Source organism: Dysidea avara, chromosome 2, assembly GCF_963678975.1.
Source record: "Dysidea avara chromosome 2, odDysAvar1.4, whole genome shotgun sequence".
In the NCBI taxonomy this organism is placed as follows: Eukaryota; Metazoa; Porifera; class Demospongiae; order Dictyoceratida; family Dysideidae; genus Dysidea; species Dysidea avara.
Window position 1 is genome coordinate 45,636,355 of NC_089273.1, and position 144,179 is coordinate 45,780,533.

Here is a 144,179-nt window from a genome sequence, read left to right on the forward strand (position 1 = left end):
CCTATCTTTTTTTCTCTACCACAGGAAGAAGAAAAGATGTACTTTAAATATTTTATCAGTAAATGTACAAATTATATATATAATACATATATTGATTACAGAAATCTCCATGGTGGTTTCTTTGTAACTGAACCCTCTACAAGGTGACTTCTTCTAGATGCTCTCTCTACAGGGTGAATTGTTTGTAGCTGAACGATCTACAAGGTAACTTCTTCTAGCCGATCTCTCTACAGGGAGATTTGTTTGTAGCTGAATTCTGTACAGGTGATTTGTTTGCAGCTGAGCTCTTTAAAGAATGGTTTCTTTGTAGCTGAACTCTCTACAAGGTAACTTCTTCTAGCTGATGTCTCTACAAAGTCACTAGTTTGTAGCTGAGCTCTCTACATGGTGGTTTCTTTGTAACTGAACTCTCAGCTACAAGGCGACTTCTTCTAGCTGATCTTTCTACAGGGTGATTTGTTTGAAGCTGAACTCCCTACAAGGTAACTTCTTCTAGCTGATCTCTCTACAGGGAGATTTGTTTGTAGCTGAACTCTCTACATGATGGTTTCTTTGTAGCTGAACTCTCTACAAGGCAACTTCTTCTAGCTAATCTCTCTACAGGGAGATTTGTTTGTAGCTGAACTCTCTACATGATGGTTTCTTTGTAGCTGAACTCTCTGCAAGGTAACTTCTTCTATTGATCTCTCTACAGGGCGATTTGTTTGTAGCTGAACTCTCTACATAGTGGTTTCTTTGTAGCTGAACTCTATACAAGGAGATTTCTTCTAGCTGAACTATCTCTTTCCATAGTTGCATGAACTCCCTACAAGGTAACTTCTTCTAGCTGATCTCTCTACAGGGTAACTTGTGTGTAGCTGATCTCTATACAGGTTTCTTGTTTCTAGCTGATCTCTTGAATTCTCTTCAGGGTGACTGCTCTATTAGGATGACTGCTCTATTAGAGTATCTCGATCTCGCACTTGCTGCACCAAGTTGGATTTCGTGTTATAGCTCCGTGGCTTTAAGTCTGATTCTTCTACACCATTGATGAACCTTTCTAAGATGATTACTCCATCTGTACAATGATTTTCAAAGCATTACCCCCAAGCGGTTTATCTGGTAGGCGTGGCAAGCAGTTTTTTTTTTTTATTAGCTAATCTCGATTGCGTAACTGTTACACACTGTTGGTTTTTTCGTTGTATCTTCCTGGTTTTTAGCTCGATTTCTTTCAAACCACAAAAGGTTTGAGATTCAATAGTTAACCCATTCATCCACCGATTTTCAGCTTCTTCCCATATGCGGTTTACCCTGTAGGCGTGACAACATATTGGTGTTATGTTTCGTGAATAATCGCTCATAATTCTTTGCCTGTTTATTGTATTCCAGCCAAAGTTGGTACCGAGATGCGCCTTTATACCCCCCTTCTGTGTGCCAAATTTCAAGGAAATCGGATATGGCGTTTGCGTTTTATAGCAGTTTTTGTAAGTGTGCGACAAGAGGAAAAAAAACCAAGAATCTAAGCCAATTTTTGAAGTCGCATATCTCGGGAACGCGTGAAGTGATTTCGCTCAAATTTGGAATGTGGAGTGCTGAAGTTGGAGGGCATGTCCACAGCAAAAATCGTCTTGTTTCATCAAGGAAGCACAGAGCTACGGAGGTGCGAAGATTGCGTTTTCTTTCTTCCTGTCAATATACTCACGGGTGTTACGCGCTGGCTTCTTGGGCCGCACGACTCACTACCGTGTGTCTTGATTTTAATCGCCAAATTTGTTTTCCGCCAATTTTTTCAATGGAGAGGTTTCGTCACTTTTTTACCGCCACAGTTTTTTACTATATATACTGTACGGTAGTTGTTTTAAAATTTCACTGCTTATTAAAATCAAATTGGTGTATAGGTCTAATTAGCTATCAGGTCTAGAATCTGAAGTAGTAATGCACAGTCCATGTTTTCCACAAACATGTTTATAACTACCATTGACTGAATGTGTACATCTATCATGACATCATCAATGTGACATCATCAATGTGACATCATATCCCCGTTGAAGCTATAAATATCAGTAACTGAACTACAAGTTAGTTTTTTTTGTTACCTGTTGATACAAGCATGGAACTCCTAAAAATTTCCATAGCTATTGTTCTGCTAGTGTGTTTGTTCAGCCAAATTAAAGGAGCTACAAAAGTGATGCCCTATGATACTTCTCAGAATAGAAGTGATGACTTAGTTCGTGGCTCAGGTGATTTAAATGAGAGAGGTCAGGATAAACTTCCCTGTTGTGTATCTGGAAACTTTACCTTTTATTCAATTGATGACATTCTAAATAACATCTCCAGTAATAACACCATTGTCAACATTACAACTGATGTTGAGTTGTCGTCTATTGTGACATTAGAAGGTCTTGAAAACATCATGATAATAGGACATAGAAATCCTGTTGTAAAGTGTAATGATGTTGGTGCTGTAAAGTTCATCTCCTGCAAGAATATAACCATTGAAGGTATCCAGTGGGAAGGATGTGGCTCTAAAGATTATCCAGGAATTGAATTTTACAACTCATCCAATGTTTCCTTTGAAAGATGCTCATTCCATAACTCCAAAGGAAAAAGTGTTTTACTTTTGGAAGTGCCTGGAAATGCATACATTTACAATTGCAATTTTACACACATAAATCAATATAGTGGACATGGAGCAGCTATACATTATTCACCAAATACTAATAGCTATAGTCAACACAAGTTGATGATCAAAAATAGCCAATTCATTTTCAATAGAGCCACACAAAGTGTAGTTTACATTGATGGTTCAGGTAGCAGGATCACTGGTCATGTTTACTTACAAGACAATGTGTTTGTCAACAACAAAGGAGTACCAATTTACATTTCAAATACTAATCTTCATATTAGGGGAGGAATGTTATTCAAGGGTAATACAGCAAAGTCTGGTGGAGGAATTTATAGCAGGGACTACAAAGTCATGTTTTGTGATAAGTTTGACATAAATTTTATTAGTAACTCTGATACAGATAATGGTGGAGCTATTTATTTAATTCGTTCCAGGATGATCTTTTGGGAAAACTCAATAGTGACATTTAAGGACAACAGTGCAAGATCTGGTGGTGCCATATCCAGTGATAATTCCAATATCACATTTGATGGTAACTCAAGTGTAACATTTAATAATAATGAAGCCAGTTATGATGGAGGAGCTGTACATTGTGAATCTTCATCTCATATCACATTTGATGGTAACTCAAGTGTAACATTTAATAATAATGAAGCCAGTTATGAAGGAGGAGCTGTACATTGTGAATCTTCATCTCATATCACATTCGATGGTAACTCAAGCATAACATTTAATAATAATAAAGCCAGTAAAGATGGAGGAGCTGTATTTTGTTGGTTTTCATCTAATATTACATTTGATGGTAGCTCAAGTGTAACATTTAATAATAATGAAGCCAGTTATGATGGAGGAGCTGTAAATTGCGAGTCTTCATCTTATATCACATTTGATGGTAACTCAAGCGTAACATTTAATAATAATGAAGCCAGTTATGATGGAGGAGCTGTAAATTGCGAGTCTTCATCTTATATCACATTTGATGGTAACGCAAGTGTAACATTTAATAATAATAAAGCCATTAAAGATGGAGGAGCTGTAAATTGTTGGTTTTCATCTAATATTGCATTTGATGGTAGCTCAAGTGTAACCTTTGATAATAATGAAGCCAGTTATGATGGAGGAGCTGTACATTGTGAGTCTTCATCTTATATCACATTTGATGGTAACTCAGGTATAACATTTAATAATAATAAAGCCAGTAAAGATGGAGGAGCTGTATTTTGTTGGTTTTCATCTAATATTACATTTGATGGTAACTCAAGTGTAATGTTTAATAATAATGAAGCCAGTTATGAAGGAGGAGCTGTACATTGTGAGTCTTCATCTCATATCACATTTGATGGTAACTCAAGTGCAACATTTAATAATAATAAAGCCAGTAAAGATGGAGGAGCTGTATTTTGTTGGTTATCATCTAATATTACATTTAATGGTAACTCAAGTGTAACATTTAATAATAATGAAGCCAGTTATGACGGAGGAGCCGTATATTGTTATTATTCATCTCACATCACATTTGATGGTAACTCAAGTATAACATTTAATAATAATGAAGCCGGTGATGATGGAGGAGTTGTATATTGTGAGTCTTCATCTCATATCACATTTGATGGTAACTCAAAGGTAACATTTAATAATAATACAGCCAGTAATGATGGAGGAGCTGTATTTGGTTATCATTCATCTCCTATCACATTTGATGGTAACTCAAGTGCAACATTTAACGATAATGAAGCCAGTCGGTTTGGAGGAGCTGTATATTGTTGGTCTTTATCTCAGATCACATTTGATGGTAACTCAAGTGTAACATTTAATAATAATAAAGCCAGTAAAGATGGAGGAGCTGTATTTAGTTGGCTTTCATCTAATATTACATTTGATGGTAACTCAAGTGTAACACTTAATAATAATGAAGCCAGTCGGTTTGGAGGAGCTGTATATTGTTATTATTCATCTCATATCACATTTGATGGTAACTCAAGGATAACATTTAATAATAATGAAGCCAGTTATGATGGAGGAGCTGTAAATTGTAAGTCTTCATCTCATATCACATTTGATGGTAACTCAAAGGTAACTTTTAATAATAATACAGCCAGTGATGATGGAGGAGCTGTATTTGGTTATCATTCATCTCCTATCACATTTGATGGTAACTCAAGTGTAACATTTAACGATAATGAAGCCAGTCGGTTTGGAGGAGCTGTATATTGTTGGTCTTTATCTCACATCACATTCGATGGTAACTCAAGTGTAACATTTAATAATAATAAAGCCAGTAAAGATGGAGGAGCTGTATTTTGTTGGTTTTCATCTAATATTACATTTGATGGTAACTCAAGTGTAACATTTAATAATAATGAAGCCAGTGATGATGGAGGAGCTGTATATTGTGAGGCTTCATCTAATATCACGTTTAATGGTAACTCAAGCGTAACATTTAATAATAATGAAGCCAGTTATGGAGGAGCTGCATATTTTTCAAGAAACAGTTCAGTATTGTTTACAGGAAATTCACAAGCAAGATATTTTCATAACAAAGCTATACATGGTGGAGCTATATACTCTAACACAAATTCAAGCTGTCCGGTCAAATTTGATGGAAATTCAAATGTAAAGTTTGATGAAAACATAGACAAGTATATACAAGCTGTTACAGCAGTATCTTCTTCGAACATTACATTTGAGGGAAATTCATTTGTGAGATTCACTAATTACAGAGTTCTTATATTACTAGGTAAAGCTGTACAGTTTGGCAGTATGCCTTGTGCAATATACAATGAAACAAACTATGATCATAGTGTAAGCAAATCTATTCAACATAGTATATTTTACACTGCCCCTAACATATCTTTAACTGGAAATTCAATGTTATCTATTTGTGTTAATTCGAGTCAATCTCTTGTCAATCTTACAAATAATTTAAGCAATGCTATTGTCTATATAGCATCTGATATTACAGTGACTACAATACTAACATTAAAATTCTTTGAAAACATTACAATTATTGGTCACAGAGATCCAGCAATAAGTGTTGGAGGATTAGAGTTTGTCAGCTGTACAAATGTAGCTATTGTTGGTATAAAATGGCAAAGGTGTGGTTCTGTGAACAATGAAAAGAGTACTTTAAACCCTGGAATTATGTTTTACGATTCATCAGATATTTTAATCGAAAGTTGTTCCTTTTACAAATCAACAGGACAAGCTGTTGTGCTGGCAAATGTATTGGGGAACATTAACATTAGCAATTGTAACTTTTCACATAACAATTACACAGGTCATGGTGGAGCTATTCATTACACACCTAAAACCAGTTTTATATCACGACTTATGATTCAACATAGCAATTTTTCCTTCAATAGCATTGCTCAAAGTGTAATTTACCTTGATGGATCAGCCACTAAACACTTATATCATAGTTCAGTGCAGAATGCTGTTTTCATCAGCAACCAAGCAATACCAATTTACATTTTGCAGACTACTCTTCACCTTAGGGATCATCCATAATTTTCAGTCTTTATGCAAGCGTACAAAGAGTACTCTTTTTTCTAACCCCCTCCCTCCTTCACAAAGCATACTGTATAAATGTTGATACTATGTACAGTATATACACAATGATTTTATAAGCGTACGTGTGATTTAACCCCCTCCCCCCTAGCGTACTCTTTGTACTCTTGCGTAAAGGCTGAAAATAATGGATGACCCCTTAGTGGTAAAGTATTGTTCAGAGGAAATGAAGCAACAACTGGTGGAGGCATTTATTGTAACTATTCTGTTGTGATATGTGATGACAAGTGTAATGTAAATTTTGAGGGAAATTCTGTTAAAATGTACGGTGGAGCTATCTACCAAACTCATTCCACTCAATCTTTTGAAGGAAATTCAGTTGTGACATTTATTGGAAACAGTGCTGAAGATTATGGTGGTGCAGTATTTTCTGAATGGATGTCTAACATTACATTTAGTAACTCATCAAACATTACATTTACTGATAACAAAGCATCTGATGGAGGAGCTGTGTATTGTCAACATTCAGGTATCACAGTTACTGGAAGATCATCAGTCACATTTCATGACAACCATGCCACAAGTTATGGAGGAGGAATTTTATTTGATTATTCTTCTATCATTAATCAAGGCAGCTCAATAGTAACCTTTAATGGTAATAATGCAAGTTTTGGAGGAGCTATATATTCAAAACAGTATTCTGATGTCAGATTTGTTGAGAACTCCATGGTAGCGTTTCTTGACAATTATGTGGTGAGGGATGGTGGAGCAGTACTGTCTCACAATAACTCTAATATCACATTTGATGATCATACAGTGGTAAAATTTAATAGAAATTCTGCTGGCAATGGGGAAACTATACTATCCAGATATGATTGTCAAATTTCTTATAATGACAATTCGTCAGTTATATTTGCCAACAACACAGCCACCAGAGGTGGAGGAGCTGTATACTGTGATGTACATTGTGGTATCTCATTTGATGGAAGTGCATCAGTAACATTCACCAATAACAGTGCAGAAACTGGTGGATCTGTACATTGCAATGACAACTCTTTTCTAATATTTAAAGGACGATCAAATTCAACTTTTATTAATAACACAGCCACACATGGAGGAGCTGTATATTCCACTACTATGTCCTACATCATATGTGAAGACTATTCCAATATTACTCTTGCTGACAATTTAGCTACACAAAATGGTGGAGCCATATCATCTGTTAATGCCTCTAATATCACTTTTAATGGAAATGCAGTAGTTTTGTTGAATCACAATGTTGCCAATCAAAATGGTGCAGCAATGTATATTTTTTCCTTTAGCAATATCATTTTAAATGAAAATTCTAATCTTTTACTTCAAAGTAATTTAGCAGTGAAGAATGGCGGTGCAGTGTATTCTTCTGATAACACTTCTATTGTGTCCAAAGGAATGTCTAGTATTACATCCAGAAGAAACACAGCAAAATATGGTGCAGTAATTTACCTAAACTCACACTCAACACTGTCATTCAAACAAAACAGTAACATAATGTTTGATGATAATAGTGCAAACTTTGGAGCAGCTATAGCATCATTACATCTCACTAATGTCATGTTTGGTGACAATTCTATTGTGTCATTTAACAACAACACAGCCACCAGAGGTGGAGGAGCTGTATACTGTGATGAACATTGTGGTATCTCATTTGATGGAAGTACATCAGTAAAATTTACAAATAACAGTGCAGTAACTGGTGGATCTGTACACTGTAATGACAATTCTTATATTCTGTATAAAGGAATTTCAACAGTACAATTCATCAATAACCGAGCTATAGATGGTGGAGCTATATATTCTGATAAACTCTCTTTCCTTACATTTGACCAAAGCTCTAATGTGTCCTTTTGTCATAACACAGCCGACAAAAATGGTGGAGCAATATCAGCTATGGATGAATCTAACGTAACTGTTACTGGACATTCAAGAGTGTTGTTCAGTAGTAATGTAGCCATGAAAAATGGTGCTGCTATTTATTGTAATGTTCTGACCCAAGTCGTAATCAGTGAAAATTCAACTGTTGTCATACAAAATAATCAAGCAATGCAACATGGAGGAGCTATTTATTTAGAAGTCAATTCTGTTGCTCTATTTGAAAGTCAATCACGTACAATATTTCAAAGTAATAAAGCCACAATTGGAGGTGGAGCCATGTATTTCATTCAATTTTCAAATGTTATTATTCATGAAAATACAAGCATGGACTTTATTGAAAATTACGCATCTATTGGAGGAGGAATAATGTCTATAAACAGATCTGATATCACATTCAATGGAACATCAAGAGTTACATTTAACAACAACACAGCCACCACATTTGGAGGAGCTGTGTTCTGTGATGAGCATTGCCATGTCTCATTTGATGGAAGTACATCAGTAACATTTACCAATAACAGTGCAGAAACAGGTGGAGCTGTACAGTGTAACAACAACTCTTATGTTTTGTGCACAGGAAACTCAACATTGAACTTCACTTATAACGAAGCTACACAGGGTGGAGCTATCCATACACTTACCATGTCCAATACAATATTTGAAGGATATTCTAAAGTAATTCTTAATAACAATAAAGCAAATCAAAATGGTGGTGCTATATCATCTGCTAATACTTCAAACGTAGCATTTAGAGGACATTCGGCAGTTTCTTTTCTTACCAATGTTGCAATACAAGATGGTGCAGCTATACACTCTACCAATAATGTTAACATTGTACTCAGTGAATTATGTGATGTTGTGTTTGAAAGTAATAAAGCCATGCAGCATGGAGGTGCTTTATATTCAACTGATAATGTCACTTTGATACCTGAAGGTAATTCAAGAGTTAGTTTTCAGAACAATACAGCTATGAGATATGGTGGAGCCATATGTTTCACTCAACAATCTTTGCTAGATTTCCATGATAATTCAGAAGTAAAGTTTATTAACAACACGGCTGAATATGGAGGAGCTATAGTTTCATTAATAGGCTCTAACATAAAATTTAATGAAAGCTCAGCAGTCACATTCAACTATAACACAGCCACCAGAGGTGGAGGAGCTGTCTACTGTAATGAACGCTGCGGTATGTCATTTGATGGAAATACATCAGTAACATTTACCAGTAACAGTGCTGAAGCAGGAGGAGCTTTATATTGTAGTAATTGCTCCTATACATTGTCTGAAGGAAACTCGACATTGAAATTAGATCACAACAAAGCTGTACATGGCGGAGCTGTACATTCTCACACTATGTCCAACATCACAATCAAGAGAAACTCTAAAGTTAGTTTTAGTGGTAATACAGCTACACAAAATGGAGGATGTATATCAACTCATAGTGGCTGTACTATCATGTTCACAGAAAATTCACAAGTTGTTTTAATGCACAACACTGCTGCACAAAATGGTGCAGTGATATATTCTAACAATGATGACCGTGTGCTACTTGGTGGAGCTACTGTTCTTTTAATCCAGAATAACAAAGCTTTACAGCTAGGAGGAGCTATATATTTATTTAAAAATTCATCAATAATGTTTGATCAAAACTGTGATGTTGTATTCCATAATAACACAGCAATTCAACAAGGAGGAGCAATATACTTATATGATAATGCCAAACTGATCAGCATGGACCATTCTAATATCACATTTCATACCAATTCTGCTCACCAGCATGGAGGAGCTATTTATATATTTGATAATTCAGTAGTGAGATTTAATGGAAATTCTCATATTTCATTTACAAATAATAGAGCATTGCAGCTAGGAGGAGCTGTATATCTGGCTGATAACACTAGCATGACATTTAATTGCCATACTAATGTATCTTTTAACAATAACACAGCAGTGCAAAATGGTGGGGCCTTATATTTAATCAGCCAATCAACTATTTCATTCAAAGGATACTCTGCAGTTGTCTTTAGTAACAACAGAGCTACACTAAGTGGTGGAGCTATATATTCTGTCGAAAAATGCTCTATCACTATTGATGAATATTGCAATACAATATTTTCCAACAACACGTGCAACTTACAAGGTGGAGGTATGTATTTGCATGATAGAACTAATCTTATTGTTACAGAATACAGTAAAGTCACATTTCATGACAACATAGCCACTAGAGGTGGAGGTGGGATATATTCTTTTGATCATTCTATCACTGTCATCGAAGATTATTCTAATGTTACTTTTCTTAATAACAAAGCAGAACAACATGGTGGGGCCATACATTGTGATAGACATTCTGACATTTATTTAGAAGAAAACATATCGGTGATATTTACATGCAACACTGCTGAGCGTGGTGGAGCTATTTCAATAATTCAGTCTAGCATAACATTTAACAGCAGTGTTTCAACAATATTTGAAATGAACAGTGCAGAAAATGGTGGAGCTATTTCTATTCAGCAATCTACTCTAACATTTTCTGAAAAATTAATGTTTATCAGTAACACAGCCAGGGGTAATGGAGGTGCCATACATCTCAGCAACAATTATACTGCAAGATTTAACAATGATTCAAATATTAGTTTCTTTTATAATACTGCTAATCGATATGGTGGGGCCATATATAGTGAACTATTACAAAGTGATGAAAATAAATTAATCTTTAACACAGAAAAAATTGATTTTAACAGCAGCAATGCCTTAACAGGAGCTGATGTGTACATCGATATACCAACATCATGTAATGAGACCTGTTTGAACAACAGCATCGTTGGCATTAACAAAAGGTCACTATTAAACAGCTCATTAAATGATCACATCACTACTCCCCTCAGTAAACTAGAATTTTATGGTATCAAATGTGTTGATAACCACACCAACACAAGCTGCCATATCTATATGATTAAGAATATAATGCTTGGTCATGAAATCATAATTGATGCCTGTGTACAAGATTTTTATGATCGGCCTGCTGATGCTACACAATTTGTAGTTAGTGGAAATAATCACAATCATAGTATTAATGGATCACAAGTGCTGGTATCATGTACAACATTTCAAGGAATCAGTGTAATAGGAAAGAGAATTTCTAATGCAACCAATTTTTCAATAGGCATTACTTCAAATCATGGCAGTAAATCTAATTTACAAACAATATCTGTGGAACTAATAACTCAACTATCACCATGTCACCCTGGTTTCCACTATGACAATAATACACAAACATGTTTATGCTACAATGATAGCAATATTGTGTCTTGTTCGGGTGGCACATCATCTATTAAAAGAGGTTACTGGTTCGGTGAAGTTAATGATAAAGCTACAGTGGCAATTTGTCCAAATAGTTACTGTAATTTCACTTGTTGTGAAACAGCTAATGGATTTTTTAAACTTTCACCAGACAGAGCAAATCAGTGTAATTCACACAGATCTGGTACAGCTTGTGGTAACTGTAAGGAAGGCTATACTCTTTCATTTGATTCTATAAAATGTGTAAGTATTTTCACGTGTACAACAGAACAGACAGTACTTGTGGTAACATTATCAATCCTTTACTGGGTGGTCATAGTTACATCAGTGTTCATTGTGACATACTATCACGTTGGGATTGGTTATTTGTATGCTATTACATACTATTACAGTATGGTAGATGTTTTACTGAGTGAACGCTTGTACTCATCACAAGGATTATTTACATTTATTAACGTAATGTCCAGTATTGCAAAAGTCACACCACAATTTTTAGGACAGCTCTGTTTAGTAACTGATATGAGTGGAATTGACCAACAGTTCATTCATTATGTCCATCCACTAGCTGTTGCTATCATCATAGTAGTAATCTGCCAATCAGCAAGAATATCATACAAGTTTTCATCATTTGTGAGTAAAGGAATTATCCATGTTATCTCTTTCCTTCTATTGCTATCATATACTTCTGTGGCAACAACTTTATTACTGCTATTGAGGTCACTGACATTAGATAATGTGGATAAGGTTTACACTTACCTGTCACCTGACATAGAGTATTTTCATGGTCATCATCTACCATATGTTATCATAGCAATAGTATGTTCACTAATCATCGTGATGGGTCTTCCGCTTTTACTGCTGCTAGAACCATTCTTTAACCACAAGATAAACTTTACTAGGATAAAGCCATTTTTGGATCAGTTTCAAGGATGCTACAAAGACAAGTATCGTAGTTTTGCAGCTTATTACATGATATGTCGACTGGTGATTATTCTGATAATCATTGCTAATCCATCCAACAATAACACCACCCAGTATTTATTGATCATTGCTAACTCCACACTAGCTTTGATACATTTGATGTTAAAGCCATATGGATCTAACATTCTTAATTTGTTTGATGGTTTTGTGTTGCAGCTGATGATTGTGGTTTCAATGGTACCACTTATTGACAGCTATGATCCTGATTTATTGCTATCATTTATGTTTGTATTAGTTATACTACCCTTAATACCATTTCTGCTAATGGAAATTTACCTTTACAAAAGGAAAATTAAGAAAATCACTAAATATTTTGTACCACCTAAACCTGACACCACTAATGACAACAATGAGGTACCGATGAGAGAAGAATTTGTTGAGAGTGTTATTGATGATAGCAGGAGGGTGAATGCTACTATATGTGAAATGTAAGTATACCACATTGTGGGCCAGAAGTAATATATACGTGATACTTTGTACACTGTACAATATAGATAAAATACAGATAAAATCGTATAAGTGTATCATTACACAGTCAACCAAAGTGCAGGCTGTAACTGTAAACTCTTTACATTTGCAGTCTTCTCAATAAGTAAATAATTATCTTTTTAGCTCTGATTTTTCTGCTATAAAGATTTCTTGTTTCCTCTTGCGGTACCATCCCTGAGAAACTAATTACAATTTTTCCAGCTAAACTTGCAGCAGAAAGAACAAAATGCTGACACAATAGGTGCAAATTTTGTAAAGTGAATATAAGGGATCATAAACTTTGCACATACTTCAGCAAAATTGTTTTGTTATGTTGAAAACAAGTAATGAGTGAGATACTCTAATAGAACAGTCTCAAATCATAGCTATGTATTTCAGTACAATATAAATTAAAGTTCAGCAAAATATCACACATATGACATAAGAGACGGAAAATAAAACCTGCTTTAAGGAAAACTGCATAGGTGGGAAAATCTAAACACTGAAAGCGACATGAGCATCAGATTACTGTTATAGGTAAAACAATACTGCACTGTAACCTTTTGTGTACTTTTACATTTGCTACTAAACTTTGATAATAATTTTTATGTTATGCTGCAAGCCTACATAATTATGTAAGTAAATCTATCAAACAATGTTCTCAGAACCCTATCAATATTTCTAGTACTGTTTCTGAATGTTACTGTACACATCATGCTTTATCATGTGATTGTTGTCATGGCACATGTTATGCTCTCTATATTCTTACATATAGCCGAGAATCAGAGATTGATGATGTCACTCACTATCGTGAATCCTTCATGGAAGTGATGGATGAGATTGAAGACTGACTGTATACTATGAGATGTGAACAATGACAAGTGTAGATTGTATGCATATACAGTGTGTCACACATACATGTATCCCCCTAATGTGTGTTGTAGAACTTTCAGTTTTAGATGTAATAGCTGTAGTGCATAATAGTACCGTAAATCAGGAAATATTCGTAGTCAAAAAATTTTCGTCACTGGATGTGCCAACAAAAATTAAAGTAATGAATTATTTTTTAATTATTATATGGATATGAAAAAGGTACCTTTTCACAAATCCAGCCACATATGTCACATTGTTGCAAGTAATGTTGTTAGAATTAAACTTTGTATTGATAAGCAGGAATATGCATATATACAAGAACTGAAATATACAATCATAAGCAAATTTATCCCATTCATCTAACTTATCAAGTTAGGAAAGAATTATTGCAGCTAGTGACTAATGTAGTTTTGTTGTGTATCAAAATACCTGTCATATCAAACTTCAGCCCATTTATTTCTGAGTAATAGAGTACAAAAAGCTGCCTTTACAATTTCCCACCATTTTAAATAGGTTTTTCTCTATTTGTGTTGCTGGATGATGAGTCCTCACAAGGGGTGGGTGGCACAAAAAAATGTACTGAGAAATAGTATGCAGCTGCAGTGTTTTACAGAGTACTTTTCTGTACTACGAGAGACCCTATAAGATTATGGAATTCTGAGACAAGCTACAGTAATATAATTACAAGCTACTTCATAGGGCATTATTAAAAAAGAAAACACTGAGAAATAACTTTTGTAAATAGTGGGATTATTCCAAAAGAATACTGCACAATGTATTTCACTTTACGAACAGTGATAACTAACAATAAAATTAGCATACTTTATAGAATTTGTCGTATGCTGTAAAATACTGTAAAGAATTGTATAACTATAGTATGCCCATGTGTTTAGATGCAGCTTTGTGCATAGTGTAGTTTTCAATATGCTGAGGAAGACATCACAGTTTTTGGTTTGTGGTGCCAGAGATGAGCTGAAATAAACTGACACCTTAGTGAGTTGCAATTGTTGCCTGTGTGAGTGCAAGCAGTTAAAGGTTTTCACAGTGAATGCAGAAAGTCATGCCTAGATAACTTTGGTCAATCATTTTTGCATGCACTATTGCTATTGTGTGTTAGTTCATTATGAAAATTCTTGATGGCATTCTTGCTATAGGCATTGGCTAACAAACAATTGGCAGTTGGTCATGAGTGCTGATAGAGACTCATAATTATATTATACTGGAATTAGATTTATAGTTGGAGTTTAGAGTTATCTGCCATTGATTGGAAACCGACAACAGTTGTAAGACAACAGGTGAAGTATATATATTAATACCTAAGTTATGGTTGTAAAATTTTACAATTTCAAGATTATAATGTTTAAGAATCCGCTTCCTCTGGAAAGCAAGTATGTCAGTTAACATACTGCATATGCATAGGGTGTCACTGTAGTAAAAATACATGTTCGATACAATGCATAATTAATAAATATGGTTACAACCCAAATAATATTATTATAGTCAGGCAGCTTAATGGCAATTTGTGGACATTCCTGAAAATAAAAACACGAAAATCTGTTTCATTTGAATAGGAGCCACCTTATCACCATATAAGGCTACATACATTTATTATTAGTTTTATCATCCACCAATGCTCAAAATAATTATACAACGATGGACATGGGCAGGATGATTTACATTAGGTAGTTGAATAGCATATATAATAGCTCACATGACCAAGAATGGAATTTGTGACTACTCTATAGCCATCATGGTGTGACAAGAAAAAATAGGATGCTGGCAGGAATGAGAAACTAGCTATTAAGTTCAGGACATAACTGTATTGATACATTAGCCAACTACCATCAACCATTTTAAGGAGGATACTGAATCAAATTACTTCTTGTTTTTCCAACTACTTACTGCAACAATAATTGAACATTTTACCCCTGTTAGTTACAGTACTAATATAATGCACACCTGAGCATTTATATATAATCTGACTTGAGTGTGCAGATACATTGATGTATCCAATAAAACAATTTTTGAGTCTGATTTCAGAAAAGCTATTATAAACATGCCAGTAGGCATAAACCTATTATGCTGGAATAATTTTGAGCACGATAGATAACCTGTCCTGAAGCATCAGGTGTACTGCTAGTATAATAGAGGCAAAATAAGTATGTAATACTGTAGGCTATGGCTGCAAAATGCTTGTTAAGGGAAAAAGTCGAACATTCTCTTTCACAGCAGTCAGGACATACGTATACAATCATAATATTTTTAATGCATCTTTATGTTTGCTTTCATATTATTGAAAGCTATCATCATTTTATCAGAAAGTGTGTGCAAAATTAAACTTATCTAGCACAACATGGGCAATTGCCACTGAGACATAATGTTGGAATAGACCTACATAAACCCAATGAATTGAATATTTGAGCACAGTAGCATAACATGATAGGTAAATTAAAAGCATAACAATATGCTTGTGTTGATGCCAGAAAAGTGTATGTACAGTTCTGTAAAGGACAAGATTCTTATATCCACACAAATAGGGTGGTATAATAAACTTTCATGAGCTTTAATTTCATATTACTGACAGGCCATTATTCCTAATTCCCTATGTCCTAGCTACAACTTAATCTTTATCCATACAATTTTTACTTGTAATCTTTTCGAGTGGTTGGATATAAATTAAAGTACTGCATCCAAACTACCCACTTTGTTGGGTCATGATTATTATAAAGTAGACCTCATCACATAATATGAAATTAGACCTTCAATTATCTGACCTAAAATTGGAGTGACTGTTCTATTAGAGTATATTGGGTACAGTGTACGTTCTATTAGAGTGTTTCAAAAAGAAATTCACAAGTAGTGTTGCACATTTCATGTTCGTCATTGTGTAGGCTTATCCCACTTTATTGTACGTAAACATGTTGATAATGTTTTATTTTTGTACATAAAGTCAAGAAAACTGTGCAGTTTAGACTGAGAAATAAGTTCATCGAGACAACAAAAAGTACAGAGTCCAAACATCAATGTATTTTACTGCAGCTCCATGCTAACTACTATTAGCTTCAATGGATTTTATACTGATCAGAGTTCAGGTATCTACGTAGTTACTTCCGTATCTTTATCAGCACAAAATGAGAACTGATGTAGCTACAACAGATTTAGAATTCTCCATTATAAGCGATATGTACATGTTCACTCCTTTGTAGTAAAAATAAAGTTTGAGTTGTAAAAAGAGTGGTACAATATAACTAGTTGTTGGAGTTGTTTCTAACATCCATTGTTCAGTTATTTTATTGCTAAAATTTTGGGAGGTACATACCAGACCTCCTGAAATCCTACCATATAAATCCTTTTACGCTCTGTATAATGTCAGCTTCAGAACGACATGTCGGTATACTTATCATTTTGACAATCCCACGCACTGGGATTTAAATAGTTTTGTAAAGATTGGCAAAACAAGAGTAATATAGTATAAACACACCTGTGCATTTTCATGGATGACAAAAACAACATACCTTGTACATGAATAAATATAATATGTAGTATAACTCTGTGTATAACAAGTTTATGATGTTGCTGGTAGTACTGAAGTGTTGAAGGAGAAATTTTAGTAGTTGAGGGCACACAATAGTGCCACTCCCCTCTTGATCCAGTGAAATTGCTCTTTACTGGATGGTACCTCAACAGCCACCACATAGTTAGTAGAGTGACCAGTAGTGGATAATGTTCCTGTAGTAGTGTTATAATAACAAAGTATGCCAGCTAATATTATAATCTTGTATATAACATAAACAACACTACAATAGCAATAGGTGTAACAACTACAAGTGCACGACATTAGAATTAATCTCAAGAAGATATTAGGGTATGCCCATAAACTCTCTTAACATTTAGAGTACTTTGGAAAACAAAGTGAAACATTTCTCAAAGTGAAACATAATGTAATTCATATAGGAGTTACACTATGATACTAACATACCAGCTCTAGTCAAGGTCTTGTATACAGGACAAATGTACACTCCTGATTGAGGTGGTTTCCTGTTAGCTGTAGGGATCAACCACATCACTGGCATATCAGTGTACAGTTCTTTGGGACGAGATTCTGACAGTTCATGTGCTGTGTTGTCCCACTGAGCTCCCTCCAAGAATAGACCACGAATGTAGCAGCCATTATCAGGACGACTAGTAAGACTGTCTACATCAGTATCTATCACCTAAATAAAGCAAGTACAAATAAGGTAACAGAACATATCACTATGAGGCCCTCACCTTAAAGTCAAAAGTGATGGTATCAATCGAAATGACAGCTTTACGAGCATAGTTCTGTAGGGTACCAGTCAAGAACGCTTGAGGGAAGAAAAATCCTGATATCCAGAACACCTGTACAATAATGTCATGGTTTTAATTGCAGGTAGACACTCATCACATGGCAGTCTAAATTTCAATTATTGGGCTGCACACTTAGAGCCTTATTTTTGTTATCAGGTGTGTGTTCTATTAGAGTAATAGTGCAAATCTAAAAAAAATGGGAGTCATCTACAGTATATGTAGTAAAGAACTATACATTATCAACATTCGTATAGTGTTCCAAGTTAGCAACTGATTTACTCTATTGGTAAAGAATAGCATAGTGCACTATTGGTGCTCACACTTCTCTATGCTTCAGTTTATTTACAAAGCTGGGTTAGCGGTACCAGGATACAAACAATGGTACCATTATAAGACGTACCAATCTATCTCACAAGCAACTGATAATATTCACTTACTGGTGGTATTCCATTATCAATCCAGTGTTTTATGAAGTTGATCCGATCAACAAGATCAATAACCCAGGCTGCCAGTGGCTTCAGTGATGGGTAAGCCTGTAACATGACAACAAAAACAGCAGAATAACGTTTTCCTAGTAAATCTACTAAACAACCACAGGCTCATATTGTACAAGAGAACATTACCCACCTTACTGGCCCATAGTTCAGGGACCATGTTGTTAAAGATACTATTTGCCATGGTCTCCAGTGACTGGGACATCACCACTAATCCTTTAAGTGCCTTCAACAAATCCTTCAATGTCTGATGGATCACTGCCAATAGCCTGTTGTACCGGATAACCTACAACAAAATAATATAGCTACCAGCTTTAAAGGTGCATGTCAAAGGGCTGCCTCATTATAACGACTACATCAAGCAGGTCCCTAACATAGCTAAAGTGTACTTCATGACCTAGGTACTGCATGGTTAGTATAGGTTTCAAACATATCTATAGGGCGTAATTTGTGACTTCGTTAGTCGGACCATCCCATATTTTATCCCACAGGTGCATGGTTCTATTTAAACATTTTTATTTATGCACTAATACACAGGACACATTACACACCTCTTGTACTAGTACAGTGTTCATTGACTCTTCATATTTTACTGGATACTTGGCTGACACATCAGCAAGGTTGATGGGAGCTGAAACCCTGTTCAAAATACGTTTAGCTTGTTCCTCTATCACCTAATAATGTTGTGATACAATTAAATATGTAGACAGAGTAGAAACCACCAAGAGTTGTTATACACATACAATAGAGTAAAAATATCTAAGAAAATCTTATATGCAGATAAATACATATACATAGGAAGTATTTAAAGATCTCATGCAACTTACGTCTTCTCGTGATGTACTGCCACCAGAGCTAGCTCGAGGTTGTAGCAATGTGATGGAGTTAAGAAGTGAAAAGGTCTCATTTTGAGCAAAGGTGATGTTGGCATTATCATGTAGACCAAATATCTCAGGAGTATCATTTATAGGTAGACTTTTGATATACTTCATGTAGTCCTGTAAAATACACATAGCTCTACCTGTAGGTTCGGTGTGTCATCAAAGATAAATCTTAAAGGTAATTCAACTAAATATACTTGTTATTTAGAATTGAAAGGGTCAAATCACCGACTCAAATTCCCTCAGCTATACCTAACAAGCAATTGCTCTTTTAGCTTGCAACTGACCATCAATTAATACTTAAACTGGCCTTTACAATCAATCATTGATATTAGTGTTAGCTCTGAACTCTAGCTGAGTGCTGATATGTATTGAGCATGTAAGCATGTTAAAAACATATCAGCTAGTGAATAATACAGTACATAACTACCTTATGCATGGTAGTGCTGGGGTCCACTTGGTGGTATATGTTAGATGGTGAGAAGCTGTGTTCACTGTTCAATACAATGTCAGAGTAGAAGTCGTTGAGTATGTTCATGAGACAACGTCTGTCCCAGTCATCAGTCACACGACCACCATAATTGATGTGACCAGCAGTGTATTGTAATACCTGTAGTGTACAGTATTGTAGCTGAAAAGTGCTTTGTATTCATGCATGTACACATTCTAACTATGTACGTAAATACTGATTCCTTAATACCTACTCTTCATTATGCCTGTAAAAAGTGGGACCAGAAAAACACAAGTAAAGCTGTACTAATACTGCTGTCCTATACTCACTGTAAACTTTTGTTATATGTGACCAGATTTGCAAAAACCTGACACAATCGCGCAAGCTTAAATTTACAGTATAAAGCATTGAATACAATGGGTGAAATACTTACGTATTTTTGAAAAAATTCCGTAAATTTTTTAACGCCTCTTTCTTAGTGAAGGAAGGGATTAACAATAAAAAACTGGATATCATCTTATTCGCCTGCTCAAGAGGAGTTGGAAAATCTTTGCTTCGTTGCAGTAGACCCAAGGATACACAAGTTATGAGCATTTGTTTACGTCATGTTGAAGCGATGGTACGCAGTTGATTTTTTTCCACAAATTTTACCTTTGTATGCAGCGAAGAAAGGCGAGTAAAGGAAAAACTTACCCAGTAATTGATTCCTCTATTCATGGCAAACACGATGCTGAAAATTTCAACTCTGTACCTCAATCCATTGGTAAGTTACAACCGTTTTTGTAAACGCCTGTAATTTATTTTCCCTTTTCTTTATATACAAATCGATTTTTCTGTTGTTGCTACTTTGTAGGGTTGTAACTCCGAAAGTTATTGGCATATGAGGCTGAAACTTTGCCAGAGGGTACACTTGGCTAAGTACACTATAAATATTTAATAAACAGGAATTCGAAAAATGCACGATTGTGTCGGGTTTTCGCAGATCCGGTCACATAATATGATCCACTGGGACAACCAAAATAGATCCTTATTATCAAGGCGTGCCTCATAATGCTTGCATTTGAGAAGTCAACTACTCTGGTACCCCTCCCTGACATCTAAACTATGTACGTGGTCCTCCTTTTCATATATCTACTGTACATTTCCATATCCTCCAAACAAGTAACAAACTATACAATCACTACGACCCATTAAGGATTTATGATCTCAAAATATGTACCGTATATATCAACACTAAAACAATAAATATTAAGCTCAACAACCAGATTACTCCGTCATCACCTTGAAGGGGATATCCTGGTACTCATTGAGGAACATGTTTAACTGACTGACACAGATCCTCATGTCACCATCAGTGAACTCATATGGTATATTAAACCCTAGTGCCCCAAACTTCCTCCTCTCCAGTGTAACGCCATGGAACAGTGACAATGAGAAGATCAACAACTTGAAATCACCACCCTGCAGTGGACATGACAATAATGTAAAATTACAATAAGTATATATACTTGGTCATATACAAATAAATGACATGTCAATTTAAAATTAATACTGAATATGGTTCTTTGAAAACATAACTTGTTGTAATAGCTAATAAAAAAAAAATCCTAGCATTGTGTTTAGAATGTACATGTCAACACGGTACATTATTCACCTTAGTGTTTCCATTCAAGAACTCATCATTGAAGTTGGTAAAACACTTCAGCAAGTTGGCCTTTATTCCCCTGGGTGGTTCCACTGTCATCTTGGACCCATTCTGTAGTACTGGTACTGGGAAGTTGGGACTAGGCATGCTAGTCAACCACAACCTGAAGTCTCTGTGAACCTGTATGTGTACAATAAGAGTTGTTGGTGTAATAGTGAAGTGTATGATTGTATGTGTGTAACACAACTACTCTAATAAAACAGTCATACACTTTTAGGTTGACATTCAGCTAGTGAGGTTCTACATATACACAACACATTACAGTGGTACACGCGATTCACTTAAGAAGTACATGGTACAGTATATTTATTACCTTATTAGGGTCTATGTGTTCAATAAGTCTCTCCAGATTAGGCATCCAACTAGGAGCAAGATGACAATTCTGAAAGAACACCCACTGGCCTCTCTCCATTGCTAGTTTCATCAAGTTCTCTGCTATGGGACCCTATAGTAATGGTAGCAATACATATGGCTTAAAATTTATGTATAGGTGTACAGTATTTGCAATTACATACCTGTCCTTGACCTAAAGAAATAGCAGTCAATTTCTTTAAGAATTTCATTTCTTCAGCAAACTTGTACAGGTCTGCAGCTGGATCAGTACCTATTATAGCAAGTGTGTAAATACTGAGTGTATCAAAGTGCAGCTATAGCCTGGAGTGTATAGCAACATAATCTAAAATGTAAGCACCTCAGGGTAGTCAAAAAGCAAGAATGAATTCTAGTGATATATTTGACAAACAAATAATGCAAATGTATCTAATACTGTAAGAATCAACATGTTTGTTCCAGTACTTAATAACCCATTGATCAAATTGCCAAATTAATCATAGAACTACATACATCTAGATACTTGCTATAAAATTAAGAACTATCAACCACAAAATGTCATTACATGGCACTGGTAAAAAACAGCCCAATCAAACAACAGAATTCCAACTATGTAACTGTTTACAAAGATGCCTTACACTCCGTATTCTATGTAAAATTTATTTCACAGTCAGTTTCTTCATAATTTATCGCATTTTCAGCATTGCACATGTGTATATCTACTAATGTGCACCATGCCACATTGATAAAACAATGGAGGGTTGTCTTCACCAATGTATAGTAGTGTCTTCTTGGTTCAACTTGAACAATTTACAAACTTACATGTGCTTACATAATTACGTACATACTAGTCTGGAAAGGATCCATTAATCCCAGAAATGGGACCCTGATGGGCATGTCCATTTTAGCACTGGCACAACTTGCCATGAAATACACAAAACAGTTTGTAGTAAGGCTAGATTTTACTCCTTGTGTGATTATAATGCCATGCTGCCACATTGCAGCTACGGCTGCTAATGAGTTAAACTGTGGGTATACGTAAATTGAACTGGTACAAAAGAAAACATGTGGTTTTTACGTAGATATTACTTAAAACATTCACACACCATTTCACTACACTTACCAACAGACAGGATAAATATTAGTGAACTAGTTGGTGAGGAGTCTTTGTATGCTAGTGACAGATCTGCTGTTTGAGGTTCTATAAACCTCTGACCGATCTTCTGTGATACAAAATCCTGTGATGGCAAATAAGAAAGAGAATAAATGTGAATAACTTCAAACTGTTATGCATGTGTATCTCATTAGAGTACCTACCTGCATGGCATTAGTGACTTTATCAGCACGAATACATCTTAATACTAGTAGTTTCTGGAATTCATCTAAATCATCATCCCAGTGGCCAGGAAGTGGCTCCCTGTGTAGTAGACACAAATAACAAATAGCAAGGAGATAGATACTAAAACTGAGACAAATGATTTAAACATAAATCAGTACAAACTGTGCTATGTAAATGAAATGTGAGCTATAGAAGTCAGTCAGTGTATATATCCACTACTATACCAAACAGTACAGTTACCTGTGAGGGTCAGGACTATCAAATACTCTCCTGAACCCCTCTAAGTGATCGGGAAACTCGTCTGCAAATTTAGCAAAATTTTCCTACAGAAATATGACATTCATATTGAGTCATATAATAGTTGTATAATACACATTGACCACCGTAACAGCAATACTACTGTAGCCAGTCCTTACCAGTGCTGCTAACATGAGCACTTCACCCCAGGCTCTATCAGACAACCAATCTGATGCTGGATTGGGTAATTTCTTAGGTACAGTGGTACCACCAGATAACAGGAAGTGCCACTCCCCCTAATAAGAAAGTCAATAAATCTGTACACAGTGCACAAATATACAAATTTACACACAACAATCTACATTGTACATATGTACATATACACACTTGTACATACTTAAGTGCTACAGATATGCTATTACAGTTATTTAAAACCTGTACATTCTGAGACAATCAGAAAACATTCAGATAGCGTAAGTCGCCACCGCAGGCACCAATTATCGGCACTTGCAAAGTACACAGACTACGGACTACATAAAACCTATCCAGTAACACTCTGAGCTGTTATATGCTCTAAAACATTTCTTCCAACTGGTACATATTGTGGCTAACCATGGAATTGCATAAAAATAATTTTGCATTTGTATTGGAAACTAGTATGCTTTTGCATCTAGCTTGAATATCTCTTGAACAGCCCATCTTTGCAAAACTTTTGTGAAACACAGTTATCCAAGGACTGTATATTCCACAAAAATGTCACAAAAAACCAACAATACACCAGAGTTATTCACGAATTCACACAATCTGCCGATAATTGGTCAATCACTTGAAGTACAGGGTGCTGATAATAGGTACCTCATGCTGATAATTAGCGCTTGATAGGTTTTGCAATTTCACTTATAACATGATGTTCATTAATTAAAATTTGATGTGCTAATAAGAGACTAGGTACTGCTCTACTGATTAGTCCAAACTGGAAGTATATACATCACTGTTGTGAAGAATTACAATCGCTTGACGAAATGATGCTGATAATTGGTGACTTATGCTAAGCTATTTTAAAGCCTACTATTTGACAAGTTTAAACCCGACATAATCACACACCTTTCAAATTCCTGTTTATATAATAAAGACAATCAACTCTACCAAGTGTATATACTCTGGCAAAGTTTCAGCCTGATATGGAAATAATTTTGTAAGTTATAGCCTCACAAATTAGCTACAACAGAAAGATCGATTTGTACAGCAAGTATAGTGAAAATAAACTACAGGTGTTTACTAAAATGGACAGAGTTGAAATTCACACCACCGTGTTCACCATGTAAAAGAGAATCAATTGCTGTGTAAAATTTTCCTTGTATCGCCTTTCTTCACGACATACAAAGACAAAATCAGTGAAGAAAGATCATTTTTACATAAAAAAATGTCCATAACTTACGCATCCAACGAAACAAAAACAATTAAACTTCTCTTGAGTGGGTGAATAAGATTATACCCAAGCTTTTATTGCTATATTCATTAAGAACGAACCATTCAAAATAGAGCTGAAACGAATATCAAATTTAGTATTCGAATAGTTTGGATAACTAGTACAGTGACTGAATAATTCGAATAGTTTGAATATATTATTTTGTTTGAATTGTGTGATTGACTTGTAATTTGTCTATTTAACATTCCATGGCAGTACTTCAAATGCATATTTGTATGAAAAATAACTAGAAATGTAAGCTTTTAGCAATAATTACACTATATTTTGGTATTTGTGAATGGATTTCGGTAATTCTACATGTAATTAAGTATAGTTTGTATTCGAATACCTATTGGGGTATTCAAATACTAGCACAACCGAGCAAGTATCGAACAATTGTTTCAGCTCTAGTTTTAAAAATGCACTATTTATTGGATTTAAAAAAAAAAATGCAAATATTTCATCAATTGTATTTAATCCACTATACTGTAAATTTAAGCTTGCACGATTGAGTCAGGTTTCTGCAGATGCAGTTATATATTATCAAGACTCACATGTGCTCAAGAAAGTACATATCCTCCTCATAAAAACAGTGTAGTAGTAAAGTGTGCAAATTTAATGGCCCCACACTACAGGATCTACGCCAATATAACAACAGTCTGGATAGATAAAATTGTCACATAGTAGTTGTACCACAGCTGTGAGGGATTTTGCTGATATACACCTATGACCAGGGACCATAGGCCCGAGTGTTAAGGGTGTATATGTGACCGAATTTTTGGAAAACCGTCGATATACGCACAACAGTACTTTTGTAATAAAACGTATTTAAAAACTATGGGTAAAAAACGCAAGCTACAGAAAAAAAATTATGTAAGTTATTATCGCCTCGCTGGTGGATGAATTAAGCCGCCAATGGATAAATCCTGGGCATCATCGTGTTTGCCTTTCCATAGGGAGTACAAAAATCTTTGTTTCATCTCCATACACGAAACGATTCCAAAGTTACAGACGTTTGTTTACATTGCGGTGGTGAAAGAATTTACCGACGATCGTTTTTCAGTGAATTTGCCTTCCTTCTCGAACAAACAAGCGTGCCTGGAGAAAAAATTATACCTTGGTGAATGCACAAATTCATGGCGAACACAATGAGTCGAGATGCAATTCTGTACATCGTTGTATCAGTAAGTTATGACGGTTTATGTAAGCGCCTGTAGATTCTTTTCTCGATAGCTTCTGTACATATCAAATTATTTGCTCGTCTGGCTGTCTAGTGCTGTATTTTCAACGCTGCTTAACTTAGGAAGCTGAAACTTGGCTAGTCCATTCCTCTGTCCCTATAGAAAACAAAGAACAAATAAAATGCATTTTGAAAATTGTGCGAATATCGACGGTTTTCTAAAATTAGGTCACATATATCAGTAATCCGAGGCAAGAACTACAGAACACTCACCTTGTTTGTTTTATACATATGATTGATAGTGGTTTTAATAGTGTGGACTAATAGCCTTCAGAACTGTATTCATATGTCATCATGCTTCACACACACAACACCAGAAAAGTTGCAATTGTGGGATGTAACTTTTAGGTTTGCCATTTTACACTTTGTACTACATTAAGCCTACTAACTTGGCTATTGGGATACTAAGTAAGTTAGGGGTGCTCTGTACAGTTCGTACAAGGCTTCCCAAGACATAGTCTGTTTTGCACTAAAAGAAATATTATGGTCACTTAATTAGTCTGTGACATGTTGACGCATTTTAGTACCTGTAAATTATCCCATAGCAACAAGCACACGCATCTTGCTATTCTACACCCTCTCACTTAAATTAGAACTACTTCGTCATTTTTAATCCAATAGACATGAAATTTTCACACAAGCTACTTTAGTAATTTTGCCAAAGAAGAGCGTTTGCCATTTTTAAATAGCAAGTCCAGATGATGAATAACGTGGAAGTAAAGAAAAGGATTTCTGGGAGTGTCAACCCGAAAGATAAATATGTGATGATTGAGAAGCTAAAAGACAAAAATAAAAACACACAATGGTTTGTGCTGTTTAGCATAGTGTATCATAAAAGTATCAAGGCTCTTGTGTGTAAACTGTAGGACTAGTTCTAGTATAAAGGGAAAAACTGTAACTCATGTTCTAAAGCAAATTTAGCAGTTGGGTTTGGACTAAACTGTGTACTAGTGTTAGCTTATACCCAGTAAAAAAGTACAGAACATTTGTTTAAACCATTTGTAAGTTATAGAACAAGTTAAATTTCATGGGAAGCCATATAAGCGGACTGTACAGAGCACCCTTAATACAATAAGTTAAGTAGTTAGGAGTGTAAGATACTCAGCTATTTAAACCTAGTTCCCTTCTTTGTGTTGTTCCATGGTCTACTCAATGGCTGACACGTGGTAGGTTGGAATACACATCCATGCATTACCCAAACAATTCTTTTACTGTTGTTTAGTAACTGTCAACTAGATGAAACTTAGTAACTACACTGAGCCTAGCCTAACCTGTAAACCCAAACCCACATTTAAACACATCATGTCACTCAATATAACAAGTCAAAAGTATATTGTATCTTTGCACTGGTTGGGCATCAAAGCCACGAACAAACCACATTCCCATTGCCTGGGCAACAAGCTCCCAAGCAGCACTCTTGAATGCCTAAATTGTATAATTTGTTATGTGCTACAGTGTCGGGCGTCTGGATTCAGTGGAATGGAATGGTGGACTGGAATGGTGGAATGGACTGGAATGGAATGGTGGAATGGAATGGAATAGTGGAATGGAATGGAACGGTACTTAGGTAATTTCAACTAGTGGTCACCTCTTTTAAAAGACCACCTTCTAACAAAGACCACCTCTTTACAAAGACCATTTAACTTTAATATCTGAATTGTTGTTTTAGAGCCCTATAAGACAGTCTTATTGGTATGCCAGTGATATCTGATTTATGATACAATACTGTAATAGCTATATACCCCACACAAAAAAACAGCTTGGCTATACAAAAAAAATATGTGTCCACGAAATTAAAAGCAACTGGCGGAGCTAACATATATACTGGCAACTAAGTATAATTTACAATAATCTTGGTCCTTTATCATTGACTTGTGCAGTCTGACTGTATTAATTCCCTGTAAATCTAATTGGCTAGTAAATTGGTACCTCTCTCAATAGTCCGGTGTTGTAGAGGAGAAAAAAGGCAGCTAGTTCTAAGTCCTTGAATTAGGTTAGGTGACCTAAGGCTGCAGCACATGTTGCTGTCAGACCTTCAGTGCTGGTCACTATAAAGTGCTAATAATAATAAATTACTAGCCAATTAGAGTTACAGGGAATTAATTAGGAATGCAGCAAGACTGTATGAGTGAATGATGATGGACCAAATTTTTATAAATTATAGCAAGTTATTTGTCAGTATTTCTTGGCCTCACCCAAATAATAGCTCCTTTAGTTGTCAGTTACTTTTAGTTTGATGGGGACGTCACTATATACAGCCAAACTGTTTTTGCATGGGGTATATTGCTATATTACAAATCAGATATCACTCTGATTTTTCTAGGCATGTGGCGCACAACTGATCAATAAGACCATTCTATGGGGATACACTCTAAAACAACAAGATGGCAGCATTTTAAACATTAAAGTAAAACGGTCTTTATAAAGAGGTGGTCATTGTTAGAAGGTGGTCTTTATAAAGAGGTGACCACCAATTGAAATTACCAAAGTACCGTTCCATTCCACCATTCCATTCCAGTCCACCATTCCATTCCATTCCAGTCCATTCCACCATTCCAGTCCACCGTTCCATTCCACTGAATCCAGACGCCCTACAGTGTCCATACATGTTCTGTAAAGACACGTCTAAAAATTCTAATTTGGGACTTTGCCGGACAACACGGCATTTCAGCATAAAATTTCATACTGCTGCTTACTTATATAGTGGTCAATGAAGGTTTTGATTGTGGTATTTAATTTATTTTATAAGTGCAAGGAAAAATTTGGAATTTTAAGTTTGATATTAGAGATTATAGAAATTAAAGTGTAGTAAAGGGAAGGTCACCTAGTCTCACAAGGCCAAACCACTTTTTCGCACTTATCAGATTAGAGATTATAAGCACTTTCTCCAAAAAGGGTCTGTCAAGCCCCACTCATATACTGAAGCCATCAGAGTATGGTGGGTGTTGATTGGCTTCACGTGATGCTTGTTGTTCTTTTTGTTCATCATTGGTTGAAGGGATTAAATTACCAAAGGCTTCTGGTTGAATCATCATTTAGTCGGTGGCAAAAATGAGTAGGACTTGAGACATGGCCCATACCTTTTTCTAATTGATATTCACCGTGACAGAGAGAAGTGATCTGACCTAGCGAAACTAGGAATACACCTGAAGAATACTAGTGGATATTTAATCCCTGTTTGTTTCACTTCTTTTATGCAATCTCTTATCAAACTTAAAATCTTTCCTGAACTTGTAAAATAGAAATAAGAAAATTAAATACCACAATCAAAACCTTCAAATAAACAAGTTAAGTGACAGATCGGAAAACTGATTGTACAACAGGTTGGCAAATGCATTTCTGTTCAAAACTTGCATGCCACATGTGTACATGCACACACAAGATTAAAAATGTTTTGTTTCATGAAACTAGTTGTTGAGGTTGGAGACAAAGATTTCCAATCTATAAAAGTATTCCCGTGAAGGATTGCATTTGAAACTGTGTGTATTAATCTGTCCTAACTGAAATTATTGCAGTGTCTATACAGAATACACACGTATGGACACTGTAGCACATAACAATGTGTGTATGTGACATTGTACGCATTTATCAGATTACTATGATATTGTGGAGCTATCCACTTTACTACTACACTGTTTTTATGAGGAGGATACATACTTTTTGGCATACAATTCACCACTGTAAGTCTTGATAGTGTACAAGAGACATAATTATGTATAATGGGATTTATAGTTCTTGATGATTTCAATGCATACAATTTAACAATGTGATCTTAAACAACCATAAAGAAATACTAGATAGTAGGGATCATTACAATAAAAATTAGCCCTTATAATTAGCAACAAACCAAAGAATTAAATTTGAAATGATCCCTTCTTTGTTTAAGGTTTTTTTTATTCTAATGATTTAATCTAGCTTGTACAATTCCAATTTTTTCCTTAAATACAGTGTACCTGTACTATTTCAGTTTATAGCCATGACTGAATTAGGAGTTAAATGTCCACTAGCATAACTTCAGATGTACCTGACCTCCCTTGTTTCACTATTTTTTGCTGCTATAATCCTCAATCAGACTTAAAATTTTAAACTATTCCTTGCAGTTGTTTTTCTTTCTAACATAATTATCACAGGTGAATTCATAGATATCGAGAATGCTGCCAAACTTAAAATGCTGTCGTCTGAATACACACCTCAACTACGTATCAACTACTCAAAGTAACAAAGTGGTTATTATGTTTTGTTTTCCGCTACAGTATGTTCAGCCAACTCCATAGCTTCACAAACAATTTCCAGTATGAGAAGCACTTCTGCGCTACAAATTTAGGTAAGCTAACACAAGCTACCGCGAATGTCAACAAAGAGAACAGGACACAAAGGTACATATAAGTCCATGGTGCATACTGTGGTATGCCAAAAGGAACCTGTTGGGCTGAAGCAACATCTAGCATTACAAAAATCAAGCCAGTAGTTATTAAGTTACACTGTCTGAGTTTAGGGGTGGTACTGAATACATTTTTGGGTTTGGTTATACCTGCCAGAATGCTATGATATGAAGGTAGTGTGAAGTTGGTATCTAGTCAATATCATTTTTTTCATATGTAAGTGGAAACCAGGTTAAATTTTGCCAAACCAATGCAGTCATGAAGGAAAAGAGTGCTGGTTAAGCTCAAACCTTCATGATCCCTACTATACAGTACTACCACTACATACATCTTCAAAACATAATCATCATCACATAACACATGTACACTGACCACACATACCATATTGATCTTATTCTCATTCATGAGGATACGTACACACACAAGGAAGGAGAACAACAACTTGTGTTTCTCAAATAATGACCGACACACGTTACTGTACAAGCTGAACGTGAAGTAATCATTTATACTAACTATACGTTCAGTCAAGTCATCTGCACAATATGAGTAAATAATAAAGATCAGCAACTATGTTATGATGGTCCATACCTGATTTCTCAGCATTAGCAATACTACCAAGAAATATTCCAATAAACCATTCCAGTGAGTACTGGTACATTGGGTCAATATTGGCCTGTAACATACAATAGGTATGAGTAAAATGCAGTTTAAAAGTTGTTGATATTAGGTCTAAAAAGATCAAGTTTGAAAAGTACCGGTGGTATTTCAAATTTTCAAGGATTTGGTCCTAAAAATGTCCATTACACAAATATTTCCCACTGTATATATTATATATGTATATACATATTATACCCTTACCAGGTCAGTGGTACAGAAGAACAATATTTGTGTCCTAACAGCTACCGGTATGTACTGACTACGAGTGACGTCAATGTCTCTCTCTGTCTGCTCAGCGCTCTTCACTTTAGCAGTGATCTCTTGTGACTTCAGTTTGGATGCCTCCAGTGCCTTGATCAACTCCACGTCATCTACTGGATTACCCTCTGAGTTTGATAATCTGAACAATATCTCATCTTCTATTTCCTGTATACCAGAGAATAAGGATAGTGTAATATGAATGGTAACTGTGGATTAGACTTAGCTCTACTACTGTGGGTTTGATTAAGTGACATTCGCTTAATGCTTGTTAGAACACTGACTGCTCTATTAGAGTATTTCTGATGTCATTAGAGCATTCCTTGACTGTCTAGTGACATTCGCTTAAGGTTACGGAATAGTTTAAAATGCGTGGGTGGAACAAATTACAAAACCTGCTTTAACCCAAGCAGGGACAAATAATTTCAACAACTGTGTTGTGTTAGCAATACAATAATTGTGCTTGTTTGTTTTTACTACAGAACAATGACTGTTCTTGGGTGTGTGGTCTACAATAGAGCGATGTGCTGTCAAAAACCAAACTAACAGATTACTGAATCCTTATAATTTCAACACAAGTGGCTAAACAACTAAAATATCTAGGTCCTGTGGAAGCGATTTTTTAAGTTACTGGTTGTATAGACGTTTTATTGAACTTTTAGTACTTTTTTCGAGTGAAACAAGCTCTTTGAAGGCTTGTATCTGAGTCACTGGTAAGAAACATGCCAAAAACGCTTCCACAGGATCTAATAAATTTAATATACAGTATCACTATGCCCCAGAAATGCCAATAGAGCCTACAGCTTTTGTTGTATTTGGTGGTGGAAAAACATGGTACTGACAGCTGGAGCTGAGCGTATGGGCTGGCTTACTTGTGTTGCTACAACAATTGTAGTGATCCACCTGCCTCAAACTACACTGTAGCTACATAAAACATTAAATATGAAGGGCTTCACCTTCATTTGAAACTTTTCACACTGCTAGACTGGTTTTATAAGCTTCTCAAAAGTATCGATAGGTGTTCAAAATTTTGAATGATTGCCCGTGACTATACCGTAACCTTGATGCTTGTTAGAACACTGACTGCTCTATTAGAGTATTTCTGATGTCATTATAGCATTCCTTGGCTGTCTATCAGAGCTTAAGTTACACAAGACTCATATACGTATCTGTTACTGATAAATTTGTGACAAAGATGCCCATATTTTTAGAGAGTTCCATTTAATCATGACATCTTGATAGATATACACACAGTATACTGGATACACTCTAATAGAGCATACAGCACCTTTTCATAAAGCTAGCAGATTAATATGGACACAGGTAAATATGGGGTTTGAGGGTCTCTTGTACTCTAGTCCGCATTTAACTATACTCACACACACACATACACCTAACCTTCAATTCCTGTTTCATTCTGGCATTACTAACAATCAGTTGGTTCTTCTGTTCCTCAAGATCAGGTCTCTCCTCAGCCACTACAATACCCAACAACTGATCCTCCAAACCGCTATGATGAGAAGGGGTATATATGTGTGTAGTATAAACTACTGGTGCATGCAGTATGTATTCAACTATATTATATGACACTACTAAATAAACACACACAACAAACACACAAAAAGCAACAGATGTGTCACATGACACCACCACTCAGAGAACAATGGTGTAAGCTCCTGGCAGGACTAGCAGCCCACAGGGGCCTATGCAAAGGATCATGTGAATGAAATGAAAGTCTCACTATCACTAGATCATATTTACATACTACGGAAAACAACATGCATGTCACTGTACACACACAAACACACACACAACACACACAACACACAAGTACGCACGCACACACACACACGCACCTTGGTGATAGCGTGAAATTAACCAGAGTCACTTTGGTGGACACTTCAGGGGTATAGTGAGGGTTGGGTAGTTTAGTAGTGATGTATAACTTGAAGTCATCATGATAAGGGATCACTGCATCTCCTAACTTGATCACTGTACTACCTCCCTGCTTGAAGGTCTATCAATATATTACAATAGTTAGCATTTGCATACACCACAAATATATATACGTATATATGTACATACAGATACACTTCAAGCATATTTTATATGAGCACACCCACACCCACACACCCACACACACCTGTTGTAGCAGTATTGGTTCCAGGGCAGGATCCAGTTCTTCAGCAACATTCTCCAACAAACATGGCTTACCAAAACGGACACAGTTCTCAAGACTCCTTAGGAAGTCCTTATCTGTCAACTTCAACACATCAATATTGTGGTCTTTTTCCTATAGAAAGGAGTTAACATACACACACACAGTATGCACACATACATCACTACAAACCCAAACCTTAGTATTTTACACCAACAGATATTCACTACCATTTAGTACAAATTAAGATGTGTTTTAGAACTTATATTAATATGTATGTACGCACGTACTGTACGCACGTACTGTATGTGCGTGTGCCCAATTGTACAGCTACAATACATGTACATTCCAGATAGATCTCTTGGCATTACACTACACACTATTATCTCACAAGATTTTTGATCCACTTGTTGGCTTGTCCTTGTGGGTCAATGAACAATGGCCACCTTCTAGAGAACTGAACTATCACTCCATTTTCCACTGATAGTGTATCACGAGGTAGTCCACAAATCTGCCATGACCTGATCTTGACTGGATTAGACAGTATGGAGACCAGGTTGACCCCCTGAGTGTGAGGTACTGAGTATTCTGTTAGTGATTGTAGCCACTGCTTGAGTAGTGTAGCTCTGTATTCTCCCTACAGGGTGGAGAATGGAATTATTATTAGTTAAATTAGGTAGCAATGAAAAAGTGTAATTAACTTTGTAGCAAACGAAACAGAAACTTCTATTTGCAAAAAAAAAAAAAACCCAGTAATTTGTAGCATCCCTAGGTTAGTTTATGGACCAAGGGACACTTTAGGAACGAACTAATTTCAAGTGACAGAAATCAATACATACACATACAGTAAACACTGGATCACAAAATTAAATATACTAATCTAATCAGGAGACATTGTATCCTAAAAAGTTCACAATTACTAATTCAATAGAGATGCACACTTACAGTGAAGGCTCCCTGGTAGGCCACTACACCAGCAGACACCATCACATCTCCAATAACATTAGTTAACTGGACATCAAAGTTGGCTACTGACTCTCCCCACCTCACCTTCTCATCAGCAAGACCTCCTATCAGCTATGTACATACAATAATATCATTACACCACTAATACATAGCATTGACAAAATATGATCTCTTACGTGAGCATACCCTCATACACATATTTTTTAATGCTAACCTTTTCAGCTCTTTCTAGTCTAGCAGTACAGAGGTCACACTTGTCTCCTAGTTCTTGTTTCTTAGCAACACACTCTTCATACTTTGCCTGTAGACTAGCAATTCCTTCCTCCACCTCACGTAACCTAGCTTTAGCTTCATTCAGCACCTTAAGGGTCTCCTCCAGTGAAGCATTAGCTTCTGCTAATGCTGCCTACAAATTGGGAATATTTGTAATGGAAACGTACAGGAAACTTTGAATTAACAAGCTGTATAGTAGGACCTCGACAATCTGTCAATAGCGTATGTTCTATTAGGGTAACAGAATGGAGTTCTGTATAGAAATGACTGAACAGATCTCCATATCTGAACACAGGCATAATGTTTGAAAAAGAGAGGTCCCACTGTACCTTACATAAAACAAAATAAAATCTAGTTCGGTTCTAGAGTATATTGTAATAGTGAACGCTTTTTCTTACAACATGAAACATGGACACAGCAGGTACACAACAAAACATACATTACATACATACAGTTGATTTCTTGGCTTACCCTCTTAGGAGCGACATTCTTAGCTACAAAGTGATACTTGTGCATGGCTCTGACCCACTGACATATTGACATACACGCCTTAGACACCTACATAGTATTAATACTTAACAACAGGATCACAAGGGAGGTATGGCATACCTTAAAGATGGCAGCTGGCTCAAACTCTGGATTATCAATGTATGGTTGTATCCTAGTGATCACTGGATCACTGATATTGTCCTATATGGAATGTATATACATGTAAAACATTCACATGTACCCAAAAAATAAACACCAAGACATGATTGAAATTTTAAAGGTAACCATTGTACAGTTTATAGTGAACCGAAACTTTATTCTATGGATTAAATAGCATGGCTACTTGTACATAATAAGGGATATATTTAGTATCTTGACATTTGGTTGAAGAATCAAGATCTCACTAGAAAGTACATACAATTCAGTTACCTTATCATATTTGAACAGACTCTCCAGGAACTTGGTGGGGTCTTGTAGCTGAGCTTTACCAGGTTCCCAGTAGTCATCAACTTTAGTACCAATCTTCTCTCCGGCCACTTTCTTTGGTTTGACCTCCTTCATGATGGACACTGCCTCTATCACCATACGAACACCCGGGGGCGGTCTCTGTAGTGCCCTGACCTCAACCACATCATTCTTGTTGAGTGACTTCAGGCTAGCAAGAGCTGCATCCTGTAGGAAGATGGGTATTACAGGTATAGCAATAACAATGAAGCATACTGGAATTCTTTCTTAAAGGGGTACCTCCCATGCCTTCAAAATTATAAGACATGACTTAAAATTAACCCAGGGTATACAAAAACATCTTTATGGCTCTAAGGTATCTAGGATAGAGGGGTCTGCCGTACCATGTTCATAAACTAGCAAAATATGTACACAAAACAAGAGAAATACATTATGTAACCAAACTATATTGTTAGATACTTACCAAGGCTGGCAGGGCCTCATCAAGGTCTCTCTGAGCATCCTCAGCAATTGCCTGTGTCTCTTGGGCCTTAGCAGAAGCAGCCTCTTCTTCTTTTTGCACAACTTCCTTAGTCTCGTTAGCTACCACAGTGTCTTTTTGGATCTGTTCCATTGTCTGCTCTGTATCCACCTGTGCCTGTTCTAGCAGTGGCCTCATCTCTTCCAACTCCTTCTGTAGCTTCTCCACCTCTTCACCAGTGGATAATAGCTGTAGGATGGATTGTTTGAAACAATCAAAAGTGGTTGTTGGATAAGGTATGTGTTGAACAAAATCCATGGGGATTTTAAACAGAGGTAGGAATGATTCTTGTACACATGTGAGTGTGTTATAACACTTCAAGGGCGGTGGAGCAGGCCAAAGACTGAGGGGGCCAGGCCAGCTGTAAGTCGAAGACCAAAAAAAAAAAAAAGGTCACTACCTGCTGACAGTAGCTGCTCTCCACCAATTATACCTTATTGTAACTACACATACATAGCTAAGTAGCTTGCTACACTGCTTCTCTGAGTACTGTGACTGCTCTATTAGAGTATCCAGATTTTGACTGTTCTATTAGAGTATCTCAATCTTTTCCTGCAAACAGTGTCCCATAAAAGTGGGGGGGCCATGCCCCCCGTCTCTACCGCCTATGTAACACTTCATAATAAAGCAAGAGAAAGTCTCTAAGAAGGTTCAATATTTTCAAACAATATGACCTGTTAAGTGATTGGGTGCTGGGTGTAGTTTGTACCCACATGTTTTCATAGGCCCTTTTTGCACACTGTACTATCTACACACATGCACACATATACCTTGTCCAGTCCAGTCTTAGTTCGTTGTCTGGCATTACTAATCTCAGACTTCTTCAACTTCAGTAGTCTGGAGAAGGTACCCAATAGTTCCAGATAGCTAGTAGGAGTGACATAGTTATGACGTGATAGCTCCGCTAGAAACTGTTCACTGATAGACGCCACTGACTGGTGGATGTTAACACACATCTTAACCTGTACAGTAATAACAGTAGCATGAAATAATTGGATTAATAAATAATTCATGATCATGTTTCAGTGGATTATATTATGAACCATCAATGCATAGTTATCAGTACTTTATAGTATTCTTAGTGTGCTGTAAGCCATAAGTATATAATGTGTCTTGTCTACCTGTCTACATAACTGAAAAGTGTATACAAATAGCTATGCCATTACTAAACACTGACTATTATGCACAAACAAATCAATTATTGTACAATGGATAATCAGGTATTGGGTCTAGACATTAAGCATGTTTGCTCTATTAGAGTAACTGAACTGTTGTTAACTCTAGAGATAGTTTCAATTGGCCAAATCATGCGTGTGTTCCTACCCACACTTAAAGAAAAGTAAAATAGCATATATAGCTACAAGACAGGCCTCAATAAACAGCCAATATCAAAACTAACAGAGCTCAGATAGTACAGGATCTAACATTTGTTTACTTATATTAATCTCTATTGTGTCCCACTATTTGATCCTTACACCACTAGCAATATAGGTAAGTCCCAAAGAACCCACCCAACCTGGGATACGGAATTCCTCCCTGCATTCAATCTGCCTATACTTAAACAGAATGACATGTCGTACAACACAAGGGTCATACCAATCCATCAATAGCATCAGGATTATCAATCTCTACTAGTTCATTGAGACTGAATAGTGCTACTGACTTGAGTGCTTCATCTGGCCACTCTGAGAACCAGTCAATAGTACAACATGTCACCAGACTAGGGAACTGTCTTAATCTTGACCTGAACACCTCTCCTATTGGACTGTAATGTGGTGATGATTTAACAGAAGAAATATTTATAACATACGTACATGAATTGCATGCATGCATACAAATATACAACGGGCTCACACATACGTACATGTGCATGTACACACCTCATACAGATGACAAGATGAATGTTTGATCGAACTTTTTTAGTGTAAGCAGAGAAGAGATTAGCCTTAGTAGGTTGTTGTCCAGCATCCAGTACAATCGGCTTCATAGTGTTGTAAATGTTGTCAAGATCTTCAAACTCATAAATGTTAGGAACGTCACCAGAATTGAGTATGTTATTGATGTCCTCCAAGAATGACTCACTTTTAATCTGAAAGAGTTATTGAAAATATGTACACAAGAACAGAGTCGTGCATATGTACATACACATGTGCAGAGACCACACACACATACGTGCATGCACATGTGCCCACACACGCACACACTACATACATGTGCACCACACACACACACACACACACACATGCACCACACACACACACACACACACAAACATACGCACCACACACACACACTAACACAGACATACGCACCACGCAGACACAAACACGCACCACACACACGCATGCACGCACCCACACCCACACAGACACACACACACACCTGGGTATCACTGAACAGAAACACAACTGACTTATTCTCAATACCAGCCTTCAACATGATCTTCTTAATATCCTCTCTCCATTCAGCCACTCCATAATTCTTAGACAACTCTATCTGGAAACAGTCATAATCAGCCATGTGTGACGCTAGCCTTGTAAGACTCTGCCTACCACTACCACCAACTCCTAGAAGTAAGGCATTACCCAGTGGTTGTCTGATTATACGTGATATCCTGCAAACATGCTGTGTAGCATCTAGAAAGAGTACCAGCTTCATTTGTGCTGTGTTCACTTGATTGTAGTCATCAAGAAAGTCCTCCATAATTTTAGTCATTTTAGTGTGGTCAGTAACCTCTTCATAGATTTTATTCTCCACCGAAGGATTGAGAAAGTCTCCGTACAGTATAGGTGAATTGTTTAATACTTCACTAGTCTCACATTGAAAGGTGCTTATCTTAGTTTTAAGAAGTTCTTCAAACCAAGTCCGGTCTTCATTGTTTACTAATCTGTCTTGAAACACACGAAGACACTCGTGAAACCACAATCTCAACAAAGAGCTAATGCCCTTAATCTTCTCAATAGGAGACATCAACATTCCTTGAAACACTTTGGACAAGTCACGAAGGTTGAATGTATAATGAGATTTAGCTGGTGTAGGCAATAGTTCAGTGGTAATAGTATTGTATATAGCAATAGATGATTCTACTAACTGGGTACATAGACTTTCGGCATTCTCAAAATTGCCCAGCCATGCTTTCAGGATTGAAGAGAAGATACGGTACTTGGAGGCATCTTCTAGTTCAGTGAATGACATGTAGTTGAAGTGACGTAACAATCGAGGTGTGACCGGGTTACGTCCTCCACCAGGGGGACCCATGGCCGCAACAAAGTTAATATCAATCAACTGATGAAATTGACCTACACAAGAAATAATACGATATGATACATATGAATTACTATATACGTATACGTACATGTGGAATGGCATGCTGAACCAATACCTAAACAGTCAAACCTAAAGGTGGCCCTGTTAGGAAGGTTTTACTCTACTACATGCACGCATGCAAGCACACACACACGCACATACACACAGAGGCACACTACACACATGACGTACCAATAGCCTTCCTATCATACCATCCTCCATGATCCATGTACTGTCTAATCAACTCTACGGGTGGCTGGGCCCCATACACTTCCAGTGCTGGCATGTTCATGTCATCAATGAAGAACACAAACTGTTTACCAAGTGGCGGACCAAACACTCCTTTACGCCTGAAATGTGATAACGTATACAATAAGACTTGACAGCAATATAAATACAGGCGTGCTTGAGTACATTAACTTAGTGAAAAATGTGTAATAGTACAATTGTACATGAATTTAAAAAAAAAGAAGAAAACAAACTTGAGATACTCTAATAGAACATTCAACTACTCTAAACATCAAAAAAACAAATAATTAAAAGCAGTATTACAAATCTATTCAAGAGATCAATACATTGTAGGGCACTGAAACAGTTATTAAATAGTACATACCTCTTGTCCAGTTTAGAGTCAATGATGTCCTGGGTCTGATTGGCACTGGTACGGGCTGAGAAGTTGATGAAGTGAGACAAGTAACTCTTGGGCATTTTACGTAACAGTTTATCACTAGCAGTCAATGTCTTCCCTGTACCAGTAGGACCAACACACAACACCTGAGGAGGGTGAATATGTTACACTATAACACACAGGGGGTACTTAATATTATACTATACTAACTTTCTTGTTGTTGGTTAATAGCAGTTCTATGAGGAAGGAACATCGGATAGTATCCAAGGTTGGTACAATGATGTCAGAATATCTCATTGTGGCATCAACTGACAACTCCCCACATTGATCCATCCACCCTATCCACTGGATCTGGTATGGATAGACACAATACACATTGACAGTTTCCATTATATGTACACATATGCACACACAGTGCACACACTACACATACAGTGGCTCCAGCAGATTTACTCTTCTCATCGATGTCATCATCATCATCAGTCTTACTAGCACCACTCACTCCACCATCATCTAACTGGTAATCATACACTAATCCCTTATCAGGGAATGGCATAGCACAACCTGTAAGTGGAGGGGATCACAGTACAGGTGTATATTAAACGCAGTATCTTAGTGTGCTAGTGATCAAAAGGATTTCTAGGTCAGCACTAAGGAATACTTGACTAAGTGTCTGCATTAGGTTAAATTAAATGGTCCAGCGAACATAAAACGACCTGTGTTATAATGATATTAACCATTCAGTACTCCAGCTTTCGGGAAAAAATGAGGTCGTGTTGACATTGATGTATTATAGTATGACTCTTTCTTACCAAATTTACTCATCTTCTCACGGACAAACACATCAAATTTTTTCCTCCCATCTCCATCACAAGTACCTCCAATACTCCACACCAGAGAAAAATAAAACCACGGCTCAACCAACTCCTCTATTAACTTCAGCTGATCTTCTGGGATGGGTGGCTTGCCTTCTTGCGGTATCAGGGGTGTAAAAAAACAGTCTAATAATCGTAGCAGTGAGAACGTCAGATTTCCATCCACCGTGGGAGCAAATTCTTTAGTGCTATGCCTAATAAACTTAATACTTGACTCCAAGAAGAATTCAAACAATGCTTTAAACTTCTCAGTATAAGGAGAGATGACTTCTGGTAGTTGTTCCAGCCAGCAAGTCACAAATGGGGTCAGTCCTAATATACTGGGCTCCAGGTACACCATACCACATCGACTAACTGTGGCTGGAGAGGCTACTGCTAAATCTTGTACCTCAAACATCATCGTCATCGCCTGGCAATGGAGAAACACATGTTTTCAGTGAGATCTACTCTACATGTTAATGGATACATTTAAAAGACCCAAAAATATGATGCCGGAAACAGCTGGGGCTGTAGTAAATAAAAAGCTAGGTTTCAAATACTCTTACAGAAGAGCATTTGAAACCTACTCTAATAGAACAGTCACCCAGTGTCTACACACACATACCTCAGTCAACTTGATGATTTCTCCACTACTGAGACACAACTTCTTATTATCATCCAGTACAGTGTTCATGTTCTCTATCCATACAGCATCCACCGGACCATCAAACACATACCATCTCTTGTCAGGCTCCTCACTAGATGCTCCACCTCTGATTAGAGAGGATAATATACCATCAGTCCTACAAGGGGAGAAGGGAAACAATGAGCTAATAGTGAGTGATCACTATTTCACGAGAAGCTGAAAACCTGTGTAGACCAGGTAGTGATATAATAGTAATGGAACGGATCTATACACAGTCTAAGTTAAAAGACTTTTAGTATACACTACAATACATCACACACACACACACACACACACACACACACACACACACACACACACACACACACACACACACACACACACACACACACACACACACACACACACACACACACACACACACACACACACACACACACACACACACACACACACACACACACACACACACACACACACACACACACACACACACACACACACACACACACACACACACACACACACACCATTCATGAGTCAAAGGGTCAAATTCTCCATATAGCTGTCCCATAGTAATGGACTTGGGGTTGAGTACATAAGTGTGGACTACTTCAAATGGCACTCCTCCAGCTGTGAACTTGCCCTTCAGTGATGTGAGGGCAGCCTTGAGTACTTCATAACACTACAATGGGGGAATCAGAATATTGTAATGGTAGCATATACAATACACTATATACTACAACTAACACCCACAGACACAAATGCATACACATGTACGTACACACACACACACACACACACATGTACACACACGCGCACGCACACGCAAACGCACACACACACACACACACACAAACACTTACTCTGGTCTTTCCAGATATAGTAGGTCCCACCAACATCAGACCATGCCTCACTACAGTGGTCTCATATAGTTGTATACACTTGCGTACAAATCCCTCAACGTCTTGTAAACCTTTCTTCCTAGACTGTTTTCTTATCCCTTCTTCTAGGTCACCATAATCTATTGCCTCCTCCCTAGTATTACAAATAAATGTGCTGAGATATATGTAGCAATAAACATATAATATTTATGTACAATTGCTCACAGCCAAAGTCTAACCAGTGCAACTTTATGAGCTTATGAAATGTTATGCACACTCATTATGTGACTGGGACTGTGAATACAAGACATGTGGACACATGAAATGTGAATGGATCTGGGAAAAGCGCCCATGTCAGCAGATTCACCAATAACACAAAGCTACATGAATAAACTACCAAATTTCACAATCAGAATCAGCTAGACTTGAGTAGTCTGATTTTGCTGGCTGCTTTTCCCAAGCCCAGTGGCAATCCGTACATGTGGTGTGGGACCTTGATGGAGCTATGGTCAGCCTGGGGATGGCTGTATGTGGCTGTCACAGCTCTGTGGTGTTGACTAAAGGCCTGTGCTATGAATCTCTTTTCATTTAAGCCAGTTTTGAGACCTGAATGGCCCATAACTTGGCCTAATTCATCCCTACGCGTTCCTCTTCAATTTTTTTGAACAGTCTCTTTCCCTCCTTCCGGGCCACCGCCTCCCACCCAATTTGGAGCTCGTCTGATACAGCCAACCTCGGTTCAAAAACTATCTAAAATGGTGAGAAACTTAGCTGCTGGCTACTTGCACAGTGGATGCTCTGGAAGGTAAGGAATTGGTATAAAACGTGTGAAAATTTTGGTACACATAGCTTCAACCATTAGCGAGCTACAACACACTAAATACTTAAAACCGGCATTTCTCGATACTTAAAAATAGGCGATAAGCCCGGTTTTCCCAGACCCAGACTGGGCCACATATGTGTTTACTTTTTCACAAATTCATGTATCATAATATTTTAAGTCATCGTGTTACAGCCATGTAATTTTCAGTCCTTATTCAACAATTATATGAGGGCATAAAGTACGTACCATCACACAATTAGATCATATCTTAGTACTGGAATAGAATAAGTAAATTCTGTAGCTTAATTCAATTATAAAGCCACATGTCCTGTTTTCGCAGACACAGTCACACATAATCCTTAGCATACATTCTTACTTTATCTTGGGGAACAGATCTGATACTATTCCATTGAACAGTTTGAGATCACCTTGTAAGAACTTGGGAACATTCACATCTCTGATAGCCCTTAGTACTATCAACTCCTACAGGGTAAAAATTATTACAATAGAGACGAGGGGTCACAGGTGTACAATGGCACCTGAACAGTCCAATCACAACAGTAATTGAATTTAATACACAAGCCAATTCATTTCTATAGAGTTTTGTTTGACTACTCCAATAGAACATGAAACTGTCCACAAATACTCTAACACATACGAACCTCATTCATGGTAGGGTTTTCTCTCTTCAAGTTACCAGCAGCTGAAATAACTGTCTTTACAGCTCTCATACCAAAATCATAATGGTCCTAATAGTGTGTACGACTATAACAGACATACACACAACTATTATATAACATACCTGGGAGCTAAGTTGTTCTGAGGACAATTTGAAGGTGGTCACGATTTTCTCTGCAAGTTTCTTGGCATCACTGAAACCAAACGAGAACAACATGATTTCTGCTATCATGGCGTAGTCCGGAACCATCATAGCCACTGGACGAAACAGGGCCTACAATAGATGTGAGAGGATATTATAGCAACTACAAATAAATAAATGTAAACAAAATCATCCAAATTATGTGTGTCTGCATATGTAGTGTGTATGCATGTGTGTAGTGGGTATACACGTGTTGTTGCTGTACCCAATACACACACACACACGTGCGCATACAAAAACATCTAGTTCTCACCTTCAAGTTATCAGGCAATTCAGTCCTACCAGCATATCCAGGATTCATTGTGATAAACACGGCACATGATGCCTTCAGTGTTATCTCAACTCCTTCAAATATAAACTTCTGCAGCTGTGTAGTGGAGGATTAAGAATGATACGTGTACATACATACTGCACCAAAAACACATTTATAACAAATTGTTATATACAGTGACTGGTACCCAAACATCTATTTTATCACAAAAGCGTTCAGATAAGTGAACATGTTGAAGTCCAGTTACAGTATAATATACATGGCCCTGTTCAACTTCTTTAATAGAACAAATATGTTTGAGAAAACACTCTAATAGAGCAGTCACTGCTACTGCTCAGATTTGATTGAATCCAGGTCCTACTACTCAATCATAACTCATCTACATACACGCCTACTTTGCATACTAAACTTATCCATTACACTCACATATTGTTGTTGGGCCTTCTGGATGGTTGCGATCTGTTGGGCTACCACAGACAACACTTCAATGTCAATACGATTGAACTCATCAAAGCATGCCCAGGCTCCAGCACTAAATCACATGACATAAAATATTTGAATTATACACACACATAATTTTAACTAGCCATTACATACAGTATGCTACCATTTCGTCTATTATCGTAATTTCGCATAATTTTGCTCTTATTCTTGCTCTTACTGTGTTCCTAGAATTAGCAACAGTACCCCTAGGGTTAGAAAACCGCCCCTAGGATTAGGAACAGCGCCCTTAAGATTAGGACCCTAGGATTAGGAAAAGCGCTTTCAGGATTAGGATGAAGCACGAGTGGGATTAGAATTAAGGCTGCACCGATTCCACTTTTTACCAATGCTTCAAATACCAAGTACTCAGCTGGGAAGTATCTGCAAGTACAAGTACTGATACCAAGTACCTTAAAGTAGCTACTTCATAGTGCACGCATTTATTATATAGTGCATATCATGGTATTCTTGTACACATTTTCAGTATGGCTCATGTTTATAATGAAGTAGCCAATCAAGATTTACAAAGAAGGAAGTCACTGAAATGCAAACCAGTGGATATTCCAGTATTCTTCTGGAGAAGTGTAGATAATATCATAATGGTGCTTACAAAACACAAAATAATTTATTCTAATACTGAAACAGTCACTTCTACCTGATTGCTCTATTAGAGTTATTGATTGTTCTATTAGAGTATATTGATCTTTTTCTCAGTAAAACGTTTTCACACGTAGGTTTCAGCATAGATCAGTAATTTTGCTGGTAGTTATTAGTGTTATACTTGATGCTTTTAGGTGTTCACTGTGCTAGTAAAATAAGCAAGTACAAACGAACGTTATTTTATTCTCGCATGTGATAAGAATCGGTATCTGCAACAATATAATGGCCGATTCCGATACTTCATGAAAACAGTAGTATCGGCCCGATACCGATACTAGAATCGGTGCAGCCCTAATTAGGATAACGTTTTAAAACATTAGGTTAGGGTATGGCTTAGATATAAATTATAGTGATATATAGTGATTTACATTTGTGACATTTAAATATGGCAAAAATAAAAACACCTGGCAGCTAACACCAATGGTACAGTGAGTAGGAACAGTGCTCTATGGGCTGGAGGCCTGTGATTCAAGTGCCCATTGTGTCAACTTTCTTCTTCATTTTTTGTACCTTTTGGTGTCATATTTTTTCTACGTTGTAATGGTAACATACTGTACCTAACGGCTTTTTGTAATTTCATTTGTACACAGTGGAATCTGTGCACAAATAACATCTTGAAAACCAGATTACATATCAAGATGATGTACTAAGGGATACATACAGATACTTTAACCTTTTTGGGACCTCAACTGAGTGTTTAGATTGTGCACATAATGTTTAAGTGTCTATATGTACTAACAGGTTCTACTACATCCATTTACCACTATAGTGACAATCACAGGGGAAAGCACTTTATAACTATTATCACTATAGTGACAATCACAGGGGAAAGCACTTTATAACTATTATAGGAAAACGCTGAACGTTGTGGGAATTTGGTGCATGTTCCCAATATGGAAAAACTTTCTGGAGATATTTCTGAGCATTGGAGGTCACTGTCGTGTAAGCAACAGCTAGTTAATAATTTCTTTACTGCTCCACGACAGCTCCGTAGTTTTCCTGTACATTCAGTTAAATCATTACCAACAATGGGAACATGCACCAATTCGCCACAATGGTTTTTGAATTTCTTTCCTGTGAATGGTTCTATGTACATCAATGATCGATTAATAAATACAAAAGAACATAACTATGTGTAATACGATGTTGTGTAAAATGTAGTCACCTTGCCAGTCCTTTGAAGAATTTTCCCATGGCCATGAAGTCAAGTTGATCAGAACAGTTGAACACTACACACTGTATAGCCATAGCTTTAGCCAAATCCTATACCAAACAATAAAAAATAGCTCACAAATGGATTGGTATATATGCACAAACAAATTAAACTCTGCTGTTTACTAGCTAGCAAATATGTATGAATCATACATCGACAGAAGACGTTATATGTCTCAACAGAATTACAGGTTGATTCAAGCTTCACAACTGTGCTCTAAGCACTCTAATTCAACAGTCTTTGCAAACAAGATTGTACCACCTCCATCTCCGAACACACACATAAAGGTCACCTTGGTAGTTTCTGTCTTGCCAGTTCCAGCAGGGCCGGCAGGGGCTCCACCGAACTTGAGATGGAGGGCACCAGTTAGAGTGAGGTAACATCGATCAGTTAATGGAGTGATCACCAATCGACCAGTATTACCAAGGTATTCATACCCATAATTGAATGTGGCATTAACAGCTCTGATCAGTAGATCGTCCTCCCAATAATACCTGTAATTAGTATTGGTGATTATAAGGTGCTATGTACGTTGAACATCAAAATTCTGTGGTATTGTACATCTAAACAAAAGAGGGATTATGCATTATCCTGAGGTGGCCTGGCTGGTATGGAACCATTTACATAACTGATATCTTAATACTAATAAAATGACTGCCAAGTAAGACTTCATGGAAAAAAACACAGTAACTTTGATGATATAAAAGTAAACAATACACGCATGCACAGCTACGTATGCTGTAGTACTAACACACACACATGCACGCACGCACGCACGCACGCACGCACGCACGCACGCACGCACACACACACACACACCTCAGTTGGCTGATCCACTCAAAATCATTAACATTCTTCACTTTCTCTTGCACAAGCTTAGCCACCACATCTCTACCATGAACCTGTGACAAGTGTATTAAGATGTGTTACTAGACTTCAAACAGAACACATAGAAATATTTATAACTAAAGTAACCAGTGTCCAATTCAAATACCCTATATTCGTAGATTACAACAAAATATTCTAATAGAACAGTCACTGCATATACCTCAATCACAATCAATGCTGACAACATCATACGTGCTATCTTCTTCAGTTTGCCACGAACTAATCCAACCAAATCTGCTAACTAGAAAATATAATGATGTGTACACACATAAACATGAAATAGGAGTGTAATATTATGGTGCAGCATGTTTAGTAGTATATAATGCATTTCTTGGTGCTGATGAGTAAGATAGCCCAATGGATAAAAAAAAAAAACTTGCTCTTGACAAATTAACAAGACAGGATGACTGAGCAGCCAAAGAAAGCATGGGAAAATCACACATGACATCGTCAAGACAGGATGGCTGAGTGGTCTAAGGCACTGGTTTAAGGCACCAGTCACTTTGGTGGTTATGTGGGTTTGAATCCCACTCCTGTTTTCTTTTTTTTTTCTTCTCTTGGGGAAATCAACATGCATTCAAACAGCATATGGTCTTTACACACAGGAGATACCAAATAAAACATTCCTAAATCACACATGACATCAATAAGACAGGATGGCCGAGTGGTCTAAGGCGCTGGTTTCAGGCACCAGTCACTTAGGTGGCGTGGGTTCGAATCCCACTCCTGTCAATCTTTTTTTTCTTTTCTATACCTTTTTTTCTTTTTTCAATTTTTTTCTTTTCTATACCTTTTCTGTGCAACCATATGGTTTCTCACATTATAACAACTGACCTACATACAAAACAAGTGTGTATAAGCACTAGACTATTTTAACAAGACAGGATAGCTGAATTACCCAGCATTATTTAGTTGTAATGCTCTATATCCTACCCTGTACAAGGCCAGGCATTTGTGTAGAACTGGCTATAACGTGTGACATTACACTTACCTGGTCTAGTAATCGTTGATAGAGGTTATCCAGGTCATCCTGAGTGATTGCCTCTGATACCACAGTGGTCCAGAATGTCTGACAACCAGCGATCACCACCTGACCTGGCCATTTTAACACCCACTCTGTACGAGGGATCTATAGTATGAGGAATCAATAGTATATCAGTGTATACATATGAATAAATATTTTTTATTGATTCTTTGTGGTATCATGGGAAATCAAGATACGCAATTATCAGTATGGATGAAACAATCAAGAAGGCCTTAAGCAGGCATGCATGTGTACAAACATATGTACATATCAAGCTATATTTGTATGCACACAATTGACTCTATAGAGGTACAGGCTTAAAAGGATTCTCTATACTAAGAGCACAATCGCATATCCTCAATGTCAAAACATTGGCCTCAGCAGGCCTGGCTTCGTTTAATTATACTTGAAAGCCTTTACAATACAGCAAAAATGTGCAGAAGATTCTTAACACTTGTGAGAACGTTAAAGCCTGTTAATACTGGGAGTCCGGATCACAATATTAAACACTGTTAAATGAAAAAATAATGTGGTGATTTGATCCTCCAGTAATATACAGCTTGTTGGTCCACCAGTGTCCATTACAGGGAGGTTCTGCTGTATTGTACTAACACTAGATTGTTACTAACTTGTACATAATCATCAAGTGAGTCTTTAATGATCTGTTTCAAGCTAGACCTCATGACATTCTCCACAGTCAGTAGCCAGTCCTCAACGTTACCCTTCGGATAGAGGCTCTCTGTGAACGGCACCTCTTCTCCTTCAGCTGAGAACATCTTTGTGATGGCAAGGTCTTCCTCAAATTTTAACTGTAGTGAGAAGACAAACCAGTTTGAATTGTTTAATGAGTGTATGAATTATTAAAGTCAATGGCTGAGTTTGTCTGCCATTGTGTGTGTGTGTGTGTGTGTATGGTATACAACCATACCATGTACACATGCTAATGCCCCAAAACAATTCACCTGCATGGACTATTACACGGGTAACTCAGTACTGGTTAACTGGGCAATGTACCACACTCAGAGGCTTTGATATGTTGCATTTTCTGTGTGTGCACAACACAAGAATTCATATACCTGTAGTCCATATATTTGCATATTCACATACACAAACTACACCCACACACAGGCACATACGCACGCATGTACAAACACACTACTCTACTAGACACCTACACACTCACTCTTGCAATATTCTCAAAACACTTCCTCAAATGAGGCTGCACAGCAGTGGGGTCCTTAGTCTGTGACAAGATCTCCAATAGTTCATCATCAGACAAGAAATAGAATCTTGGAAATGCTGATCTCTTGGTTTCCAAATAATCACTCAGTCCTTTCTGAACCTGAATGGAACAAACAGCAGTAGAAAAGTGCAGTGTGTGTGTGTGTGTGTGCGTGTGCGTGCGTGACGTGCATGCATGTGTGTGTGTGTGTGTGTGTGTGTGTGTGTGTGTGTGTGTGTGTGTGTGTGTGTGTGTGCGTGCGTGCGTGACGTGCATGTGTGTGTGTGTGTGTGTGCGTGCGTGACATGCATGTGTGTGTGTGTGTGTGTGTGTGTGTGTGTGCGTGCGTGACGTGCGTGTGTGTGTGTGTGCACATGTACTGGGTATGTGAAATATTATATATGTAAAACTGCAAATATTACAGAACTAGACACACACACGTACCTGGTCAAGCAGTTTATTACATTCTTTGATGTTCTCCAGTAGTCTGGCATCAGGACAAAATGAGATCACCTGTCAAGAGATTTATTAGTACAAGATGATAGCAGATACACACTGATTACTACAACTTGAGTCTTACATAAGGAAAAGTCCCTCACATATATCTGTACATTTGGTTTAAAAATGACAATGAATGATAGTCCGAAAATGACAGCGTTCATATTTTAGTATGGTCACCCGCCTACACTGCTGATCAGTCAAGCATTTGTAAAATGTTCCATGCAATATGGCTTACCAAGAGTGGTTGTAGGCCTTCGCTATTGCCAGTATGTCTTGCAAGTGCTCACACTGCTTAAAGAGTGCCCGAGAGTGTGTTTTACGAGTACTTGCTACCTTTAAAGTAGAGCACTCACAAGCATGTTTCATGAGAACTGGTTCCCTATTACATGTGCTTGAAGATGCTTGTAAGATTGGGCTAAGAAGCAAGTTGACATGCATTCATGGCTTAAGTGTACATTGCATCTGAGCTACATATAATACACTCACTACTGTGAAGTCATCATGTGACAATGTGAGGATAGCCTCTTGCCAGAAAAAAATATAAACTTTACAATAATTCAATACAGTCACAGAGAATAAGTTATAGTTATATCCCGGTACGAGTGTAATAACAATGATATCATCCGAGTATACGGGATATAACTATTTTATATCCCCGTGCGCGGGAGTGTGCAGAAGTTTACGGATAGTAAATTAAGTTCCGGTTTGAGTTCCTGTCACTGTGCTCAAGATTTCGTCCGAATTGTGTGGAGATTCTACTTCGTAGCTACAAGAGAGACCTTACATACTGCCTACAAACTGTAGCGAAGGCCGGTGCTATGAAGCAGCGGTTCCAGGTACGATTCGCCTTTGTCAGAAGTTGGTATGGTGGTGTTGCGTGGTGTGCAAGAGAAAAATAAAGACCAACAAGTGGTTACAGATAGAACGATGAAGCTAGAGGAAGTTAGTTCTTCACCATAGTGACCGTTGGGAGTGATTGCTGGAGTGAAAATCGTCACGGACTATTCTTGACATTTGTTAAACTATCGTATTGGTAACTTGTAGTGTTATTGTGTAAAGGATTAACAGTTTTCTTGTAAGATTTAGCTAGTTTTAAGTGCTGTATTGGTGTGTTTTGTATCAATATTTCCTTATTTGGCTTTGTTCCATTGGTAAACAATGCCATTCGCGGTTATTAAGATGTCACGAAAGAGACTGAGTGGCTCCACAACAGGGTGATAAGTTAGTTATCACTGGGTGATAACTAATATATCGTACAGTAGCAGCGCCGCTCTGTCTAGCTGTATGGTAGTTATAACCCAGCGCAGCGCTTTGATACTCCCACGCACTGGGATGTAATGACACTTTTACACCAGTACTTTTAATCATTAGAGATGTTACAAGATCACACTACAAAATTGTGCAGATGGATCTTTCCAAAAAATGACAGTTCTCTATAACAGATAAAGCACTATATACAGTACTCAACTATTGTGACTTATTTATAGTATTATAAGTAACTTTTAATTGTGGGTTTAAGTTTACAATATAAAGTATTGCACAACCATGTATCTAGTATTATATTTTTAGTTTTGCACACAGCCACCATATATAGCATGCACTAAAATTGTGCTTGCTAAATTTTATATAACTATCTGCATTTCTCTGAATGCTTTGAATATTTAAAAAGACTTTATTGAATAATTTCATCAGTAATTTCTTTCAATCAAAAGCCTAAACAATGTCAAACAGTGAAGAAATCAAGCCCATATCATTAGGCATTATATTTGGCAGAAAGTATATCACTGAATTGGATGGGCATCAGCAAACCACTTTTTCAGAAGAGGTAGGTGTCACCTAAATTAATTACATTTGGTATTTCACGTGACCCTTGATAGCTGCAATAATAAAAACAAAGTGGTTTGCTGGGGTTCTTTAGATATTAATACGCACTTCATGACAGCTTCAATGAAATGTACTTTGTTTTGTAAAAATCTCTTGAGTGAAAATAATAAGTTGCGGTGTGGTGAAGACAAAATCACCAGACTTGTCATGTTTGACATCTATAAGCAGAATTATACCACATTACCATCTTCAATAAAATGAATTTTGGGTAATTGGTTTTAGTAGTACACAAAGGACGTCCAACCTTCTCTGCTACTATCACAGTATATCACTTGCTAGATACAGACCATGCAATGTGATGGTTAAGCTCCGAGCAACACAGTTGAAGTCCGATGTTAAAGTGATAGCATACTGTAACCAAACAATTGTCAATGAGTTTAAAACATTGTAACAAGACCCACCACAATTTCTTGCAGTGGATCCTTTCAAAAAATGGTTAGTTTTATAGTATACACTATAATAGGACTATTGCATTTAAACTGTGAGCATTCGTAGTACTTGCAATATTTGGTTGTGGGTTTTAGTTCTATATAGTATGACATAAGCACTCCTACACAGTGCTGAGTGTAACATGTAGTTACAGCAAAATGTGCTACATTGCTTGAACTAGTAATATGTAACGGATCGTTACTCTACTAAGTAATGCATTACATAACAAACATGTTAATGCTCTTGTTTCACCACTTTTTTTTTTTCTTTGATCCTGATTTCTCCTTTTACTTGTGTCAGGGATTTTTCTAGGGGGGGCATTTTCCCCTCCTGAAAATGATTTCCTCCCCCCCTCCCCCCCCGAGCTCTGCCTCAACCAGCCTGAGTAAACAGGTGATTTAAGTTCTCCCCCCCCTCAATTTCTGAAAAACTCGGATTGCCCCCAGAATTTATTTTCTAGAAAAATCCCTGCTTGTGTGTTTACTTATTAATAACATAATTGAACCAGTACATACCACATTAAAAGAATGATACCTAAAAGTAATTTAGCTTCAGAATGTGCACCTCAACAATCAGTGACATAACAGAAAGGGAGGCAGCCATTATGCCATGTTATCAGCTATGCTTTGCCTGTTATACAGTGTTACATGAAGAACAGTAAGAAAACCACCTCTGTAATCAATCAAGTTGCTATGGAAAATAAGGGTGATAAGCACAACAGCCAGCACAGCCACTGTATCGCATCGTTACTTTGTGTTATGAGCGAAAAGAACTGGAGCACAAAGGAAGACAAAGGAAAGTCCATGGAGCATGTATTGTATATATTGTGGTTGGCAAAAAGGCACATCTTGGGACAAAGCGACATTGAACAGTGAAGAAATCAAGCCTGTAGCATTATCCATTGTTGAGTTATGCTTGGCTGGAGGCATTAGTTTATCAGTCAGCGGGCGTAAAGCTCTGTTATAAGTTAAAACCACATAGGAAATTTATGGAAGGGTTTGGGATTGATCTGAAGGCATTTTTGAATTTTGGGCTTGGTTACGTCTAGCCCCAATGCTGCCAAGCTGTCATGAAGGGATTTGACTGGAAAAGCCCAGTTCTTTAAGATTCCTAATATACAGTGCTACCATCTGTATGACAAGGTCCCCACTACACTGTAGAAGGGCCTTCTCCAAAAAAATAAAATAATTGATGAATTACAAAATGAGTCACAAGTATTGTGTAGAATCATTTATAATAGTACACAAAACAATCAATTGTGGGTTTTAGTTTGGAAGCCAAAGAGAAAAGTGGTAGACATGCACACAATCTAGTTTCAATGTAATTAGCAAATAATTGGCAGTAATTAAGCTGAGATATCGAAACATTTATTCAACACAAGTAGATAATCACCTTGGGATCTTTCTTAGCTCCATTCATGATCTTCCTCCACATCCGGTCCATGGTCTGGTATCTCTTACTTTCCACTGGTAACTGTCTGTTGATATCTTCTGAACTGAATATCGGCTCCAGGTACAACCATGACCTCTGACATAACATCCTGTGAACATGAGGACAAGATCCAAATATTCGTACGTTTATGTGCACACACACACACACACACAAACGAATGCACGCACACATGCACACACACACACACACACACATTGTACCATTCTTCCATTACATCTTGGGTAATACGTAGCTTGTTCTCCCAAGTCATGATCCTGGCCTCAAATGGTTTCTTATAAGGAGAGAATGACATGGCCTGGGTCATCACGATGTGATCATCCAGCTGTTGTGCTGACTCATCACCCGACCTCATGATATAAGTACCAGTCTCCTTATATGCTATAATCTCCAGTAGAATCGGCTCCCATTCCTCTTCCATTTTATCAAGTGCCTAATAGTACCATGTATATGAACATAGTGAATTATTCATAGAGACTAAAATTATCGTCTCAGTAAAGAAGTGACTGTAGCAGTGAGGTTATTTATTATACTAAGGCACACTTCTAAAGCACCACACAAACACATACAAACAAATACATACAACAGACAAGACCATAGAAGTACTTTTACACTAACCTGTTCAATGGAGAATTCTTTCCCAGCAATCTCAGACACTTTAGCAATGGTCTCAATGTGTTCATCTAACTTCATCTCCAGACACTTAGCAAAAGTGAGGTTAGCACGAGGTCGAATATTCATCCCCAACTCTTCTGATAACTATAGCATAGGTAACAACAAAGACACAGTGTAGTACAGACATAACACACGCAAGCACACATGCACGCACACAAATACACACACTAACACACACACACGCATACAACACACACACACACACACACACACACACACAAACATACACACCTGTTCCCAGTGACGGTTCCTCATTCCTTGGTTACGTAGACCTTGTATTAGTGGTATAAATGGTTTAAACTCTTCAATCTGTTTCTTGATCTCTTGTGCCACATCCAGACAACCTGGTATATCCTTGAAGTGTTTAGTACACTTGTGAATGGTACGGAATGCATTGTTGACATTGGCACTGTGTGGAGTATATAATGTATTGATAATCACAGGATTATATTCTTCATAAATGTTTACACAAACAAGCTAGCCTGTGCATGCGTGCGTGCGTGCGTGCGTGCGTGCGTGCGTGCGTGCGTGCGTGCGTGCGTGCGTGCGTAAATCATCGCTCTTTGTATATATGCAAGTCACTTACGCTAGTTGCTCAGGGTCAATATTAGCCAAGGAGTCATTCATCCAACTCTCATGCCATCTCAACCAATCAGCTGCAGTCATCCACAAGTTCTTATAAGGTTCAAAATCCTTAGTGAGTTTGGCCACCTTGTCATACTACAGGACAATGACATGTAACACGTAACATTATTCAGAACATGCACACATAAAATAGTACAGAACACATGAAGCATAACACGTATGTAGAACAAGAGCACACACACTCATGCAAACCTGGGTAACGTTCATATTAAACAGACGCTCACGCTGGTTATACAGTAAAGAAAGGTCCTGACACTCCTTGAGGTTCTTCACAACACGTCGTACATCATTGCTGATCTCAGCAGCTTTAGTGAGGTCAGTATGACCAGAGAAACCAGCTACCACCATCTAATATGTGACAATATGTGTTAGCATGTGCGTGTGTGTACAATGTGATGTGAAATGTCATGAGTATGTACGTAGTAAACTAGAATCAAATAATGCGGACACCTGAGAACTCCCAAATTTGGTCACCAATTATTCAAATGAAAATAAAAAACAGCTTCACAAAATGTAACATGTACATACGCAGAAATATCAAGCTTCACCACTACAACATATACAATACCTCTAAGGAGTCAAGACGATCCTCAAATGTTGCCTGGTCATTGCTGAGATTCTTCTGAAACCGCTCCTCATCTTGTTCTAATTGTTTGGTGCAATTTTCGCTCTGCTCTTGGATCTTACGAGGCCAGCCCAATGTGGTCCATCTACACAGGGAAATATGAGTAAAAATTTCAATGGAAAAGACCAACATAAAAAGCAAATAATTGATCGGAGGTATATGCAATAATTTTAAGAGTCAATTATTTGACTTTTTTGTAGAGGCGCATGGCGATTATTCTACCTTAGTATGCCAGTATGCCATATCAGTGCAATATTAACAAGAAAAACACCAATTCAATTTTCACGCACATGCAGGTAGCTCTGTGCTTTCTTCAACAATGCCTCAAAAAGTTCTTGCTCATAATTTGTCCCTTACAATACAGAGATATATTGCCTCTATGGAATAACGACACTTTCTCTTTCACACCATCCCATCTTTAACAGCTGCTACATACTCACTTTACAAGTATAATATAATTAATATAATGTATATTGTTGGCAATGTGTTGGAGGTATTTCGTTTCAATTTCGGTGTTTCACTTTCAACCTAAGTAAGACTGTTTTAACTCTAACATAGTAGGATGAAGTTGTCGACTTTATTACAGCTGGACTGATGACAATAATAACAACTCCATTGATTCAATTATCTCACTGACGTCTACCATACCAAGCTATTACTGATTACCATAAACCCACTTGTATAGTATATGAGCACTAAAGGTGACATCATTTATTGAAATGACATTATATCTCATGTCTCTGCACACATAGTATTGGACTAAAAGGCAAAGGTCATTGGTAAATAACAAATGTAAAATGATAATATTGGAAAACAGTTGCATGATCCGAGGAGTTTATGAGCCACTGAAGGCAGCAAAGAGCATCAAACTCACTAGCCTGCTGGGTGCCATCACAATTCATTTATTGCTGATGGGTTTCCATATAAGGAAAGCACAATCTTGTTATTTGAAGCCATATGTGGAAATGCACATGATAGCACATTATGTAACCATTTGTGCGTGACGTAAAGCAATTTTTATTTTATTTCAAGTGCTGTTACATAAGTTACGGAATTCAGTTTCATGCTCCTTCACTGCTGAAGTCATAAGCTCCTGATAGTGCATATCTACATGTATACAAACTCGCATATACTACCTGTAGCCCTTTCACCTCAGAGGTTCTTAAACACTAATGTGACACAGCAGCAGCAGCAAGGAAGAGCATTAAAGCCACTAGCAGTACACTCCATTATAACTGAGGTGGAAATGTAAGGTTTCCATTGTCACATTGTACTTTCAATTTCTACCACCACTTTCAATGGCCCACCCATCACCTATGTAGGTACTGCACAACTTGTTGAGGTCTATATTTTTTTACAGCTGGGTTGTTGTATGTTCAAGAACACTCCAACACATGTTAAATGGTTCTTTATCAACCAAAATAACAACTCTGTGTCTTCAAACGAATCCTATAAATACTGCATGTGTAGCTGGAGCTGATAAGACAGTAAACTGTGTGTATTGTCCAATATGTCGTTATTACTACACTATTATATTATAACACTGATCCTCACTAAGGAACTAGTGATGGCTACTGACCACTGTGATGTGTATCATTTTAAATCACCATTCTACCCTGGTGAGTCTTGTGAGGAGATCTATACTAATAATCCAGAGAGTCATGACAGGTCAGGATATTATTGGATACTAGATGGTCCCAGGAAGGTTTATTGTGGGATGACTTATACTGGATCATCTTGTGAGGACATCTACAACAATAATCCTGAAACTGGTGACAAATCAGGATATTATCGTATCAATAGTGACCAATGGATATATTGTAACATGACAGCAATTGCCGCTGACTTTATTCCAACATGTGCTGGTGTGGGAGGAGGATGGAGACGTATAGCCAACGTTGATATCACTACTGGTGGGGATTGTCCCAGTGGATGGAGTAAGGAAACGCATTCTAGTGTTAGTTACTGTCGTACACTTAATGAAGACAATATTTGCTCATCTGCCAACTTCTCCACTAATGGACACGGTTACCAGAAGGTGTGCGGTAGAGCCAGGGGATATCAATTAGGACATACCGCAGCATTTTTATCTTACTACAACGGAGGATCACTGGATACCATGTATATGAATGGATTATCCATCACTTATAGTAGTAACCCTCGTAAACACATTTGGTCCTTTACTGCTGGAGTTTCTGACAATTTGACTTCATACAGAGGTAACTGTCCATGTGTTGCTTTTACCCCTCCCCCTTTCGTAGGAGGTGATTATTATTGCGAATCAGGAACTGCCAATATTTCTCAGAATGGCGAGTATTATTTTGACGACCCTTTATGGGATGGATTAGACTGTGCTGGTAATACCTGTTGTGATGATTCTACTCAACCATGGTTCTATCGTGATCTTAATGATACTATTACTAGTGATCTAGAAATGAGATTGTGTAATCCTAGTAGGGATGGAAGGAAAGGTGTCTTGATTGTACAATTGGAGGTGTACATACAATGAACCCTGTGTGTATAATAACTGAGATCTGTGTGTGTGTAGTCTATATAAGGAGCTTCAGAAATATGTATGTATTTGAATTTTTTGCATTAACTCTTAATACAATATTGATCAGATAATATTGTCATTGTACGCTGTCGCTTGATCAAGGGGCTGGGTGATATCACAACTACAAGAGTATTCACATATTGTTCTATCTGTATTTAATGGTATAAGAGTCAGTGCATATATACTGGTTAGTACACGTAAGAACTATTACACACATAGTCTTGAGAAGACTACTATGTAGTTCAAGGGAGCAGTATGCCAAGCCATACGAGTGCTAAAGTTGTACAAGTGCAATAAGCATTTGATGTGGTTTTACATAATTATTCAGAAATTGTGGTTTGGTAGTGAACAACAATTCTCACTTCCATACAGCCTGCTACAACAACTTGGAATTTTGTTCTTGAATTACAAATCTAGACAGGTTATTTAAATACAAGCAGAACAATCAGCCTGAATGCTCTGATTGATGTACTGGAGCACTTAGAAATGTAGCCACAAGAACAGCAGCGCTAGCCTATATTATCACAATGTTTGGGGCAGAGCTGCGATTGAACAAAGATGTGAACTGCAGAGGAGTTACCATACGAGTAAAACAGTACAAATTAATACCATTACCATTGCTTTGTTTACAATTCTCCCATTAGAAGATCACTACAAGTAGCCATTTTGTGGCATGATGCAATAAAATGCAACAAGTTATTACATCATGAACCTATTTCTATTCATGACATGCAAAATTAGCACTTGTGTGGCTTGCTGCACCATTAATCTGCCTTGCCTTGGACGGACGGTTCACAATCGTTTTTCTTACAGTTTTGGCCTCGCCCTGGTCATAGGCAAGGCTTGGAAGCCAAAACTTACCCAGCAATGGATCCGCCTGTTCATGGAGAACCCAATGGTGTAAGTTGCGTCTTGGTAGAGGACTGCGTTTGTAAGTTATCATGATTTAATTAAGTGCCTGTAGTTTATTTTCCATTTTAGTTAACAGCAGAAGATTATTACTATTATAACGGAGCTGTAATCTGCCTAATGGCAAGCGAGAATGGTGTTTACAAACAAAAACTATGCTTAGCTTGTACTATATCCGATGGCTACTATATTTTATATAGCTATTTCTAACCTATGTGTGTCTATTTCTTTTTATCCAGCTAGACAACCAACACTTACTTTGCCAGCAGCAGCAAAGGGAAGAGAGGAGTTACAAACAACTGGCAAACCTATCAGCTGAAGACAAAACTCTTCATTCTTCTGTAGCTCATCCAATGTTCTGTATTATACTAACTTTAGTATGAGAAATATGTAGCCGAGTAGCGGCTTTGTCACAACACTTCACATAACAAAAACTTTCACCATTTAAACCCCCCATGGTCACGCCAATTTAGTGATTTGGCAGCTTGTGCTCGGACTTACGCTCTCACAGCCACAGGTTAGGTTTAATCAATTTTTATTTTGTGTAACTCATGGCAGCCTTCATGGATATATTATCTTCATTGACAACTAACTCAGCTGCTTTGTAGACTTTTGAGTCTAGTCACAGCCTGCCAGTGAACAAATCACTTATTAAACTTTCAATAAATATGCCATGCAAATTGTTTGTGTGTGTGTGCTTGTGGTAGTTTGCAGTCCAGTTCCTACTAGGTAGACTTTCCGGGCTGGTCACTGTAGGCGCTCTCGACGAATCCAAATTATAGAAATGTACAAATAGCTATATGATTGCTAACCTGATAAATAGACCGTCACACTGTTAAATTCTGTGTTTCATCGATCGATTTATTACCAGCATCCCTTCAACGCTCCATAAACCGGTAAGCCTAAAAACGCACAAAAACCGGAACGAGTAATGCAAACGTACCACTTAGCGAACACAACACAAAGGTAGAACAACCTAATGCAAACACAATGGGAACTTTTTTGACCGCTACTGTAGTTCCATAAATCAGTGGCATGTGCAAAATACATACATCTGAATGCAAGATTTATTTGAAACTAAAACCATGGCTGAACAGCATTATTGCAACACGAGTGCTACAATGAAAAGCACTTCCATCCCATAATGTTAGTTATTAAAGTAATAAGTTCTACAATCAAGTGCTGCAATTGCACCGAATTTGATTACCAATAGATCAATAGAAAATATTACCAATAAATGACGATCAAAACCTCCAAGAACTATTTGCATAGGCATCCATATAATTGCTCCATGTGAAGGTTGTAGCCAAGAAAGCAACTTCCTCATTATAGTTAAATCACTACCGCGTGTGCCTATGAGGGTATGTGTCAAGAGGCTTATACAATACAAGGTGAAGCCGAGTGATGTACTTTTTGCACACACAAGCATAGGCGGTGATCTAAGTGTTATAATGCAGTTAATATTCACCTTGCACGGAGCATTTCTCTTGAGTGTCCAAACCACTTTAATTTTCGGTGATCAGACTATCAGTAAGTGTTCATGTACTATACTTCCTTGTACAAAAGCCACATTCGATTAAACACCTGTCTCAATTATAAGCCAGGGGATTTCTAAAATAAGCGCCTGGTCTAAAATAGAGGCCCGGGCTATTACTTGAGTCAACTGTTAATGGCTTTAATAGTTTCCCTTGTTGCCTCTGTTTCTTCATGCTTGAGTTAAGAGACTTCTGAGGGATGAAGATACTACGAGTAGTCACGTGAGTAGTTAGGGCAAGCCCGTATGCATGCAGATATGACTATTTTCCAACCATTTTAAACCTTGCCTTACACGTGTTTATATATTAAACACACTGTATCACTGTTTTCTGCTTACCATTGCAGCAATCCCATTCTACCACCACCACCCAAATTCCATTAAACGGCGGGCGTCGGTTGGACCAACCCTAAATAAATTCCCGGTCTCAAATAAAAACCCCATTGGTTTACAGGCCGGGAAAGAAATAAAAGCCTGGGGTTTTATAAGAAGAAATACGGTAATACTGTTTAATAGTAAACCGTATGCAGATTTGATATGTACACTTATACAACAGTCTGGATAGATACAATCTAATCCAAAACAGCCAAGCTGTAAAAAAAGAGTGCGGCCCTCAAAAAGGCCATGGTGAAAAAAGATGTGAAATCCAGGTGGCAGCCAAGAAATAGCTGTGATGGCAGGTTAATGGTTAAAATTTTAATAACGACAATTCAGCTGAATTTGGTGCCACTTGGTTTTGGCATAAAATTCACCTGAATTGTCGTTATTTAAAATTTTTACCATTAACCTACCATCACAGCCATTTCTTAGCCGCCACCTTGGATTTCACATCTTTTTTCACCATAGCCTTTTTGAGTGCTGCACTCTTTTTCTTTATAGCTTGGCTGTTTCACTTTTTTTTGTATTTGTATACCACAAAGCCGGCCTATGGCCAGCTTTGGAGCTTTTTAAACTATCTTTTTTTTCTTTACCACAGGAAGCAGAAAAAGATACAGGGTGGTTTCTTTGTAGCTGAACTCTCTACAAGGTGACTTCTTCTAGTTGATCTCTCTATAGGGTGATTTGTTTGTAGCTGAACTCTCTACAGGTGATTTGTTTGCAGCTGAACTCTTTACATGGTGGTTTCTTTGTAGTTGAACTCTCTACAAGGTAGCTTCTTCTAGTTGATCTCTCTATAGGGTGATTTATTTCTAGCTGAACTCTCTACAGGTGATTTGTTTGCAGCTGAACTCTTTACATGGTGGTTTCTTTGTAGCTGAACTCTCTACAAGGTAGTTTCTTCTAGCTGATCTCTCTACAGGGTGACCTGTTTGTAGCTGAACTCTCTAAAGGTGATCTTTTCGTAGTTGAACTCTGTACAGGGTGATTTGTTTGCAGCTGAACTCTCTACATGATGGTTTCTTTGTAGCCAAACTCTCTGTAGGGTGATTTGTTTGTAGCTGAACTCTCTACAGGGTGATCTGTTTGTAGCTGAACTCTCTACAGGATGGTTTCTTTGTAACTGAACTTTCTGCAAGGTGGTTTCTTCTAGCTGATCTTTCTACAAGGTGACTTCTTCTAGCTGATCTCTCTACTGGGTTACTTGTTTGTAGCTGAACTCTCTACAAGGTGACGTTTTCAAGCTGAGCTCTCTCTTGTTTCTAGCTGATCTCGCTACAGAGTAACTTGTTAATAAAGCTGAACTCTTTATAGGGTGGATTTTGGTTGTTAAACTCTCTTCTTGAAGACTTGTTTGCAGCAGAATTCTCTACAGAGTGAATTATTTGTAGCTGAACACTCTACAGTGTGACTTGCAATAATTATACAGCGCTATATTTGTAGCTGAACTCCCTACAGGGTGACTTGCTTGTAGCTGAACTGTCTACAATATTAACTGGTTACTGCTGAACTCCCTACAGCATAACTTGCAACGAAATAGAAATCTATAATGGAGTAAGTCATGAACTAGCTGAATGCTCTATTAGGGTGACTGTTCTATTAGAGTATCTCGATCTCACATTTGCTACACGGAGTTGGCTTTGGAATCATAACTCAGTGGTTTGAAATCCGATTGTTGTGTACTACTGCAAGGACTTTCCACGATGACTATTCCAGCTACATACCCATTTTCAGCTCACTGCTCTAAGCAGTTTGCCTGGTAGGAATGGAAATTATTGGTATTTTTATTCACGAATTTCGATCGCGCAATTGTTACACACCTTCGGTTTTGTGTCATATCTCCATGATCTTTATTTTGATTGCTTTCAAACCACCAAAAGGCACTCCTACAATGGTTGATCTATCCACAAAACGATTTTCAACTCATTCCATGAAGCGGTTTACCCTGTAGGCGTGACATGTATGCCAAATTTCAAGGCGATCGGAGTACGCGTTTGCGTTTTATAGCAATTTTTGCAAGTGTGTGAAAATACGAAGAGAAAAAACCAAAATTTTGGCTGCTCGTATCTCAGAAATGGTTCAAGCGATTTCCTTCAAATTTGGAATGCGGACTCCCCTGGCTGGTGGGAAACCCTACAGCAAATTTGGTTCCTAAGGTATCACCGAGATACAAAGGTGTAAAAATGACGTTTTCTTTCTCCTGTCAATATATTCATGGTGTGGTACGCTGGCTTCTTGGGCAGCACGACACACTATCATGTGCCTTGATGTCACATACACACTTCGTTATGCTACAGCGTCCATACATGCTCTGTATAGACACTTCCAAAAATTCAGTTATGGGATTTTGCAGGACAAACTTCTTCCTTATACACACCACACACTCTGTGTTCATCACTGTTACTGTCACTTTACTTGTTTATATAGTAATCAATGAAGGGTTTGATTGTGGTATTTAATTTATTATAGCGGAAGGACAAGATACAGGAATTTTAAGGTCGATTAGAGATTATAGTAGTGAAACAAGGGAAGTCATCACTATTAGTCCACCTAGATCTAAATATGCTACTGAAAGAAAGTGTTGATATGGAAAATTAATTCCTCGATATGGTTTCGTTGGATGAAGAAGTAGACAACCAGAAGATAAAGACAAGACACAGAGGGCCTACACTCGTTGGAACCCCAAAAGGCACATCCAAATGGTGAGTTTGTTATTGCGGTGAAAAATGGTGGTTGTGCACTGCTTCGTTTGGCCTCTAGCCTTGCGACTACAACCCTCACTTAATCACTCACTTTTCTGATTTTCTATTCAAAGCACTATATCTATATGAGATTCGCCCTTTTACCTTTTTCACAAAATATTTTAAGTTTGCCAGATCAAAACAAATCTAACCGTTTATAACAATATTATTGGTACTAGTAAACCAAGTGATTGTGGGTTTGAGTTTTATTGGATACAGGACTCGATTGTTTACCAGCTGAAGCAGATTGGCCCATAATGTATTAGCAAGTACTGTGTAACCAAACATGGTGCCTTAAAATTAGCACTAATAGTGGGAAATTCTTTTGATACGTTCCCAAGAGATGTACTATTTTGTCCATGACAGATACAGATAGGAACACATACGTACGTACGTAATACAAGCTTGAGGTGATGAACTATAATCACTTTCTAAGTTGTAGTTATGAATGTACCAAAAAGATTTCTACATAATTTAGAGACCAAATACAATGTGGGTATTCATGGCCACATTGCCCATAGTGTAGGCCGGAGGCTGTGTTGATGTTCAAAGTTTTCTAGAAGAATCACCTGGAGCAAAACAGATAAAGAAATGTGTCCTGTAACTGTTATATTATATTTGTTTTTACTGTGCAGAAATCACAAATGACTGTAACGCAGAGGTATAATTACTTAAGTTGTTACAAAAATTAACCAGGGAAGGGGAATTAATTATATAAGGGGGAAGGGGGTTCCAAAGTTTAATCACAGAGGGGAAAGGAAAATTTATACGAGTCAATGTTTGTCGTCAGTTGCCTGTAGTGTCCTTTACTTAACATTAAGATTTACTCTAATCAAGTTTAGTGTCAGAATTAATAGTCTACCTTGTCCCAGAAAGTAAGCTAGCTGAAAGAATAATTCATGTTTTGCTTTACAAAACGTTTATACAGTAAATGTCCACAAGCAAAACCACACATTAGTAGCTCTTAGATACTCATTCAGCTTCCAGACATCAAAGGAAATAAAGAAAAATGGAAAGAAACCAGAGGACAACATATGCTAAGCTGCACAAAAGTGCCCATACTAAAAACAATGTATTTATGATGGCTACTGCAACATTTATGTCCTTTATTACGGACTCTTCTTTCTGTTGTTCTCAAAGGCTATACCTCTGCATGAAGATAGCCTTTTCCAAAAAAAGTTTGTTTGTATTGTTTACTTGTATTAAACAACTTGTATCATCACTTCCTTTATATAGCAGTATTCGTCAATATCGATTGTGGGTTTGAGTTTATAATGTTATTCTATAGAAGGTTGGACACGCTCTAAACAAATTAGCTTGGTAATAAGCTAATCTCAGTGTAATGCAGTGAATCATCATTGTTCTGTTTATAGGATAAGTACATGACAAATTTGGTGAAAGAGCACACACCAAACCGCAGCTTATTAATGGATTATATCTGCAGTGACGTCATAATTGACAAAATGGCCATGTTTATTGTGGGTACTTTGTACGTAATCACTAAAATGAGCTTTGTTTGTGGATCTCACAACATGGAACTATTGGATAAGGTAAGAGGCCAGTTAGTGTGATGTGGCGATGCAGAATAGTCCCACTAGACGAAACCAGACTTAAGTTTTGGTATCGACGCAAAACCATACACATTTGTTTTGTAATTAAGTATATATGCTTCACTTATGTAAACATTAACGTAGTGAACCGCCGTCTCTCCCAATACCCTCTGCACAAAGGTGTCTACACTATCAGCCGCCATTTTGTGCTTGGACGTCATTACATCCATTTCACCCAGAATTCACAAAGCAAAATACATTGTCTTAAAGCTTACATGAAGCACATTCTGAATATCAAACAATGCCCAGTAAACCCCATCATTTTCTCAGTTTTGTATTGTGATTATTGAGGGTCCCATGAAATACCAAATATAACAATTCAATTAAAAGCAATGTATTTAGGCAGCACTCAGAGCGCATCCAACCTTCTCTCATTCAGAACAATAAAAGAGTCAGCTTCCAAACTGTTTTTTAATGAGTTATAGTTATCACATACCAACAAGTGATATCATGATTGTAACACCAATGGCTTTTTAATAGCTTGAAGATGCCATAGCTATTGTGTGCTACAATGACAAAACAGAGTTGGGAAATACGTATGGCAGCTTTCCAATACATGTTACATTAATTCTATATTCAGGCATCGTCAACACACTTTATTTCACCCCATAGAATTGGGTTTCACAAAGAAAAATACACAAGCTTTAATCACACTGTTAGTCAGGGAATTAAGTCTCAAATCAGAAACACTTCAAGCTCTACTTAAAACACTACACTAATTTTATACTACAACACATGGGGTTGTATTTAGTTAGGATGTAGTGAGCATGCTATACAATTCTTTTCTGCTGAAATGTCTTCCTTATGCTATACACATCTAGTTGCTTTCATGGTTGAAACCGGGTTGGTCATCTTGGTCTGACCCGTTTTACAAATATCGAGATCGGATCACATGTGTAATGGATCGATTAGTTTTGTTTGAGTGTATTAAAGGTCATCTCCAATAGAAAATTTGTTTTTGCTTAAAACACTCCTTATTGATAATAATGAAGAGTGGTGTGTATTATTTTAACATAACATGCATTATATAGCTAGCAGCTCACGATCTATGAAGTTGCGGTTTTATTCCGGAAGTAGCATCACAATACGTCACATCGTGATCTAAATCACGGGTGTGCAACGCTTTATAATAATGTTCTCTTTACCTATGGTAAAGTATTCTTTGTTTCAATTCTTAGATATACATCTGTTCTCCAGTAATGCCAAGAAAGTGTGTAGCTGCTGATTGCAACACGGTCAGCGGAATGGGGTATAGCCTTCATGGTTGGCCCTGTGACGAAGGCGTTCGATCTAAATGCACTAGGGCCGTGGAACGCCAGCGAAGGATTGGGATGGCCCGACACCCACCTCACTGCTCTGTTCTAAGCATTTCGAGCCTGAATGCTTTGCTATCGAAGGTTCACGGTATCACGAAGAAATGGGATTGCCAATAAAGAAGCGATTAAAACCTGATGCTGTCCCAACAATATTTCCACGACCTGTGCACGGAAGTTTCTGCTATTCCAGTACTCCACCACCCAGACCAGCTGCTGAAAAGCGTCAGCGAAAAGCGGTAAGCAAATAATGTAGTAATTTATACACACCATGTCAATTTAATTTTAACATAATAAAATATAGGTAGTTTATGAAGCTATGTCAACAACTCCAACAACAGAAGAACTGGAAGCAAGTCTAGGTGCACAACCTTCATTGACCCAGTTGTCAAGTGTACAGTCTTCATCGACTCAGTTGTTAAGTGTAGATGCTCAGTCTTCATCGATCCAGTTGTCCTCAACTCCTGAGCCACCTGCACACAAAAGTAATGATGTAAAAATATAACAGCAAACCTAACCATATCAATCTTAGGTCCTGTGACTGTTACGCACCTGCCTGGCGTGGATTCTATAGGGGTACAATGTAACCTCTTGGCTGCTCCACCACTGAAGAAACTTTCAAAGGTACCAAATGCCCTTGAGGAGTCATTTACCACTGATCCAGAAGACACTGACATGGGTGATCATGAGGAAACTGATCTAGACTCATCATTTCAGACCACACAGGATGATACCACAACAGAGTAAGCAAACAGTAGTCTCACACCTTTAGTAATTACATCCACACCTTAGTGATGAAATTGAGCAACAAATGGATCCAGGATCAACACTAGATGAGATAAAGTACATAGTCTGTAAGTCATCACTATTGGAGCTATTCACATCATGTACATCATGCCACAACATATGCAATGGTACCATCTCACAACCCAAGGGAACATTTATCTGTGTAAAACAGCTCTGTTCCCATTGTGGCCACAAAAGGATATGGATGAGTCAACCAATGATCAAGGATACACCAGCTGGAAATGTGATGCTTTCTGCTGCCATTCTCTTCAGTGGTAGTACTCCTGGAAAAATATTGCGGCTAATGAATGAGATGCGAATAGCATGTATTTGTGATAGTACCTTCTACAACCACCAGACAGCTTACCTTTATCCTGCAGTGGTTTCAGTATGGGAAAGCCATCAAACAAAGCTGTTGGCAGAGTGCAGAAGTCGTGGTACTGCCCTGTCTATAGGAGGTGATGGGAGAGCTGACAGCCCTGGACACTCAGCAAAGTACGGCTCTTACAGTCTTATTGATTTTGATAGCAACAAAATTATTCACATGGAACTAGTCCAGGTAAAATTTGCACACTGTTTTTATATCATATGTGATTGGATATGTTCCCAGAGTAATCAAGTAACGTCTAGTAATCACATGGAGAAAGAGGGACTATCCAGGGCTCTTAAATTCTTAGATGCTAAGTATTTGCAAGTAGGCACATTGGTTACTGATAGGCATAAGCAAATTTACAAGTTTATCAGTAAGCAGTACCCAGACATTGAACATTGCTATGATGTGTGGCATGTGTCAAAAGGTAAGGTAGTTGCTCTGGAGAATTGGATGTAATTTATTATGTATAGGGGTAAAGAAGAAATTAAACAAGGCAGCAAAATACAAGGACTGCGAACTTATTAATGAATGGATAAAAAGTATTACCAATCATATGTACTGGTGTGCAGCATCAGCTACAAGTGGTAATGACATGACAGTTCGTTGGAAGTCCTTGATGAATCATTTGTGTGACGAACATGAAGACTGTTACCACGCTAATGACCTGGGCAATAGGCGTAAAAAGTGGTTTATACCAGGTAAAGGCAATTAAACAAAACTAGACTCAACCTTGCACATGTATAACAGGTACTAAAGCATGGGAGAAACTCAGTGATATCATTGGAAACCCTCGATTAATATATGATATTAAAAAGCTCTCCCCTAGCCAACAGACCAGCAGCGTTGAGAGCTATCACAGTGTAATCAACCACTTTGCTCCTAAACTGATGGCTTTTTGTTATCATGGAATGCATTGCAGGTAAAGAACAGGTATATGGTATATATACAATGAAATTGAAGTGATAAATATCACAGGTTATTGATTGCTGCAATGCATTTTAATGAAAATTATAAGAGGCCACAGGAATTCACAAGAGATGGCAAAGAGCGGAGACGGCTGACTTTTCCAAAATCGAAGCAAGGGGAATGTACACCCAAAGTAGTCCCAGTGCCGAAAACTTACAGTAAGTTGGTCAAAGTATTCATCTTGTTTGTTACATACTCATTACAGACTATGCAAACGAATTGATGGTGAAAGCAATACATGTTTAACAAATGCAGAGGAAGATAAAGGGTCGCACAGAAAGCCACCTCAGTTACCTAAAGCCCCTCCTCATTTAGCAAGCCAGTATATGCATCCAGACAAAGACACAATACCTGAATTTTCACGATATAATGACTGATATATTTAGACTCAATAGAAATCTCTTGCATTTTTTCTCTAAGTTACATTTGCAATTGGGTGTTTTTTTTTTATGTAAGGCACTGCTGGCCATATATTGCCTGAATCGATACTAGAACAACTGATAACAAATGTACGGGTAGCTACACTTATAAAGTACATGTATATGGCTTACCAGTACATATCCTTAATTCGTCCGTGTCTATACTCCACCATAGGAGCAATGCCACTGCCTTTGCAACTCTTCACAGTAATCACAAAGTCCCTTTCTATGCTCTAGACTGGGAAGATTCCTTACGGAAAGTGGGAGCGGTGACCATCATTTTCACTGACACTTGATCACTACCTGCACTTGAATCACGCTTCATGGAAGAGAAAAATTTGTAAGTGGGTAAGCAACGCCACATCCTATTCTTACCGTCTACGGTTCTAATCAGAGGACGAATCACAGCGCTTATTTACTCATAGTTATGGTCACAGACCTTACTCTTCAATCCAACTCGCGTCACAACAATTCTTACGGATCACGTTGTTACGTCACGAGTTCTGTGGTTACAACTTCGGAAGTGACGTTTTTGCAACTTTGTGGCTTATTATCTCGCTGAATAACAACAATGTTAATATTAAAAATGTTTTTTTGTGCATTGTACGGTTATACAAACATATCAAAACAATAAAATTGATAGATAAAATTTCCACTGGAGATGACCTTTAACCTAGTTCTGCTGCAGCCCAGTTTCCTTCGTGCGCCATGCCCACTAAACAGGATCATGTGTTTTAGTCTGTATGAGCTTTAACCATTAGCTTTATCAATGGGAGTGCACGAATCCATGTGTCTGTTGCCATCTGAAACTTACATGAAGCCATGCCACTAACCGATAGTCTAGTCTTACAGCAAGTAGCTTATGTTGTGAGCCATGCTCACTTGAATATGTGGGGCCACACTAAACATACAGTATGGTAGTAGTGTATATTAGGGATAATAGAGGTTTGGGATTCTCTGGCTAATAAATATCACCCAAACACCAGCCTAACAACACCATCTTGGTGCGTACCTTGTAGGTAAGCCCAAAACTGCTAACATTAAGATTACTCTAATCAAGTTTAGTGTCAGAGTTACAATAGTGCTCTTATACATCATTGATGATTACGTACCTTCCAGAAAGTAAGCTACGTAGCTGAAAGAATAATTCATTTTTGGCTTTACAAAAACTTTATACAGTAAATGTCCACAACCAAAACCACATGTTAGTAGCACTTAGATACTCATTTAGCTTCCATACATCAAAGGAAATAAAGAAAAGTACCAATAAGTGCAAGGCTGCCCAAAGTTCCCATACTGAAGTCACAGTTTAACACTACACAAGAGAGTGAAAAAATTATTTATCAAGGACCACTGTAATTGTTCTTGCAATAGTATTTACAATTGTGACCTGATCCCATATTTTAGCGCATTTTTCAAATTCCAGTTTATTACATTTTCTTTTTCTAGATAACCAAATGGATGGTCAACCAAAGTTTCAGCTCTAGAAGCCAAGAACTTTTGAAGTTACAGCGCTACAATACGTAAAATAAACTACAGGCACTTAATTTAAAAAATCATAACTTACGAATGCAGTCCTCTACCAAGATGCAACTTACACCATTAAATTCTCCATGAACAGACAAATCTATTGCAGGATAAGTTTTGTCTTGGACCAGGTCCTTCCTACGACCAGGGTGAAGGCAAAAGCGTGAGAAAAAAAAAGGTAACGAACCACTCATCCGACACAAAGCAAACTAACGCTCATACTTCCCATCTCCTGACACGAAACAAAGATTTTGGAACTCCTCTTGCTTTGGGAATCATAAGGTTCTTTGGTGTTATCACCTTCCTGCATGGTAAAACAAGCGCTCAAAAATTTACAGGATTTTTACAATTTCGTAAATACCCCACCCATTGCATTTATTGCATTCTACTATATTGTTATTGTGGCATAAAATGGCGGCTGTGTGCTGCTTTGTTTGGCCCCCATCCTTAACCTGTAGTCAGGTAGACAGGCTGGTAGTGAGACTAAAATTTGAGTTTTAGCGATATTTTAAATATTCTATATCCGACTGCCTATTAGTGCTTTCTTGTTTTTAATGCCGTATTTGATGTTAGATGGACTAGTATTATTCCGTAAAGATGATTTTCATTGCATAAGATGCTTCTAGGATAATTTTGAAGGCAGCATTTTAGGCGGCACACGTCATTTATGGGGTCCCTACTTATTGTACCTACCATACTGAGGAGTCAGATTCTATTAATTATAAATTGTGACTGGATCTGTAAAAATCCCATATGTTCACGCAAGCCTAATTGACTCACCAGTGGGATGTGTCTTTTGGGGTTCCAACGAGTGTGTGCCCTCTGCACTTTTTATCTTCAATCAGGCTAGTCTTCTTCTTATGAAACCATATTGAGGCGTTAATTTCTCCTATTAACACTTTTCTTGAACAGCATATTTAGACACCACAAACTTATTGAAGCATTTACGCCCAGTAGATACCTGTAACTTCACGCCTATTAATTAACATGATTTTGGTTGATCATTAAGGATCATGCACCCAGGTCACGTTGGCACTCTCTGTTATTATTGGCCTATCTGTATGCTAGCACAATGAAATAGTGACACACCCCTAGTAGTGAAAGACTGACTCTAACAGCAGTCAGAACAGTCACATGTGTATAACTACATGCTATAACAAAAAGCTAAACAAACTAGTATATCTAATGTTATTTTAAAATGAAAAGCAATAAAAAGTAGTGAAACAAGAGATGAATGATATTACAGCATAGCTCAGTGGGAAAATCCCTACTTTTGACAATGAACAAAAGCATTGTTGACATGCTAATGTAGGGATTTTCCTACCAGACTATGCTATAATACCATCATTCATCTCTTATGAAGGTTAATAGTTTAACCGTGGTTAGCACACAAAGAATCACACACGCCTCCAGCCAATCACGCACATAATGCAGAATATGCCATTTGTTGGTTTGTGTGATTGAACTTCAACTTGTTGTGTGTAAAAGTGCGAGACGGAGAACAATGACATTTCTACCTCACTGAAGCAGAACGATATCCCAATGGTTAGTGCAGTAGGGTTTCGTCACCCTGCAAACCACAGTAATAGCCGTCAGATTGTGACCATAAAGATGTTCAAGCAAGTTTCACTAGTTAGATTGATAGTGCTCTGGCCGTGGTGGCACTGATACACACAGACAGATCAACAACTGATTCTATCAATTACAAACCAGTCACTGGTTTAATACCGTGCCTCCTCCCTTCACACAGGAAGGGAGTGAAATATAGTAAATCCTGGAGATAGGTGTAGAGGGTACCTGGCCTGCTGGGATAAGGTTGCTGGAATTTTCTTTTTAAAGGAGGTTTAGGCATGAGCTGACCACAAATTAAACTGGATTCCACATTTCTTGTATGTCTTTAGCCTGTAGGAGGGGAATACATATATATATATACATATATATATTATAAAATAAAGGGGATGATATGTAGCTAGGCCTGGTTCAGTGGGGGACAGGTGGATTGGCAGCTACGTCAGTAGCACTCAAACATGAGCTATGTCCGTAGCACTCACACATCAGTTATGTCGGTAGTACTCAAACATGAGCTACGCTAGCAGCACTCGAATATGAGCTACATTGGTAAACGGGGGCTACGTCCATAGCACTCAATCATGGGCTACACTGGTAGCACTCAAATATGAGCTATGCACAAACATGATCATGAGCTACCTTGGTATCACTTGTAACATGAATTATGTCAGTAGCACGGGAACATGAGCTACATCAGTAACACTTGTAATATGAGTAGCACCTGACTGCATCAACCACAGACATGCAAGTAGGGGGGCTCATAGTCACACATCAGCAATGTTGATCAGTAGCACCTGTGGCATTAAATGGGACAACTACATTGCAGTCTCACATCAACTACGTGTGTCTGATTGCATCTATTGCAGTAAATACATGACAGCTACTCTGGTAACTCACTACACTCACACTTCAGCAATACAGGTAATACCTGACTGTAGTAAATGTGACGCTGCCGGTAGTGCTCTTCAGTCACGTTTGCTAAGACATTAGTACCTGGGTGCATCAATTCCAGTAAAATTAATGTGATAACTATGTCGGTATCACAGTACAGTCAGACATCAGCTACCCAACTATCAATCAGAGTGAATGTGATCACTTGTCATTATTATTATTTAATGGACAATTAAAATACAAAATTGATAATAGGCCAAAGGCAATTGATAATGTCCATGTCCAGCTTCTCTCCAATATTGGTCTAGTGAGTGTTTGAAAGAAGATATTGTTTTTGCCAGAACTACTTCGTCAGGTAAGTCATTCCATTGTTGGATTATTCTAAAGTTGAAAAAGTGTTGACCAATGCTTCTGCTAATTCTTTGTTTAAAAAGTTCCATTTGATGGCCCCTGGTAACACTGTCTCGTTGTAATGTAAAGATATCTTTTGGGTCAATTTGATAGTATGAGTTTAGTATCTTAAACACTTCAAATAGGTCTCCTCTTTGTCGTCTACAAAAAAGTGAGTGCAAATCTAGTTCTTGAAGTCTAGCTTCGTAAGATAGTGTAGAGATAGCTAGATGGTATCAGCTTAGTAGCCCTTCTTTGAACCTTTTCTAGTACGTCAATGTCCTTTGCTAAATGAGGGTTCCAGATTGGGGCACAATACTCTAGATGCGGTCGAACTAAAGTTTTGTACAGCAGTGTAAATGATGGTGCTGATCTATTCTTGAAACTACGCTTCAGTCTTCCCAATACTTGGTTAGCATTACTTGCAATTTTGTGACAATGAAGACTTGAGCCCATGTCTGGTGTGATCCATACACCTAAATCTCTTTGTTCTGTTGTAGATTCTAGCTGACTATGAGCTCCTGAGGCCTGATCGTACAGGGTGTAGGTGTTGTGGTCTCCTCTACCTAAGTGTATCACAGTGCACTTTAAAGTCATCACACATCTACATGGCAGCTATATTGCATGCATCAGCTGTAGTTGAGGTGACTGCTACATCAGCAACACTGTACAGTCAACTTCCGACTACATCAGTGGTAAAAATTTGGGACAGCTATACATTATTACCATGTACTGTAACTACAGCCACACATCAGCTATATTGTTGGCACCGGACCACGTCACAGCGAAGTGGCAGAAACATCAGCAGTGCAATCACACCTCAGCAGTGCAATCACACCTCAGCAGTGCAATCACACCTCAGCTATGTCATCACCCGACTGCATCATGATCAGCTGCAGTGAACAGGACAGCTATATCAGTAACATTGTACAACATCAGATCATATCAATTGGTGGCAGCCTTTCTATGCCAGTCAGTATCAACAACCATTAGCTAATTGCAGTCCCAAACGGCACTGCTGGCATGATTTGTATGGAGGTGGCTAGGTCAACGACAAATAGGCAGACAACACATGTGCTAACACTTAACAGCACCTATCAAAGGTGACAAGACCTCATCTGGGTGACAGGAAAACTAAGCTCAAACAACATGATCATTTTGCACAGGTTTAAATTAGCCACTTAGCTATAACCCCTGCTACCTCATTATGGGCTTTCTTTGGGCTATGGAACTCTCACCTAGATAGGCTCGAGTTAGCTGCAGGGGCCTACATCGAGCCATATAGATTACAATAAAGGCTCGAAAATGCAATAGCAGCTATGCGCCTGTCACCGACCTGTGCTGAGAGGGGATCACGTGATGAAACAACCTGACCATCTGCAAAAATATAAATGTTCATACCACCAACATCAACAACCACAATACGTGATTCAGTAAATCTGTGCTAAGCTTTGTTGCATGGATCCCTACTTCATTTTTAAACTAATAATTATATACTTGTACAAATTATACTTTACCATTGTTCTCAAGGCCATTCTCCTCTGTGAGGATTAGCCTTTTCCAAAAAAAGAAATAGACTATGTTTTCATGTTACAGTCTGCATGTTATCACCTCCCTTATATAGTGGTACTCGTCAATATCGATTGTGGGTTTGAGTTATACCAATATTGTTATTCAAAACAATAAAAGGGTTGACTTTCAAATGCCACAGTTATGTGCTTTAGACAATGACATACAAGGTATAGATAATTCCTATCATGAATACCAAGTAAAGTGTTTGCACTGTATTGATGTGCTTTAATGACAAAACAGAATTGGGAAACTAAGTCATAGGTCAGAAATGCTTCGAGCGCTACTTAGAACATTAATTTTATATTTTGGCATCATCCACACATTTTATTTCACCTCACAGAATTGGAACTTAAGTTCTAAAGGCGCTTAAACACTTCATCAATTAAACCAATGCACTGCTTATGGAGAATTTGAATATCTTTTGATTTGTTTCCATAGCTAAAGGGTACACATGCCATGTGCATTGAATGTAGTAAACATAAACAAAAATATTGTCATTTTTTCATCAAAAACACCTTCATACTGTATGCAAAAGTGAACATTAAGGTTTTTAAAAGTATACCTTTGGTGGATTTGCCAGTTCATGGTGTGCATATGTATCAGTGATATATGTAAGACCCCCACCACCAAAATTTGCCATTTCCAAAACAACATATTTAAGTTTGCCAGATCGAAACCCAGCTTACTCTGCAGAATAGTATTGGTACCAGTAAATAGTGATTGTGGGTTTGAGTTATATTGGATATAGGACTCTGTTAGCTAACAGAGAAATCAAATTAGTCTACCAAGTATGTGTAACCAAAAAAAAATGGAGACAGTACCAAAAGTATGAAATTATTTTACTACGCTCGAACACAAACAATGTAGTACTTAAGCGCTTTACAGCACAAGTGCTGAAGGTCTATAGGACACCTGGTCCTACAGCCCGTTTAAAGTTGTTACAGAAAACATGCTTGAAAAGGTGGGAAAAGGAGAAAATTCCATGACTGGACCTGGGCAGCTTCGAACCTGCAGCCATCCAATTAACGCTCGAAGAATTGTCTATGAAGGAACACATAAGTAATATCGTAAACCAGGAATAATTCGTCGTCACAAAATTTTCGTTGCTAGCTGTATTGCCAAAAATATTAAGAAAAAATTATTTTAACTATACAAATAATTTGTGCATACTAATATTAATGCACAATTATTCTGTGACGAAAATATTTTGCGTCAAGATTTTAATAAACGAAAATTTTCTACACTGAAATTTTCCTGATTTACAGTACAAGAGTGATAAACCTATAATTATGAATGCATCAAAAAGATTTCTACAGAATTTAGAGACCAAATATGATGCGGGTAATCCATGGCCACATTGCCCAAGGGTATTAAATAGTGTAGGCCGGGGGCTGTGTTGAAGTTCAAAGTGCTCTAGAAGAATTACCTGGAGCATAACAGATAAAAGAAAATGTGTCCTGTTACTGCTAACATTAAGATTTACTCTAATCAAGTTTAGTGTCAGAATTACAATAGTCTACCTTGCCCCAGAAAGTAAGCTAGCTGAAAGAATAATTCGTTTTTGGCTTTACAAAAGGTTTATACAGTAAATATCCACAAGCCAAACCACACGTTAGTAGCTCTTACATACTCATTCAGCTTCCAAAAAAAAAAAAGAAATATGGAAGCACCCATTAGAGTTGTATTGGAAACCTGAGGACAACATGTGTGAGGCTGCACAAAGTGTCCATACTGAAGTCACAGTTTAACCCATTAACAACCACTGCCGCCATATGGCGGCATGGCATCATAACTTACTCATAGAATAAACTTTAGCCTTGCTATAACTTGTATAATGTGTTTCATAGCAAGATGCACTAGTACTGAAATGGACACGCCCATAGAGGTCCAGTTTCTGGGATAACCGGATCCTTTCCGGACTAGTGCGTGTTTGTTATGTAATTAGCGCAGAGCTTATGATAACGTCCGGACACCGGACAAAATCCGGTCAAATTGCATAGATGTCTGACCATAATGCAATTTGTCCGGACACAGTGTCCCATCAAAGCATAAAGAAGGAGCCTAAGGGCTGAGCTGGCATGCTATCAACAATAACATTCACTTGGTTGCCAGGAGATAGTATACATTCTTACAACGCAAGGGAGTGACCATAAATGTACCATTGCCAACCCACTGGTGTACTTTAACCACATAACAGCTGCAGTAAGGCATGTGATGTCTTACCACTATAATGTTTATTTGCTATGCTACAGTAGACATGTTGGGCATTCATCTCATGTCCAGTCAATTTTGGCAATTGTCCGGCCGATTTTGGTTTGTCAGGACATTGTGGCAGGACAACAGAGAATTCTTATCATAAGCTCTGTTAGCGTAAAGTGTAACCTGTTATAATAGGCAAATTAAATCGTTCTTCGACTTAAAACCTGGTAGCTTATAACATAGAAAGTGTTATACATCGATGGAGACAGGTAAAGTCAACAGTCGGCTGCTTTATTCCAGACGTGGCATGGTGGACATGAGTACAGATACACATGCCCAACAGCAGAAATGTGACAAATTACGAAGAAACCGGCTGTGGAATGGATTGCACTGTAAGTAAACTGTATAGAATAGTTCTTTAGAGTGTAATACACCTTAGTAAATAGCTAGTTGGGATTCCGTTGTTTTTTCGGGCTGGTTTTTCCGAAATTTAGACATTGTTGTTCAATAACTTTGTTGTGGTAACTGTTATGTAAACAAAAACAGCACAGTCGACCTCCTTAGTTTATAGTGAGTATTTTGATATATGGTTACTAAGTAGTTCTGTGTACTGGACGGTTAGTATGATGCAATTCAGCCAGGGGTCCTGGAGAATTTGGCCGTCAATGGGTTAACAACACATAAGAGCCTCAAAAAAGTATTTATCAATAGCCACTGTACTGCATGCAAGGAAATTTTGATGTCAGAAAATTTGATGAATTTGTTTAATTTATCAAATGTTTATAAGTGCATCTAAAATTTCTTGATTTTCGTCAAAATTTTGTTCTGCTGAAGTGTGAATTGGTCAAATTTTTTTTATGTTAAAATTTCCTTGCGTACAGTAGAATTTAGGTTCTTTATTATGGATTCTTCATTATACCATTTCTATTGTTCTCAAAGGCCATACCTCTGTTCGAGGATAACCTTTTCCAAAAAAAGTATGTTTTAATGTTTTCTTGTATTAAACCACTTGCATCGTCACCTCCTTTATATAGTGGTACTTGTCAATATCAATTGTGGGTTTGAGTTTATACTGATATTCCTATTCAAAACTATAGGAGTTGACTTTCAATGTAAGTTAATTGCAAACAACAAGTGATATTTGATTGGAAAACCAATAGCTTTAATTCTTTGAAGATGTCATAGCTGTTACATGCTTTGGACAATGGTACACAATGTATAGAAAGTTCCTAACATGAACACTGAGCAAAGTGTTTACACGGTATACACTTTAATGACAAAACATAGTTGGGAGATATGTATGGCAGCTTTCATTTGGCCAATAAACTCTCTGCCTTGATATTCGAAGGACTTTAGCAAGCTACAATATACAAAATAAAAACTGGGGATTACTGGGGGATCATCAGATATTCACCTTATTTACTCGATTTGCATCCCAGGGGTATTATTTTTTCTCCTTTCTCCACCTTTTCAAACATAGTTTATATAACAACTTTAAACAGGCTGTAGAATCGGCCAATCAGGTGTCCTACAGACCTTCAGCACTTATGCTATAAAGCCTTATTATACAATCAAGTACTACAGATAATAAGAAATGCGGTTACAATTACGTCATAAATAAATAATGTTTGAGAAAACTACAAGGCCTAAGGCTTTGCACTCACCAGGAATAGAATCCATGTTGAACGAAGAGGCAATCATATAATGGGCGGGTGTTTTTGTGGTGATAGATTCTATTTAATGCTGATCAAAACAGCTAGCATGTGACGCCCACTACAAAGTTGTGCATGTCAAATTTTAATTCAAAAGTTGTAGTGTTGTGATTGTCAGATACCAGTTAAACCGCTTGCCTGTGTATGTATATCGTTTTCACTGGCTAGTACTGGCTACGGGGCACTGTTTGTACATGACCCATTGGTGTATGTACGCGGTCCTAGATAAATAATAAATTTAAAAATATATTCAAATTTTCCATAAGCAGTGCATTGGTTTAATTGATTTGAGACCACAGCAATTAGGTACCTTTAGAAATTAATTGAGCTATGCTATAATACCATCATCCATCTCTTGTTTTATTGCTTGGATTTCAGTTTTAAATTGTGACTGTGTCAGCAAAAACCTGTCTAGTTCGCACAAGCATGCATATTGAGAAAAACGAAATTTAAAGAAAATAGATGAAATTATGCGTGTTACAAAGAAAATTTTATGCAAGGCTTATTCGAGCCATTACTCAGGAAAGGAAGCCTTAAATCGATACTTATACGCCATCTTTTTTGCCTACTCATGGGGAGTTCGAAAATCTTTGTTTCGTTTCTGTAGCCCCAGTGGTTTACGTGTCACGTGCGTCTGTTAACAATGTGGTAGACATAAACAAAATCACCATTATTCCGTCAACAAAACCACCTATGCACAAGTGACTGTAGGGCTAAAACTATACCTTGGTTGATCTGCCAAGAATCCATGATGAACATTGCAAGCCAAATTCCTACTTTGTAGACTAATCCAAAGGGAAGTTATGGCTGCGAAAGCAAGTGCCTATAGGTTATTTTTAGCATAGTCGTTATACTAATCAGTTTCCTTGTCTTTCCTACTTTCTAGCGCTGTAACTCCAAAACTACTCACCACAGAAGGCTGAAACTTCGATGAACCATTCCTTGGATAATGCAGATAATGCTGAGAAATTTAAAAGAAATTCGGAGGTTGTACTAACTAGACGGGTTTTCACTGAGTTGGTCACAATAAATAATTCTTGTACCATTTATACCATATAGAAAAACTTTGGCTAATAGCATTACAATCGTCAAAAGTTTTATCAGCCAATAGAGAATATGCACAACTTTACGACCGAAAAATTTTCCAATAGAAATGTGACGTCACAATGGTGAATGAATGTATTGTAGGTATGCATAGAAAGTGCAAATTGCAAAAAGTAGAGTGGTTAAGAGAGTTTCTCCAGAGCGATAGATTCCTTTACATGCACAACAAAGTGCCTGGAACGAGGAGCCCCATCCTTAGTTCACATGGTGAGTTAATAGTGCGAGCCACATTTGCAACCCGTACTTTCGGAATGGGATTCACAGTAGCCGTTCACCATCAAAAATTCTTGTGCACGCCACTAATCTCATTATATAGATCAAATTTGTTCAAATAATAATTATGATTATGATTAAAGTACCTGGTAAGGTAGAGACTGTATACCAGAAGGCCTTACAGCACAAGTGCTGAAGGCCTGTAGTCCCACTAAAGATGTTTACATTAACAAGAAACATCCATATCTGGACCTGGGCAGCCTCGAACCTACAGCCATCTGATTTACGCTTGAACGTTAACAGGAGTCTGCAAGGCAGTCAGGACATTTTCTTCTTACTATTTTCATGTATTTGTATCCATTGGACCCCTAGAGAGTGACTTATTATTTCTAAATGCACATATCCTTCATTATTTACATTTACCTTGTCCCAGAAAGTAAGCTAGCTGAAAGAATAATTCATTTTTGGCTTTACAAAAGCTTTATACAGTAAATGTCCAAAAGCGAAGTCACAGTTTAACAATATACTAGAACCTCAAAAATTATTTACCAATGGCCACTATAAAACTCAGAAACTCTTCATTATATTATTCTCAAAGGCTATACCTCTGTTTAAGGATAACCTTTTCCAAAAAAAACAAGTATGTTTAAATGTTTATAAGTAAACCACTTATGTCATCACCTCCCTTATATAGTGGTACTTGTCTATATCGATTATGGGTTTGAGTTTATACTGTTATTTCTATTCAAAACAATAAGAGTTGACTATAGTTTTAATTCTTTGAAGATGTCATAGTTGTTATATGCTTTAGACAATGGCACACAAGATTCCTATCATGCAAAGTGTTTGTACTGTATTGATGTGCATTAATAGTTGGGAGATACGCATTAGATGAAGAAATTACAATAATCTTGTTCAAGTTTACCATAGTGAATGAACATGACATGTGTACCCATGGGCTACAGAAACAAACCAGATTGCTAATCGGATGGCTGCAGGTTTGAGGCTGCCCAGGTCCAGACTCCAGTCATGGATTTTTTTCCTTTCTCGACCTTTTCAAACGTACAACTTTAAAACAGGCTATAGAATCAGCCAATCAGGTGTCCTACAGACCTTCAGCACTTGTACTGAAAGCCTTATTATACAATCAAGTACTATAGATAATAAGAAATGAGGTTAAAATTACGACATGATAAGTAAATAATAAGTAATGTTTGAGAAAACTACAAGGCCTAAGATTCACCAGAAATAGATGAACGGAGAGACAATCATATAAAGGGCGGGTGTTTTTGTGGAGGTGATAGAAACAATACAATTCTATTTAATGCCAATCAAAACAGCTAGCATGTGATGCCCAATACAAAGTTGTGTATGCAAAATTTTAATCCAAAATTGTAGTGTTGTGATTGTCATATACCAGTTAAACTGTTTGCCTGTGTATGTGTATCACTTCCACTGGCTAGTACTGGCTATGGGGCACTGTTTGTACATCACCCATTGGTAGGTTGCTGCATTGGCATATGTACCGTATAGCTGGTTATTTTCGAATGGTTTTTATTTTCGGATGTTTCAAAAGGCCCTTATGATCGAAAATAAATTTCCAAGTCCTGCTGCCGGTTCTTTGAAAATAAAATTCCAACAAGTAATTAAACAGCGTATTATCACGTGATTAATGATCATGTAGAAGAATACCACGGGTATTTGTAGTGACTAATCTTTTACACAAATCGGTCATTTGAAATGCATACATGGCAATAATATTTTGTTCATAAGTGATCATAATTGCAACGGGCTACAGAGCTGGGATTTGTGCCATTCTATCCACCATGAAATGGGACATTCACCAAGGTACAGTTTTTGGCTCAAATTCTCCATGCTACTAAGCAAGAGGATTGTTTAAGCTTAGAAACAACAACAATAAAGTTACGTTTTACTACAACATAGACAAAATGGTACAGAGACAAAGATATACTCACTTTCCATGAACAGGTGAATCCACTGGTATATTAGATATGTATTTCAATTCAAGCCTTCCTTAACTGTTTCTGATTAAAACTTGCATAAAATTATATTTATACCACTTTAGTGTGGGTGTTCAAAAGCTCCACTTGGGGTTTAACATGTATATTCACCGGGCAATATCTAGCATACTGGAGGAGGTGTCAAAGCGATTATCAAGAATAAACATTATTTACTCTTGATACAACACAGCGGGTAATGCCAAGACTCTTATTAGAACACAAATAAATAAACGCAATACTTAGATGCACATTGCATAATAGATAAGCATAACATATTAAAAAAAATCTACATCAAAGGTTAAACCAGTGCGGTGTGGGAGAAGCATGCTTATTCTATCTGCTAGAAACTATCCACTACTGTCCTTTTTTAATAACATACTCATCTTCTGTAATGACTCCGTTAGTTTTCAAATTACTTAGCTCATTTAACTGCTTATAACAGTTAGATCGAGACTTGATGCATTTAGCTGGACTTGTTTTACTTGGCTTACTAGCGTACATATATCTATAAACAGTTTGAATGAATATGTTCAAATTTTGAGCTATATGGTCAGGAGAAACACCTGTAATTGATAGCCACACTATTCTCCAACATAAATAAGGTAAAAACATTTTCACCTAGTAGAAATTATTGCACTGGGAGCCTTGTAGCTATACAACAAACTTTTCGGAGTTTAACTTGCACATGCACATAAACGTGGCACTCTTTGTGACAACAAACAGGTATAACTATAACATGTAGAACATGCCTTTTACACATTACATTTTAATGACATTTATATCTCAAAAGCAGAACTACGTGAACAGGTTACGTTCCCTTTCACACAGCAGGTCACATTTCTTATTTACCATCAAAGGCACTCGATGCTTCGCTAGCATGAGATTTGCCTTTTCCAAAAAATCAGCTACATTTCAAGTCATAAAACAAACAGTCACACTGAGAAGTTTCACATCATCCTTTATATAATGGTACATGTAAATATCGATTGTGGGTTTGAGTTTTAAAGGTCAAATGACACATATTAATTTAGAAAACAACACAGATAGGTAACAACTTCTAAACTACAACACTAAAATCATAACAACTAAAAAACTGACTTTACAGCAACTGCACAAAATTATATAAATTTACTCCATCTCTAAATCGAATGTGCACAACTGTTATGTCCTGCTACAATCAAATATAAACTGCAGAATTATTTTTATAACCACTTTGAGAAAAAAATTGTATCTAATAATCACGTTACATGCTATGTAATGTTGTAATTCTGTGTGTCGAAAAACATTTAAATAAATAAATAACACACTCATAAATATACTAAACCTAAATTCACATACAATGTACGCCCAGACACATAACTACAACAAACAAACAATTACCGGTTATCAAACTCCTCATCACTCAGAGGGTAGTAATAATCCTCCACTAGATCATATTCTTGCATCACCAAATCAATTAACACCTACACAATTACGCTGAATTAATACAGGAAATATCTACACTGAGAGTATGATAGTGGCGGGCAAGTACTGCACATGTCATGAAAACACTGCACACTGTGCTTTTAAAGATAGAGTATAAATGCCGCCTTTGAATAAGCACTGTGACTACTATTTGAAGCTGCTTACCATTGGGTTAGGATGAAAAGGAAGCTTAAAAATAAGGAAATCAGATACAAAATATGGAACAAACACATCCCCAAATGAACATGGCCACTCACACCTGCAAGTCCACATACCAGCATGTGTAAAATAGTAAACAGAAAACATATTGACGGTCCACTGCAAGTGTGATTCAAACTTAGGACCCATGTAACTGTTAACAGTGTATGCGATATTTAGAAGCTACAACTTCTAAAGTATGTCGGAATTTCAGATCATGTCAACACACAGAATGGACTAGACTAACACCATGCACAGAGTTGGGTCTGATCATACAACACGAGTGACGGACAGTAAGGCAGAAAGACGTCGTTGTATACAACGTTAAATGCACTCCATGCTAAGTAGTACTAACTCACTTGATTTTCAGTGACCTTCTCAGGTATAGTAGTGATGTATTCTCTTTGTTCTGTTAACTCCTCAATAGAGTTTGGGCGTTCAAATAGTCTGTGAGATACTTCCTTGAAACACTCAGTAACCTAGTGAATATGTATATCAGTACTGTAGATGACACAAACATAGACAAAAGTTTTTGGTTACTTCATTTTTAGTATACAGGTTTTTCACTGAATTTGTGAAACCCTCTCAAAAATTGCATATCACAAAAACAGAGGAGCCTGATTACCTACTCTCTAAATAGCTCTTCATCCTATATTTATAGTGGCAAGTTGAGTAACTGATTGTGGTATTTAGTTTTAGTCTACATTGTTGTAACATTATTGTGTGTTGTTTATGAAGTAGTTTGGATATATAACAGGTTGGAGTTGTGCTAACTGGGTACATAAAATGATTCCATGTTATAAGCACACATCACACACACACACACACACACACACACACACACACACACACACACACACACACACACACACACACACACACACACACACACACACACACACACACACACACAAACCATGCATGCATGCATGCACACACACACACACACACGCACGCACGCACACACATGCATGCACGCACACACACACACACAAACCATGCATTCACGCACACACCTTTTCAGCTTTATCTCGTAGTCTATCCACAACATACTCCAATAAAGCATTAGCCAGTTCTTTACGTTTCTTACTCAGTGCTTGTCTGATTGTATCACAGTTAACATAAAATGGTCCAATCACAATACTCTGAGGTAATGTCTTCTCAATATTAGTTTTCTCTCTCAACTGCATGTCTATCTCAGCCTTCACCTGAGCAACCGTCTTATCAGTTGACCCAAATTCACTACAAGGAACAATGAGTACATTTTGAAGTTCCACAATACAGCCATACCTAATATATTCAGCAGTGACAAGGTTGATCAAGGCTTGATGTGGTTCATACTGTTTGGCATATGCTACTAGTGGTATGACAGCCTGTCTGATGTGATGTCTGATGTATTCCCTCATCTCATTAATATGAGGCTCACGAGCACCAACTGATTCTAATAGAGCTGCTGTACCTCTCCAGAACTTGCCATCAACAACCATCTGTGATAGAATGTGAATACATGTTACACACTAAGTATGTATGTAAGTTAAACCACTATAGTTAGCACTATAGTTTGTAAATTCTAATTTCCTTACACTTGCATACATGTAGGTTAAGCATTCTTAAAAGTATATTTCTTTCTCTCAGAATAAAAATGCAGCATCCCACTCATGACTCAAGTGTAGACCACATCGGAGGATACTCGCGTGTATGTTGCTCATAAGTTTAGAGAAACTCACACGCATAATACTAACAGAATTCAAGACACTTGTGTGCATATTACTCTCTAGTTTGAAGAAACTATCATTTGTGTTATACTCATAAGTTGACGCTAATGTTTGTGTGTGTTAATAGCCTACGAATTTTCTAGAGCAATTCTAAGATGCTATATGCTGTGACGTTGCCTATATATTTCTAGTATGTTGTTATAAACATTCTGTTTTATCTTCATTGCACAGGAATGGTACAACCTCCTTGATATTTACTATTGGCAGAGGAAACTACATTGGAATTGTTTACCTGTAGTATATTCAGCCTTAATAATGCTCATATTACATTGAATTACCCAGCTACATATGTATGTACGTAGCAAAGTACCCATGACTGTAAAATTTGTGAACGATTTGGCATATCTACAATCAAACATTATAAAACACAGTGTGTGTGTGTGCACGCGCATGCGTGTGTACGTGCGTGCGTGCGTATAAATGGAGACAGCTTGAGACTCTGCTGGATTGTGGTACCACACCTTCTGAAGTTTTTCTTTGTTTTTGTTTTTTCAAATTGAGTGCATTTTGTGAGTACTTCCTACCTTTGATTTAACCTTTTGCCCCCAAAAATTGTTTTAATGTAACCGTCACTATAGTGGCTCTCACAACACATTTGTGTTCAAATTCATACATCTCATGGATAGAATGTCCTATACGTAAACAGTTTGGGCCACAATACTAGTGGTATGCGATATATTGAAAAACCATCGATATAGTGATAATTTTTTGATATCAATATCATATCAAATTTCACTATTACAATTGCTGATTTCGATTACTATTGAATATTCGATATTTTATTGTAATCATTGAAATATTGAGCTGTATTTTATGGGTGATTATATAAGTAAGAAATCATGCTAGAAATGAAGGTCAGTTCTGTGCAACTTATCCATTTTTAAAGCTTATCTACCAGTTTCTTAGGCTTATTACTGATGCTTTACAATGATTTCAGTAAACAAATTGTAATTTATAAGCATCGGCCACCCACGCAATTAGTCCACTCACACCATTAATAAATTATCAAAAGCGAATCAAAAATTTTGATATTTTATATTTCACTAATTATCAATCGATATCGTATTGAAATCAAAATCCTGATATAGTACACTACTACACATTACTCTGTAGCTGAAAGCCATTTTCTAAGCTTTATCCAAACATCATAGCGTACGTGATCAAACGTGACATAAGGTGAATCTGCATTGACATTCAGGGCCAAACAGTTAAGGAATGCTCGCAAGTGCTCGTTTCCTCCTCTTACGCATATTTGAGAGCATTCCTGAGAAGCTGGTCAACATGCACTTGTGGCTTAAAGCATGCGAGTGTAGGACGTCGCATCCGAACTGCACTGTAAATGATATCCTGGGTAAATACTACAGCTACATAATAAACGGTTAATATACAGCAGTTAAAACCGAGTGTAATTACATACATGCTGCTAAAATAGTCAGGTTCAAGTTGTCCTTCATGATTGTGGAGCAACTGAGTTGACTTTGTTCATCTTAACAATTTTCCTCCAAAACCTCCTCATCGGTTCACGGACTTGCTTGAAGTACAGCCTATATGCAAGTGGATGGAAGAATCGCATGATGTAACCGATGTTTACAGCAATGATATAATCTATGATGTCTTGATAAACATGCGACTCAATGAAAAACCTTCCCCCAACGTGCAACAGTGTCATTAAGATAGGGATAACTGCGCTGCCAAAGACAATGACAAGTACTGTGATGATCGACTTCTTCATGTGTTTGACGTTGCGCTGTTTCTTCTTCAGAGATGTGATCCTTTCAAACTCTCCACTTGGTCCTGCTAATCCGGTTTCCCGTTTGATTTGCCTGTCAACTTGATAAAATTTCATGGCAAAATAAACAGTGAGCACTACGGTAAGAATAGCTGCAACAAACGACAGCAATACGAAGAGGAAGATAGCTTCAATGGACACATTTCCAGCACCAAATTGTGGCACTTCCATGATGCCATCAACATTAAATATAATCGACCAAGCAGCAGGTGGGATAGCTATCAGCCATGCTCCAATGATTATAGCAGCTACAACGCGAAGTGTCATTATCTTCTTATACTTGAAAGGATACATCTTACCTTGTCAGCTGCGATTATCACATATGACAAATTAACTACATTATATGGGATCAGCCGCAGCTTCATTATATAACAACTAACAAAAAAAAACTCTACGCCAAGAGCAAAACTGGTAATCATAGTGGCAGCCATCACGTAGTCAATTGTTATAACTATCATACCAGCTGTCAGTAGGTTGATAACAAATATATTGTGAGGTTTGTGTAGACTTCTTGTGGTCTTGATGGTATAGACCACCGAGCCAGACAGTAGTAAGATGGCTGGAGCAATCAACTTGAATGCCAAAGATAGGTAGGGAACATATCCTGGAAGATCGGGGCCTTGGTCATCCATCTCTTGGCTGGTTCCTGGTCCAGAGTAATTCATCCCACTCATGTTGCTTCTGTATTAGCTCTACTACTGTGAACACTAGATCTTCAACTGCACACACACTAAACTGAAGTACCAGTAATACCTGCTATTATTTTATTACTAGTAGATGAAGCCATAATGTAGATAGAGTATAAAGTGTGATTGATTGTTAACACAATGTTCACAACACAGACACCTCACACTTTATACCTCTTCTCTACTAATCTTGAGAGAATGTCACCACCCAGAAAAAAGTTGATAAAGACAAAAAAAAACATTAGATTGTGGCTATTTAAATAATATAACTATGTACTGTATTTCCTTGTACAAAAACCCAAGCTTTTATTTCCTTCCCAGCATTTTGACCCGGCCTGCTTTAATGTGAGACCAGGCGTATATTTTCAATTGGTCCAACCGACACTCAGCATTTAATCAAATTGGGTGGTGGTAGAACAGGATTACTGTAATGCTAAGACATAGGAAACAGCGATACAGTGTGTTGACTATATAAACAAGTGTAGGCAAAGCTGGGTAATAGCTATTTCATACATATCTGTATGCATGTGGACTCACCCGGAATACTCATGTGATTACTTGAGTACCTTCATCCCTCAGAAGGCTCTAAACTGACCAGTATGAAGAAGCAAGGGAAGCAACTAATTCCATTGATAATAGACTCAAGCAATAGCCCAGGACTCTACCTGAGACCAGGCATTTATTTTCTGAAGGTGCTGACAAAACCCCAGCTTATAATTGAGACAGGCGTTTAATCAAATCCGGCTTTTATACGAGGAAGTATGGTATAATATATACACTGACAAATATCCCTTTGTAGAGTTGGACTTCTGTTCTTTCACACAACAACCACATGTACATGCTACACACAATAAAATAACTATGTTTTTTTTCCAACTGCGTGAGTATCCAACCTAGAACGTAATTCTAATCCTCTATGCAAAAACAGCCTGGCAGAAAGACAAGACTAAGAACATACAAGTAACTATTTATAATGGCTGCATTCAGTGATATAAGGACAAAACTTTGGTACCAGATTCTATGAAGATTCTCTATGATACACTTGGCTGTCAAAATCACCAAAGGAATGTGATTTTTTGCACTCACACTTTGTAAATGAATTTGTGATAAAAATTGACTATTTGTTGGCACCGCGCCTTAAGCATTCAAAGTAAGCAGATTGGTTGAAGGCTACAGTATTGTTAACTGAGCGTTGAGTAACAGGCAGAACAGTGTTAAAACCTCTCATCCATCTGGTACCAACCATTCTATCCTTTGATGCAGCAGTGCTATAGAAGTTCATTTATGTTACAAAAGACATTAACAATCAAGTGTAAAGAAATACTAGAAGCTAAAAGGGATTACTATAATAGATAGAGGGGAAATCATCATCTATAGTGCATCGAACCTGTTTATTGGTATAGTATGGGCTAACTCTTCGAAGCTGGTAAGCCTATATTTAGGCTTTGACGCATACCTCTATACAAAGTAAAATAACTTCACAAGTATTATCAATAGAAAGATCCCACAGTCACTACATTACTCACAACTCCACGATAAAATGACACCAAGCATCGATGCAGATGGGTACAACGCCTTTCACCATACCACTTTAAAAACAGCCTTGTTCATCACATGTCCATCATGGCTGTACAATGCTTCATTAAACAAAGAATATTTTTGCCATACTTTGTGCTATGGCATTAAACTAAGCGACATAGAATCCTCATGCACTACAGAATCCAGTGGTGTACACGTGATCTTATAATGGACGCTTGTATCATTAAAAATACCATCAAGTTCAAGCAAAGACAATGTCGGCAGTTCATCGCTTTGTTTCAAAAGTGCTCTCTAGTATTGTATAAAACTGTTTTCATGTTATTGTAGAACATGAAATTAGGTTTTATTTCATGTACGTATAATATCCTGTTTTACAGTAACTGAAACCTGATGCTATGCCTATATTTCACAGTTATGTATCTTTTCACGTTTAAAATTAATTCCGGGTTCAAAGGATTAAAAAAGAGACATGCACAAAATTTAGTTTATTGGATAATGTGTTTTTTGTTGTTGTTGTTGCTGTTTTTTTTTAAATGGCTACAGGTTAAAGAATGAAAAATGTAAATTTGCTGACTGTTTTCCAGCTCAAAGGTACGTAGAAAAGTCCATCAGGGGTGGAGACATTTCAATTAAAGCTACGTATTTAGCTAAATATGAATAAAATCACTCTAATAAATCGTTTCAGTTAAATCTTACCATTTCTAGTCTGTACAGAAAGATTCGATGCATTATTGAAGAGTTGCGGAAGTCACAATAGCTTAATCAATAAATATTTTACAGGCACTTAACACATTCAGGTCTCAGGAGAAGTAATTTTGCACTGGAGTGAAGAAGTTTACAGTACATAGTTTGATCACTAAAAATTACAATCTTTTTAGAAACACAACTCATTGTAGACTTAGATTCGCAGCTGACTGGTCTCCGGAAACTGCTGAAACCTCCTTTAGAACCACACGTGTGTAATGTAGTGTGTGTGGTAGTACACGCACACTCTATTCTTATTAATGGAATAAATTACATCACCCAGGCTATTTTAAGACAAGTGGGGAAGTATAAAAGGACTAAACATGCAGTACTATTAAAATACATTAGTAATAGAGAAATTAAAGAATCATGGCAAGGCTTATAGCATTAGTAGCCCTAGTCAGTCTAGTAGTGCTAGTTGATGGAGAGTGTCAAACTAATGACGGACCTATTGATAACTGTGACCGGATTTCATATAACAAGGCTTCCACACACACAAAATCAAACTTACGATTTTACCAGAAATGGATTGCTGGTCTAATACACTATCATATTTCACACTGTACTTCCTTCAGCACTGACAAGTCTGGTTTCTGTAGCAGCTTTCTTCCGACCCTGTCAAAGCCACGAGTGTGAGATTGGCACCATTAAATGGCCATGGCTTTGTGATAATGGTGTGTAGTGAGCTGGGACTTCACAGAGAGCTCGCCAATAGTGTTCTCAGTCAATTTGGAGTAATTTGAGGGCCATGGAGGGCCCAAACTTGGCCTCTGGATTCCAATCGTCTTCTTACTCCATTTTATACCCGTATATTAAGACCACCATCCACCCCCACCCTCCCACCCTATTACTACCATCTGTGATATTATTACCCGCTCGAAAAAAGCTGCTCAAAACAGGGCAAAGTTTGGGTATCGGAAATGTATCCACCCACTCAGTGATAGCTACTGAACAGATGAACAATCGGTGCAAATTTTGTTTGCACAGCTGTAGACACTGGGAAGTTATTACACAATGATTCCTTAAAATCGCCATATCTCCTAACAAAGCTTTGTGCGTCGAAGCCTTGTTTTGTCAAATTCAGTCACAACTGTTGTTGTCTTGGCTACAATAACAACAACTACAATGTAAAGAGTTCAGGAGTCTACACACTATTGGTAACTTCTGTGGAGTAAAGTGTTCCAACACTAGAATATATTGTGATACTACCTCAGGAGGAGGAGGATGGACTGTTATTATGAGGAGACAAGATGGAAGTGTTGATTTCACTAATAGACTCTGGGTAGAATATGAAGATGGCTTTGGTGGCCTTGACGGAGAATTTTGGCTTGGACTAAGATCTATGAACTGCTTAACCAAACAAGGAAATTGGGAGCTTCGATTAGATTACCAGTTAGCTAATGGAACAAGATCTTATCTTCACTACACTCAGTTTGCAGTGGGAACGGCAGCAGAACAATATCAATTAACAATATCAGGATTCAATAGTCCTGGACTAACTGATATATTTGACGAGGGTATACCATTAAATGGTATGAAATTTTCTTCTCGCGATCGAGACCATGATTTGGTTTCTTTTAACTGTGAGGCTCAGCACAGAGGAGGCTGGTGGTACAACAATTGTACTCATCTTGAACTGAACACAATATACTCAAAGCTTAGGTTATATTTGAATGGTGCAAATCACCATGGTGTACCATTTGTGGAGATGAAGATCAGACCACGAGATTGTGACATGGACAATAGCCAACAAGGTTAACAAATGCACACTGGTGACTAAATGTGCTGTTTTTTTTTTGTTGTTGTTTTTGTTTTGTTTTTTTTTTTCTGTCGTTTTTTGTCATTTTTTGTGTCTTACTTGTATTGTAAAAGTCATTGGTATGTATTTATTTGCTTTCAAATAATCTATAGTATAAATTATACATAACGCACAAAGAACTACACACGCATCTTCATCACATGGGTATTTGTAGACAAAGTGAATGTGTGATGGTAGATTTCTGTTATAGCCATTGTATGCAAAAAATGATTATGATAGAGAAAAAAATATCCAAGAAAAAATAAAAGTACATGCACACATGTACGTGCATGCACATACACACGAACACACACGTACCTTCTCTAATTGCTCAATACTCTGGGTGACAGCAATCCCCTTATCAAATATGGCCACTAATGTGGTCTCAAAGTTCTCCAGTGGAGTACTGTAGTGGATACCACTAGCATCAATGATCAGGTCCAGTGAGAACAATGTCCCTCGTAATGGCCTAAGTGAACATGCAATAATGCAGTAGTGTACTATCATTGCAAACTGCTTTAACTGAACATATACACATTTTTTTTGTTTTATGATAGAGATTTTGAGATGATGTTCAAGTGTATTCAATCAAGAGCTGCCTTAATTTTTAATTTCAGCAGTCTAAGTGGTTTCTAGGCTAGCACTGATGAGAACTGAACTTAACTGTGCACATGTAATTAACACATTTGGCGAATACGTACAATGGTCATTTAGAAAGATGACGCTATTATACAGTGCATACCATACATACATACTACTACACTATAATTGTTATTGTTACTCACTTGAATACACACTGGTTGAGGTCTCCTTGCCATTCAAAATCTTCTGGTAGTTCCAGTGTACTGTATGTGGCATCATGGATCATATCACAAAACTGTTGTAGGGAGCTCTGTACTAGTGTCCTCAGTGTGTCCTGGTGACGAAACAAAGTGTGTAATGGTTGGTCTAAACAAACACAACAAGGAAAAGCCGGCCACTCCTGCTTAGTGAACCAGCACTGGGACACCTCGAGTGTTTTGATTGAGTCAGCACAGGAAAATCCTCCTGGAGCAGGACTAGTATTAGTAACTTGCAGGAGGCTGTACCATGTCTACAGGTGAATGTGTGGACACTAAAAGTCCAACCTGGACCTTCACCCACTGTGTGAGGCATGGACAGTTGGAATTTGGTTCTTGATTTACCCTACCAATGTTACAACTGGGTGAGCTGCTTTCCCAGTTGACGCCAGGCCCATCCCCACAAACACATACATACTTGCATGCAGAATTTAATCAACTCCATTAATTTTCTCAGCTTGGACTGCAGGTATATCTCATAGTCAGTCTCCTGTAGGTTGAACCATCCCTTGTTGACACTTTGTAGACTATCTCTGACTCTGTTTCTCAGAGTAGGTAGCCATGTCTCCTTCAGGTAGGTCTGTACCTACAAGGAGTACAAAACAATTGGAATTAAAAATATACGTGTACACTGTATTTAGCATGCATGCACGGACGCATATGAACGTGCACACAGATGCATATGCGCGTGCACGCACACGCACACACACACACACAAACGCACATGCATACACACAAACACACTTGTATAGTAGCTTGTGATTGAGCTTGCTGAAACTCCTCCAGTTTAAGATGTTTAGTTACTCCACTATGATGGAACAGGTGCATACTCACTACCCTACCACACTCAGTACGGACATGGCTGAGGGCATCTATTGCCTCCTTGCTGGTTAACAGGGATAAGAACTTGAAACGATTACGGATCTGCTTGTAGGGGAATGATGGAACCTCAGGACACATACCTATAAAGAAAAGTAGTAGAAAAATGTACTAAGATATACAAATCTGAACCTTCATTCAAAAAATATTGATTTATAGGGGTGAAAAGTGTGTGTGTACTATTAGACTATTTGGAGATCAACAAAAAACTACATGTATGGTTACATACGGAAGACACACAATTCAACAACAGTTGTAAATTGACACTTAGTATACTAACCAGTTTCAGGCACCACCTCAGGTTCAGGGTCGGGTAATGTCACAAATGGGAAAAGATCAGGTTGTGCTGTCACCGTCTTATCAAACAATATCCTATTGTGTGACCGGGTAAACTCTAAACACACCTCCTTACATAACACCTCCGACACTGCATCCATCCTATAATAGAGACCACCAATACATGATCATATAGTATTACAGGTTTTTGCAATTGAATTCGGCGACTTTGCAATTGAATTCGTCCCGTTTGCAATTGAGTTCGTCGGTTTTGCAATTGAATTCGTCCCGTTTGCAATTGAGTTCGTCGCTTTTGCAACTGAATCCGTCCCGTTTGCAATTGAATTCGTCGGTTTTGCAATTGAATTCGTCGGTTTTGCAATTGAATTCATCGCTTTTGCAGTTAAATTCATCTGTAACAAGAATGGCAGCTGGAGGAAACACGAAAACATGATGTAGCAGCTGCTACAAGAACTTGTTCAAGTACAACAGTAGTAAACAACTCTTTATAAGGCAATAATTCTTCCTCTACAGCCTATCCAGCAACATTCCAAACTCTACTACACCATTCGCGATGGGTGTGGTCACTCACGAGCAAGTTAATTAACTTGTCAGACAGCTATCAACTTCGCGTACTACCAGCTCCAATTACTTTCTAGTGTCTCAAGTGTAACTCTCCAAGGCATAAATAGTTCATCTCTTAATGAACGGTTGGTTTCTTGGAGCCGTTTTGTTTATGACGAATTGTAATGCAAACGCGACGAATTCTATTGCAAAACCGACTAATTCAACTGCAAAACTGACGAATTCAATTGCAAAACTGACGAATTCAATTGCAAAACCGACGAATTCAATTGCAAAACCGACGAATTCAATTGCAAACAGGACGAATTCAATTGCAATACCAACAAATTCAATTGCAAACAGGACGAATTCAATCGCAAAGGCGACGAATTCAATTGCAAAAACCTGTAGTGTATGTATACTACTAGATGTCATAGATTGCCATATAAGCCTCTGTTTAGTGAAGTAAAGTTTACACACACAGTGACACACACACACACACACGCACGTACTGATCTTGCTTCAGTCTTGGTGAAGAGCGAGCAGTACTCACAATCCTCTGTACAGAATCAGAGTCCAGTTCAGCCATCTCATCAGTTGGCATACAGTCCACATACAGGTGATATCTTAATAATGCTTCAGTCTTTGCTCTGCTCATGTGAGCGTGGGCAACACGACGTGTAAACACTGTTGGGTCTTCAGCGAGGAACATCAGTCGTACACGAGGTATCCAATAATGTATATCATCCTCTGATTCAATGTTGGAACCAATCTTTGGAATGGTTGGAAATAACTGTGTAGAAATGTTGAGATAATGGTATAACACAAGTACATAGCACACGATGCTCACGTGATACATATGGGAATAAATGAATACTGATACAATAGATCCCAACCCTCAAATTTGAAACAAAAGTAGACTTAGAGTATTTAAACAGTATACTGTATACAAATGAATGGGCTTCAATTATCCATTGTTGTTGATGTGGCTGAGTGTCCATACTACAAAGTCACACCACGAATGCTCAGTAATGTGAACCTGACCTTGCATTTGGAAATAATATGAATGATTCCTCTTTATAACAAGTGTTCATCAAGGTCTACGTAGCTTGCTCCTTCTTTGTGGCAAGGTCTAACAATGAGGTTGCCTCAACTCTAGCTGGACACATAGTTAAATAAATTTAGTGTTTTATCATTGCTTAAGGCCACTAAGGTTGGATAAACAACAGCTGACACAGATTCTTAAGGTATGTTATACCTGGTTTATTCTGAAGAGTTTGTTTCAAGCCCACCCTGTACAATTCCAGTCTGTAAAAATACATTAAACTACACACCTGCTTTTGTTCAGTCACAACATTTTCAACATCTTCAGACGAGGAAGATAGTTCTTTCTTCTCATCACCTGATCCACTACCACTACTGTCAGTTGATCCTTGTCTGACAGCTGGCCTGGCTTTCTTGTCTGATGCTGCAGCAGCACCTGATGGTGGCTTCTTACCTGCGAAGGTACAGAGGTCTTATACCATGCATACTATACGTACCACAAATACACATGAGTATACACATCTTTGTATAATCATATCAGTACATTCGCAAACACACACACACACCTCCTCTTATTGGCTGTACTTCACTGGGTTGTTCCCTCTTCACAAGGTATAACTTCCTTTCACAGTTATAGTCCAACATTCCCACTGGCACCCAGTCATAACGTGATGGCTTTGGCTTCTCTGAGAACTGGACTGCTTTAGATGAGCCCAATGACTTGTACTGACCTATAGAACAATACACCAACATATGGAATATTCTTTTGTTAGTAACTACTGTACAATTGCAACACTACTGTTGTATAGAGTGAATGTGCTGGTGTGCTTATTCCTAATCTAAAACTGGAAAACTTCCACCATAGGATGTCTTGCAACTGATCTGGCTGTACTACAAACTGAAAAGACAGTATAAGCCTTACAATACTGTACATGTTGTTTTGTATATTGCCACAGCAGGTTTGCACAGTGGAATTGGATACTTTGAGACCAACCAACCATGTACAGTACATCACAAGGGATGGGACCTTCGATTCATTACATAAGTGTCTGAATTGTAGGCGTCCTCATTTTTAGAGTGTACAAGTTAACAGGTTCCATTGTATGCACAATGTGCGTACTGTATAGATCTGTGTTGTTGTATGTACATACAATGTGTTTGTACATGCATATGTTGTCTATGCGTGTGTATGACAGTATGTATAGCAGTGGATTTAGTACCAACAGTCAACTTACGGGAGGGCAGTTTTCCAGTGGAGGTCTTAGCAGGAGGGGCACCTGATGGTGGTCTAGGGGCTAGTCCAGCAGTCACCTTATCATCACTACTAGTGGATGATGTTAATACTGGTAGTAGTGCCATCCCTGGAACTGGCTTATGTCTATCACCATCTAGTAGTAGAGGTATTACAACAGTGCAGTGTGGTGCCATGACAAGGTTATAAACGGACACACAAACACACACACGCGTACGCGCACACACGTGCTACTCTATACCCACAAACAGACACACTAACAGTCAAAACTCAATTAATATTGGTTGCATAAATATAAAAGTTGCCATATGTCTTAAAGCATTTATGTGCATTGATTATAATAATGTGAACAATATTCAATAATAAGGTATATAGGACCACATATGCTCACCTATTCCTAGTGCAAGCCACTCTTCAGGTGTCCTACAGTCAAACTCAGTATTATCAAACACCTCTAGGGGTAGGAATGTCGGGAACGTTGGTTGTGGTCTGCTACTATGACCCTTGACCGTTGCACCACTACCCACACTAGCACCAGATGACACACTAGAATTAGGGGTAGCACTGTTCTTCCTCTTGTCACGAGGTAGAGGGACAAGATCGTCACTGTTGATCTGGTAGTGACTGAGTAACTGGTTGAGATCTTCTTGTTTGTATTGTCGTTTACGTCTAAAGAATTATATACAAACAATAAGTATGTGAATGAGCTTTACATACATATGCGTAAACAAACACACACACACACACACACACACAAACAAACAACATGCATGTCACACTTATTTATAAGACATCTACAAATACTCACCGTTCAACTTCTACTTTCCTTGGAGTGGTACCAGATGGCACATTATATTGTACCTGTACTTTAGGGTCAAATGACCTCTTAGCATAATAGTCGCTAGCTACTAGCTGAGTAGTGGGACCATGTGTCTGTGACTGTAGTATTGACTGGAAGTCTTCGGGAACCTTGAACCTGGTCACTATCAAAAAGACGGCACATTATTACTATTATTGGCACATTTGTATCATACATATGGGAATTAATGCATCATGTGCGTACTGTATGAGGTAAAACTTGGAGGGAGAAATTTTTGACAGAACTTTCTTTAAAGTTTCAAAATTTTGATTATTAGGATAAGCACAATATGGTACATACCATTTACATCCTAACTTGGCAATCGCCAAAATATTACCAGACAATTTTAACTCTGCCAATACAAATAAGGCTGAATACAAATAAATAACTTAGTGTTCCGTGAAAGTGTATACCGTACGCAAGGAAATTTTGATGTCAAAAATTTTGACGAATTTGACGAATCGGTTTAATTCGTCAAATTGTTGTAAGCGCTCTTAAAAGTACAGGTATTGCCTACAATTTCTGGATTTTCGTCAACATTTCATTCGTCAAATCTGCTGAAGTCTGAATTTGTCAAATTTTTCTTACGTCAAAATTTCCTTGCATACAGTACCTATATCTTACATGAATTTCTTATTTACAAACGTGAATACTAACAACCTATGTATCTAACCTTCTGGAAGATGTCGTTCCCTTTGGCTCTGCCACACCAAACTTTGTTTAGTTCGAGGACCACATAGAACATCCTACATATTCACAAAACGCACTGAAGTACATCAGCTAATACAGTAATAAAAAAACACTACACAATAAACAGGACAGGATGGCCAAGTGGTCTAAGGTGCTGGGTTAAGGCACCAGTCACTTTCGTGGCGTAGGTTCGAATCCCACTCCTGTCATCCTTTTTCTTTTATTTTGGAGAACACATGTAGACTACACGAGCTTAAAGCAGATACTTTTCCATGCAATGGGGACAATACACATACACACACAGTACATTATAAGCTAAAGATTCCAGCTGTAGCAAAGACAACTGTCTGAGCAACATGGATAAATTACCACCTCTGTTTCCCCCCCACTAATTTCATTAAGCATAATTCAATCATCATCTCATGTGTTCGGAGCATTATGTTCAGCAAACTATGCCCAAAGGTAAAGGCAATCAAATCAACTTTAACACTCAAATTTTTAATGAAACATCCCCTGTAGTTAGTGCCACCCATCACTAAACCTTGAGGACTTAAATTCAAGCTACTACAACTTGCGCAGTAAAAGTGCATCCCCAATTATAATCTGCAACTACGACACAAACATTACACACACACACACACACACACTCACTCCAAGTTTTTGTGAAGCACCTACAGTGGCTACATCAGAATAAAAACCACGTTGAGGCGCGTTAAATCCAGTATCGGGTCGGCTTCCCCCGCTCTTGGGCGTGCGAGGCAGTCGCCCTCTCGTGCCCTGACTATCCGCGTTCCTACTCATATGCAAGCAAACTCCGACAAGAAGTAACGTATATCAGTCCCATCGTCTCCACCTTTGTTGAGAGAGAATTTTTTGACGGTTGACAGGGAGAATTTCAAAAATTTTGACATACATTTTTGCGTCCATTAAAAAATGTTGTACTGGTGGCGCAGTGGTTCGTCTTTATGACAAATGCTAGCTGGAAATGTCGTTTTTTTTTTTTTGTTCGCAGAATTTTATGGAATAGGTTTATTCCAGGGTGCCAGACATTATAAAACACGTGCACGGAGAATGTACGGAAACAACAATATCCGTGTTATTATCGCCACTTGGGAGGTCTCGCGATTATCAAAATTCTACAAGCTCGATTGACTGGAAACTGTGTGCTGCATTCAACCTTGCTGCATTAAAGCGTCAATACTGTCTACCGTGATTTATTTTGAAGTTGTTGATTGGAGCAGCGTAGTTTGGTGTAGCCACACCTAAAACAAACCGAGACAAACACTAAGAAACTTCCGGTCCGCGTTAAGGGGAGGAAGCGAGAAAAACAGTTTTGAACTAGCAAAGTAATGGCTAGTGCTGAGGTCTCATCGCCAACCAAAGTCAAATTTGATGCAGAAGACGTAGACAAGGTGCGGGCGCGTCAACCGCCTACCCAGAGATACGATCGTAAAGAGGTACAAAAACGTTTGGACATCGAGCAATGGATGGATGATCAACTAAGAATCTTATTTGGCTGTCAGGTTTGTTTATGTGTTAGTACTGCATAGAAAACCACTCCAGGAAATTTTCTGTTCAATACATCAATATTAAAAATAAAATTGTGTGTTTGCTAAAAGTCTATGCAGGGGTTTGTGGAAGTAAGAATTTGAAACAGAAGGGTTTCTGTTCTATAGAGAAAGTTGTTGTAATGTAAGGATTGTTTTGTAAACAGATTAAATGTTTTAAGCTTGTATGGCTTGCAAGGAAAGCACAAGGCCCCATATTTTTTTTTTTTGAAGCATGCAATTACAGTGTAGCATTACCTTGAAAGCTTCAAGTGTCACTCAAATCCATTCGCATACAGTGAAGCCATGTGTATTATGGACATCTTGTGACCGACCAAAAGTTTCCTGATTTTCCAGATCAATATGCATACTAAAGAAGGCTTTGGGACCATTGCAAAGTCACCAGATTATGTGAGTGTCAAAAGTATCCACTTTCACTGCACACAAAGGCATGTGTGCAACATAGTCATCCAGTAATAATAATAATAATAAATAAATAATAGTCTGAAGCTCACAATAATAATAATATGTAATGGGTGATTGATTTCTGCATAATCAAATAAAGGTTCTTTTTAAACAAATAAAAGATTATAATTTTATGAATTTGCATACCAGGTTGTGTTATAGTTAATGGAAGTGAAACGTGGAGTTTCAAATATTGGGAACCTATTCTAGATACCAATCCCAATGTATCCTTTATCTGTGTCCTGCTTGAAAATCCCCAGGTGTCCACAGTATCCCATAGTAGTTTAACACAGAGATGTTTAATAATTCTATGACCTATTAACACCTGTAGTGTTGTGTGTTGCACCTTGAATACTGAAATATACAACTTCTTGGAACCTCACCTTCAATAATAAGGACACCTGTATAATCCAGACACTTTGTTGAATCCCTTAGTATTGTATGTAAACTGACCTTGAAAATCAGGGCACTTTTGGTTGCTCCCAAGTTGTCCCCTAGAAAGCCGTGTAGTACTGAAAATACACAATCTTGCAAAAAAAACTTCTGCCATAATAAATTGCAAAAATAGGTTAGTGGTTTATCCGCTCACAGTGGTAGCTTTAATAATAATCCTACAGTACTGTGTATTAGAGATCATTGTGCTTTCTCACAAACAATATCAGCATCATGATACCTTTTTAGAGTCCTTTTGGCAGTATCAGTTGGGTAGAATCAAGCCTCCCGTGTGACCCGAAACATTTGCAATAAGTTATTCTGTGGAGGCTGACTGACTTAACTTATAGCTACATATGGCCTTGAATTTTTCTCTGTTAGATGTCGCTTTAGCCCAATCAGTGCATACCACAGTTCATAAAATACGCACATCATAGACTTACCTTTGTCCTCCCATTTCTTTTGCTGACAATACGAGGTGTTGACTTGCAGTAGTGCGTCATGGCTTCTCACACATGTATTTTCTGTAGTGATTAGTTTGATTGCAGAGGTGCTTCTCGTGCTGTTCTTCGTTTGTAATGCTATGTAACAGGCTGAACATAGCTGAAAACAAAGCATAACGGCCACTTTGCTTTTCAGTAAATGGCGTAGTTTAGGGTGGGTGAGACGTTCAGATGAAAATTTTATTTTTGTGAACTGTCTTTTGTATTTGTTGTCTATACAAGCTTAAATCTTTGGCTTTTATGCTAGCGCTTAGAATGCAATGATTAGACCTTGTTTACAACGTGTGTTGCTTATTTGTGCAAGTTACATGGTTAATTTGGTGGTTGAAAGGTCTAGAGTTAGTATAGTAGTGTTTATGTGTGAAATGACATCATAGCAACAATGGTTGTTAAGTTATGTTAATTGTTTCAATTTGTGGTTGCAATGGTTAGTAATGGCACCACACCAAAGTTCAAGATATTTTTATATCATACCTTTTTTGGTGATAATTAGTCATAATTACATCACGCGTTTCCTGTTATTTGAAATTCAAATGTGGTTAGCTACACCTCTGCAAAATCATAATGTGGGTACCTGTTTTTTGACATTGATTTGTCATCCTATTGAAATAACACTGAAACCTGTATAATTATTAAGGATACGTTTGGACAAAGTTTACATGCAAAGGGTGTCCAGATTATACAGTGTCCTCATTTTCAAGTGTCCTGATTATCAGGTTTCACTGTAGATACCCCACCCTTTTTGTTTACATGTAGTCCCTTGATTTAAGGCCCGGTAAGTTTTGCTGTTTGCGGTTGTCCTTTTTGAGGTAGAATTGTAATGGTATGCCAAGCGTCCTTTATTTGGAGGATAGAGATATGTTGTGCAATTAGGAACAGAGGGATAGCTGTTTACATGGAATTCAGATTTTTAACAGTATTTCCTTGTAGGGAGACCCACATGTTTTCTAGCATTTCTGAAATATATATATATATATTTTACATACATGCAAGCAAATAACAAGGTCATGCAACCATAAAGTTTCCCTTTAGTGTCAAACTTTTGTCTCTTGTAACCTTGACCCTGGAAAAATTAATTTCAGGACTACTTACTAACATCAGATAGAGTTGAAAGTTGTATGCCACTAAACTGCTTCAGACTCCACTTTCATCAGACTTCTACGTACGTACGTACGTATGCATATATGTTAGCATGAAACACTTTGGGACCTGTCATACGTGTGTAATAACTGTCCTACAAAATATGATTTATTTCGTGCTATATATTTTACTTATTTGATAGTGTGTCATTAACATAGTGATGTTAATTTATTCCCATGATGGGTGTACCATTGCTATCACATGCAAAGCTGCATAACTATTTAATGCTTCATTAAAATCTCCATCATGTCAAATATCTGTGCTTGATTACCTATCAATGCTAAGAGATGTCATGCATACTTTACCTTAGCTGGGTAGGTAGCAGATACTGTAGGTGCCTTCTAATTCTATTAACATTTTCAAATTTAATATTCCTCAAATATCATGAATAGAACCTGACCATTCAAGCATACAAACATTTTCCATATACCTAGTCGTATCGTATTCCAGCTACAACCATATCAGAAATCTATCCCTACTTCAAATACATGCCACTTCCAACCTGTTCTGGATTTCCTAATTTGTGATGATGAAACCTTATTAATTGGCATATGGGACCTAGTTAATGGGCCACTGTAATGAAGTAGTCTTTAGCCCTGCTTGACACAGTCACTATAATGAGATGGTGTTATTAATGAAGTCATGGTAAGCTTGGGACCTACTTGACATGGTCACTATAATGAGGTGGTGTCATTAATGATGTCATGAAGTACATCTTAGTTAAGATGTTTAGGACCTACTTGACATGGTCACTATAATGAGGTGGTCTTAATAGGGAGGTGACCACTAATGTCCTCAGTATAGCTCAAAACACACACAACATTCATTTTGACTATCAACTGAGGCTGTGCCTGGGGAATGTATGGTAGTTATATGTGATCTTTACAAAGTGATCTCATTCGCTGTACATCTTGTGTGTACTACATTCATGTCTAGCTAGGGCTGTTCCCATTGGCCAATTTGTTAGTAAAACAACCATGTTGCCAGCCACACCAAGTAAAGGAATTTACAGTGAAATAGTTTTATGCCCTACCTGTACATTATAGTGTGGTATGAATGAAATCTCTAATAGTTTATAGAATTGTTGTACAAGTCAAAAACTTGTTTGTGGTCTGAATTTGACATTTAGTTGCTACTAGGGCTGAAATGGTCATGTTTTCTTTAACATAATTTCAGAGAACTGATTTGTTATGGATACTACATGTATCTATCTATCATACATTTTATCTGTATGCATTTGCCGTCATGGTGTTACCTCTTGATGACAAATGCATCTTGTGAGCTGATAAAAATGGGTCATGTTATCTTAACGAGTGTTCGAGTACCAATATTACTATCCAATTTCCAAAATAAGTATCCAATCATTTGCAGTATTTGTTTCAGCCCTGGTTGCTATGAAATCTTCTAAAGTACAATGTACCACTACAAATACCAGTAATGAGGCTTCTTTTAAAGTGTTGTACTTTTATAATGTGACAGAATCCTTCTAACCTCTTGGTAACTTGAGAAGCAAAGCCATGGGATGCTGCTAGAGATTCCAGTATACTGACTTTTTTTTAAATGTATTGAACCGCTGGTCACTGCTTTGTGACAGTGCATGTAGTGGAACACCTCAAAAAGGACAGCTTGATACCTTGACTATTACAAGGCTTCTCTGTGGTAGTACAATACATGTATCCATGTATTTTGACACCTGAAATCAGGACACCTAGGATACTAGTCCATAGTCCCATTTGTACTAGATTTAGACCACTGACATCTCAAGATGTCTAGAACAGAGAGCTGGGTTTCATTGCAATATAGAGCATTAATTTGGCAAGTTGGTCTGGCTTCGACATGTTATCCTAATACTATAACTTAATTTAAATAGTAATTTGCTCACAAGATACACATATTGTACACACTTCCTATACCATATACAAAGAGTACATATTGAATTGTGCCTCAAGCTAAACTAATTGTGCTACTACATGAGGTTAAGTGGCAAGTTGAATGCTACAAAGTGGTACAAGTTTGAAGTTGTTCTACGGGTAGTAATGGACAGGTAGTGGGAGTTCTAAAAATCTATTTCAAGGGCTTCCCTTAAAAGAGTAGTAGGCACCACTCTACTTTACTCAAAATTATTTTGATGTGGTAAATAGAATGTATATAATTCACAAAATGACTTTGATGCTGGTAACTTTTACCGCTCTACTTAATTTTTCTGGAGAAAGCTCTGCAATTTGGTACAAATGAGGTTGTTGAATGAATAATGCTTCCACCAGTATTGTATGTCCTCCACACCCACTTCTTCGTGGAGGCGCTTATCGCAGATAGCACATCCGTGGTCACCAAAGTGGTCTCACATGAAATAGGCCAATGAGAACGAAATTTGAATGGAATTTCTCACTTTTGATTAGTTATTTAGTCGAATCCAAAAAAAATTGCACAATCCACAAGATCAAGTCTAGGGTCTGGTGTATTGTCTACCTCTTTGTCATGTAACGTCCGGAATAATTGGTGTTTTAACAACAAGAGGTAATAATCTGAAGTGGTCTTTGCTTTACAGTACTATGTTGTTACAATGATTTAAAGTCTTGTTAGGTATTACCAAGAGTTCAAAGTAAAGCACTAAGAATGCTGCTTCTCTTAAATCAACACAATTTCAACACCTATGAACACACTTCAGTCCATGAAGCCAGGTGATGGAATTATGTATTCAGGATATGATGCAATCTTTGAATACAGTGAATTTTGACAGCATTGGATACTCTCTCTGTATATGAACTCTTGGTAGACCCATTCAGAAGGGGTACTCATAATATGTAATTGTTGAGTGCCACCCGACGGAAAATTGTCTGGAATGTGCCATATTTCCTTGGTTTAATGCCACAGCGTTTAACCAAGTAAATATGATACATACTAAGAAATTAAAAGGAGTTCCTGAGCTACTAGTAGTCAAGCTTTAAAAGCAGTAAGGAAGTAGCTACATAAAAGGAAAGTTGTATGAGTGAACTGTCACTAATTTTGTGGTTTGAAGTGGTTCATGAAATAAGTTTTCATGATTTTGTGTGTCGCTCACTATCACAAGCAAGGCTTTTGTGTTTTTGCCAGGCTCATGAAAATGCAAAATATATATATATATGTATGTATTTCATAAAGACATTTATATTAATAAGAGACTCATTAGAACAACACTAACATTTCAGTGAAATACCACACTATTTGCAAGTTTTTCACATTATTATAGTGAAATTTAAATGCACTGGGACAACCTATACCTGTACTTGTACTGTTTATTTGTTCATACCCCCTGCAGTGTATGTATGTTCGTATGTATAATACATACAGAGTGTGGATCACATGTGCCTTACTGTTGTCTCACATTGTTGTTACACAATGCTAACAGTATTTTATGTGTCCCATTAGAATGACAGTGACTCTTATCCCGAGCTTGATCTGGATGATGTTATGAAGATAGAAGAAAGTAGCCGAGAACAGAAATTACAGGTAAAATTATATTGCTGTAGTAGAACCAGTCTGACATTTAAGGTAAACGATTTTTTTTTGTAATGTGTAGACTTTACAAAAGTTTTGTATGTATTAGACCAACATTTATATTAGTCACCTTTGGACCAACATTTCTTGACTTTATTGCACAATGACCAGTTTATATAGCCAGGTTACTTTATTATAATGGTGGCGTAATTAGGCAGACAGGTTTGCTATTGTTACCTCGGTCTTTTTAGAGGGGTTAAGCATTCTCTTTGCTTGCTGAATATAGCTTACATACAATGTGCGGCACTCCTGCAAATGTACAATTATGGTTTAGCATTTATCCAGTATTTAGCTTGTACAAAGCTTTACATCAATCATGTTAAGAAACCCATAAGATAGCTTAGTACAATCCACAAATACATGCCATTTGAATGGTACACATTAACACTCGTCATGTACTATCAGTCTAGCACCTCATTGTCTGCCTTGTCTAGTAGTATGATTATACCATAAAATAGGAATGTGTGCGTGTATCTGTGTGTGACATGTGTACTTTCCTATACACTATAGTACGTTCACGTTGAGCTGAATCCTCAAAAACATTTAATAACTCATGGATGCAATTACACACAAGCTCGAAATTTGGCTCATTTGTAGTACTGCTTGACCCGCTAAAAATATTTCAAAATCTTGTTGTTCAAATGTTTGGCATAATATTTACGGCCAATCAAAATTTTCACAACACATTTCCTATGGGGAAGCCGTATAAGTACAGTGTCCATTACAGCCCTTTCCCGATATTGCAATGGAGCCAAACCATATGTGTCTGTTGTTGGCACCTTTGCTGTTACTATTAATAATCTGGTTGGCTGAAATGTTAACTCTGATGAGAAAAAATCCACTTTTAGTTTAGCTGTTTTTCAGGATTCAGCTCAACGTGAACATACTATAATACTCATATAGTACCTCTGCCTGATACACAAGTCATGCGACCTTCCAAACAGGAAGGGATGAATAACAGCAATGGTGGGGCATTATGCCGCTGGTGTACATCTGAATTACAGGCGGTCTTTTGTGCATCCGCACAGCAACCAGTGCCACCCATGTCCTCATTATACTTTGCCATCCTAAATACTTACACTAGGGCTGAAACAATCATGTTTTTTAGTATTCGAGTATTCTCTAGAGTTAATGATCGAGTACTCACAAATACTAGTTACTTATACTTGTAGTCATTTGATGTTTTATACTGACTTGAAATAGTTTACAGCTTTTCAAGTAACAACAATGATGCACACACTGTATTAAAGTACTGATGTTAGAGTTCCTAGCAAGAAACTATGCCAATCAAACTCTATAGCCTTCATTGTGTCACTCCCTGATGGCAAATGCATCATGTGAGCTGGGTCATGTGATCTTAACGAGTACTCAAGTACCAATTTTACCAATTTTACCTTGACAAGTATTTGCAGTATTTGTTTCAGCCCTACCAAATACACACTAAAGGTGTTGTCCTGAAAAAACCTCCACAGGTGTAGCATGTCGGGTGTGTGCCAAATAACACATACATGCCTGAGCTGTACATGCTTATCATGTAGTCATCAATATTAGCTTGGTAGGAGCTCTCTCTCTCTCTCTCAGCACACCTTGAGCCAGAAGAATGTTTGTTAGGGGAAACCCCACACTATTTAATTTACCTATTAAATTACTAGTCTAGTCAACACTTGTGAACATTCTCAGTCAAAGCTAATAAGCCATAACTGATATCAGTGGTGATATGTGATCTGTCTACAGATGTGTACACAACTGAAATGTAATGTACCTGTGACACTCAAACAAAAAGACATTGAGGGCACCTACATAATCCAGACACTTAGTTAAGGTTCTGAAGTATCCCTTAGTGCCTAAACTGACCTGGAAAAGTAGAATTTTGATAATAGGACAGAACACTTTCATCTGGTGAAAACATAATTAACTTAATCCAGAAACCTTTTTGCAAAATAGTCCTTTACTTTTTTCCACAAGCAGGATAGTACTATGTAATGGTAGAAAGTCTTGAGTCTCTTTTTGTGCGTATATGTCATGTATAACATTTGGCTTTCAGCATGTAGTTCTACCCCCAGCTTGCTTTTTTATGTACATGTGAGCAATTTCCAACCAATTATTGTCTGGTACTCTTCACATATTAAATTATGTATGAACTATAATGCACTGTTGGCTACTGTGTACCATGCTGACTGCTCAGTATGCACAATTGTTGTTATCATCTGTAGGATTATTTGAGGGACTGTAAGCAACCATCAGAAGTACCAGTAAGTCGTGCTGGACGTGTTTATTGTGTACTGTGTGAATTGTATGTGTAGCGCAAGGTAGTTCACATGCATGCATTAACTATGCACCCACATACAGTACTTGTTGTGTGCGTGCTTGCGTGCACGTGTGTGTGTGTGTGTTTCCATGCAGTGTGTGCAAGTAAGTGAGTGGAGTGAGTTGAAATGGTCACACACCATCTCCAGGCCAACTTCACACCAAACTTTCATTGCTGACTGGATCTGGGAAAATGGTCTTATCACCTATGACAGCAGATTTGATCCTTTTTTTTTTACCGAGAACACAAAGCCACATGAATAAACTACAATAAAATTCAGATAGACGTAGTGTGCTTTTGCTAGCTGCTTTTCCCAAGTACAGTGGCAACTTGTACATGCAGTCTGCCGCCTTAATGGAGCCTGAAGTTGGCTGTATATGGCTGTGCAGCTCCATCGTGTTGAATAAATACCTGTGCTGTACTGTATATCTATCTCCTTAGCCAGTTTCGATACCTGAGTGGCCCATAACTTGCTCCAATTCATCCCTACGCCTTCCTATTTTAGAGAGCCTCTTTCCCTCCTCCGGGCCCCCATCTCCCACCACTTTTGAGCTTGCCTGATACATTTGGTTTTAAATGGCAGAAAACTTAGCTGTTGGCTACTTGCATAGTGGATGATCATGAAGGTAAGGAATTGGTGTAAAATTTGGTACACATAGCTTCAATGATTGATAAGCTGCATATGTACTTAAATCGGCATTTCTCGATACTTTCAAATACAATAGGCAATAAGACCAGTTTCCCACAAACTACTCCAATGGTACAGACCTCATAAAATAACTACAAAACGTTCATGTTTGTTTGTCTACAAAACACATAGTTATAATATTTGCTCTCTTTTTTTACATAACAAAGGTATTGTGCTATCATTGTTTACATGTTTTATTTGGCATTGTCAGGAATCTAATATTGTAATATTTCTTTTAGGAATTCATTAAACAGCTATTGGAGAAGTTACAGTCAGTGAAGCCAAGCTGACAATACACAGCTTATAGTGATGCCATTTTTAGGACTATTGTTAAATAGTATACTATAGTTACACTGTACATGTACTAGTCCTATTGTAAGTACTGTTCTGCAATTGCAGATTTTAAAATGTGGGTATATGAAAAAAAACAATGCTTGAAAGAGATGCAGGTTTATTTAACTCTTGACAAAGCATGATGGGATTTTCTTTTTCATGGCAATATTACTGAGTTATGGCGTGCCACTGTAGGTGCCATAAAGCATATGCTGTGAAAGAAGAATAATTGAGTGAGTCAGCATTGCATAGTTCAGCTACTAAAAAATTCATCACTAAAAAAATTGTTTTTGCAATGTGGAAATCGTTTTTCTACACAGCACATTTTAAACACATGACAAGATTGCTGAGTGTTTGATGTGACCATGGTGTGCACGTGGGTCAATTCAGGCCTGTAATGGGGGGGGGGGGGGTTCGAGTGGTTCGGACGAGCCCCCCTCCAGGATTACAAATTGAAAAGAAAAAAGGTTTTAAGCTGGCGTATAAAACATGGGTGCCCCGAATGGTAGAGAGAGGCTATATGTAGGGCACTGAAGGCTGTTCTGAGGTGTTAACTAAAGTGGAGCTAAGCCCCACCTCTACACAGCTAAGATCTGGGTGGGGATGAAAATTCACTAAAAAGATTGATATACTCTAACAGTCACTCAAATGCTTTAACAAAACGGTCACTCAAATACCCTAATCATTCATGGTGAAAGTTTTCAAACAATTAAGACCAAGCTGAACCTCTTCGATAATGTGCTTATCTGAACACTGTGTTTTCAGATATTAGTCATGGCTAAAATCATCAGATTAGCTACTATTATTAGTAAAGTGTAGACAACCCAATTTATTAATTTGTGGTTCCTTATGAATTGCACTGATGTAGCTGAAGAAGTCTGTGTTTTATGTAGCTGCTAGGCAACAAATAGTAGTTACTGCTTAGTATACTTGAGAAATGCTTGTGTGCATGTAAGGCCACTCCAAGAAATTCATTGTTTCCCATTTCCCGCCTGCATGCAGATTCTCTTTCCACATGGTCATTCATTATTGCTGTCAACTGAACATTTTATTCATTATTTGTCCTGTGATTGCATAGCTCTGAAAATCCAAGCTAAGCTGTAATAATATTATTGATAAAGGACTAACTATACAATAAAAAATTATGAATCGATGTAATTTTGAAGTATTTTAATGTTTAAAATGTGTCAGTGGTGGGGGCTATGCCCCAAGACCCCTGGATTTATGATATGGGAATCACCACCAAATTATATGAACCACCTTGGAAAAATTCCTTGAGAATTTAGCTGTGTACTTGCATGTGTACTGTAAACCTACTTAGGCTCTGTCCACAACATTGCACAGTACAGCCAAGAAGTCACATGTGACCTAGACAGCTCATGTCACTTAAGTGTAACACAAAGGAATAATAGCTATTGATTGAGTAGAGCAGTTCTGAGTACAACACTGATAAGTAGATAGTAAATGGATAACTTCATGTGTCGATTATTTCAATGTATCTAGTTAAAGCTACTAAAATTAACCAAAGCCTGCACATACTGAAGTTGAAATTAACTTCAAATTATACAGTATGTCAGATTTAAAGGGATTATAGTCAGAATTATACACTTACAACTGCTCTTTAGAGTCATTAGTGCGTACTATCAATTTTAGACCATTTAGGAGAAGTCAAATCAGTATTAAAGTGTTGTCAGTGGCTGCGGCCTTAGACCCCTGCTGCCGTAAACATCTACCATGTTAAAGATGAACCCCCCTTTGACAAATCCTGGTTACGGGCCTGGTCATTTGGTGAGTGGAGTACGTCTTTTGGGAAAGTCATGTGTTTCATTAAAACTGGTTGGTCAACCAGTTTAGCAAGTTCACTAAGGTGCATTTCTACTGAGTTACAGCTGATGTGAAGACATTTTGGTCTGCCAGTTTGTTAAGTGCGTTTCTACTAGTGAAGAAGGAAAACAAAGTTGAAGTTATTTCTGTCATCTTGTTTATGGAGTAAGCTATCTATTCTCGTACACTCGTACTCGTAAACTGCTCAACAGAATCATGTAAAAATTGGTGTGGATGTGCCTTGCAGAAAGTCCAACTAGACTTCACGTTTGTGCCTAAAGTCTAGGTTTGGTTGTTGGAACAAAATCACTGCTCGAAATCCTGTCAGTATTGTTGGACAAATTTCATGTATTTTTGGACACCCGCCAGCAATCCTACAAATACTTTGATGGGTGACAACACCATCACTAAGGGGTATTCATTGGCTATCAGTAGAGCCATAGTAAATTTCCTTCCATCTCATCAACAAGTGCCTGTGATCAGAAATATGTGGGTATGTCACCCCCTCCTATCTCGGGAAGGAGGTAATCAGCTTGTTCTCTTAAACTTCTAAACCAAATCATCTGAAAAGTGGTGTGAAATACTTTGCATGAAGCCTGACTAATTAAACCTCCAAATTTGAGCCAAAAATCCTTTGTGGTTGTCTTTCTAGAGTGCAGCTCATATCCTCTAACAAGCATCATTCAATCTTGGACAATAGCCAGTATTTCCTACACCAAAATATTTAATCACTCTACCAACACCATCTATTAGAGCTATTCATAGGCTATTAACAGAGTCATAGATATTTTTTCTTTCCATCACCTTTATGGATAGCTAAGGGTATATAACCACCTTAATTATCGGACACGTTTCTGCAGTGTTTGGCTGCAACTATTGTGGTGGCTTATAGTCATGCTATTTGAACAACTTCAAGTATTTATTGTAATTTTGGATCTGTGTTTGGGTTACAACATTGTAGTCATATTGCACAGAAGTCACGGATTAGCTATCTCATGCCTTTAAAGGTTTTGCTATAAGTGAGCTAATAGCTAATGGGTAAATCTTGAGATTAAGAAATACGTGAAAACACATGACGTCTAATTCTATCATGAGTTCATAATACAAATTAATAGTGATGGAGCCTGTCTAACTACCAGTGCAGCCTGTACAAAATCTTCCTAAATAGACAATGATCATTGAACAAATTAATACTTTTACTGATGATAGAGAACTGCATGTTGGTAGGTGTTGAGTGCTGTTGATAGTAGGTTAAGCCTTTGTTCTACCAGATATGGATGCACTCTAAGTTACGCAGTGGTTTGTCCTGGTTGGACACTCTCCCTTACTTTTTTTTATTATGAACTCTTGATTCTATGGGGATAGTTTGAAAAATATAATGCATATATGAGCGATGGAATTAGCAATAGCTATACCACAAGGAATTAAAATATGCCAAGTAGCTATAGACCTGTATACCCAAAATACAAAGTAAATAGATCATCACATATGCATGTATGCATATTTTAGGTTACAGAAAAAAGCAAACTAAGGCTGTGCAGATAGCCAATGAATACCTCTAACAGATGGCATTGGTTGCAAGTGTTTAATTTTTTGGTATAGATAATACTAATTTTGTTGTTGAAGAATTATTAGTAGTTTGTCCAAGATAGCAATTTTCATATTGCAACGTTAACTTTCATCCAAGCAATCAGAAAAGATTTTTGTCTCAAATTTGGAGGTTTAGTTAAGCTTTATGTGAAGTATTTCCACACCACTTTTCAGATGATTAATTTTGGTGTAGTAGTTAATGAAAACAAGCTGATTAGGTTCTGCCCAAGATTAGAGGTGGTGACGTACCCGCATATTTACCAATCACAACCACCTGTAGAAGTCTCATCACCACCTTTTCTTTGATATGTGGCATTTAATATTGCAGAGCCATAATTATTTGCATGCACATGCATATTTTACTCAAGACATTGTATCATAGGTCATGACATGTGCTGTTCCACCTTCCTCACTTTCACAAAATGATGGTTCAGTGAACATTTTCACCATCATCTACAGTAGTTGAACTCAATGGAATCTACAGTTCTGTTGGTTGGGAAGATCAACTACCAACAAATGAGTTCTACAATTTTTCAGAAATTTTGAAGAAAATTAAAACAGGAATCCTAGTTCAAACAACCGCTGAGAAAGCTGTTGGGGTGTGTGTACAGAAACTTTTGAAAGATGTTACTAAAGTACAAAATAGTGCTGAATGCAGAAGCAATTCTCAATCTGCTAGCACTTCTTATTCTCAGCCCTCTAGTACTTCTTATTCATCTGATAAAGAGGCTAGATTTTTAAGAGCAATGTGTCCTTTTCTTTCTTCTGCAAGGGGTGGTGTAAAACCGGGATGGGGACAGGGACAAGAAAACTGGGAGTAAAAGTGGGATGGAGACATAAACTGGGATGGGTAAGCTAGGGGTAAAAGCGGGACTAAATCTGGAATTAAAGTGTAAAAGTGGGACAGGGACAAATACCAAGTGAACAGTGAGACGTCTTCCATAGTTACAGTCACTTGCACTTTCTGGAGTTAGCATTGCACTATTTTGAACTGCTTATAAATGCTGTACATTCATTAACTCTAGTCAACAGTGTTTTTATGAACTGCAAACAGCCTGGTTAAGATGCTTTTGACTAAAAAGTGATATGCTTCAAATTGTGCATTCTGGTGAACTTTGAGACATGTAAAACTTAAAATGGCTACAGCTTCTGGGGTGCTGCGCCCCCCAGACCCCCTTCCCCACAGATTCTATACTCTGCAGGGGTGGATTCAGACTTTTAAAAAAAGGGGGGTACCACTATGGAATTGCACTAGCTGTAAGTCGAACAACAACAACAACAACAAAAAAGTCATCAACCTACTAGTGTTGTTTTAGTATGGAGTTTTAGTTTTAGTTATAGTTGTAGCTAGTTTCATCAATAATTTTAGTTTTAGTTGTAGTAATCTTTCTTAATTCTTTTTAGTTATTGATTTAGTTATGGTTATCACTCTTTGATGTTTTAGTTTTAGTTATAGTTACAGTTAAAAACATGAAAACCTTTTAGTTTTAGTTACAGTTTTAGTTATGTACATGAAAATGTTTTAGTTCTAGTTCTAGTTAAAAACTTGAAAACCTTTTAGTTTTAGACACAGTTTTAGTTATGTATCTGAAAACCTTTTAGTTATAGTTTTAGTTGTGCATAAGAAAACCTTGTTTAGCTTTAATAGTAAGCTATATTTTATGTGAATGAAACTCTTGTTATAATTTCAGTACCATTTTTCCAGCTTAGTAATACAAAATCTTCATATTACAAGACCTGTCAATTTTTTTATAATATAGATTAATACAACACTTAATTGGAATGTACCCTCTAAGTACTTAAGTGAGCAAGTCCCTTGACTTATAACACGCGTTAACAACTCTTAATAGTTCAATATAACTGATAACACAACCATATGACAACTAAACTAAAATAGTCCAATAGACACTATATATACAAGTGTTAACCATTAATGACATCATACATAATAACCTGATAATTACAACATGATTAAATAATAAAAGTCTGAGTTCATTACATCTCCCCCTTCTTAAACTTTAACATATCAAGTATACTGAGAGGTATCAAATCGTTCTGGTGGCTGTCGAGTACGTGTTGACCGACGCAGTGTGGACTGCTCATCAATATTTGCTGTAGGTTGAGAAGTGTCTGTTGATTGCTCAGCTGAGTCACTATTTACATAGTCCCAGTTAGTGTCATTTCTTGATGGTTGTTTTTCTCTAGCCTTTATGTGATCAACATGACGACGAACTGTTTTGCCATCTAACAAATCTATGATGTAAGATAATGGTCCAGTTACCTTAGAGATTTTTCCTGGAAGCCATTTCATTTTGCTGTTATTGGCAAAGTTCTCAGCATACACTAAATTTCCTTCCACAAATTGGCGGTATGGCTTCTTGACATCATGATGTTTCTTCTGAGTCATTTGTGACTGTTGCACTTTGCTTGTAAGGCTTGGCTGCAGTAAGTCTAGCTTAGATCTTAACTTTCTTCCCATCAGTAATTCTGCTGGTGGTATTCCAGTGGTGGAATGAGGCGTAATTCAGTATTTAAACAAAAACTTTGCGAGTTTCTCGGTTATGCTTCCCTTTTCCTCTTTCATCTGGCGTAAAGCTTGTTTAAAGGTTTGCACTGCCCTCTCTGCCAGTCCATTAGATGAGGGATGGTATGGAGCTGAAAAAGTGTGTTTGATTCCATTCTGTTCCATGAATTCTTTGAATGTCTCACTCACAAAAGTTTGCCCATTGTCTGTGACAATCTGTTGTGGGAGGCCATGAGTTGAAAAGATTAAGCGTAATCTTGCAATGGTCTTTTCACTGGTTATTGTATCCATAACTTGTACATCTAACCATTTAGAGTGTGCGTCTACTAGCACTAGAAACATCCTCCCTAGATAAGGACCTGCAAAATCCAAATGAAGTCTGCTCCAAGGCTGTGCAGGCCATTCCCATGGGTGAAGTGGAGCCTTGGCTGGAGCTGTACTGGTCTGTTGACAGTTACAACACTTCCTGGCTATTTCTTCAATCTCAGAATCCATCTTTGGCCACCAAATGTAGGATCTGGCCAGAGCTTTCATCTTGCTTGCTCCTGAGTGTGTTTCATGTAACTCATCCAACACAGATTTCTGACCTTGGGTTGGTATCACCACTCTAGCTCCCCATAAGATGCAGCCATTTAAAACAGTAAGTTCACCTCTGCGTGACTTAAATGGCTTGAATTCTTCACCTGGTAGTGTGGTTGGCCAGCCTTGTAGGATGTATTGTCGAACTCTTGAAAGAATTGGGTCAGTGTCTGTCCATCGTTTGATGTGTTCTGAACTGGTCGTGGTGGTTGACAGATGGTTTAGCAAATGTACAAGATCACCTGGAATGCAATCGGAATCAGTGGTAGCTTTTCGCGGTAAGCGACTAAGAGCATCTGCATTTCCAAGCTTCTTTCCAGGCTTGTACTTGATAGTGTAGGAATAAGCACTTAGAGTGAGTGCCCATCTCTTGATTCTAGAGGATGCTGTTGGTGAAATTGCCTTAGAATTGCTGAAAATGTAAGACAGTGGTTGATGGTCAGACTCAATCATGAATTGTCTACCATAAAGATAGTTGTGAAACTTTCCAACAGCAAACACAACTGCTAGGGCTTCTTTTTCTAATTGGCTATAATTCTTCTCTGCTGCTGTTAGAGTTCTGGAGGTATATGCTATTGGTCTTTCTTGGCCATCATCCATGATATGGGACAAAACACCTCCTAGCCCGTATTGAGAGGCATCACATGCCAACACTAACTGTTTTGAATTGTCATAATGTACCAAGAGTGCATCACCTTGTAGTGCATTCTTTGCTGCCTGAAAAGCTTTGACTTGCTTGTGATCCCAGGTCCACTTGGACTCTTTTTGAAGTAAAGCATACAGTGGAGCTAACTTGGTTGACAGGTTTGGCAAAAATTTGGCATAATAGTTGATGATGCCTAGAAATGACCTCAATTCACTAACATTTTGTGGTTCTGGAGCTTCTCTGATGGCTTTTACTTTTTCTTTGGTAGGGTGTAACCCATGTTGATCAATTACATGACCAAGGTACTCAACACTAGGTAGCATAAACTTGCATTTTGTCAGATTCAATGTTAACCCAGCTGTTGCCATTATACCAAGAACTTTGTCTAGGTTTTCAAGGTGTTCTTTCACTGTTGACCCCGCCACTAATAGGTCATCCAAATAAACTGACACGCCTTTGCACCCTTGAAAAAGGTTTTCCATGCATCTCTGAAAAACTGCTGGTGCAGCAGAAACACCAAATGGCAATCTTGTATATTGGAATAAACCCTTGTGAGTGTTAATGGTAACTAACTCTCTGGAATTCTCATTTAGTGGCACTTGCAAGTATGCTTGTGACATGTCAAGTTTTGAAAAATATTTTCCACCTGATAAAGCAGCAAACAAGTCTTCCACCCTTGGTAGTGGATATGCATCTACTTTGGCTGCCTTGTTAATAGTAACCCTATAATCACCACAAAGCCTCATAGTGCCATCTTTCTTTAAAACTGGTACAACTGGTGCTGCCCACTCTGAATGTTGTACTGGAATTATTATTCCTAGCCCCTCAAGTCTCTCTAACTCTGCTTCTACCTTTTGTCTTAAAGCCAAAGGAATGGTACGGGCTTTAAAGAACTGTGGTGCTACATCTGGTTTTGTTTGTAGCTTGACCTTTACACCTTTCAAGGTACCAAGTTTGTTAGAAAATACTGTGGCATGCTTGTCTAATATCTCTTGTAAACCAGCAGGTGTTAAGAGACTGTTAATTACACCAACAGTTAGGTTAAGGCTTCCTAACCAGTCTCTTCCCATGAGATTTGGACCTCTCCCATCAACAACATACACTTGTAATTGCTGTGTTATCTCACCATACTTGACCTGTATTTTGGCTGTTCCCAGGATACACAGAGCCTCTCCTGTGTATGTCTTGAGATGCACATCTGTTTTCTGCAAGGCTTGAGTATGGCTTCTGCTGCAGATTCTATCATAGGTAGCTTTGTTGATGAGAGATAATGATGCACCCGTGTCAACCTCCATCTCTACTGGAACCTGGTTGATGTCTACTTGAACGATAATGGGGTTTGGGCTGTTGCCTTCAACTGTAAACATGCCATATGAACTATCAGAGTCTCTGTTGTGCCCTGTAGCAACAGTGGTTACATCATCTTCCTCAACATAATGGTTTGGTTTTTGGTTAACTTGTTGGCTCTTCTTGCCTTTCTGTTTTGACTTACAAGCCTTAGCTATATGCCCAACCTTCTTGCAAAGGTAGCATTCAGTAGTACGAAACTTACACACATTTGCTAAGTGTTCACCCAAGCATCTGTAACATGTGACTGCGGATTGGGTCTTGGATCTTCCTGTTGCAGAACGCTGTTGTGACTTCTGGATTGGTGTGTAGTGGATGTCCTTTTGTGCCATAGTTGTGTCATTTGCCTTCAGGTCTTTTGTTCCCTTTTCAGCTGTCTCCATGGTTAAAGCAATTTCCAAAGCCTTTTCATAGGTTAGGTTTTTCTCAGCTAACAGTTTGCGCTGAATACCTTCATGATTGACTCCACACACCAGCCGGTCTCTCAGCATGTCTTTCAAAGTGTCTTTATATTCACAGTGTTCAGCTATCTTTCATAGTGCAGCAACAAATGCAGCAATAGGCTCACCAGCTGCTCTGGTTCTGTTATAAAACTTGAAGCGCTGGACTATGAAACTTGGCTTAGGATCATAATGAGCTGTGATAATTTCCACCAGAGTATCAAATTTAGCAGTGTTCAAAGTCTCTGTGTCCACTATGCTGCGAATTGTCTGGTAGGTCTCAGGTCCACAGCCAGAAAACAGAATAGAACACTTCTTCTCATCACTCTTTACATCATTGGCTATAAAGTAGTAACGAGCTCTTTCTATGTATGCTGTCCAGTGCTCCTTAGCCGGATTAAATGCTGAGAGTTCACCATGAGTTGCCATCTTCACAGGTTGTGCTTCTTGTATATAAGTAGTAACAGTTTATCCTCGTCGCCAGTGTAGTGTACCCTCTAAGTACTTAAGTGAGCAAGTCCCTTGACTTATAACATGCGTTAAAAACTCTTAATAGTTCAATATAACTGATAACACAACCATATGACAACTAAACTAAAATAGTCCAATAGACACTATATATACAAGTGTTAACCATTAATGACGTCATACATAATAACCTGATAATTACAACATGATTAAATAATAAAAGTCTGAGTTCATTACATTAATACAGTGTATTTGACGCAATCTCTGTCACAAGTATTCCTTATTCTTTCTTAGCAGAACTTCCCTTTCCAAGTTACTATTAGTAAGTCTGTTGCGTTTGCCAGATGTCGATTCCCCACTTGTAGACAAATACTCTGTCAATAGGGGCTGTTGAAGCATGCAGGTATGCATAAATGTAGCCATTAGCTAAAAGCATTAAATTACATTGACCATTAACAAAAAATGGTTAACATACTATAGGCCATCACTACTACCTAGTACCTACATTACTGAGTTCGTGAATTTTGGTCAAACAGTTTTTATTAGTTATAGATTTAATAGTATATGTACGTAACTATATGATATAGATATTTTAGTTGCATATAGTTTTAGAAGTAGTATCAAATACATGCAGTTACAGTTTCAGTAATAAGATCAACTTGCTATATTGTAAGCAGTTTTAGTTTTAGTAATAATATAGATTTGATTTTAGTTATAGTTATAGTTTTAGTTAACTTAAACTTATTCACCTTACTAAAAGTACTTTTAGTTTTAGTTACAGTTAACTGAAACAACACTACAACCTACTAACAATAGTTGCCCCCCATCATAGCTGCCCTCACCAACTATATTTCCCTATTTTTATAGCTAGATACATAGCTTGCTACACTGCTCCTCTTAAGACTTCTCCTTTCTGAAACTTTTAAACACACCTTATGTAGCTAAAGTCTTTGAGCAGGCTGTAGGACCAACAGACTTTCAGCAATTGTGCTGTAAAGCATTAATAATAAAAACTACTGTGACTGCTCTATTATAGTATCTCGATTTGACTTCTCTATTAGGCCAGGCAAGTTGATTCACAGTTTATCGTCACCGCCCGCGTGGGTTTTTAGGAATTGAGCAAAAAATTCATAATTCATTATTGCTCACGTGATAATCATCCCTCCCGTTCCCGAACACGTTTTCGTAGAACTATTGTAATGTCTTTGTCAGGAGCACAAAGAAGGGGTGCTGTAGCCCCTGTCAAAGAGATTAATGGATTATCTTGAGCTGAATATGCATCAAGATCGATATACTCTAATAGAACAGTCACCCTTATAAAACAGTCAGCAAATATTAATGTTGACTGTACTGCTGGAATCACACTCAGATTCAATTTTGGAGGGTCTATTATCAAAAATTCCTGCAGGAAGGGGGCATTCTCCCAGACTGTCAACTGTATAATTAATTTAGTATAAATACTATATTTGTTTTATACATTCAATCTAATTTTCAAATTTCCTGAAGGACTGGAGGTATGCCCCCAGACCCCTGATTGGTAAGTTTCAAGTTGAGCTTAAGGTATGTCATCCTCTGGATAACTCTAGAGAAAGGTGCCTCTTCAACCCTCTGGTCTTTGTGTGTGCAACAAACAGAATGATGACTGTTGTATCCGCAGCACCTTCAATGAATTTTGAGGAATTGTTTACTTAAACAAAATCAGGAGCACTTTCATCTATTTTGACGAGCCTTCATCTTCAGGATTATCGAATTCAGTATACATAGGACAAGAGTAACTACTAATTCAATTGTTAATAGTATGGATAACATAGTGTGTATACTTTATTTGGTTGGCACATAAAATTTGTGGTGTTGAACTGTTGGTGCATGAGCCGGGTAGGCAAAAACTCAAGTCAGGTTGCAATTGTTTTCAACAATGCCATTAAATGTTTGTACCATGCATGTATAAACCTTTTATGAAATATGAAAAATGACCTCCCGCCCTCATGAGTTTTTCAAATATTCCTGATGATAAACTGTGAATCAATTTGGCCCGGTCTTAGAGTATCTCGAGTAAGAAACGCTCTTTGAGGGGGGGTTCCATAGAACCCTTTGAATCCCCCCCCCCTGGATCTGCCCCTGCTCTGGTCAACTCCCCCTCCCATCACCTACTTCCTCTGCCACTGGATCAGTTGTACTTGTCCAGTTGCTCAGGCCACTCCAAATGAGAATGTAGTTTCCTGTCCGAGCTTTTTAAAAATTTGATGAGGGAGGGAGGCTTATTATCATTATTCATTATTACATATTTGGTTTTTTGAGCCACAAAACTAGCTATGAAAATAAAGTCAAAAATCTACTGCAGCTCAGTTTTACATGCACTGCACTGTTTCATACTCTTCTTTAATTGTGACTGGGCCTGCGAAAACAGGGCAGGCCTGTGAAAACAAGGCATGTGGGAAAATGATTCTTTCCTACTTTTTCAAACTTCCTTGACCCATAACTCTTCATACTATTATGCTATGGCAATGAAATTTTTAGCCCTTAGCAAGCATTTATTTTGCTTTATGATGCGAGTTACAGAATGCAAATATTCTGTTTCAGTACTGATATATGACCTGTAGTGTGACGGGGTGTCGTTTGTGCCCACATGCCCTGTTTTTGCAGGCCCGGTCACAATTTTCACATACCCAATAGCACTACACTATCACTCTATAAAGCTACTGGACCACAGCAGTTATGCATAATGCTTGAACTTTTGCAGCTGAGTATAGTGGCACAGCTTTTCTGCCAGGTCTACACAGACCAATTTACATATAAATACATTCTCTACAGCTTACTTGAGTGAAAATGACATTTACTTGACCAATTGTGCAATTGTGCAATAAGGAGCTAGAGAATGAGATATCATGTAGTCTCTGGACATTGGCTGACACATTTCTTGAGCTTGTGACTTTTTGCTCCTTATATATACCCAGTTACACTTCACATAATCTTATAGAATCTTTCTGTCATTCATTCTTTCAGCATTTACCAGAGGGCTTTGAGGCACATGGCTAGCAGTAGTGTAAATTTCACTGCTTTGGAATGCTGAGCTCCAAGTAATCAACTATAGTACCAGCTATGGACTATTTATCACATAATTATTCTGAATTCTATATCATCATTCTCCAAGGAACGGATGAACCATGGCTGCATATGCTGTACTATCACAACAATGACTTTTGGAGCATCCATATCCTTCCCATATAGTGTCATTATAGTAAGGATATGCCTCCCATGTCATGATTTTGAAAGCATTTACTAAAACTTTTGCCAGTCCTTGTTGATGATGATCACTGGCACGTACGGCTATTATGTAGTACTTCACATACGTAGCTAATTACTAGTATATTTGGAAGCTCTAGATATATTCACAGATTGAAGACTACAATCACAACAACAGGTTGTGGTTCATATTTCATAAACAGTGGGTAAACAACCCCGAACAAAATGAGGCTTAGCTCAACTTTAGTTAGCGTCTCAGAGCAGCAGTCTTCAGTTTCCTACATAGCCCCTTCCTACCTTTCGAGCGCCCATGTCTTATCATAGATATTCTATGGCTTTAAACATGAAAAAAACTTAATGGTAATCCTGAGGGGGGTTCGTCATTGAGGCCCTGTTACTCTGCGTACTAAGTCTCGCTGAGTTGTTACGAAGTTAGTATCCGGTGTTACAAGCGCAATATTATCCGGAAAAAATAATGCGTGAAAAATATCTGTGCCAAAGAAAAAAAGTTAATGCATACTTCATCATAGCTACGCGTTATGATATCATGTCCTACCCCAAGTCAGCTCAGCACTTTATGCTGATTCAGAAGGCTATGCGTACTAGGCTATACCTCAGTCATTGTGGGAGTAAGTGGTGATGCGCAATATATTAGATCTTCCAGCAGAGTTGCTGGTCTTTATCATTTCATTTCTGAGTTCACGTGATGTCATCAAGCTTTGATATGTCTCGAAGAGCTTTCGCATTTTCACTGAGGTACCATCATTATGGAGAAAGTTTGTGTGGACTTGTTATGATTGCAATTGTGAAACAGCTGCCTCGGTTACTGAAATAATGAAACTGCGGAAATCATATTCGACAATTGTCATAAAATTGTCACTCGATATCTACATTAAATGACTGTGACCTGATGTTGACTAGTTGTGCTAACCTTGCACATCTCACCCTGCTAACAAAAAGACCGTTCACGGAATATGAACTGAAGAAAATTTTGCAAAACCTTTAACTCGTAAAGAAGTTGGAAATTTCATGGTCAGAAGTTTTATACCCCGCTAGTTTACTGAAGAACTCAAACCTGACTGAAGTTACACTCTATTTGTCAACTCAGAAAAGCATTTCTTCACCACCATTGTTTCGTTATAAAAGTTGTATACAGGATTACATTTCAGCAGGATATAAGCCAAAACACGTAAATATTGTACCTTGTACAAAAAGTGGCTTCTTTAGTGTCAAATATTTGTTAACTTGGTGGGCGGACCATTCCACGCGAGACCAGTACAGGCCACCGGATGGATATACTGCTCATTTAAAATTATATAGTGACTACAGAGTTCCATTCAATCTTTCCCCTACTGTGCCACAGTTTCACATACAATTTGCTTTGACTCCCTCAGTAATAGTGTCCAGATGCAACTATTATACTGTGCTCGGCCAAAATTACTACACTCTAAAACTACATCACTGTAATTGCAGTGACCGCAGTTGTAACTGTATTGTACTCGGTGCTTCAGTTAATGAGAGTGTCATATCTCATTACAATGTTGTTCCAAGGGATGGCTATAGGTTTGATGTATGTATGCCGGGTTATGTTGTTAAGTGGTATGTAAATGATATGAAGAGTTTACTAGATAAAGATCTAGAACAGTTATCATCTCTGATCCCTAACCTTCAAAGACTTGACTTGATGCACTGTAATGTATCCAAAGATAATTTGAGAGGTCTTAGTGCTGTTGCTAATAACTGTCGTAACCTGAAAGGATTGAAATTGACAGACATACGTGCCACGTCATTGAACCTGATGGTATTTTGGGAAATCCTCAGTGGTATGAGGTTGACTCATATGTCAATAGAATATTGTGTAATTATATCAGCTAACCAACGAGAGATGGTTAACTTGTGTTCAACTTTGCAAGCAATAGAGATTGGCTTCTTCAGCATCTGTGAGGCATGTAATAGTTCATCCAGTGAAGGTTTGTTATGTCTGTCCCAGTTTTCATCACTTCAGTATTGTAGGGTATGCCATTACAACCCAAATGTTGTTCAGGATATTGTTATCAGCTGTAAAAAGCTGAAATGTCTTATTATACAACCTAATCGTATTTATAAACGGTCAAGAAGTGGCATTTCACTATCATCAACGTGTAACAATAAGTTGGAGCAATTGTATATTGATTTAAAGCACGCCATTGTTTCTGATAAATTCATGGAATCAGTCTCAGCTCATGGTGGACTAACCCATGTTTGTGTAAAGGTAGCAACAATGACTGAAAAAGGTGTTAGTATCCTTATAGAAAACTCACCCAAGTTAATACAATTGACTATTAGTCTATCTACATCAGAAAATGGTGGGTTTGATCCATCAACTTTAGAGATTAGCAACTTTACTCTACACTTTAATAAAACTACTCTCATGTTCAGTCTGGTCAGCAATACACTGGAGTTTAGGAATCCTGATTTTTTTCGGCTGTGGTAAAGAGTGAAGTTTACTAGTTATACTGTATAGCTATATATGTATATGCTTCAATACCTTTATAAATGTTGTAATTTTCTTGTAATGCTGTATGTATGCATGTATATGTACAGGTGTAAGTGTTTAATGCAATTACTATCAAATGGTAAATGATATAGATCAAAGTTTTAGACAAAATCTTTTTTTGTTGATTAAAGAAAAGAGTCCAACTGTATCACAATGGTGTAGCACAGGTTAATTATGGTTGAATTCAATGGACCCGGTCCTGTAGTACCTTTTGTGTATTGCTAGATAAAGAGTTTATATAATGAAACAATCTACCACAACATTATGTATAATATTATATATAATTATATAATTATTGAAACGTCGTCGAGCAACTGAAGCATACTTTATGTACTGGACTGACATTATGTATTGTATTGCTTTGAACCATTTGATTTGCTGATTTAGCAAAAAGAAGTAAATTTAATCTTCAAATTTTATACCAGCCACTCTTCAAAGGGCTGTAAGCAACACTGAGAGTAGGTGTATAGTCCACAATTAAGGAAGTTGTGGTGTTGAAACATACTAACCTATAAGCTCATAAGTGTCAGAGTGCACACAAAGTATCAGAGCAAGCCCATACAAGTGTCAGAGGTCACACTTCAAAAGAGGGAACTAGACACTAATCATCAATGCATCTGATGTCAGCTAATGCATCATTAATTCAAGCATCACAGATGCCTCAACCAGTAAAAGCCTGCTCAGTGGCAAACTCCACTTATTTCACAATCCTGCTTGGGCCTGCCCATGTTACACTAATCTCTCGCTACAGCTGAAAGATCCACTTTGAATCCAGATAGGCAGACCCCTTGATTGCAGAGACCATCCTTTAATCCCCACCAGTGCCATTGCAAGGCAGCAGATTGAACTAGAAAGCTCTAAGTCAGGACACTCCACTGCCTGCAGTCCCCTACTTATCCTCTGCATGAGGACCTTGCAATGCTGAGGGAGGAGATGCAGTCTCACCTGCAAGAAGAAGCAGGCCATCTCTCAAATCTCCATTAAAGAGATTCTACTCCAACATGTTCATGGTACCCAAAATGATGGTGGTCAGAGACCAGTTCTAAACTTAAAGCATCTCAAGATATATGAATCTAATCAAAAACAGCCAAGCTGTAAAAAAAGGTGCGGCCTCCAAAAAAGCCATGGTGAAAAAAGATGTGAAATCCAAGGTGGCGGCCAAGAAATGGCTGTGATGGTAGGTTAATTAATAACAACAATTCAGGTGAATTTGTTGCCAAGACCAAGCGGCACAAAATTCACCTGAATTGTCGTTATTAAAATGTAACCATTAACCTACCATCACAGCCATTTCTTGGCCGCCACCTTGGATTTCACATCTTTTTTCACCATGGCCTTTTTGGAGGCCATGGCCGCTCTAAAGGTTGATTTGTTTGTAGCTGAACTCTCTGCAAAATGTTTTGTTTGTAGTTGATCTCTCTACAAGGTGATTTTTTGTAGCTGACCTCTCTTCAGGGTGATTTGTTTCTAGCTGATATCTCTATAGGGTGATTTTTTGTAGCTGACCTCTCTTCAGGGTGATTTGTTTCTAGCTGATCGCTCTACAGGTTGGTTTGTTTGTAGCTGAACTCTCTACACGGTGATTTGCTTGTAGCTGAACTCCTTACATTGTGTGTAGTTTCTAGCTGATCTCTCTACAGGGTGATTTGTTTGTAGCTGATCTCTCTACAAGTTGAATTGTGTGTAGCTGATCTCTCTGCAGGTTGATTTGTTTGTGGCCGATCTCTCTACAGGGTAATTTGTTTGTAGCTGAACTGTCTAAAAGGTGATTTGTTTGTAGCTAATCTCTCTGCAGGTTGATTTGATTTAGCTGAACTCTCTACAGGGTGATTTATTTGTAGCTGAACTCCTTACATTGTGTGTAGTTTCTAGCTGATCTCTCTACAGGGTGATTTGTTTGTAGCTGATCTCTCTACAAGTTGATTTGTGTGTAGCTGATCTCTCTGCAGGTTGATTTGTTTGTAGCCGATCTCTCTATAGGGTAATTTGTTTGTAGCTGAACTCTCTATAAGGTGATTTGTTTGTAGTTGATCTCTCTGCAGGTTGATTTGTTTTAGCTGAACTCTCTACAGGCTGATTTGTTTGTAGCCGATCTCTCTACAGGGTAATTTGTTTGTAGCTGAACTCTCTACAAGTTGATTTGTGTGTAGCTGATCTCTCTGCAGGTTGATTTGTTTGTAGCCGATCTCTCTACAGGGTAATTTGTTTGTAGCTGAACTCTCTACAAGTTGATTTGTGTGTAGCTGATCTCTCTGCAGGTTGATTTGTTTGTAGCCGATCTCTCTACAGGGTGATTTTTTTTGTAGCTGACCTCTCTTCAGGGTGATTTGTTTCTAGCTGATCTCTCTACAGGGTAATTTTTTGTAGCTGACCTCTCTTCAGGGTGAGTTGATTCTAGCTGATTGCTCTACAGGTTGATTTGTTTGTAGATGAACTCTCTACAGAGTAATTTGCTTGTAGCTGAACTCCTTACTTTGTGTCTAGTTTGTAGTTGTTCTCTCTGCAGGGTGATTTGTTTGTAGCCGATCTCTCTACAAGGTAATTTGTTTGTTGCTGATCGCTCTAAAGGTTGATTTGTTTGTAGCTGAACTCTCTGCAAAATGTTTTGTTTGTAGTTGATTTCTCTACAAGGTGATTTTTTGTAGCTGACCTCTCTTCAGGGTGATTTGTTTCTAGCTGATATCTCTACAGGATGATTTTTTGTAGCTGACCTCTCTTCAGGGTAATTTGTTTCTAGCTGATCGCTCTACAGGTTGGTTTGTTTGTAGCTGAACTCTCTACAGGGTGATTTGCTTGTAGCTGAACTCCTTACATTGTGTGTAGTTTCTAGCTGATCTCTCTACAGGGTGATTTGTATGTAGCTGATCTCTCTACAAGTTGAATTGTGTGTAGCTGATCTCTCTGCAGGTTGATTTGTTTGTTGCCGATCTCTCTACAAGGTAATTTGTTTGTAGCTGAACTATCTATAAGGTGATTTGTTTGTAGCTGATCTCTTTGCAGGTTGATTTGTTTTAGCTGAACTCTCTACAGGGTGATTTGTTTTTAGCTGAACTCCTTACATTGTGTGTAGTTTCTAGCTGATCTCCCTACAGGGTGATTTGTTTGTAGCTGATCTCTCTACAAGTTGATTTGTGTGTAGCTGATCTCTCTACATGTAATCTGTTTGTAGCGGAACTCTCTATAAGGTGATTTGTCTGTAGCTGATCTCTCTATAGGGTAATTTGTTTGTAGCTGAACTGTCTAAAAGGTGATTTGTGTGTAGCTGATCTCTCTGCAGGTTGATTTGTTTGTGGCCGATCTCTCTACAAGGTAATTTGTTTGTAGCTGAATTATCTATAAGGTGATTTGTTTGTAGCTTGATCTCTTTGCAGGTTGATTTGTTTTAGCTGAACTCTCTACAGGATGATTTGTTTTTAGCTGAACTCCTTACATTGTGTGTAGTTTCTAGCTGATCTCCCTACAGGGTGATTTGTTTGTAGCTGATCTCTCTACAAGTTGATTTGTGTGTAGCTGATCTCTCTACATGTAATCTGTTTGTAGCGGAACTCTCTATAAGGTGATTTGTCTGTAGCTGATCTCTCTATAGGGTAATTTGTTTGTAGCTGAACTGTCTAAAAGGTGATTTGTTTGTAGCTGATCTCTCTGCAGATTGATTTGTTTTAGCTGAACTCTCTACAGGGTGATTTGTTTCTAGCTTATCTCTCTACAGGTTGATTTGTTTGTTGTTGATCGCTCTAAAGGTTGATTTGTTTGTAGCTGAACTCTCTGCAAAATGTTTTTTTTTGTAGTTGATTTCTCTACAAGGTTTTATTTTATAGCTGACCTCTCTTCAGGGTGATTTGTTTCTAGCTGATATCTCTACAGGGTGATTTTTTGTAGCTGACCTCTCTTCAGGGTGATTTGTTTTTAGCTGAACTCCTTACATTGTGTCTAGTTTCTAGCTGATGTCTCTACAGGGTGATTTTTTGTAGCTGAACTCTCTACAGGGTGATTTGTTTCTAGCTTATCTCTCTACAGGTAGATTTGTGTTGATTTGTTCATTGCTGATCGCTCTAAAGGTTGATTTGTTGCAGCTGAACACCCTGCAAAGTGTTTTGTTTGTAGCTGATCACTCTAAAGCGTAATTTGTTTGTAGCCGAACTCTCTCCACAGTGACTTGTGTGTAGCTGAATTCTGTGTAACTGAATTCTCTAGAGAGTGACTTAATTGTAGCTGAATTCTCTACACAGTGCATGACTTGTTTATAGCTGAACTTTCTTCAGTATGACTTGTAATGTTCTGAATCTCTATAGTGATATATTTGCTTAACTCTCCACATGGTGACTGTCTTCTTGTTGAACTGTCTATAAGATTAACTGTTTGCAGCTGAACTCCCTACAGAATAACTTGTGATGTAATAAAATTCTATAATGGAATAAATAAATTATCCGATTGCTCTATTAGGGTGACTGTTCTATTAGAGTATCTCGATCTCGCATTTGCTACACGGAGTTGGCTTTCGAATCATAACTCAGTGGTTTGTAATCCGATTCTTCTGTACTACTGCAAGGACTTTCAATGAAGATTATTCCAGCTATACACCGATTTTCAGCTCATTGCTCTAAGCGGTTTGCCTAGTAGGCGTGAAAACTAATACTTTTTTATTCATAAAAATCGATCGCGTAATTGTGACACAGGTTGGATTTTGTGTCATATCTCCGTGGTCTTTATCTCGATTCCTTTCAAACCACCAAAAGGCACTCCTACGATGGTTACTCCATCTACATAGCAATTTGCAACTCATTCCATGAAGCGGTTTACCCTGTAGGCGTGACAACAAATCGATCTTGTTTTACGCGAATAATCGGTCATAACTCCTGAACCATTAATCGGATTTGTACCAAATTTGATGCTAGTATTCGCCTTTGGACTCCCTTTCTGTGTGCCAAAGTTCAAGGTGATTGGAGTACGCGTTTGCTTGTTACAGCAATTTTTGCAAGTGTGCGAAAAGACGAAGAAGAAGAAAAACAAAACGAAACTTTGGCAGCTCGTATCTCGGAAATGACTGGAGCGATTTCCTTCAAATTTGGAATGTAGACTCCCTTGGCTGGCGGACAACTGTGTAGCAAATTTGGTTCCAATCAAATAAGTGATCACCGAGATACAAAGGTGTGAAAATGACGTTTTCGTTCTTCCTGTCAATATACTCACGGTGTGGCGCGCCGGCTTCTTGGGCCGTACGACACACTACCTTGTCGTGATAATGATAATGTAGGATCAATTCATCATGATAATGTAGGAAAACATGGTTTAGAAAACAAGGTATAGAAAACATGGTTTATAATGTGTACAACAGTGAAATATACTTGATGTGTATTTAGTGAGTGGCATTGCTGAAATTAAAAGGAAAAGATGCTGTGGATCACGTGATGCATGCAGTAAAGATAATTGTGGTCACTGTACAAACTGCAAAGACATGAAGAAATTTGGTGGCACTGGTAAAAAGAAGCAGTGTTGTGTGCAGAGACAATGTAAAGTGTCTGAAGTAAGTAGGATTGTTTCTTACTTGAAGCTTTGTAACTACAATATTAAAGGTATCATGCACCACAAGTAACTGTAGTATGTCTGGGCCAGATCAATTCATCATGATAATGTAGGAAAACATGGTTTAGAAAACAAGGTATAGAAAACATGGTTTATAACGTGTACAACAGTGAAATATACTTGATGTGTATTTAGTGAGTGGCATTGCTGGAATTAAAAGGAAAAGATGCTGTGGATCACGTGATGCATGCAGAAAAGATGATTGTGGTCACTGTACAAACTGCAAAGACATGAAGAAATTTGGTGGCACTGGTAAAAAGAAGCAGTGTTGTGTGCAGAGACAATGTAAAGTGTCTGAAGTAAGTAGGATTGTTTCTTACTTGAAACTTTGTAACTACAATATTAAAGGTATCATGCACCACAAGTAACTGTAGTATGTCTGGGCCAGATCAATTCATCACAGTAGATGAAATGCAAAGGGTAAGTTGATTGCTGAAGTGTGTAATTATGTATATATATTTGTGATATTAATTGTACCAGGGACTTCAACAGTCATGTTCCAAATTTCTGGCGCCATCTGGGACTAACATTCCAGCAGAGTACGTGCAACTTATTCCAGAGTGCACACAACTTAATGATATAGTGCAGCAGTACAGTCATAAAATACACCGTATTGCTCCTGATGGGAATTGTTTGTTCAGGATGTTATCCCATCAAGCTTTTGGTGATCAAATGTATCATGCACAAATGCGTAAAACATTGGTTATGCTAATCAGTGACAATATGGAGAAGTACCAACCAATTTACATTGGAAGAAATCCATTTCATGGTCATGTTAGTTCTATGTCCAAGGATGGCATATGGGGTACGCAAGTAGAAATACAAGCAGCTGCTGATTATCTTGGATTACCCATATATGAATTAATGTATGACTCAACCACAAATTGCCACAAGTGGATAGCTTTTAAGCCATGTCACATGCAGTCACTGACAGAAGAAATTATGCCACAGCCTCATTTTCCTTTTACAACAGATCACATTGAACTGCTTCACAACCAGTATTACTATGACAGCATTGTATCTAATAGTTATTGTAAGCTGCCAGTACCTATTCTCAACACTGTTGACAGTGCTATAGTACAAATTGACTGATTTTATTTTTTATTAGTGGTTAATACCATTTATGGCTACATGAATTTTGTGTGGGAACAGGGAAATCCCTTGGAAAATCCCGCTGGTACAATTATATAATATTATTAAGTTTGCACGAGTAGATTATAAAAGTATTACTGAGTACACGCTATGTTTACCAGTACTGACATACCAGCACGTCCGGTCGCTTTTTAATTATTATTATTATTATTATTTGCTTGCGCTAAACATGTGAAATTACCGGGGTTCCGGATACTGGTCATCAAGATGATGTGAATAAATCGCTTCCCTTTTAAAATTTATTCCCAGTGTTCGGCGTGAGTGCCTTGGTATTTACTGCTCTACTTAATTGCTAATTTTGTGGAGACGTTTTGTTCATACGTACGTTTGTCGCTGGTGAGTTTTTAATGTAGATTAATAGCTACACGGTTGGTTGTTGTGTAATAAGTGGTCGCATTTTGTCACACGTCCCGCGAGGATTTACAAAAACTGTGTTTTGTTTGCTTCGGGGGGAATGGGCCATGAAGCCAGTATATTTTACAAGCGATTAGCGAGTTTATTGTCTGACAAATTGAATGACCCTTATGCCACAGTACTAAGATGGATTAGATGTAGATTGTCGTTTTGTTTGCTGCGTTCAGCAATCCAGTGCATTAGAGGAGCGCGATCTTCACAAGGCCATTACTTCAAAAGTGCTCCTGTGGCCTTGGTGCAATCAGAGACTCAGTTTTTGATTTAATTGTGTAACTGTTTATTTGTATGTTCTAATCTTATTTTCTTTATATCTTCATATATTAGTAAAAAAAAAAGAAAAAAAAGTTTTGTTTGTACATTCATGGTGGTTTTCTCCCTTGGGCGTTAGCTACCCAGATCGCCCATAGTCTCGTGCCCAGACCGCTTTTTTCATTTTGTGTGGGGGCGGAGAAAAAAAAGGGTCTGGTGGATCTCCAATACATTTTTTGTGCAACCGAATCTACAACTTTTGGGGATTGTTGAATAGTGGTGATGAACAGCAAAGGCCTGTTAACGAAGTAGGAATACGGTGCGCGTCTGCTTGGCAAGGCTACATCCTTGGGTACACGCACCGTATTTCCTATTGTTGCTTCGTTAACAGGCCTTTGCTGTTCATCACCACTAATCGACAATCCCCAAAAGTTGTAGATTCGGTTGCACAAAAATGTATTGGAGATCCACCAGACCCTTTTTTTCTCTGCTCCCACACAAAAAGAAAATGGTCACGAGACTAGATCGCCCATTCCTTGCATTCATACTGTGTGCTAAGGCCACTTGGATCTGGCCTTATCTGCAATAACGTCATACGTAGCTAATAAATTGACAAAATCACTGGCCGTGTTCATATCAAAACAATTGTCAACTTATTATTAACCTAGTCACGCGTGGCCAGATCGCTTTTTTTCTCTTTGTCATTGGGTAGGGAGAGAAAAAAGGGTCTGGAACAGTACGAATCATTGACTCTACTTGGATGACTGGGTGGTGTTAACCTCGGTATTAACCGAAGAAACTTAACATGTTTTTAAATAGTAGCTGGTTGCGTCTATCAATTACAAGCGCGTACATACAAACCAATCAGTATCAAAGCTGCTGGAGGCTATATGTAATATGTACATTGAATCAATTGTTAGTCGTGTAGGTAGGATAAGTCTTGTTTATTGTTGTACTGTGATGGTCTTATTACAACAGAGTTTAGGTGCATGGGTTGCATACTTATGATGTAGTCTTACGATGTGTCAAGACGAGTGTAGGATTCAAGGTATTCCAGATGCTTTTTTCTCCCTACTCAATGGCAAAGAGAAAAAAGTCTGGCCACGTGAGACTAAACTTGACTATACATTGTACATTACAATGTAGAAAAAATGTGCGAAAATGACACCATCTATTAAAAACAGTGCCATAATTTCTACATACTTTATTTTATGGAGATTTGATATGGCTTATCAGAATCCTTGATGAATGGTGATTCGAGTGATGTACAGGAGTTTGTGAAGTGACCAAGAGAAAAGGCAGAATAGAGTCTTGTATTGCCAGCTTACACATTCAGGTAAGTATAATAATACAGCAGAAAAACCCTTTTGTGTGTGTGTGTGTGCGTGTGTGTGCGCGTGTGCGTGTGTGTGCGCATGTGCGTGTGTGTGTGTTTTACAACGTAACTCCATATAACCAGTTAAGGACTTACTTTGGGCGGATTCCAAGCAAGTGTTCCCATGTAAAAATGTGGCCAAGATTAGCAAATTCGGTTGAGATTGCTTTTAGGGGGTTTCCCCAGAGTAATTAAATTCTCCAATAGGAAATTTTATGTAGAGCATAATTATTATGTTGTAATCAACAGTAAATAAATATTACTAAGGCACCGTTAGGGCATTACTTCAGGTGGCATTGTATAGAGTAATTCAGAGGCTTTAATTTTTAGTATAGTGTGCTATAGAGATTATGTGTGCTAAGGTATTTTACAAAGGACAAGAAATATTGGCTGTTGATAAGAATTTTCAATCAACTGGTTTGATTAAGGTAAGAATACAAAAAATTTAAGCTGTTTGTACTTAATTCATAAGATCTAACAGTAAATCTTGATGTGTAAAATTTTATTTAGTTACTTCGGTTCACAATTCCCAAGTTTTGATATATAGTGGGGGGCATTGTCACATTGTTATCTGTAATCTAATCAAAAACAGCCAAGCTGTAAAAAAAGGAGTGTGGCCCTTGAAAAGGCTATGGTGAAAAAAGATGCGAAATCCAAGGTGGCGGCCAAGAAATGGCTGTGATGGTAGGTTAATGGTAAAAATTTTAATGACGACAATTCAGGTGAATTTGGTGCCGCTTGGTCAATTGGCACAAAATTCACCTGAATTGTCGTTATTAAAATTTTTACCATTAACCTACCATCACAGCCATTTCTTGACTGCCACCTTGGATTTCACATCTTTTTTCACCATAGCCTTTTCAAGGGCCGCACTCCTTTTTTTACAGCTTGGCTGTTTTTTATTAGATTTCACTTCTTTTTGTATTTGTATACCCAAAAGCTGGCCTATGGCCAGCTTTGGGGCTTTTTAACCTATATATTTTTCTTTACCACAAGAAAAAGAAAAGGATGAAGCAGATTTTATAAATACTTTAACCCATTCTGATTTTATCAGTAAATGTACAAATTATATATATAATGTATATATCAAGAGTTCATTATATTATGAACTCTTGCATATATTTATTACATGTCAATTAATCCCCACAGGATAATTTGCAGCTGATCTCTCTACTGGGTGACTTGAAATGTAGCTGAACTCTCTACAGGGTGATCTGCTTGTACGTAGATGAACTCTTTACAGGATTCTCTCTACAGGGTGACTTGACTCTAGCTGAACTCTCTGCAGGGTTATCTGTTTGTAGTTGAATTCTCTACAGGGTGATTTGTTTGCAGCTGAACTCTCTACAAGGTAACTTCTTCTAGCTGATCTGTCTACAGGGTGACTTGTTTCTAGCTGGTCTTTCTACAGGGAGATTTGTTTGTAGCTGAATTCTCTACAGGGTGATTTGTTTGCAGCTGAACTCTCTACATGGTGGTTGCTTTGTAGCTGAACTTTCTAAAAAGTGACTTCTTATAGCTGAACTCTCTACAGGGTGATCTTTTCATAGCTGAACTCTCTACAGGATGATATGTTTGCAGCTGAACTCTCTACATGATGATTTCTTTGTAGCTGAACTCTCTACAGGATGACTTGTTTGTAGCTGAACTCTCTACAAGGTGATACTTCTAGGTGATCTCTCTACAGGATGACTTGTTTCTAACTGAACTCTCAACAGGGTGATTTGTTCATAGCTGAACTTTCTACTGGGTGATTTGTTTGCAGCTGAACTCTCTACATGGTGGTTTCTTTGTAGCTGAACTCTCTACAATGTGACTTCTTCTAGCTGAACTCTGACTTGTTTCTAGCTGATCTCTCTACAGGGTGACTTGTTTCTAGCTGATTTCTCTACAGGGTGATCTGTTCATAGCTGAACTTCTACAGGATGATTTGTTTGCAGCTGAACTCTCTACATGGTAGTTTCTTTGTAGCTGAACTCTCTACAATGTGACTTCTTCTAGCTGAACTCTCTACAGGGTGACTTGTTTCTAGCTGAACTCTCTACAGGTGATTTGTTTGCAGCTGAACTCTCTACATGGTAGTTTCTTTGTAGCTGAACTCTCTACAATGTGACTTCTTCTAGCTGAACTCTCTACAGGGTGACTTGTTTCTAGCTGATCTCTCTACAGGGTGACTTGTTTCTAGCTGAACTCTCTACAGGTGATTTGTTTGTAGCTGAACTCTCTACATGGTGGTTTCTTCTAGCTGATCTTTCTACAGGGTGATTTGTCTGTAGCTGAATTCTCTACAAGGTGACTTATTTGCAGCTGAACTCTCTACAAGGTGACTTCTTCTAGTTGAACTCTCTACAGAGTGATTGATTTTTTTGCAGCTGAACTCTCTACATAGTGTTTCTTTGTAACTGAACTCTCTACAGGGTGATTTGTTTGTAGCTGAACTCTCTACAGGGTGATCTGTTCGTAGCTGAACTCCCTACAAGGTAACTTCTTCTAGCTGATCTTTCTACAGGGCATATTTGTTTGTAGCTGAGTTCTCTAAATGCAGCTGAACTCTCTACATGGTAGTTTCTTTGTAGCTGAACTCTCTACAATGTGACTTCTTCTAGCTGATCTCTCTACAAGATGACTTGTTTCTAACTGAACTCTCTACAGTGTGATCTGTTCATAGCGGAACTTTCTACTGGGTGATTTGTTTGCAGCTGAACTCTTTGCATGATTGTTTCTTTGTAACTGAACTCTCTACAAGGTAACTTCTTCTAACTGATCTCTCTACAGGGCAATTTGTTTGAGCTGAACTCTCTACATGATGGTTTCTTTGTAGCTGAACTCTCTATTAGGTACCTTCTTCTGGCTGATCTGACTACAGGGTGACTTGTTTGTAGCTGAATTCCCTACAGAATAACTTGCAATGTAATATAATTGAATAAATGTGACCGAATTTTGGAAAACCGTCGATATATGCACAACATAATAAAACGCATTTAAAAAACTATGGGTAAAAATGCAAGCTCCAGAAAAAAATTACGCATGTTTTTATCGCCTCGCTGGTGGACGAATTAAGCCGCCAATGGATAAATCCTGGGCATCATCGTGTTCGCCTGTTCATAGGGAGTACAGAAATCGTTGTTTCTTCTCCGTACACGAAAAGATTCCAAAATTACAAACGTTTGTTTACGTTGCAGTTACGAAAGAATTTACCGACGATCGTTTTTCAGTAAATTTGCCTTCCTTCTCGAACAAAGAAGCATTCCCGGGGAAAAAACTATACCTTGGTGGATGCACAAATTCATGGCGAACACAATGAGCCAAGTAAGTTATGATGGTTTATGTAAGCGCCTGTAGATTCAAGTAAGTTATGATGGTTTATGTAAGCGCCTGTAGATTCTTTTCTCGATAGCTTCTGTACATATCAAATTATTTGCTCGTCCGGTTGTCTAGTGCTGTATTCCCAACGCTGCTTAACTTAGGAAGCTCAAACTTGGCTAGTCCATTCCTCTGTCCCTGTAGAAAACAAAGAACAAATAAAATGCACTTTGAAAATTGTGCGGATATCGACGGTTTTCTAAAATTAGGTCACAAATTATAAATGCAGCTGAATACTTATTAGGGTGACTGTTCTATTAGAGTAGCGATTTCCAACCAACCAATTTTTCACACATATTGTTGCTACTTAAATTACACACCTTCAATAAATGTTTCACAAGCTGCTGTTCCAGTTAATGGTAGTCAGTGCTTCGTACTTCGTAATGCACCTTACTGGATTAAAATCCATGCGGTATTTATTGAAATATGTCAAATCAAAGTTTGAGAAATAAAAATCCCCATAGGAATCCCATACAAATAATTGCGTACGTAATTCTAATTGGAGGAATACGGCACCGGTGATAGAGAAAGTTTCCGAGTGTTTCCGCGTGAATCTGTGGCAGATGAAGACGAAGAAAGTGTTCCTGGGCAAACTGTATATGCTGATTTCGATTTTTCCGTGTGTTTTTTGATTGGAGGACGATTGATGTTGGATTACGACGAAAATATGGCCCTTTTAAAGGTAAATCGCCATCTAACACTGCTCAGAATTCAGCATTACAATCACCCTGGACTTCAAGGCATCCCTCTGCATCGATGCAAGTATAGTTTGAAGGTGAGCAGTTTGTTGTCTTGCGCGGAATTGCAATATAAGGTTCAAAGTTGAGCATCATCTTTTCAAAAGTGGAGACTGGCATGTGATACCAACCTTACATGGTTTCACACTTACCTGATGTTATATTCTGGTGTATTTACTGCTGTTTTGATCCATTTTATAGCAGCTTCAGTGATTGTAATTTTGGTCAGAAACTATTTATAATTTCTCTTTGTTGTATAGCGATGTCATTGTGTTATATAATAATTATTATCCTTAGTGCTTACAGTGTGACAAATAAAGTCGAACAGTGTCTAAACAAATCTATTTTAATAATAATATTGGTCTAATATTTTGTTATCTGATTGTCATGTTACCGAAATATTTGTTAATTGTGACTTGTGATGCCATTACTTATCATGTTATATAATAATACTGATTTTTCTAGTTAGTTATCCCTGAAAATGCATTAGGTACCTGGGTATACTTAGTGTTACACATTACACACAGTTTTATTTGTGAATCACTTGCTTTATTCATGTAATATTCTGAGTGGTCAGTCTACAAAGAAGTGGTCACTTTTGAGAGGTTTTACCTAGTTCATATGCTGTTTTTCATAAAATAGATATGTGGTAAAAATTTCATGTCGTAATTAGTTTCCTATCTAGATTTACGACACTTTGAATATTGTGTTTGGTGCCATGCAATATACATAAAAGCATTGAAAATTCTGTACACAAAAATCATCACACTATCAACTTCTTTTGCTCATATCTTTTGATAGGAACCACCAATTGAGGTGAGGTTTGTACTAAAATGACCTTGAAAAATAGCACAATATTTGTCATACCAATGAATGCATGGAATGTTAATTATTTAATTTAGTTGGAAATCTCTAATTAGAGTATCTCGATCTCGCATTTGTTACACGTAGTTGTCTTTCGAATCATAACTCAGTGGTTTGTAATCCGATTCTTCTGTACTACTGCAAGGACTTTCTATGATGATTATTCCAGCTACATACTGATTTTCAGCTCGTTGCTCTAAGCGGTTTGCCTGGTAGACACGAAAACTAAGTTTTTTTATTCATAAAAATCGATCGCGTAATTTTGACACAGGTCTGATTTTGTGTCACATCTCCTTGGTCTTTATCCCAATTCCTTTCAAACCACAAAAAGGCACTCCTACGATAGTTGCTCCATCTACATATTAATTTTCAACTGATTCCTCAAAGGAGTTTACCCTGTAGGCGTGACAGACCTTCGACCTTATTTTACTCAAATAATCGGTCATAACTCCCTAAATGTTCATCGGATTCCCACCAATGTTGGTACAGAGATCCGCCTTAATGAGCCCTTTAAGTGTACCAAATTTCAGCCCGATCCAAGCACGCATTCGTGTTTTATGGCGGATTTTGCGAAGTGTGCGAAATGAAGAAGTAGAAGAAGAAAAAAACGAAGAAATTAAAACGAAATTTTGTTCGCTCATATCTCGGAAATGGCTGGAGCGATTTTCTTCAAATTTGGTGTGTAGACTCCACTAGCTGGCCGGTACGTCTGTAGCAAATGTGGTTCCAATCGGATAAGGGATCACAGAGCTACATAGGTGTGAAAATTGTGTTTTCTTTCTTCCTGTTAATATATTCACGGGTGGCACGCCGGCTTCTTGGACCACACGACACACTACCGTGTGTCTTGATAAGAAAATGAACTTTGTTTGTGGTTTTCACGGCTTGGATAGTGAAGGAAAGAGGCATTTTAGCATGATGTAATGATGCAAAATAATCCCACCGGGTGAAACTTGATGCGAAACCAGACCTAAGTTTTAAAACAGCATGCATTTGTCTTATAAGTAAGGTACTGTGTATGTCTCATCTTCCCCCTTGCTACTGCATATAAATCTTATCACAACTAAATGCCATCTCTATAATATTATATTGCCACACTATTTGTGTTGTGATGTAATTGCAGATAGGTTGCATTCTCTGTTTCCTGTCATCTACTTAGGCATATGTGCATGTGGGCAGGTAGTCCATTTCCATTATTCCGCTGTAAGATTGGCAGGTTTAAAGTTATTGCTTTCCTGAGCACAGCCATAGCAACCTGCCTAGATTCATTTACGTACAAGTGGGTACAGAGCTAAAACTATACTTTGGGAATTTAGTAATTCATACATGCTGTGCACACTTTGATCAACTCTAGTATACACAAGTACTGCAGTTTATTATTGGCACAGTTGTTGTGTTAATGCACAATGCACCACCATGTGTGTGTACAAAATTACAGCATAGGGTGGATATGTTGAGAGATTAATACAGCACGAGGCAAAGCTGAGTGCTGTATTGGTCTTGAGACATTCCTGTCCACTACGTATATGTTTTCTCCACAAGCAAATAGGTGGTGCTTAAAGGTATAATACTTTCTGGGTTTTCGCCCTTGGAGCACTCATTGTAAGTACTCCAACCGCTCAGTTTTGAACCATCATAAGTGTTCTTAAAATCTGCTTCTAAGTGTGGAGTTAACATAGGATTAATTTGGCTAACTTTAGTGATTTAGAAATCTATACAATGTAGCTGTTTATCTGTAAATAATTTGTTTTATTTACACTTATGTTAATTAGCATACCTTTAATAGCAGTACTGTCTTCACAACATAACTGTTTTTTTTATTTTTCATAAAGAGCCAGCGTTGAACTGAGTCATACGGTGCTCCCGATAAGAATTCTTAGGTGAGTCCTGATAAAACCAAACTTGTCCGGACATACTTACACCCTGTACAGACATGGCCAATCCACTTGTTCCCTGTCACGGTGTCTCACACGATGTTTAAACCAATAAGAAATAATAAGTGCCTCTTAAAAAGTATCTGAAGCTGACTGCATTTATAGGCCACTCGCTTGCTGCACGATAAGCATATTAGTCTATAATGTCAACTAGCTACTAAAATTTAGAAGCATTGTGCAATATTCAAGGAATTACTATATAATTAAGCAAGTTTCAATCTAGTAGTTCAACAAGCAGACTTCATGCGTACATCATGGTGCATTTGCACAATGTTTCTTAAGTTTAGTAGCTAGACAGCATAGTAGACTAGTATGCTCATAGTGCAGCAGGCAAGTGGCCTATAAATGCCGAGAAATGCAGTCAGTTTCAGACACTTTTTCAGAGGCACTTATAATTTCTAATTGGTTTGAACATCGTGATGATACATCGTGGCGGGGGAAAATGGATTGGTCATGCCAGGCTACTTGCAGGGGTACCTAGTCAAGTATAGAATATTGTGAAGTGTATAAAATTCTGAGAAGATTGGGTCCCCTGGTCCCGGGTCCTTAGTCCCAGGGTCCACTGTTTTTACTAACCCAGACGGGGTGGCATTGGTACATTTGTGGCCACTTCCTTGGGTGGCTTGAATGTTTAATCTTTTAGCAACCAAGAGACAGCTATTATTGGTAAAGTAAACAGTCAACTAAACATGCACACCCTGGGCTTGGGCTCTCTTTTGATAGGACATTGTGTCTTGCCAAATGCAATTATGGTCAGACATTGTGTCTGAAATTGTCCGTTGTCCGACTGTTGTCAGGAGCAGTGGTCATACTACAGACCAGGGTGGTCCAGTGACCCTGATTAATCAAAATTAAGGCATGTGCCAAACTCTATATTTGGGGCACTCAACTAGCATATGTATTACATAGGTTAACCAAATGACTGGTAACTAAACATTTAAGTTTTATAATTAATGATCAGTCAGTGTGCATAGTTACACATATGTTTACAGACAGCAAAGCATATTTCTTATAAGGGTAGCATACAAGGGCTCATAGAAGTTCTATCTTCAAATAAGTACATGTATGTTTCTCCAAGCGCTGGTTAGTTACAGCTATATTCATTAGGCAACCACACATCCTGTGGAATTATCAATGAATATATTAGGTTGGTGCATTCATGGTTAATTTACCAATATATGTGACTGGGCCTGCGAAAATAGGGCAAGTGGGCACAAACTGCAACCGTTCATGCTACAGGCCATATATCAGCAATGGAACAGAATATTTGCATTCTGTAGCTTGCATCATAAAGCCAATTAAATGCTGACTAAGAGCTGAAAAGTGCATTGTCATAACAGTATGGTACAAGTAGCTATGATTGATGAAAGCTTGAAAAAGTAGGCACAAATCATGTGCTCACATGCCCTATTTTCGCAGGCCCAGTCACATATACAAATTATGATTACCATTACATAGACTTACAAACACTTTGATTAAATAAATGGTACTACTGTACTGTTTAAGTAGGGATTGCCCCAAAAATGACGCGTGCTGCCAAAATGCTGCTTTTAAGAATCAGCCTAGAGACATCTTTAATCAATTTTGCAGAAGAATGCTGCATAACTGGATATTTACGCAGGATGTTATTTTCGTGAAAGTCATGAAAGTTCCATGAACTGGGTATTTTCACGGGTGTATTTTTCATGATTGTCATCGCATTGTATCATAGGATATAGTATCTATGATTGTATACTTCATTGGTTATGTATTAAGACAACAATTTCCAACACCGCCTGGTACACTTATGAGCCTTCTAGTCTGGTGGCGCCTCACTACATGCAAGGGGTGGGAGCCGCCAGATTGTTAGAGCTACAGCACACTACTTGAATATTTTTCAGAGGAATAAATTTTCCTGAGACATGTATACCTTGCGAAATCCGCCAAACTTAAATCCCTGTGTAAAATACCGGCTATATGGTATTAGTCCATCTAACATGAAATATAAGAAAACACTTACCAGTGACCGGATATAGAATTTTATAAAATCCTCAAAACTTGAAATTTAGTCTGCCTCACTGTCTCACTGCCTGACTACATTAACAAGGCTAGAAGCCAAATGAAGCAGCGGATGGCTACCATTTTACGACATAGCAACAAACTCACTAATGGGATGTGCCTTTTGGGGTTCCTTTGACTGTGGACCTTGTCTTTCACTTTTATTTTCATTTTTCTTCTTCATGCAACAAAACCATATCGAGGTGTTAATTTTCCTTATCAACACTTTCCTTGATCAGCATATTTAAATGTCACAACATTATTAAAGCGCTTGCGCTATTGTATAGAGGTACTGGACACCTGGAAACCTTTAACTTCATGATAAGTTTACTATATAATAGCTACCTTTCGAGTGCATACACAACACGTCTTAACAATCTATTTCAAACACGTCACGATGGCCATACCACTTATTGGCCTGACTGTGTTATAGTGACCACACCCTTTTGTAGCGGACTTGAGATACTCTATTACAGCAGTCATCCTAATAGAATGGTCATGGACACGTGTATACTGTAGCAGTATGCTATAATGAAAAGAACTAAACTAACTAGGTAGTGTTTTTCTAGTATATTAGAGCTAAAACTAAAAGTGGTTTTAGTGCAGACTTTTCTTTTTAGTTCTACAATTACGATACAGTTTATTGAAAAAAATTAGAACTGTAGTAGTAAAGCATTGTTTTAAGTTTTAGAATCAGAACTATACTAATATTAGTAGCTTTATAGTACCAACACTAGAACTATACTAAAACTTTTAGTACTAGTACATAGCGGGTACTACTGTATAATACTAACTAAAAATATTTTAGTCATGGATACTAGAACAAGGAATACTACAACTAATACTAACTAAAATTGTTTTAAA

At 37.7% G+C, this 144,179-nt stretch overlaps 7 protein-coding genes, 1 long non-coding RNA gene and 1 other non-coding gene across 13 annotated transcripts; 6 read left to right on the plus strand and 3 right to left on the minus strand.

Moving 5' to 3' along the window:
- Positions 1–2,167: 2,167 nt before the first annotated feature.
- Positions 2,168–6,112, plus strand: LOC136248143 (probable outer membrane protein pmp20). The gene is made up of 2 exons (XM_066039958.1): positions 2,168–4,527; positions 4,588–6,112. The coding sequence occupies exons 1-2, from the start codon at positions 2,168–2,170 to the stop codon at positions 6,110–6,112; spliced, it is 3,885 nt and encodes a 1,294-aa protein (XP_065896030.1).
- Positions 6,113–6,433: 321 nt separating this feature from the next.
- On the plus strand, positions 6,434–13,626 carry LOC136248144 (uncharacterized). Its single transcript, XM_066039959.1, has 2 exons — positions 6,434–12,735; positions 13,551–13,626. The coding sequence occupies exons 1-2, from the start codon at positions 6,434–6,436 to the stop codon at positions 13,624–13,626; spliced, it is 6,378 nt and encodes a 2,125-aa protein (XP_065896031.1).
- A 3,419-nt stretch (positions 13,627–17,045) lies between these two features.
- LOC136247455 (dynein axonemal heavy chain 1-like) lies at positions 17,046–100,531 on the minus strand. Of its 2 annotated transcripts, XM_066039169.1 has the most exons (78): positions 100,109–100,526; positions 99,441–99,513; positions 98,717–98,891; positions 98,300–98,577; positions 97,892–98,044; positions 97,223–97,387; positions 96,947–97,110; positions 96,125–96,405; positions 95,053–95,210; positions 94,638–94,855; positions 94,312–94,479; positions 93,840–93,970; positions 93,373–93,523; positions 86,014–86,210; positions 85,740–85,965; positions 85,083–85,202; positions 84,442–84,524; positions 56,224–56,365; positions 55,848–56,003; positions 55,597–55,730; positions 55,242–55,419; positions 54,954–55,094; positions 54,539–54,768; positions 54,279–54,426; positions 50,517–50,585; positions 50,034–50,192; positions 49,480–49,659; positions 48,818–48,955; positions 47,987–48,067; positions 47,758–47,840; positions 47,231–47,432; positions 46,891–46,988; positions 45,009–45,114; positions 44,565–44,678; positions 44,234–44,383; positions 44,094–44,180; positions 43,808–43,914; positions 42,591–42,762; positions 42,255–42,409; positions 41,704–41,881; positions 41,037–41,508; positions 40,658–40,788; positions 40,435–40,575; positions 40,210–40,370; positions 39,789–39,946; positions 38,673–39,589; positions 38,171–38,379; positions 37,887–38,055; positions 37,061–37,252; positions 36,234–36,479; positions 35,735–35,977; positions 35,426–35,506; positions 35,288–35,374; positions 34,758–34,949; positions 34,523–34,654; positions 33,969–34,214; positions 33,563–33,712; positions 33,276–33,436; positions 32,818–32,929; positions 31,363–31,587; positions 31,093–31,177; positions 30,886–31,037; positions 23,594–23,710; positions 23,418–23,500; positions 23,156–23,255; positions 22,962–23,076; positions 22,024–22,112; positions 21,822–21,953; positions 21,458–21,628; positions 21,085–21,264; positions 19,783–19,962; positions 19,299–19,469; positions 19,023–19,145; positions 18,605–18,757; positions 18,415–18,510; positions 17,918–18,028; positions 17,628–17,862; positions 17,046–17,377 (listed from the first exon to the last, which is right to left on the minus strand). In XM_066039169.1, exons 1-78 carry the CDS (start codon positions 100,256–100,258, stop codon positions 17,256–17,258), a joined length of 12,939 nt encoding a protein of 4,312 aa, XP_065895241.1. In that variant the 5' UTR covers positions 100,259–100,526; the 3' UTR covers positions 17,046–17,255. The 2 variants fall into 2 exon arrangements, with proteins under 2 accessions (XP_065895241.1, XP_065895240.1); XM_066039168.1 differs by having other exon boundaries at positions 85,740–86,210; positions 100,109–100,531.
- On the plus strand, positions 48,477–48,558 carry Trnal-cag (transfer RNA leucine (anticodon CAG)). Its single transcript has one exon. It is a non-coding gene; the product is annotated as a tRNA-Leu (tRNA).
- LOC136247456 (uncharacterized) lies at positions 66,940–69,867 on the plus strand. 3 transcript variants are annotated; one of them, XM_066039171.1, is made up of 8 exons: positions 67,326–67,558; positions 67,624–67,804; positions 67,852–68,062; positions 68,112–68,664; positions 68,716–68,902; positions 68,949–69,176; positions 69,226–69,397; positions 69,454–69,867. In XM_066039171.1, exons 1-8 carry the CDS (start codon positions 67,424–67,426, stop codon positions 69,665–69,667), a joined length of 1,881 nt encoding a protein of 626 aa, XP_065895243.1. In that variant the 5' UTR covers positions 67,326–67,423; the 3' UTR covers positions 69,668–69,867. The 3 variants fall into 3 exon arrangements, with proteins under 3 accessions (XP_065895242.1, XP_065895244.1, XP_065895243.1); XM_066039170.1 differs by having other exon boundaries at positions 66,940–67,558; positions 68,112–68,902; XM_066039172.1 differs by having other exon boundaries at positions 67,323–67,558; positions 68,112–68,902; positions 69,226–69,408; positions 69,454–69,592.
- Positions 67,560–70,893, minus strand: LOC136247459 (uncharacterized). Its single transcript, XR_010697565.1, has 4 exons — positions 70,239–70,893; positions 69,996–70,182; positions 67,838–68,389; positions 67,560–67,792 (listed from the first exon to the last, which is right to left on the minus strand). It is a non-coding gene; the product is annotated as an uncharacterized lncRNA (long non-coding RNA).
- LOC136247458 (protein phosphatase 1 regulatory subunit 14C-like) lies at positions 100,522–110,521 on the plus strand. The gene is made up of 4 exons (XM_066039173.1): positions 100,522–100,980; positions 106,953–107,033; positions 109,295–109,333; positions 110,317–110,521. The coding sequence occupies exons 1-4, from the start codon at positions 100,807–100,809 to the stop codon at positions 110,365–110,367; spliced, it is 345 nt and encodes a 114-aa protein (XP_065895245.1). The 5' UTR covers positions 100,522–100,806; the 3' UTR covers positions 110,368–110,521.
- Positions 110,522–115,850: 5,329 nt separating this feature from the next.
- LOC136248145 (uncharacterized) lies at positions 115,851–116,303 on the minus strand. The gene has a single exon (XM_066039960.1). The coding sequence runs from the start codon at positions 116,301–116,303 to the stop codon at positions 115,851–115,853; it is 453 nt and encodes a 150-aa protein (XP_065896032.1).
- A 14,234-nt stretch (positions 116,304–130,537) lies between these two features.
- On the plus strand, positions 130,538–132,331 carry LOC136245831 (uncharacterized). 2 transcript variants are annotated; one of them, XM_066037312.1, is made up of 4 exons: positions 130,538–130,908; positions 131,326–131,489; positions 131,539–131,610; positions 131,671–132,331. In XM_066037312.1, exons 2-4 carry the CDS (start codon positions 131,421–131,423, stop codon positions 132,280–132,282), a joined length of 753 nt encoding a protein of 250 aa, XP_065893384.1. In that variant the 5' UTR covers positions 130,538–130,908; positions 131,326–131,420; the 3' UTR covers positions 132,283–132,331. The 2 variants fall into 2 exon arrangements, with proteins under 2 accessions (XP_065893384.1, XP_065893378.1); XM_066037306.1 differs by lacking the exon at positions 130,538–130,908 and adding an exon at positions 131,220–131,266.
- Positions 132,332–144,179: the final 11,848 nt, after the last annotated feature.

Bases quoted from the DNA above. Each gene is read 5' to 3' on its own strand.
- LOC136248145 (XM_066039960.1), bottom strand. From the start codon at position 116,303: ATGGGAAGAAAGTTAAGATCTAAGCTAGACTTACTGCAGCCAAGCCTT.
- LOC136248144 (XM_066039959.1), top strand. From the start codon at position 6,434: ATGTACGGTGGAGCTATCTACCAAACTCATTCCACTCAATCTTTTGAA. The intron at 12,736-13,550 runs GTAAGTATACCA...TCTTACATATAG, and splicing joins AATGCTACTATATGTGAAAT to CCGAGAATCAGAGATTGATG.
- LOC136247458 (XM_066039173.1), top strand. From the start codon at position 100,807: ATGGCTAGTGCTGAGGTCTCATCGCCAACCAAAGTCAAATTTGATGCA. The intron at 107,034-109,294 runs GTAAAATTATAT...TATCATCTGTAG, and splicing joins GCCGAGAACAGAAATTACAG to GATTATTTGAGGGACTGTAA. The intron at 109,334-110,316 runs GTAAGTCGTGCT...TATTTCTTTTAG, and splicing joins AGCAACCATCAGAAGTACCA to GAATTCATTAAACAGCTATT.
- LOC136245831 (XM_066037312.1), top strand. From the start codon at position 131,421: ATGAAGAAATTTGGTGGCACTGGTAAAAAGAAGCAGTGTTGTGTGCAG. The intron at 131,490-131,538 runs GTAAGTAGGATT...ACAATATTAAAG, and splicing joins GACAATGTAAAGTGTCTGAA to GTATCATGCACCACAAGTAA. The intron at 131,611-131,670 runs GTAAGTTGATTG...TAATTGTACCAG, and splicing joins CAGTAGATGAAATGCAAAGG to GGACTTCAACAGTCATGTTC.
- LOC136248143 (XM_066039958.1), top strand. From the start codon at position 2,168: ATGCCCTATGATACTTCTCAGAATAGAAGTGATGACTTAGTTCGTGGC. The intron at 4,528-4,587 runs GTTTGGAGGAGC...TGGTAACTCAAG, and splicing joins AATAATAATGAAGCCAGTCG to GATAACATTTAATAATAATG.
- LOC136247456 (XM_066039170.1), top strand. From the start codon at position 67,424: ATGGGATTGCCAATAAAGAAGCGATTAAAACCTGATGCTGTCCCAACA. The intron at 67,559-67,623 runs GTAAGCAAATAA...AATAAAATATAG, and splicing joins AAAAGCGTCAGCGAAAAGCG to GTAGTTTATGAAGCTATGTC. The intron at 69,398-69,453 runs GTAAAGAACAGG...TAAATATCACAG, and splicing joins TATCATGGAATGCATTGCAG to GTTATTGATTGCTGCAATGC.
- LOC136247455 (XM_066039168.1), bottom strand. From the start codon at position 100,258: ATGAGTAGGAACGCGGATAGTCAGGGCACGAGAGGGCGACTGCCTCGC. The intron at 45,115-46,890 runs GTGACTACATTT...CATGTGATTTAG, and splicing joins TTCTTCAAAGGACTGGCAAG to TGCTGGAGCCTGGGCATGCT. The intron at 36,480-37,060 runs GTATATGTGTGC...TCCATCCTACAG, and splicing joins CTAAGACTGGACTGGACAAG to CTATTATCCACTGGTGAAGA.